General features: G+C 53.0%; 1 protein-coding gene, 1 long non-coding RNA gene and 1 pseudogene across 2 annotated transcripts; 2 read left to right on the top strand and 1 right to left on the bottom strand.

Moving 5' to 3' along the window:
• The first annotated feature begins 25,430 nt into the window (after window positions 1–25,430).
• On the top strand, window positions 25,431–85,655 carry LOC133629269 (scavenger receptor cysteine-rich domain-containing protein SCART1-like). The gene is made up of 23 exons (XM_062019924.1): window positions 25,431–25,471; window positions 40,123–40,320; window positions 40,914–41,023; window positions 42,182–42,310; window positions 44,243–44,378; window positions 47,404–47,537; window positions 47,855–48,169; window positions 48,903–49,211; window positions 49,443–49,757; window positions 50,380–50,706; window positions 50,791–51,105; window positions 51,405–51,719; window positions 52,382–52,444; window positions 52,532–52,846; window positions 53,902–53,937; window positions 54,172–54,309; window positions 54,728–54,823; window positions 55,063–55,135; window positions 81,230–81,281; window positions 81,922–81,957; window positions 82,093–82,118; window positions 83,382–83,533; window positions 85,573–85,655. The coding sequence occupies exons 1-23, from the start codon at window positions 25,431–25,433 to the stop codon at window positions 85,653–85,655; spliced, it is 3,714 nt and encodes a 1,237-aa protein (XP_061875908.1).
• Window positions 85,656–88,144: 2,489 nt separating this feature from the next.
• On the bottom strand, window positions 88,145–90,933 carry LOC133629268 (DNA-(apurinic or apyrimidinic site) endonuclease-like; annotated as a pseudogene).
• A 22,741-nt stretch (window positions 90,934–113,674) lies between these two features.
• On the top strand, window positions 113,675–116,787 carry LOC133629237 (uncharacterized). The gene is made up of 3 exons (XR_009820988.1): window positions 113,675–113,750; window positions 116,428–116,589; window positions 116,684–116,787. It is a non-coding gene; the product is annotated as an uncharacterized LOC133629237 (long non-coding RNA).
• The last annotated feature ends 24,196 nt before the right edge of the window (window positions 116,788–140,983 follow it).

Here is a 140,983-nt window from a genome sequence, read left to right as displayed (position 1 = left end):
TTTTAAAAACAGCAAAGTGCAGGGAAAATAGAAGACAGACTCCTCTGAGCAAAGCCAGTCCATTCTTCAGGTAATCACTCTCCCAATGAAATGCATTTCTCTGCTGTGGTGTGTGTTGGCTGTGAGGGGCAGGAGCTCTGCTCCCGTGCTGCTGAGGAGTCAGCTTTTCTGTGTCAGGGGTGCTCTTTTTTGGGATAGAACTCACTTTTATCACTGAAAATTGGAGGAATCTTGGCACAGGATGTGGAAAGTTTCCTCTCTCCGTGCCTTAGTGCAGTCAGGAGAGCTGCAGTGCCCATTAGTCTTTTTCCTCGCTGCCCTGTGTTTTCCCTCATGCTGCCTTGAAGATGACTTCACACACAAGTAACTCCTCAAAAAGCATCTGGGCTGTAAGTCAAGCAGGACAGTCCTGTTGCAAAGGGCATTTCTGCAGACTCTTCTCTGTCTCACCCTTGAGATGGAGCTGTCCTGGAGAAACAGGACACAACTCCTGCTCCAGAGAAGCAAAGGGAACAGGATCACAACAGTCAGAATATCAGACCAATCCTAACGAGGCTGAGGAAGTGACCCTGACTCTGTCTGCAAGCCAAAGTGTGCTGAGTCCTGACACTCCCTGCTTTATCCTCCTCTCAGTGGCACAAATGAGGGATTTGTCTGCTCTTCAAATGAGACGAGTTTCTATGTCCCATTGCCCAGCCAGACAACCCAGAGGTGAAGATTGTTAGAACAGGATCCTTCCCTTTCAGATAGCCCCTGCTTGAATATGTGCACTGGGAAATGTCCCGGGGCTGGTCTGGAGCTCTGAATGGCTTTCAGTGCTTAACAAAGACAGAATTGCCAGGTGTAGGAGGGGAATTGCTGTGTTTCCTGAGAAATCATTAAAAAGAGGAATGAAAAACAGTTCCAACACATCTGTGTGAAAGATTCACCGAGGAGGGCAAGGGGAGAGCTTCCCAGCACGGCCATGGCAACTCAGGATGGCTGTTGCTGCCTCGCAGATCTTACCATGGGATGTGTAGGAAAGGACCAAACCAAGGCAAAGGGTGAGATCAGGTGGTTTCTGGAGGACAGAGGTGGGAAAACAGAGAGAAAAGGGGTTGAAAGGAGCAGGTCACACGTAAACAGGGGGCCGATCAGTCCACTTCTGTGGCCTTGCCTTGCAGCTGATCACCACAGCCTGTCCTGCTTTCCCAATACCTGCACATCCAAGTGCTTTCTAGGGCAAGGGAGCTCTCTGCTCTAGGTACAGATGGAGGTCCGAATGCCAGCCCATCTGAGTGGGAACTACAAGTCGTCAGGTCTAGTGTTCTCTGTTGGGGCAACTGGTGAGAGCAGTGGGGGTGTGTGTAACACTGGGGTGTGTTTGTCGTGGATTGGCCCAACCAGCCCAGCAGCACCACGACAGTCTCTCGCTCGGTGTCCCCATCTACCCCCACCCTCGTTAGGATGCAGAGGCCCCAGCGAAATGGCACTAAAAAGATCACCAAATATGAAGGTGGGAGCACTCCTCATTCGTGTGCAGTCAGTCTGCTCAGCCCAGACTCAAATAAAGGCTGCCCTGGGACCCCTCTACAGCAGTAGGATGGACACCTTGTGACTGGGTTTGTGGTGCCAGCTTTGACGTGAACAAACCATTCTTCAAAGGTGGCCATGGTCAGGGAATCAACGAATCACAGAACGGTGGGGTTGGAAGGGAGCTTTAGAGATCATCTAGTCCAACCCCTCTGCTAAAGCAGGTCCATCTCCATCAGGTCACACAGGAACGTGTCCATGTGGGTTCTGAGAGCTCCAAGGAAAAAGCCTCCACACCCTCCCGGGGCAGCCTGGGCCAGGGCTCCCTCACCCTTCCTCTAAAGCAGCTTTTCCTTCACTGAAACTACTTCTGTTCCAGCCATTGTCCACACTGGCTATTGAGTCCTGATTGGCACTTTCCTGGCTTCACAAACATCAGTGAGGATTTCTTGCTCGCCAGCTGCCTCCTCCCTGCAGCCCTGCTCAGTGTCAGACTTTCCCTGACAGTGTGAGCAATGCTGTGCCTTTAGTAGAAGTTGAAGTTCTAAAGTATTGCCAGGAATGATTCCAGAGGCCATCCCAGGGCAGGGGCAGCGCTGTGGCCGTCACCAAGGGAGACGGAGAATGTTGGGCACTGCTGATGTCAGGGGCTGTTCCAGACCCCACCCGGCGTTTCTGACCTCACCTGGCCAGAGTCTATAAAGCCTCCCAGCGGGACAGCCAGAGCCAGTTGGGCTGAGCTGCCCTCGGGACAACTCGACTCCTTCTCTCGCTACTCGCCTTCCTGATTGCTTCCAGCCATTTCTTATTTGCTGCCCACTTCTCAACTCCCATTTTCTTCCAAAGGTAAGGCTGACCCAAACTCTCAGCACAGGGAAGAGGATGTAGACAGGGATGACAGGAGAGGCTGCTCTGCACCTCCCAGTCCATTTCCAGGCTGAGCTCTTCCACCTCCAGAGCCTGGCCAAGGCTATGGGTAGTGTTGCTGTCTGGTGATTCTTTGGTTGACCTCAAGATGAGGCTTTGGAAGCTAAAAGCAATGCTTTGGGCCCAAACATGAGGGTTGAGAGCACAGAGCTGGTAGAGCAGAGCTGTGAAGGGAAGGAGCAGTCGGAAACCTGCTCCTAGCAATAGCTCAAGCAATTCCTGTTCCCTTGCCTGGGACTACAGCTTGGCTGCAGCTTGTGGTTTTGGTGTGGTGGTTCAGCCCTGTCTGGGTGCCAGGTGCCCACCAAGTCGCTCTATCCCTCCCCCTCCTCAGCTGGACAGGGGAGAGAGAAATAAAACAAGAGGTTTGTGAGGCAAGGTAAGGACAGGGGGATCCCTCAGCAATTAGTGTCTGGGGTAAAACAGATTCAGCGTGGGGAGAAAAGGTTTGATTTATTAATGAACCCTTCAAACTGAGCAGAGAGAGGAGATCTCCTCCTCTGCAGGTCTTCGAAACCCACCTGAACATGTTCATAGAATCATAGAATCACAGAATGGTGGGGGCTGGAAGGGACCTTTAGAGATCATCCAGTGCAACCCCACTGCTTTGACAGCCAGTGTGTGTCTGTGGGAAATGTTCCACAACCAGTGTGTGAGTGTGTGTGCAAAGGTTTGATCCTTTTTAGCCCTGCTCAGTGTCAGACTTTTCCTGACAGTGTGAACAATGCTGTGCCTCCAGCAGAAGTTCTAAATTATGGCCAGTAGTGATTCCAGAGGCCATCCCAGGGGAGGGGCAGCGCTGTGGCTGTCACCAAGGGAGAGGGAGACCTTTGGGTAGTGCTGATGTCACACAGGGGCTGTTCCAGACCCCACCCGGCCTTGTGACCTCACCTGGCCAGCGGCTGTGGAGCCTCCCAGTGGGACAGCCAGAGCCAGTTGGGCTGAGCTGCCCTCGGGAGGACTCAGCTCCATCTGTAGCTACTTGCCTTTGTGCTTTCTTCAACGACTGCTTGTTTGCTGCCCACTATCTCCTCAACTTCCATCCACTTCCAAAGGTAAGGATGAACCAAATCTGCACCTCCAGTTCGATCTCTAGGCTGAGCTCTTGCCCCTGCCTAGGCTGGCCATGGCTGTGGGAAGTGTTGCTCTGTTGTAGTTTAGATTGTGGTCCAAAAAGGAGGCTACAGAGGAGGGTTTGTGCCCAAACAGGAGGGTTTGGAAGCTCGAGATGGTAGAGCAGAGCTGTGAGTTTCAGGAGCAGCTGGAAAACTGCTCCTGGAAATACCTCAAGGCATTTGTGCCACTTTTGCCTTCCTGTTTCTTTCCCTGTGTCTATTTGAACGTGCTGTCTGTGTCTCCTGCTAGATCCTGCTGAGGCTGTGTGCAATGTCTCTGCGCTTCTGCAGCGTGATCCCTTACGTCGTGCCCGGAGCACTGGCACTGCTGGGCTGCTGGTGGCTCTATTCCTCCCGAAAAGCGCAGGCCAGAGACCGTGAGGAACCGACCACGGCTGCTGAGGAAGCGCTGGAGGAAGGAGGCACAGAGAAGGAATCGTGGCCCCAGATAGAAGCCTGTGTCCCTCAGAGACTCTCTTCCTCATTGGAAGAGGAATGCCCAGAGACTGAGCTTCCAGAAGTGTCAACACCACCAGTTGTGCCGAGCACCCAGGAGGATGACAAAGACAGAGACGAGCCAGCAGGATGTGCAGGGGAAAGCAGCGTCCCTGCTGCTGTTTCTGTCCCCGTGCAGAGCACAGAGTGTCCCGGCAGCGCTGCAGCCAGCCCCGCACAGGGCTCAGGCTCAGGCGCCGACGCAGAGCAGCGGCCGGCAGCAGCGCCGGCAGCGCCAGGAGCCGGGCAGAAGCCGAGCTATGCCCAGATAGCTGCTGCGCTGCCGCCATCCCCGCAGGCAGAGCCCCGGGCTGAGGAAGCGCTGCCGGGTGCCGCGCGGGATGTGCCCGCTGGGCTCTGCCCGGCTGCAGCCGCCCCAGCTGATGCCCCTCCGCAGGCGGCCGGCGCTGCTGCCCCTGAGCGGGGGCTGGCGGAGGCGGCGGCAGCGGCTGAGCACACGGCTGCCAGCAGGGATGCTGCGGGGCTGCTGGCGGCGGGCAGCCATGCGCGTGGCGCGGCAGGTAAGGGCTGTGCCGGGCTGCTGGGCACCTGGCTGGGCTGGGGCACCGACACAAACGGCTGCTGCTCCACTTGGGGCAGCGTTTGCTCAGCACTTCTTGGGCTGTCTTGCCTCTGTTGCTGGGGAAAGGGTCACTGGGTTTGAGGGGCTGCTGCTGAACTCGGGCCTCCTCCTGTTGCATTCCCAGAGGTGGGCTGGTTACTCCCCAGGCATCAAGGGTGTGTGATGGGACTTGACCCTTCGTGACATCCTGGGGAACCTGATGGAGGAGCATCCCCATGGAATGCGTAGCAAGTGCTCAGTGTCACCTCTCTAGGAAAGGATCTCATTGCCTGGCCTGCTGTGTGGCAGCTGCACTGTGTGGGCTGTCTGAATGCTGACCTGTGTGCCTGTCTTGCAGGTGTAAATGGCTCTGACAAGCACTCGGAGGACACAGACGGTCCCAAGTGGCAGACAGTGACCCGAAAGAAGCGCGGCCAAAGAGGAAAATCCAAGGTGGTTGTCTGGGCAATAGAGGTGCCAAAGGTAAGCAGCCACTGTCCTGCTCGTGCCTCCTGCCCTGCTCTACAGAGACACTTTCAGCTGCCATGGGGACCCAACAGGAATGAAGAAGAGGTGCAGAGATGGAAAGAAGAGGCATGTTAGGGAGACACCCAGGGCTGGTGATTGGAGTCCTTCTCCAGCACCTTCCACCCTGATCTGTCAGGGTGATGCTCTGAAAGCCCTCAGAAGGCTTTGAGGGTTCACAGCTCCTAAGAGCAGGGGATGAATTGTGGTGCTTTCCACTGTGCAGGAGGGTCACGCTTCCGCTGCCTGTCCAAACCCACCCTGCAAATGAGCTGCAGGAACCAGGAAGATGGGCAAAAGAAGCCCCAGGGCTCAGTGGGGTTTGATCTACATTTCCCTCCTTGACTCTTGCTTTCTTGTCTTTCATCAAGGATACAGTCAGATACTTGATTGGCAAGCAAGGACAGTTTATTAACAGCTTGAGGAGAGAGTCTGGGGTCACAATTTCTCTCTCAGCGCTCCCTGATGTCGCAGACTACGAAGTCTGTCACATCAAAGGTAAGAGGAATGCCTTTTTGTTCAGAGTCTAGAAAGTGGCTTGGGGGCTTTAATTAGACTAGAAATGGATTCAGTGGCTTGGCAAGGCCACGGCGTTTACCCAAGTGTTCTGCTCAGGGCTGTTCCAGCAGAGGGATGTGGCAAGTGGCCTGGGCCTGGGCACGTGCAGCCTCTGTTGTAGGGCTGGGAATGCATTTGAGCAGCTTTGGCTGCTGGAGCTGAAGCAGCCCCTTTTGCAGGATCCCTTTGTGCTTGAAGCAGCAGATAGGGGATGCTTCTCAGCATCTTGTCTGGGAACGATGTTGGAGCAATTCGGGCTGAAAAGTGTCTGTCAGTGAGTTGGGTCCCTGCTGGAGGCCAAAGCCATTCCAAGTGGGGCCTGGGGCTCTGAGCTGCTCACGTTGGTTGGATATCACGGTCTGTGTCCAATCTGTTCCAACTGAACTTGTCAGTGCAGCTCAGGAGGCTTCTGGCAGCTGGGTTGCTTCCCATGGCATGGCTGGAGGTGTCCTCAGCCTACCTGTGCTGCTGACCTTGGGTGGGATTCTTGTCTTCCAGGTCTCTCCCATGAAGTTGAAGGAGCGCTGAGCCTGATTGGCAGGAGGTTCAAACACCTGTATCTCGACAACATCTGCCATCTGCATCCCCCTGCACCGGTGACACGTCCTTCTGTCCCTAGGACTGCAAAGTCCCAGACGCCTCAAGCGCTTGCAGCAGAGAAAAAGAAGAGGAAATAGTAGTAAATTGTAGTAAATAGTAGTAATTGTAGTAAAAACACTACAAAATAAAGTCTAATATTGCCAAAGAAAAACACGGGAAACAAAGGAAACTTGACAGAAAGTGAAGTACAGAAACTTGAGGGAAAGCCAGAGCCCCAGGCAGCTGCTGCCACCTGGACACAGGCTCTGCTGCCCGGGGTGCCCCTAGTGCAGGGCTTGGCAGATGGCCAGGGAGCGGCCGTAGCACCTGATGGGGAGAAGATAACGCTGTCCTGAAATGAAAAGGAGAGTCCTCAATGTGTGGGCAGCACATCCCAAGTAGGAGATGTCCCAATTGTCCCAGTAAGAATTGGCCATGGCTTTGGGGACAGTGGTGAAGGTGTCCCCAGAAGGGCAGCCAGCCCAAATGCCAGCCCATCTGAGTGGGAACCACAAGTCGTCAGGTTCTCTGTTGGGGGCAACTGGTGAGAGCAGTGGGGGGAGTGTGTGTGTTTTGGGCAAAACAGACTCCAAGTGCTTGACTGAGAGAGGAAAGGAGGAAAGTTTATTCTACAAGAAATAGGAAGGTGGGAGCTCTCGTCATTCGTGTGCAGACAGTCTTCTCAGCCCAGACTCAAATAAAGGCTGCCCTGGGACCTTTCTACAGCAGTAGGATGGACATCTGGTGACTGGGTTTGTGGTGCCAGCTTTGACGTGAACAAACCATTCTTCAAAGCTGGCCATGGTCAGGGAATCACGGAATCACAGAATGGTGGGGTTGGAAGGGAGCTTTAGAGATCATCTAGTCCAACCCCCCTGCTAAAGCAGGTCCATCTCCATCAGGTCACACAGGAATGTGTCCATGTAGGTTCTGAGAGCTCCAAGGAAGGAGCCTCCACACCCTCCCTGGGGAGCCTGTGCCAGGGCTCCCTCACCCTTCCTCTAAAGCAGCTTTTCCTTCACTGAAACTTCTGTTCCAGCCATTGTCCATGACCCCTGGTGCTCTCACTGGGCACTACCATCCCACCCCATCCCCTTGCCATGCAACTGTCAAAGTGCCAAAGTGCCGAGCTGCTGGCTTCAATCTTCTTCCTATGGCGTGTCCCCCCTGGCCAAGCCCCAGTGCCAGGGACACCCAGCCCAGGGCTGCGTCATGGGCTCGTCTTTATTGCAGGAGCCGTGGCGGCGCCGCTGTGGCGGCATCCTACAGGGACCAAAGGGAAACCCCCTGAAACAGGAACAGAAAGGATTGTGCAGGGCACCCGTGTTTTTTTTCTAATCTGCTCAGGAGAGAGTGAAAAAGCCCAGATGCAGCCAAGAGAGATTCAGGGGACAGGGTGGACACTGAGGGACACCCAAAAGCCCCCAGCCCCAGGTTTCTCACACTTTTCAGAGGTTCCATGGCAGCCTGTCTGCCAACAAACGTCTGCCTTCATCCTACTCTTGGTGTAGTAGCTCTCCTCATTCGTGTGCATTCAGTCTGCTCAGCCCAGAGTGAAAAGAGGCTACCCTGGGACCAACATCTTCATCAACCACCTGGATAAGGGGACAGAGGGACCCTCAGCAAGTTCCCTGCTGGCACCAAACTGGGAGCACTGGCTGACTCCCCAGAGGCTGTGCTGCCATTCAGCGGGATTTCGACCAGCTGGAGAGTTGGGCAGAGAGGAACCTGCTGAGGTTCAACAAGGACAAGTGCAGAGTCCTGCATCTGGGAAGGAACAACCCCCTGCACCAGGACAGGCTGGGGGTTGAACTGCTGAAGAGCAGCTCCAGGAGAAGTACCTGGGAGCGCTGGCTGAAAATAAACTGAACATGAGCCAGCAACGTGCCCTCATGAGCAAGAAGCCAATGGCATTCTTGGGGCATGAGGAAGAGTGTGGGCAGCAGGGTGAGGGAGGTTCTTCTCCCCCTCTGCTCTGCCCTGGTGAGGCCTCATCTGGAGTCCTGTGTCCAGTTCTGGGCTCCCCAGCTGGAGGGACAGAGAACTGCCAGAGAGACGCCAGTGCAGGGCCACAGAGACTGGAGCATGTTTCAGATGAGGAAAGGCTGATGGACCTGGGGCTGTTTAGTCTGGAGAAGAGGAGACTGAGGGGAGACCTTATTAACATTTACAAATATCTAAAGGGTGGGTGTCAGGGGGTTGGGACATCCCTTTTCTCTGTTGTAGCTAGCAACAGGACAAGGGGTAACAGGATGAAACTGGAACACAAAAAGTTCCATTGAAACACGAGAAAAAACTCTTTTACTATGAGGTGAGGGAGCCCTGGCCCAGGCTGCCCAGGGAGGCTGTGGAGGCTCCTTCCTTGGAGGGCTTCAAGACCTGCCTGGACACGTTCCTGTGTGACCTGATCTAGGTGGGAGCTGCTTCTGCAGGGGATTGGACTGGATGATTTCTAAAGACCCCTTCCAACCCCACCATTCTCTGATTCGATTCTATGATTCTATGAAATCTCTGAAGTCTGGTACCTGGTTCAGGCATTAAAGGTGTCCCACCTGGGAAGCCTGCTTCCCTTTTCCTTGCAGCTGGTATTTAGAGCATAGACAGTTGCTTTTTGAAAGCAAAACCATCACAAAAAAACCCCAAAGAAACAGCTGGGTGATTTCCCTTCCCCAGGGCTGGCCACTGCACAAGGTGCTGGTCGGCAGCACTCTCAGGGTGCAGGGCTGGGCCCAGGACAGGCCTTTTGCAGGCACCACACTTCTGGAGGCTCCTGCTAATGCAGTTCCTGGGCACTGCTCAGGGAATGAGGGCACTTGTCCATAATTGCTAGTTTTGGTGTCCCCCTGTCACTCGGTCTGGCTCCCTGCCCTCATCTTTCATCTCCTCCCTCTCTGTCTTTACCCCACCACTGGTTTTTCTTTCTCTTTCTCTGTAGGATTCCTTGTCTGTGTTTTCTAACCCCTCCTTGTCTGTCCTACATCCTGTTGCTATTTTTTCTCCTCTCCTGCTCCCTGTCCTTTGCCTTTTTCTATCACCATGTTGTGATTCCTGGCCTTATTCTCCCTCTCCCCCACGGCCTGTCCCCACTTTCCTGCTCATCTCTCTTGCTCAGCTGGCTGGAGCTTCTCTCTTCTCTCCAGGCCTCCATCACTGCCACAGCAGCCTCTGGGACCGTGCTGAGCGGCTGCTGCCGGCACAGCTCAGGTGCCCGTGCTGGCGTTCGCCCGCCCTGACGATACTTGTTGCACTCGGGTTCCTTTTGCTTAGGGCTCGCTGCTCTTCAGCACCTCGCGGGTTTGTTTCGCGGGCACTCGGCTGTGCGAGGCTTGCCCTCAGTGCCCAGGGCTCCGGCAGGGCCTGTATCTCAGGGGGTGCTTTTAGCGAGCGGCGGCACGCGGCTCCTTCCCCTCAGCGGCCACGAGCAGGGGCAGCGCCCGTCGCTCCGGCACCGCGGCACCGTTCCAGTCGGGCGCCGTGCCGGGCGGCCCCGGGGCCGCAGCGGCGGCGGGTCGAGTCGGGCGCCGCTCGGGGCGGCCCCGTCGCCGCGGTAACGGGGCCCTTCCGTGCGGGCGGCGCCGGGGCCGAGCGCGGCTCGGCGGCTGCCGGATCCTCGCCGGGATTCCCCTCCCGGAGCCGCAGCGCCGCCGCCTCGGGGGCCTCTGGCACAAGGGATCGCCGTGCCGACCGGCGGCTCGGGGAGAACGCGGCGTGCGGCGGTGCTCTGGAGCCCGGGACGGGCGGCTGGAGTCGGGCCGTGCCGGTGAGCGCAGACTCGGCTCAGGGGCTGCGGCTCGCCGCGGCTGCTCCGGCCTCTCGGCTGCTGCCGGCCGCCGCCCTGGAGCTTGTCTGTGCTTCCCTCCCTGTGGCAGGTGCAGGGAAGCGGGCTGAAGGCAGCCGGTAACGCTGAGCGGGCTGTGCAGCTTCACAGACCGTGGGGTTGTGTTTGCAGGCGTTCGCACTCGTGTGCTGTCACTCGGGAGCCGTCACACAGAGCTGTGCCCGGGCCTCTGGCAGAGAGGAAAGTGGGGTGCGGATCACGCCGCAGTGGCTTTGGCTGCCCCGCAGTTATTGCAACAAGCTGAACTCTCACGTCACCGTTTCCACCAAAACAGATGAGCCTTGAAAAACAATTGCAGTTACCCACAGCAAATCTGAGGGGAAAAGTGAGGTTTGGGTGGCCTCTGAGGGAAAACAATTCGGATTTAGATGGAATTTTACAGAGGAAAAACGGGGTTTTTGAGCAATTCTGAGGGGAAAAAGTGGAGTTTTTGTTTATTTCTGAGAGCAAAAGTGAGGTTTTGTTGGAGTTTTAGGAGAAAAAGTGGGTTTTGGTGCAGCTTTGCAGGGAAAAGTGTAGTTTGGAAGAGTTTTGAGGGGAAAAGTGGGGATGGAGTACATTTCTGAGGGCCAAAAGCCGTGGAGTTGTGGGATAACATGAGGTTTTGGTGCAATTCTGAGGGGAAAAGGTGGGATTTGGGTGGAGTTTTGAGGGGAAAAAGTGGGGTTTTGGTAAATTTTTAAGGGGAAAAAGTGGGGTTTGTGTGGATTTTTGAAAAAACAAGTGTTTTGGTGGGGTTTTGAGGGGAAAAGTGGGGTTTTGGGGAAATTCTGAGGGTCAAAGTGGAGTTTGGGTGGTGTTTTAAGGGCCAAGTGGGGTTTTGGTGGAGTTTTGAGGGGAAAGGTGCAGTTTTGGGGAACTTCTGGGGGAAGAAGCAGGGTTTTGGTGCAGTTTTGAGGGAAATGGTGGTGTTTTGGTGGAGTTCTGAGTGAAAAAGTGAGGTTTTGGAGGTATTTTCCGAGGAAAAGTGGGTCTTGGGTGCTATTCTGAGGGAAAAAGTGGGATTTTTGGGAACTGCTGGGTAAAAAAGTGCCATCTTGAGGGGAAAAGTGGAGTTTTGGAAGCGTTTTGAGGGGAAAAAGTGGGGTTTGGGGGAGTTGTGAGGGATAAAATGAGGTTTTGGTGCAATTCTGAGAGAAAAACAAGGATTTTGGAGGAGTTTTGAGGATGTAAAGTGGGGTTTGAGTACATTTCTGAGAAAGAAAAGTGGCATTTGGGTGGAATTTTGAGGGCAAAGATGAGGTTTTGGGGCATTTCTGAGGGAAAAGGTGGGATTTGGGTGTTGTTTTGAGGGAAAAAGCAGGGTTTTGGTAAATTTCTGAGAGCAAAAGTGGGGTTTGGGTGGATTCTGGATGGAAAAAGTGAGGTTTTGGAGTAATTGTGAGGGGAAAAGAGGGACTTTGGGGAAGATGTGAGGAGAAAAGGGGTTTTGTGTGAGTTTTGAAGGGCCAAGTGGGGTTTTGGGGGAGTTTTGAGGGATGAAAAGAGGTTTTGGGGTAATTGTGAGGGAAAGACATTGGGATTTGGGTGTAGTTTTGAGAGGAAAAGTGGGGTTTTGGAGCAATTCTGAGGGGCAAAGTGGTGTTTTGGTTTATTTCTGAAAGGAGAAGTGGGATTCTGTTGGAGTTTTGGGAGAAAAAGTGGGGCTTTGGTGCAGTTTTGCAGGGGAAAGCTGGGATTGAGTACATTTGCGAGGGCAAAGAGCGGTGGAGTTCTGGGCTAAAATGGGGTTTTGTTTCAATTCTGAGAGCAAAAGTGTGGGTTTGTGTGGAGTTTGCAAGGAAAAAGTGGGTTTTTGTTGGGGTTTTGAGGGGAAAAGTGAGGTTTGGGTGGCATTTTAAAGGAAAACAGTTGGGATTTGGGTGGAATTTGATAGAGGAAAAGCGGTGGTTTTGAGCAATTCTGAGGGAAAAAGTAGAGTTTTTGTTTATTTCTGAGAGCAAAAGTGAGGTTTTGTTGGAGTTTTAGGAGAAAAAGTGGGTCTTGGTGCAGCTTTGCAGGGAAAAGTGTAGTTTGGAAGAGTTTTGAGGGGAAAAGTGGGGATGGAGTACATTTCTGAGGGCCAAAAGCAGTGGAGTTGTGGGGTAAAATGAGGTTTTGGTGCAATTTTGAGGAGAAAAGGTGGGATTTGGGTGGAGTTTTGAGGGAAAAAGTGGGGTATTGGTAAATTTTTAAAGGGAAAAAGTTGGATTTGTGTGGATTTTTGAAAGAAACAAGTATTTTGGTGGGGTTTTGAGGGGAAAAGTGGGGTTTTGGGGAAATTCTGAGGGTAAAAGTGGAGTTTGGGTGGTGTTTTGAGGGGGAAAATGGGGTTTTGGTGGAGTTCTGTGTGAAAAAGTGAGGTTTTGGAGGTATTTTCTTAGGAAAAGTGGGGTTTTGGGTGCTATTCTGAGGTAAAAAGTTTGATTTTTGGGAACTGCTGGGTTAAAAATGCCATCTTGAGGGAAAAAGTGGAGTTTTAGAAGCGTTTTGAGGGGGAAAAGTGGGGTTTGGGGGAGTTGTGAGGGATAAAATGAGGTTTTGGTGCAATTCTGAGAGAAAAACAAGGATTTTGGAGGAGTTTTGATGCAAATTGCCTTTGCATCAGGCCGGTGCAGAGAGCCTCAGGTTCCATCAGAAATCATCTGCTGGTTGTTTCAAGTGCAGAGCACAGAGTCTGGATAAATGTCCAGCAAGAACTGTAAAGGGAGAATCCCAGGCAACAAATGTGAAAAGGGGGGTGGAAAAGGGATGGAGAATTCTCAAGTCCAGGTGGCCAAAATGTCAAACCAAACCCAAAGTAAAGTCCCCAGGAGATCAACAGAAACTTGTCACCACTACAGTGAGAGGGAGACTTTTAAAACACCCATTTTTTGCTCTTCCAGATGCTTTCTGCTGGTGGGATTAGAGATAGGTCCGACAGGAAAGAAGGTCCCATGCAGTCCATCAGCCAGCACTGTCTCACATTTGCAGCTGCTTTCCTGTGGGAGCTATCTGTGACATCACAGCACATGTGGGCACTGCAATAGTGCTCTGTGACATTACAGGACATCTGGGCACGATAGCAGTGCTCAGTGACTTCACATAATCTCATGTCACTGAAATGGGACATGCTTGACTTTTGATGACAGAGCTTTATTGTATTTAGCAAAGCCCTTTGCACACACTAAAAACTACAAAGTGCCTGAACCTCTGTGCCATGAATCAACAGAACACTGCTGGTGGGTTGAGGGATTAAAGACTTGCCAGAGAGCACAGGGAAGATCTCATGGAGTGTTGTCCTGGGACCAGCCCCGCGCTGAGCTGCAGCTGCCCAGTCAGCCACGGGCCCAGGGAGCAGCCCATCCCCTCCAGGCCCTGCGGAGCCGCTCTTGCACGCTGCGTCTGGAGGAAGCTGCTTCCTCTGCAGCTCTCAGGCTCAGCTGGGTCTGAACTGCCAGGTTTGCGACCGACGGGTTGACGTCATCTGTCACGTGTTGAAGGGCTGAAACGGAGAGGAACGGAGCTGAGATCAGAGCCTGGGTTCCCCCCCAGGAACCCCTCCTGCCAGGGCCACCCCTCCAGCCCTTCCCATGGTCTGCATGGAGCAGGGACCAAGGGGATCAGCTGGAAGGTGCTGCCCACGGATACCCCACGTGCCCCTGCTCTGCCCACGCTCTCTGCTCTCCCTGGCCAGGGCAGGAGTTGCAGGTCCCTGCTTAGGGCCTCCCCGCCAGTCCCTGCTGACAGCCCCCTGCCCTCACTCACCCCAATGGATGAGCTGCAGTTCCTTCTCCTGTCCCCTCAGGTGCTGCCCGGCGATTCCTGGGAACAGACACTTGGTCACAGCTGCTCCACACCAGCCCCTCCAGCCCAGCCTCCAACCCCCCTCCCCTTGGCAGGGCTGAGCCCAGGCTCTTCCCCGGGCGCTGGGCACTCGAGGCTGCAGAGACCCAGAGCCGGGGCTGGGGCTGAGCTGCAGCGGCTCAGGGAGGGACGGGGCTGTGTCTCACCCAGGAACCTGACGGCCGCCTTTCGCACGGGCTGCTGCGGGCTGTAGAGGCACCACAGGGCCTGCTGCACGTACTGCACGGCTCTGCTGCTGCTGCACTGCGAGAGCTGCAGAGGGAGAGGAGGCAAAGGGAAGGGTTGGTGCCCACTCTCCCCCTGGCAGGGTGATGGCTGTGACCGGGACGAGCTGCAGCTGTGGGCAGGGGAACAGCGTGCCCAGGCTGGGGCTGGGGCTGGGGCTTGGGGACTGTCCTTACCAGGCACTCGTCCACCGCCCACAGCTTACACTTCTCCAGCAGCTGTCGGAGCCTCCTCTTCTTCAGGAAGGTGGCAGCTCGCAGCAGGGTGACCCGAGAGGCCTGCAGAGACACAGAGAGGGAGATGGCACCGCTGCCCAGGGCACAGGAGCTGTGTCCCCTTGCCTGGGTAAAGCTCAGGGCCGTTCCTGGCCCCAGGTATCTCCTGCAGGGACATGGGAAGGTCAGAGATCCTCACCTCTGCCACCTCCTGGCTCTCCTCATGCAGGAGGCAGAGCAGTGGGACCAGGTTCTGGTGCACCTGTGCCTTCAGCAGCTTGCTTTCCTTTTTCTTGAGAGCCTCCATGATGTGTTGGAAGAGCTGAAGGGAGAGCAGCCGCACGTGGATGATGTCCTGGAGGAAAGGAAGACTGGCTGCTGCAGGCCCATGTGGGCACGGGCCTGAAAGCCCACGGAGCTCAGACATTTCCTGGCCAGTGCCCGTGGGGAGGGGGGGACACAAAGCCTTACGTGGTGGAAGAGTGGCGGGAGCCTCCAAGTCAGCTCCAGAGCCATGACGTTGACAACTCGGGTGGTGCAGTTGTGGAGAATGTTGCTGAGCAGATTGAGGGTCATCACGACCACCTCCTCATCTGCATCCCCCAACAGCTCCATGAGCCTTCTCTGCAGGATCTGCATCATTTCATCCTGTGTGCAACACAATGCTTGTGGTGAAGCCATGAAAAGCTGCCCTGCCCAAACCGCTCCAGCAGTTCAACCCCACGCTGCAGCCTCGGGACCCAGAAGCCAAAGACCTGCCCCGAAGGGCTTGGGGAGGCCACTGGGGAGGCAGCAGGGCTGGCAGCAGCTGCCAGAGCTCCCAAAGCACAGCCAAGCCCCAGCTCTGTGTCCCGCAGCTCCCCTCACCCAGCCCCAAGCCCCCAGCACGGCTCCAGCGGCTGCCCCCTGCTCACCATCGCGGGTTTGTGGCAGAGGGTGCTGAGGGCTCTGAGCACCAGGCACCGCATCACGCTGCTCTCACTCCCCAGGTACCTTGGCACCAGCTGCAGGACACGTTCATCCCATGCCCTCATGTCAGGGTAGGCCAGGAGCTGAAACACAGCGAGCAGTGACCCTCTGCCCCGGCCCCACAGCCTGGGCTCCCCCCATCTCACCCCAGCTCAGGCTCACCTCAGCCAGGAGCGCCATGGCGGGGGCCTCCCAGCGCGGCTGCTCCCTGCTGAGCAGCTCCACCAGCCTCTGAGCCATGTGGTACAGGGAGCTCCTCCACATGCCACGCATCTCTCTGCCGGGGGAGAAGAAGGCACTGTAGACCCTGGGCAGGGTGGGCAAAGCTCTCCCGGGGCTGACTCGCCAAGGGCTCATCTTTCCCCAAGAGCCCTGACCAGGAGACAGGCAGTGCCCCAGCCCAGACGGCTCCTTTTGGGCAGGAGACTGGAAAAACACCCTTCCTGCCCCACAGCCTTCCCTTCTGAGGACACTCCTTTCCTGCCCACGGGGCGGTTGTGCCCCAGGCTCTGTCCCAGGCTCTCTGTGCATCCTGCCCGGCCCTGGGACAGACCCCCCATCCTGTGTCGCCAGTCCAGGCACCACGGGAGGGGATACTGGCGTTTTGGGGGGTGTCTGCTGCTGTGCACCCACCTTTCCCAGGTTTTCCAGTCTCAGTGGCAAGCCCCTGTTCTGTTCTGCAGGGCAGAACCAGGGGGGGAGCAGCGAGAAGGGGGCTCTCACCTGGCCAGCACCCGCGTGGCAAAGTGCCGGGTGTCAGGGTTGAGGAGGTCTTCCCAGCCACCCTGACGCTCGACTTCAAGCACCGTCCCCTCACAGCCCAGGCTGCAGAGCAGTTCTTTCATGGTCTCCATTGCCAACCTGTGTGCAGAGCAAAGCCCAGGTCACACTGGGAGCCCTGGCCCCAGCTCCGGGCCGTGGCAGGGACGGCAGGAGTGGCATGGGGCACCTGCTGGGGGCGGCGGGATGGCAGCCTTCCTGCTGGCCTCCCTGACACAAGAGCTCCTCAGGCAGCTCCTCCGTGCTGGAGAAAATTTGGAAGAGCAGAGCCAGGAAGAGATGAGGGAAATACAGCCTCAGGCTCTCCTGGCGCAGGGGCATTCGGATGATCTCCAGCAGTGCCCTGGTTGCCTGCAGAAAAGAGAACGCCCCGAGACAGAGCTCAGCGCTGAGATGTCCCCGTGGCACAGCCCAAGCCCAGGGCGAGCAGGGGCACAGGCCAGAAACTCACGGCCAGGGCAAAGATGTCAACGCTGTTCCCATCCGAGGTGAATGTGCTGTGCAGGGGCCAGTCCTGCAGCACGCAGAGCAGCTCCTGCAGCACGTAGTCTACTGTCATTCTCAGGGAGATCATCTGCCTCCAGAGGGTCACAGCAGCTCTGCAGGCCCACAGATCAGTGTCAGGGGGGGCTTGGCCACAGCACTGTGGCCTGGGCAACCGTAGGGGCTGGCTGCTAGCCCTGCCTCTGCCCGCTGCCCTGAGCAACAGGGCCTCGAGGTGCATGGAGGGAGCGTGGCAGGAGGCTCTGGCGCTGACAGCCCAGCTCTGGACACCAGAGAGCCCACAGGGCCCTGAAAACCTCCATCTGCCTGGCAGCTCCCGGGCCCCGGGCTCTCTGGGCAGGAGGGTCCCGTTACCTGTCGCACGGCGGGTGTGACTGCAGGAGGGTCACCACCACATCGTGCGGGTCCTTGAGGCTCAGCGCCTCAATGTTCTCACACAGCCACTGCTCCTCTGACACGCGCCTGAGCTGTTCCTCTTCTGACAGGTCCCAGTCTGCACGGGGCAAAGAGCGAGCTGAGGCAGAGCTGAGGGGAACACAGCCGAGCCCTGCGCTCCCCGAGCAGGGCCAGCCCCGGCACAGGGGCTGCCGGGGACGCCGACCCACGTCTCTCTGGCTGCAGCCTGGGGGTGCCCAGGGGATGGAGCCCAGCCATGTGGAACAGCCCCAGCCCCTCTGTCCCTGGGGATGCCCACGGGGGATGGGACAGGGCCCAGGCGGCTCAGCCACTCACCCGCCTGGACCTGCTGCACCTCTTCAGGCTGCCCTGCTGCTGCAGCCCCAGGGTTCTTCTCCTGTTGTTCCTCCTTTCCCTGCCAGGACAGCCTGGGCACGCTGGGGGGTCTCTCTGCCATCCTGCTGAGGCCTGGCCTCGAGGGCTGGGAGACACTGGGCAAAGCACCGCGGGCACGGGTCAGTGGGGAACGAGGGGTCTGCACAGGGGCTCCTGGCAGCCACACTCTGCCCTGTCCTGTCCCGGCGCCTCCTCCGGGCACTGTGGGGTGGCCACGGCAGCGCCAGCGCTACATCATGTCAGAGAACCAAGGGCTCTGTGACACGGTGACACGTCCCGTGGGGCCCCGTTTCCCCCTCACACCCTTCCCAGCCCGGCCCAGCCCTGATGCAGCTCCCTGGGCCGGCACCTCGGAGCCCTCCACAGCAGCAGGATTTGGCTTAAAACTGGGCTTTCTGGGAAGAACGAAGCATTTCTTCCACTAACCACAGCCCTGCTCTCTGTGCCCCTGCCCATTCACACCAGCTGCCCACAGGAGCCAGAAACACAACAAAGGATGAAAAGTAAAGAATCTCTTTGGGGATGGGTCTCCCCTGTTTTTCATTTCTTTTTCCTTCGGGGAAACCTTGCCTGTCTCTTCCATGACCTTGGCATCTCCCTTCTCACACAGGCACAGAACCAAGGCGCCGGCGTTGGCTGCTTCCACGGGCTTTCAGGGGCTTCCAGGGGGCCCCTGAAACACAAGCACAGAGCATGTGAACAACCAGCAACCTGCAGGATCTGGCTGTCTCCTAAAAGAGGACACGGCTCTCAACTCAGCTCATCAAGAGAAAGGGGTGGGGACAGTCAGACACCCCACTGGAATGAGGCTTGGAGAAGGTTTTCTTCTTTTGGAGAAGGTTTTCACAGCTCCAGCTGGAACATGGACAGAGACTCACAAAGTTTACCCCCAAATGTTTTCAAACCCTCCCGGCTTCTCTTTCTGTGAGCACCTTGCTTTTTGCAAGAGGCTGGTTTGGGAAGTGCCTCTGCTGGGGGCTGTTTCTGTGACTGATGGTGTGTGGTTTAGGTGAAGGCTCTGAGCAAGAGGGTGATGACAACACCCAGAGAGCCAAAAGCCTTGCACCTACTCGACAAATGACCACAACAATTCCTGTTGTCACCTTCCCGTGTGCTACAAGCAATGACAAGGGAGAATTAGACTTGCAAGTCCAGATAAAACCCCAGTGGAGGGAGTTCAGAGGGTAGCAGGACAGAAAGAGGTGAGGGTAGGACACGTCCAACTGAACCAGCGTGAAGAGGAGCAAAGAGCTGTGTCCAACACATGAACCCAAGGAGCAGACAGCACTGACCACGAGCCCCCTCCCACTGATGGCCCTCACGGGGCTTCCTTTAGGGAATCCAAAGCCCTTTATACCACTAAAAGCACCCGACTCGGATGACAACCCGTGGGGCTCCTAACTGTTCACCACAGCTCTGTGTTTGCAGCCCCCAAACGTGCTGACACCACCCGTGAGGGAGAAGCAGCAGCAGAGACCGAGCCAAAGTGGCAACCTCCTGCCCCAAAAGGCAGCCAGGCCAGAGGCAGCCAGCCCACAGCCCCGCGGCTCCCTCCTGAGCTGCAGCCACCATCCCCTGCGCAGAGATGGCTCCAGCAGCAAGGCCCAAGTCAGCAGCAGGAGAGACAGACCCGGCCCTGCCGCAGCAATTCCTGACCCGGGAGGGCTCCAGGAGCCCTTCGAGCTGCTGCCACCCCTCTCTGGGGCTGGACTCGCTCCCCCCTTCAAGCACCGCATCAAGCAGCGTTTGATAAAGAACAGCACGAAGGAAACAACCCGGGGGGGGGAGGAGCAGGAACGCTGTGAAGCCGAGTCCCCAAAGGCCCCGCAGAACTACAACTCCCGTCAGGCACGGCGGCTCCCGCCTGGAGCTTTGCGCGGCAGCGAGGCGCTGGGGGTGATGGGAAATGGAGTCTGCGGGGCGCCAACGAGCCTCCGCACCTCGTTCTTCATCGGCTCAGCCCGTTCCTGCCGCGTTCCTTCCTACAACACACGACTCGCATCACGCGTTACTTTCCCGCAAGGTTCCATCTCCTTGAGGCAGTTTTAAGTCTGGATCCCAGTTTTCAGGCTTAAACCTCTGGTTTTAGGGTCTAACTCCTCATTTTTGGGGCCTAAAGTCTAGTTTTTAGGGTCTAAATCCTTATTTTGAGGTCTATACGACCCGGTTTTAGGTCTAAATCCTCGTTTCTGGTGTCTAAATGCCCAGTTTAAGGGTCTAGATCCTCGTTTTTATGACTAAACCCCTCGTTTTAGGGTCTAAATCCTTGGTTTTGGGGTCTAAATCCTTGTTTTTCAGATCTAAACACCCGGTTTTAGGGTCTGGATCCTCATTTTTAGGATTACACCCCTGGTTTTAGGGTCTAAATCTTTGTATTTGGGGTCTAAACACCCAGTTTTAGGGTCTAAATCCTCATGTTTTGGTCTAAACCCCTGGTTTTAGGATCCAAATCCTCGCTTTTTGCACCTATAGTCCGGTTTTTAGGGTCTAAATCCTCATTTTACGTCCATACCACCTGGTTTTCGTGTCTAAATCCTTGTTTTTGGGATCTAAACCTTCAGTTTTAGGGTCTAAATCCCCTTTTTTACGTCTTAACTCCCACTTTTAGTGTCTGGATCCTTGTTTGTAGGCTTAAACCCCTATTTTTAGGGTCTAAATCCTTGTTTTTGGGGTCTAAACAATCAGTTTTAGAGTCTAAATCTCCATTTTTGGTGTCCAAACTCCCAGTTTTAGGGTCTAAATCCTCATTTTAAGGACTAAAGCCCTGGCTTTGGGGTCTAAATCCTTGTATTTGGGGTCTTAAGTCTAGATGTTAGGGTCTCAATAATCATTTTTGGGATCTATACCCCCAGTTTTAGGGTCTAAAAGCTAATTTTTAGGTCTAATCCCATACTTTTAGGGTCTAAATGAATTTCTGGGGGTCTAAGCTCCAGGTTTAAGGGTCTTAATCCTCATTTTTTGTTCCTAAAATCTAGTTTTTAGGGTCTAAATCCTCCTTTTAGGTCTATAACACCTGGTTTTGGGTCTAAATCCTCGGTTTTGTGGTCTAAACCCTCAGTTTTACCGTATAAATCCCCTTTTTTTGGTGTCTAAACTCCCAGTTTTAGGGTCTGGATCCTCATTTTTAGGCTTAAACCCCTATTTTTAGGGTCTAAATCCTTGTTTTTGGGGTCTAAACAATCAGTTTTAGAGTCTAAATCTTTTTTTTAGTGTCCAAACTCCCAGTTTTAGGGTCTAGATCCTTGTTTTGGGTTTCTGAACCCACTCTTTTAGGGTCTAAATCCTCATTTTTGGGGTCTAAAGTCTAGATTTTAGGGTCTAAATACTCATTTTGGGATCTAAACCTCCAGTTTTAGGATCTAAAAGCTAATTTTTGGGTTTAACCCCAAACATTTAGGGTCTAAATCAACTTTTTTGTGTCTAAGCTCCCGGTTTATGGGTATAAATCCTCATTTTTTTGGTCCTATAGTCTAGTTTTTATTGTCTAAATCCTCATTTTAGGTCCATACCACCTGGGTTTGGGTCTAAATCCCCTTTTTTGGTGTCTAAACTCCCAGTTTTAGAGTCTGGATCCTTGTTTTTAGGATTAAACCCCTGGTTTTAGGACCTAAATTCTCATTTCAGGGTCTAAACCCCCAGTTTTAGAGTCTAAATGCTTGTTTTGAGGTTTATACCACCTGATTTTCAGTCTAAATCCTTGTTATAAGGGTCTAATTCCCTAGTTTTAGGACCTAAATCTATGTTTCTGGTGTCTGAACTCCCAGTTTTAGGGTCTAGATCCTCGTTTTTAAGGACTAAACTCCTGGTTTTAGGGTCTAAATCCTTGTTTTTGGGGTCTAAACACTCAGTTTTAGGGTCGAAATCTCCTTTTTTTAGTGTCTAAACTCCCAGTTTTAGGGTCTAGATCCTTGTTTTGGGTTTCTGAACCCACTGTTTTAGGGTCTAAATCCTCATTTTTGGGGTGCAAAGTCTAGATTTTAGGCTCTAAATCCTCATTTCAGCATCTAAACACTCAGTTTTAGCATCTAAATCCAATTTTTTGGTGTCTGAACTCACAGTTTTAGAGCCTAGATCCTCGTTTTTAAGGACTAAACCCTCAGTTTTAGAGTCTAAATCCTCGGTTTTTGGACCTAAAGCACCCTCTGAGATACAGGCCCTGCTTGAGCCCTTGGCACTGAGGGCAAGCCTTGAACACCCGAGTGCCCGGGAAACAAACCCACGAGGTGCTGAAGAGCAGCGAGCTCTAAGGAAAAGGAACCACAAGGCAAGAAGTATTGTCAGGGCAGGCAAACGCCAGCACGGGCACCTGAGCTGTGCCGGCAGCAGCTGCTCAACGTGGCCCCAGAGGCTGCTGTGGCAATGACAGCCCCAAAGTGGTGGGAGGCAGCCAGGAGGCCGCCGTCCTGCCCCTGCTCGTGGCCGCCCTTCTGTGCCCCTCTGTGCCCAGGGCAGAGCCCGCTGAGGGGAGCACAGCAGCCCCAAACCAGGGCTCCCTACACAGAACAATTGGGAACCAAAAGCTTCTGTAAAGTTTCCCTTGTTTCCAGTGTTTGACTTGTCCAGTGTTGGGGTTTATTTTGTAGCACATGGACAGAGTTGTAGGATACAGCCAAGAGAAACTACAGTTGGGCTTGACAAGACTTTCTGCTCTTGCTTTTCTCTGCAGAGAGGGATCGAGGCAGCTGGGACTTTGCAGCCCTAAGGACAGAAGGACGTGTCACTGGAGCAGGGGGTGGGACAGGGTAGATGTCCTGGTTTTGCTCAGCTGGGGACAAAGAGCCAGGAGGCTGCTGGCTCACTGCTGGAACCAGACACAAGGGAAAACACCCAAAAGCTCCCAGAGGTTGCAATCAGAACAGTTTAATAGAACAACAACAAGGAACAAGGGAAGGAGAAACAGTTCTAACAATGCACGAGGGGATGTACACAGGGGATGGTGAGTGACGCCGTTGCTCATCAGCCGGGACCCAACACAACTGCACACATGTGCTGGGCACAATGTCAGGATGGGATCCAACACCTGCTGCCCAGCCTGGGGCAGCTGCCCATGCTGCACCCCTTCCTACATCCTTCTAGAACATAACCTTTTGCCAGCAGAAACGAGCACAGTGTTTGTTGTCCAGACACAGGTGCTGGAACCTCCTGCCAATCAGGCTCAGCGCTCTGTCCACTTGATGGGAGAGGCCTGGAAGACAAGAATCCCACCCAAGGTCAGCAGCACAGGTAGGCTGAGGACACCTCCAGCCCTGCCATGGGAAGCAATCCAGCTGCCAGAAGCCTCCTGTGCTGCATCAACCAGTTCAGTTGGAACAGATTGGCCACCAACCCTGAGATCCAACCACCGAGAGCAGCTCAGAGCCCCAGACCCCACTTGGAATGGCTTTGGCCTGCAGCAGGGACCCAATTGGCTGGCAGATACTTCTCAGCCCCAATTGATGCAACATCCTTCCCAGTCAAGATGCTGACAAGCATCCCCTATCTGCTGCTTCAAGCACAAAGGGATCCTGCAAAAGGGTCTGGTTCAGCTACAGCAGCCAAAGCTGCTCAAATGCATTCCCAGCCCTACAACAGAGGCTGCACGTGCCCAGGCCCAGGCCACTTGCCACATCCCTCTGCTGGAACAGCCCTGAGCAGAACACTTGGGTAAAAGCCGTGGCCTTGCCAAGCCACTGAATCCATTTCTAATCTAATTCAAGGCCCCCAAGCTACATCCTAGACCCTGCACAAAGAGGCATTCCTCTTACCTTTGATTTGACAGACTTCATAGTCATCAACATCAGGGAGCGCTGAGAGAGAAATTGTGGCCCCAGACTGTCTCCTCAAGCTGTTAATAAACTGTCCCTGTTTGCCAATCATGTGTCTGACTGTATCCTTGATGAAAGACAAGAAAGCAAGAGTCAAAGAGGGAAATGTAGATCAAACCCCACTGTGCCCTGGGGCTTCTTTTCCCCATCTTCCTGGTTCCTGCAGCTCATTTGCAGGGTGGGTTTGGACAGGCAGCGGAAGCGTGACCCTCCTGCACAGGGGAAAGCACCACAATACATCCCCTGCTCTCAGGGACTGTGAACCCTCAAAGCCTTCTGAGGGCTTTCAAAGCATCACCCTGACAGATCAGGGTGGAAAGTGATGGAGAAAAAGGACTCCAGCAACCATCCCAGGGTGTAGCCCTAACAGCTAAACACTGAAACCCTCGTTGGCTGGTTCTGAATCTCCCTGGGTTGGCCTGAGATGGAAGAAGCAGGAGATGGCTGTGTAGGGCAGGGCAGGAGGCACGAGCAGGACAGTGGCTGCTTACCTTGGGCACCTCTATTTCCCACACAAGGACATTGGACTTTTTCTTTCGGCGCCGGTTCTGGCGACTCACTGTCTGCCCCTCGAGACCGTCTGTGTCCTCCAAGTCCATGTGAGTCACACTGAAACCTGCCAGAAAGGCACCATGTCAGCATTCAGACAGCCCACACAACGCAGCTCCCACACACCAGCCCAGGAGAAGAGATCCTTTGGCAGAGAGATGCCACTGAGCACTTGCTCCGCATTCTGTTGGGATGCTCCTGCGTCAGGTTCCCCAGGATGTCAGAAAGGGTCAAGTCCCATCACACAGAGCCCACTGAAAGCTTCCCTTGATGCCTGGGGACCACCCAGCCCAGCTCTGGGAATGCCACCACAGGAGGCCCGAGTCGAGCAGCAGCCCTTCACACCCAGTGAGCCCTTCTCCAGCACACACCATCTAGGATCTGGAAGCCAAGAGCCAAAGAGCCCAACGGGGCCGAGCAGCCCTTACCTGGCGCGTGCTCCACTTCGCTGCCCGCCGGCATCCAGCCGCCAGCAAACCTCCTGGCAGCCGTGTGCTGAGCGGCGGGGAAGGGGCTGCGTGTGCCACAGCCGGCAACGGCCCCGCTCGCAGCCCGGGGCTCTGCCTGCGGGGATGGCGGCAGCGCAGCGGCGCTCTGGGCACGGCTCGGCTGCGGCGGGGTCCCGCACACGCTGCTGGCGCTGCCGGCCGCGGGGCTGGGTTGGCAGCTCAGCCTCAGCCCTGCCTGGGACACTGCGCTCTCAGGAAGCGGGAGGGCACAACAGCCAGCAGGGACGGCGGCTGCTGCTTCGGGCCGGGATTCCTCCTCTAGCCCTCGTTCCTCCTGCGCTTCCTCAGCGCCTGTGGCCGCTTCCCCGGGAGCGCTCTGGGCACTGCTCGGCTCCTGCCCGGCTCCCACACGCGCTGCTGGCGCTGCCGGCGCTGCTGGCGCTGCTCTGCGTCGGCGCCTGAGCCTGAGCCCTGTGCGGGGCTGGCTGCAGCGCTGCCGGGACACTGTGCTCTGCACGGGGACAGAAACAGCAGCAGGGACGCCGCTCTCCTCTGCACATCCTCCTGTCTCTGCTCCTGCTGTGTCACCCTCAGCAGTGCTGGGCTCAGCTGTTGCTGCTGACACATCCTGAAGATTGGTCCCTGGGCATTCCTCTGCTGCTGACAAAGGCAGCTCCTGAGGGACACAGGCTTCCCTTTGGGGCGATGATTCCTCCGCTGTCCCTCCTCTCTGCTGCGCTTCCTCAGCAGCTGCTGCAGCTTCAGCATCAGCTCTGGGCTGCTCTTTGCTGTGGGAATAGAGCCACCAGCAGCCCAGCAGTGCCAGCGCTCCAGGCACAACGTAGGGGATCACGCTGGCCAAGCAAAGAGCCATTGCACAGAGCCACAGCAGCATCTAGCAGGAGAAACGGACAGCATGGTCAAGTACTCCCAAGGAAGGGAACAGGAATAGCTTGAGCTATTGCTCTGTGCTCTCAACCCTCATGTTTTGGCCCAAAGCACTGCTTTTAGCTTCCAAAGCGTCATCTTGAGGCCCACAGAAGAATCACCAGACAGCAACACTACCCATAGCCTTGGCCAGGCTCTGGAGGTGGAAGAGCCCAGCATCGAAATGGACTGCAAGGTGCAGAGCAGCCTCTCCTGTCATCCCTGTCTACATTCTCTTCCGTGTCCTGAGAGTTTGGGTCATCCTTACCTTTGGAAGAGGATGGAAGTTGAGGAGAAGTGGGAAGCAAACGAGAAATTGCTGTAAGCAAGAAGGCAAGTAGCCAAAGAAGGAGCTGAGCCCTCCCGAGGGCTGCTCAGCCCAACTGGCTCTGGCTGTCCTGCTGGGAGGCTTTATAGTCCCTGGCCAGGTGAGGTCACAAACGCCGGGTGGAGTCTGGAACAGCCCCTGTGTGACACCAGCACAACCCAACGTTCTCTGTCTCCCTTGGTGACGGCCACAGCGCTGCCCCTCCCCTGGGATGGCCTCTGGAATCATCAAAGGGTCAAGGATAAAACCTTTGCACACACACTCACACACTGGTTGTGGAACATTTCCCACAGACACACACCGGCTGTCAAAGCAGTGGGGTTGCACTCGATGGTCTCTAAAGGTCCCTTCCAGCCCCCACCATTCTGTGATTCTATGATTCTATGAACATGTCCAGGTGGCTTTTGAAGACCTCCAGAGGAGGAGGTCTCCTCTCCCTGTTCAGTTTGAATGGTTCATTAATAAATCAAACCTTTTCTCCCCACGTTGAGTCTGTTTTGCCCCAGACACTAATTGCTGAGGGATCTCCCTGTCCTTAACTTGCCTCACAAACCTCTTGTTTTATTTCTCTCTCCCCTGTCCAGCTCAGGAGGGGGAGGGATAGAGCGACTTGGTGGGCACCTGGCACCGAGCCAGGGCTAAAGCACCACACCAAAACCACAAGCTGCAGCCAAGCTGTAGTCCCAGGCAAGGGAACAGGAATAGCTTGAGCTATTGCTAGGAGCAGGTTTCCAGCTGCTCCTTCCATTCACAGCTCTGCTCTACCAGCTCTGTGCTCTAAACCCTCATGTTTGGGCCCAAAGCATTGCTTTTAGCTTCCAAAGAAGCTAAAGCTTCTACCTTTGGAAGAGGATGGAAGTTGAGGAGAAGTGGGAAGCAAATGAGAAATGGCTGGAAGCAATCAGGAAGGCGAGTAGCGAGGGAAGGAGCCAAGTCCTCTCGAGGACAGTTCAGCCCAACTGGCTCTGGCTGTCCTGCTGGGAGGCTTTATAGTCCCTGGCCAGGTGAGGTCACAAACGCCGGGTGGGGTCTGGAACAGCCCCTGTGTGACATCAGCAGCGCCCTTGGTGACGGCCACAGCGCTGCCCCTGCCCTGGATGGGCTCTGGAATCATTAAAGCAGCAATACCAGCGATAGAAAAGACAGGAAACACGACAGTCAATAACTGCAGTCACTGATATGATCCTGACTTGTCTGTTAACGTTGCTGTGATCAGTCAAAACCAGCATGCAATGGCACTCTTGATGCAATGGGATTCCGGAGCGAGAGACCCATTGAGCATCATGGAGTGGATGTTTTTGCCATAGAATTTGCCAAAAACAATCACCATGAGACCAGAGGCCATTGTGAAAATAATAGTTAAGGGCAGGAAATGTCTGCTGGCAACAGCAGGGATTGAGGCAGACGTCATTTTCGTTCCTCTCACAGATGAGTTCTTGACCTGACCACTGCAAGAGTCTGATGAATTACAGTGGCCTTGTTGTCTCATCCAGGGACTACAAATAATCATTATCCGGCCCATAAATTGATTTCTGCTCAATTTCAAATGGAAGATGGGCCAGTGAGATCAACAGCACCCGTTACAGGCCTGACTGTATGACACTGGACATATTGGAAGCCATTGGGGCTTAACAGATGGCCCATCAGCTGGCAATGAAATTGGTGACAAGATATTGGCAGCTCCTTTATTGACACCTATGGGGCCAAGAATTGACACATTTTCTCAGTCCCACAGATCACACGACTTCTTTCACCAAGGTGTGAAAATGCTGGCAAAGCAGTTTGACCTGACCACATGGGACGCTCAGGGTATTGTTTCCACATGGCCTGCATGCCAGAATCAAATCGGCCTAGGAGCAGGAGTCAATCCCAGGGGCCTGGAACCATGAGGAACATGGCAATGGGATATCACAGTCTGTGCTCCCTTTGGAAGGTTTAAACCAACACATGTCACTATTGATACCTATTGGGCCATGGTTTGGGCCACAGCCTTAATGAGGGACAGTGCTCGAGGCGTCATAAGACATTGGAGGAGTTGCTTTGCAGTCCTTGGTGTTCCAGGAGAGAGAAAACTGACAATGGCTGGGGATATAGAGGCAGTAGAACATGTGAGTTTCTGAACTTATGGGGTGTCAAACACACCACTGGGATCCCAGGGAACTCTACTGGTCAAGCCACGATCGAACGTACTCACCAAGCTCTAAAGGGGCTGGTATTGAAACAGAAAACGGGGGAAGAGGGGGTGAGCCCTCAAGACAGACTCATGAAAGCCCTTTCTACAGGGAATCATCTCAGAACTGTGGCAAACCGGAATGAAGCACCGGCATTGACATACTTTGCCCAAATGAGTCGGGATTTGGAGTTTGCTGACAAACCTAAAGTTTGGTATAAGAATCCCACTACTGGAGAGTGGCAAGGACCTGCAGATCTGTTCCCGTGGGGAAGAGGCTGCGCTTGTGGCATTACAGAGCAAGGTCCCCGGTGGATTCCAGCAAAGTGGATCAAGGCACATCAACCAAAAGGCTTTAATGACTGTAAGAGCAATGGAGAAAACAATCTTGAGGAAAAAACCAAGTGATCCACCCTCAACCCATCACCCTATTGAAATGGAAAACCTGTCAGCTGTGGCTGCTGCAAATTCCTCCACCAATCTGCGTCACATTAAAAGACCTGGAGAACTTCACAGGACGGCCAATGGAAACTTGAAAGCAGAAATGGTGTGTTTTCTATGGATGAAGAGATATTTCCAGCTCCCAGATCAGCATGCTAAAGAAGTTAAACAAAAGTCTGAAACTCCATTCAGTGAACAGAAACCTCAGTGGAAGCACAGAGAACTCATCCCTTCTTGCCAGTGTGCGTCCCTCCTAGCAACACACATCACATTCTGTTGGAGTTTATGGATTTCTGTGTTGTATTGTTCAGCAGTGGAGCTGTTATTGGCCTTTTGTTGTAAACTCATGGCCATGGGTAAAAATATTGATGTTTTCCTCATGTACCTTTAATTTTGAAATGTGCTGCTGAACGCTGGCTGGTCCACAAAAGAAAAAGGGGGGAACTGTAGGCACAGATGTGGCTTGGAGCAGCCAGCTTGAATAAAGATGGCAGGGACAAGTTAATGCAGCTGGCAAGCTACTGCAATTATCACACACAGGTGCTGCAAGGTAATCAGTTGGGCCCTGGGTGATCACATGGGCAGAAGCAGCATATAAGGAAGCAGCCAGCCAAGGAAGAGTGGCTTTGAGTCATCTCTGTTTGTTGTACTCTGTTTGCCTGTGTATGTCTCTGCCTGTGCAGTACCCAGCTTCTCTACATCTTTGAATGAATATTGCCTGCACCACTGCAACACAGACCCCTCCACATCTCTCTCAAGGCTGGAAGCTTCCCCCATTTCCTGCCTTCTCGTGGTCACACAGAAAGCACAAGTTTGGACATACCAGTGTCACTGATCACAGCCCAGAGGGGCAGCAGCAGAGCTACGGGACGGGCTAATGCAGCTCAAATGGGAATCTGATCATGAGCTCTGTGCCAGTACCCTCCTGAGTCACAGCACAGTAAAGGGAGGAAAACACACTGTCGTTCATAACCAGTCGTCAGCCCAAGCAGCACTTTCAGTCAGCCTTTGGATCTGCAAGATGAAGCCTCTGAAGGCTTTAGATCCCAGGTTCAATATTGACAGAGAACCTGCCAAGAGCATTTTCCCCATAGGGAACCAAATCCAGAACAGACCTGCTCTTACCTTGCAGGCCACTGCTCCCATCAAACACACCATCAGGCTGCTGCAGCAGCTCAGCCTAAACTAAAACCCAGCAGCACCAGCAGTGCAGCAGGCCCTGCTAAAATGTTTGTCCCCATCTTTCTTCTAAGCCCCACTTCAGTACTGAAGTATTGAAGCACTTCAGAGGCCTGTGGAACACAGGAGCATGGCACCATCCTTCCCATCAGTGTTAACAAATGCAACATTTGCATTTATGTGGAACACAAATGCTCCCAAGTAACATTTCCCATGGCTTTCACGGGGACGTCTGATTGGGATCCCATCTGCTTCAAGGGATCCCATTCCAATTAAAACCACAGCTTCAATAACATTTGCTCTTGCTTCCTGGGGAAAGGGCAGTGTCCACAAAGCCTTCAAATAGGGCTAACATTGCATTTCAAAGAGAGCACAGGAGAATTAGAAAGAACTGGAATCCAATCCAAGATAGAAGAAGAGACACATCTTCTACCCACTGACCTTGAGACACTTGATCAGATCCCAGTGTGCAAGGAGTTCAGAGCAAAGGAGTTTCAGTGCGTGATCCCCACGGGCATCGTTGTGTGCAAACACATCAGGTGACCACTCCTCTACATTCTGCAAGAGGGGGAAGGAAAGAGAGTGAATGTGCTCATCCCTTGGACAATGACAATTCCATCTCTGACACATCCACAAGGGCAGAATTAGAGTGCTGACACAGCTCCATCCCTTGGGCTACTTTTAACTTCTTCCAATCCACTTCACCAATGCAGAGTCCAAGTTACTCATCGGTATTTGACAATTCACGCTGAAGAGGTTCCCATTGCAAACAAACAGCAGGGACCGAGCCTGACAGCCTTGTTCCTTGCCCAGTGCTGATGACACAGAGCTCAGGATGCCTCTGGTGGAAGCACAGACTTCACCGAACCCTAACCAAGCCCAAACCTGTACAGGATCCTGACCCTCACACAGACAGAACCTTAAATATACATGACTGAAGTGAACCTGGAAATCAAACCTCAACAGGGTCTTAAACACCAGCTTAAACCTTACATGTCTCTGACATCACCTAACACTGAACCAGCCCAAAACTCAGCAGTACTTGAAGCATGCACCATTCATAGCCCTAAATGGGCAGGATTTGAACTCAGCCTAACCTAGCTCAAGCCCCAAAATCCTAAGCTAGTCCTAACCCAACATATACAGGAGTCCAATTCATCCTAAACTAGCCCAAATCCCAGGGGGGGTGCAAACCCAGGCCTAACTTTCAATAGATAGATTTAACCTCATCCTGACCCAGTCCAAATCCCAATGAGACTTCAGCCAGTCCTATCCCTGACAGGATTTAACCTAAAGCCCAGCAGGGCTCTAAGCCCAGTGCAGCTGTAACGCTCACCCAAGGCGATGCTCAGCAGCCGGGGTTGTGTCTCCACTCAGGCTCATCCCCAGTTTAGGGAGTGTCGCAGCCCCAGCTCAGGGCTCATCCCCTCATCTGCTGTGACTCCCTCCTTACCAGGCTGTCTCTCCTCCTCCAAAGGCTCCACCTCTTTCAGGAACTCCTGCCATTGTCACTGCAGCATTGTCCATTGTTCCTGGGACAATGCTGATGCTGATGCTGTGTCCCAGGCAGGCAGCTCCTGGAAGTGGGTGGCTCTGAGGTGAGCAGGGACACTGTGATGCCTGAGGGGGGCTTTGTGGGGATGGGATGATCTTCAGAGGGATGAGGTGCAGCTGGAGGGAAGCCCATGAAGCCACGTTTGGGGTCAAACCACTTTTCCCACAGACTGCTGTCCCAGCCAGACACCCTCTGTTTGAGGCAACACCTGCAGCACCAAATCGCCAGGGAACATCTGGTACTAGGCCAGCTCCTTGGGGCTGCAGAGCTTGCTGATCAAGAGCTCCAGCTCCTCTCCAAGAGCACGACTCCTCTTCATTTTGGCCATCAGGCTCTCCCTGGCTTCCTTCAGGATCCTTGAGGAGGAAACAGAAAACTGCATATGCAGGTGACCAACTGAACACCTGATCAGATGGGATGAAGAGATAGTTGCTCTACCAGCACATGTAGGAAAGAGACATTTGGTTTGTTGGGCCGTATTCTGATCCCCCAGTTCCAGAAAGTGTCTGAGGAACTGTGGAGGAACAGTTGAGGGAGCATGGACATGGATCCCGGGGTATAATGCTCGGCCCGCTGGGGCAAGGCAGCCTGGGCTCTAGTTCTATGGATTTGGTGCACGACCAAGAGCAGAGTAAGGGCCGTGATTAAAGTAGTTGCTGCCACGTAGGCAGCAGGCCGCGTTCTGTTCACTCCAGGTCGGGCTGTCCTTGACTAAAAGTGGTAAACATCTTTGAGGAAGGAGAATGTGAAACATGAAGCAGCTTCCTTATGGCAGAAACCACAAGTGGGATGCACATGAAAAGGTGACCTTTTGTTGAATGACCTATCAGCTGCTGTTGCTGGGCTGGCTTGGAGCCTGTGTTGTCTATAAGTTGAAGCCTGTTTGTAATAAAGTGAACATTTCTGCTGTCCCTCACATTGAGTAGAGCTGGATTTCTTCCCACCCAGCTGAGAGTCGGATCCTGGGCTGAGAGCCGCAACTTCCGCGGCAAGGAACAAGAGCTACAGCCACATCTCCTGCACGACCCCCACTCCCTGCCCCAGCCTGGCATTGCCTGCTTGGATGTGACCCAGCAGGAACCTGCAGAGGCTTTCAGGAGGACTGAGCTGCTGAGAGGTGGCTGTTGTTCCTCCATGCTCCGGGAGATTTGCTCAAGGTGCAGACCTGCCCTCCAACCCCGCTGGGAGGGATGGAGCTTTCTGCTGCAGGCGTGGGAGCTGGGACTCACTTTGTGTTCCTTCACGGGTGACTCTCCTGTCATCCCAGATTGCCTTTTTGCATGCTTACAATGCAAAGGAACTTGGTTCATCCAAAAGACCTCTCAGAGGAGCTGCCTTCTCAGACAAAGCCTCTGCAAGGTTCTTTCACACACCCCATCAGCATGACAGGCAGACCTTGCTGCCTGGGCACAACCCCTGCCCTGTTCTTCTGGCTTTCCATGCAAAGGGAACCTCGGAGGCCTGGCACGTGTCCTCCAGGGCAGGCTCCCAGCACCTCAAAAGCCTGTCAGAGGCCTGAGCACGTGCTCCAAGGAAAGGCTGCGGGACCAGGGACTGTTCAGCCGACAGAAGACTGAGGGGAGATCTCACCAACACTTAGCGGGATTTAAAAGGTGGATGTCAGGAGGAACAGGCAGCACTTATTTCTGCTGTCTCCAGTGATAGGACAAGGGGTAATGGGCAAAAGCTGGAACACAAAAAGTTCCACTTAAACACAAGGAAAAGCTTCTTGAGTGTGAGGCTGAGGGAGCGCTGGCCCAGGCTGCCCAGGGAGGGGCTGGAGGCTCCTTCTCAGCAGCTTTTACAGCCCCACCTGGACACGTCCCTGTGCCACCTGATCCAGGTGGATCTGCTTTAGCAGAGGGTTGGGCTGGATGAGCTCCAGAGGTCCCTTCCCACCCCCACCATTCTGGCATTCTGGGACTCCTTGGAGCAGCTCTCTCGTCACGGTTCGGCACTCCCTGCCTTTCCTGTCAGGAGGAGCAGGCAGACAGGGCTGGGGCACCCCAAGAACCCACCAGAAGCTACAGACACAGCAGGGGCAGCCATCACCTTTGCAGCAGAGTGCTCTATGGCCAGTGGCTTGCGCCAGAGAATTACAGTAGCAAAGGCCACAGGGAAATGCTTTGGATGAGCAACACACAGGGTGTGTGGACACTCTCTGTGGACACTCTCTGTGTGCACTGGCTGTGCAGGATCTGAGCAGGGTCATGGCAATACGAGGTGGCAGCCACGTGCATGTCTCTCACCCATTCCAGCACCACAGGATGACAGCCTCCAAAGACTTGACAGGCTCCTGCCTACACCTCCCATGCTCCACACAACAGGGCTCATCTACTCATTTAGCACTCATGCTCTGTGTTAAAGAGCACCCTGACACAGGTCCCATTCCAGCACTCCTTCCATGAAAGCCTGGTGGGGAGCAGACTTTGCTGAGCAGACAAAAGCTGAGAGCAGAAACACTGAGGCCATATGAAAATGAGAGGGCAGCTGTCCCAGCCAGGGCAGCAGGACAAGCTGCAGACTGGCAAATATCACTCAGCCTCACCATCTTCTCCCTGCTTTTTCACACAGGGCACTCAGAGAGAAAATGGGAGCTCTGCCAGAGACATCGATTCTCTGCACTTGGACAGAGAGCCTGAGTTTGGCAGCTGCAGTGCAGGAAGAATTAAGTACTCTATGGGCAGCCTATGTGACTTGCACAAGTATTTGCATCCTTTGGTGTATTGCAACTGTGCTCTTGTACAAGCACCTTGAAACACGGGCTTTGGCTGCTGCCCTGCTGCCTCCCTTCTGTGTCACCGTCTGTGTCCTACAATTGGGACTTTGATCACTACATTCTTCTAGTTCTGAAAGCATTTTTCTCTCCCCTGTTGCTGAGCCAAACATCCTGCCTGCACTAACAACAGCAGCCTAAAGGCCAGCTCACACTTCAGCAAGCTCAAGGACATCTCCTGCTTTCCATCCACACAAATGTGCACTTGATTTTGGGGAGGCACAATCCTCAGCTGGAGAAAACCAGATAGTGACACTGCAAGGCAGTGTAATGGAAAAGGTCGTGTTCGTTGATCAAATCATGAAAGAACAGTTGTGCAAGGAACCGTTTAAAGTCTTGTAAAACTTTAACCATAAAGCTTCTACAATGTGCACAGCTGCAGTTGGCTGAGATGCTTATAGCAGGTACAATAGGTTGCTCATGAGCTGATAAGAGCCAAGAGAAGAGTTCATGAGTGGGCCACTAGAGGAAGACTACTGACTTCATGCCAGCGACCACCCTACAACCACCAGGAGGCAGAAGAAGACCCACTAGTCACAAGATGAGCACATAGGCAGAGTGCACCAGGGAGCGATGCACCCGACTGATCAGGACTGTATCAAGGGACTGTGATACGGGAGGGGGCTCGTGAGTCGTTGGTGAGCAGCGTCTCCCGGCCGCCCAGCGCTGTTTTGCTTATTTGCCGCTTGCTTAATAAATTTGATCCATGAGTCACTTAAATTGGCCAGTGAACTGCATCACAGCAGTTTATAACAATTGCTATAGTCCTCTGTGAAAGCACAGCATGTCTCGACACTGCACCAGTGCTCTGTGACATCATAGAATATCTATGTACTGGAAGGGGGCTGTGTGACATCATAGAACATCTTGGAAATGCAACAGTTCTCCGTGAAATCACAGCACTCCAGGACACTGCAGCAGGGATCTGTGATGTGACAGCACCACTGGGCACTGCAACAGTGCTCTGTGAAATAACAGCATATGTGCACACTGCAACATAATTCTGTAACAGAAAAGCACATCTGGGCTTTGCAGCAGGGCTGTGTGACATGACAGCACATCTGGGCACTGCAACAGTGCTCTGTGACATTACAAAACATCTGGGCACTCCATCACTGCTCTGATATATATACCATATCTGGGTGCTGCAATAGTGCTCTGTGATATCACAGGATGTCTGGGCACAGTAGCACTACTCTATCACTTCACGTAATATCTGGGCACTGAAATGGGACTCTGTGGCATCACAGCACATGTGAGCACTGCAACAGTGCTCTATAACATCATATCACAACTGCACATTGCTACAGTGCTCTGTGACTTCACAGCATATCTCGACACTGCACCAGTGCACTGTGGCATCATAGCATATCTAGGCACTGGAAGGGGGCTGTGTGACATTATACGACATCTTGGAACTGCAAAAGTGCCCCGTGAAATCACAGCACTGCAGGACACTGCAGCGGGGTTTTGTAACATCACATTACACTTGACACTGCACCAGTGTTCTGTGAAATCACAGCACTCCAGGACACTACAGCATTGTTCTGTGATGTCACAGCACCACTGGACACTACAACAGTGCTCTGTGACATCACAGCATCTGTGTGCACTGCAACATGATTGTGTAACAGAAAAGCTCATCTGGGCTTTGCAGCGGGGCTGTGTGACATGACAGCACATCTGGCCACTGCAATAGTGCTCTGGGACATTGTCATGGTCTGACATGACAGCCTTTTCTGGTAAGGGGGAAGGGGCTGTAAAGATGGCTCCTGTAAGAAGTTGCTCTCAACTCTCCCCAGCTCTGAGCCAGACCCACTGCTGGGGCTGAGCCAATGAGACGCCTCCACCATCACTTTTTAAGAAGAAGCCGGGAGAGGAGGTTTCTTCCTGCATCTTCCTCCTTCTTCTGCCCTTTTCTTCTTCTTCTGGCTGGTGCTGGTGCAAGGAGTAGGAACAGTGACAGAAACAACCATGCAGACTCCAAGGTCAGTGATGAGAGGAGGAGGTGTGTTGGAGCAGAGACCTCCCTGCATTCTATGGAGAGACCTGGTGAAGCTGAGGTTTATTTTCATTTCTTTAAAGACCCCGCATCAGCAGTAGAGACTCATTTTGACAATGAGCCCGTATCAGCAGCAGAGACTCATTTTGACAATGAGCCTGTATCAGGGGCAGAGACTCATTTTGCTAAAGCTGGCCCCGGACCAGGGGCAGGGATTCACTTCATTAAAGGCCCCGAGCCAGGGACAGGGACAATGGCCAGAGGAGGCCATGTCCCGTGGGGGGGACCCAATATCCACAGGAGCTGTAACTGTGGGGAGGAACCCACGACAAAGCAGCTCATTAAACTTATGCCCAGAAGAGTCCTTGTCCCGAGAGAGGGACCCTGCAACTGCAGAAACTGCAGCCATGGTTAAGAATCCAAACCAGAGATATTCACCAGCGACTGTCCCCTGTGTGAGGGACCGTGTATGGGCAGAAACCGCAGCTGCTGGGAACAACCCACCCCAGAGAAGTTCATTAAGGACTGTGTCCTGGGGGAGGAACCCCGTGTTGGAGCAGGGGAAGAATGCCGGGAGTCGTCCTCATCTGAGAAGACAGAAGCGGCAGAGCCCATCTGTGAGAGACTGACCACATCCCCCACTCCCTGCCCCCCTGAGCCATTGAGGGGGGAGGAGGAAAGGTATCGGGAGCAGTGAGCTAGGTCTGGGAAGAAAGGACGGATGGGGTGTGAGATCTTAAAGTGTCAGTTGTAATTCTCATCATCCTGCTCCCCTTTTGCTTTTATTCACTTTTGTTTCTTGTAGAATAAACTTTCCTATTTTCCTCTCTAAGTCGAGTACTGGAGTCTGTTTTGCCCGGAACTGTAATTGACAGTGAGCCCTCCCTGCCCTTGTCTTAATCCACAACAATCTTGCTTATCTTTTTACTCCCATTTTGCTGGAGCCTCTGCCATCCTAACGTATCAGGGGCAGAGAGGGTGGGGGTGAATGGGGTCACCGAGCGAGAGGCTGTTGTGGTGCTGCTGTGCTAGCTGGGCCAAACCACAACAGGGCATCTGGGTACTGTAGCAGTGCTCTGAGACATAACATAATATCTGGGCACTGAAAGGGGGCTCTGTGGCATCACAGCACCTGTGAGAACTGCAACAGTGCTCTATAACATCATATCACAACTGGAGATTGCTACAATGCTCTGTGACAGCATATCTCGACACTGCACCAGTGCTCTGTGACATCACAGCATATGTAGGCACTGGTAGGGGGCTGTGTGACATAACAGAATATCTCTGCACTACAACAGTGCTCCGTGAAATCACAGCACTCCAGGACATTGCAGATGGGTTCTGTGACATCACATCACCACTGGGCACTGCAACAGTGCTCTGTGACATCACAGCATATGTGCACACTGTAACAGGACTGTGTAACACAGCAGCACATCTGGGCATTGCAGCGGGGCTGTGTGACATGACAGCACGTCTGGTCACTGCAAAAGTGCTCTGTGACATCACAGGACGTCTGCGCACTGTAGCAGTGCTCTATGACTTCACAACATATCTGGGCATTGACGGGACTCTGGCATCACAGTAAAGGTGGGCACTGTAACAGTGCTGTATAAATTCATATCACAACTGCACATTGCTACATTTCTCTGTGACATCATATCTCGACACTGCAACAGTGCTCTGTGACATCATAGCATATCTAGGCACTGGAAGGGGGCTGTGTGATATAATAGAACATCTTGACACTGCAACAGTGCTCTGTGACTTTACATAATATCTGGGCACTGAAATGGAGCTGTGTCACATCACTACACATGTGGGCACTGCAGCAGTGCTCTATAACATCGTATCACAACTACACATTGCTTCAGTGTTCTGTGACATCACAGCATATCTCAACACTGCAACAGTGCACCGTGAAATCACAGCACTCCAGGACATTGCAGCTATGATCTGTGACATCACATCACCACTGGGCACTGCAACGGTGCTCTGTGACATCACAGGATGTCTGGGCACTGTAGCAGTGCTCTGTGAGTTCACATCATATCTGGGCACTGAAATAGGACTCTGTGCTATCACTGCAGATGTGGGCACTGCTACAGTGCTCTATGACATCACAGCAGTACTAGGCACTGCACCAGTGTTCTGTGACATCATAACATATCTAGGCACTGGAAGGAGGCTGTATGACATTATAGAACATCTTGGCACTGCAACAGTGCTCCGTGAAATCACAGCACTCCAGGGAACTGCAGCGGGGTTTTGTGATTTCATATCACCACTGGGCACTGCAATAGTGCTCTGTGAAATTACAAGACATCTGGGCAGTCCATCACTGCTCTGATATATAATAGCATATCTGGGCACTGCAATAGTGCTTTGTGACATCACAGGACGTCTGGGCACTGTAGCAGTGCTCTAAGACATAATATCATATCCTGGCAATGAAACGGGACTCTCTGGCATCACAGCACATGTGGGCACTGACACAGTGCTGTACAACTTCATATCACAACTGCACATTGCTACAGTGCTCTGTGAGAACACAGCATATCTCAACACTGCACCAGTGCTCTGTGACATCACAGCATATCTAGGGACTGGAAGGGGGCGATGTGACATCATAGAGCATCTTGGCACTGCAGCAGTGCTCCATGAAATCACAGCATTGCAGGGCACTGCAGCGGGGTTCTGTGACGTCACATCACCACTCGGAACTGCAACATTGGTCTGTGACATTAAAAGATGTAGAATCTTAGAATAATAGACTGGTGGGTGTTGGAAGGGACCTTTAGAGATCATCTAGTCCAACCTCCCAGCAGAAGCAGGTTCAGGTCGCATAGGAATGTGTCCAGGCAGGTCTTGAAGACCTCGAAGGAAGGAGCTTCCACAACTCCTCTGGGCAGCCTGTTCCACTGCTCCATCACTCTCATGGTGAAGTAGGTTTTTCTTATGTTTAGGTGGAACTTTTTGTGTTCCAGCTTCATCCCATCACCCCTTGTCCTGTTACTAGCTACTATAGAAAAGAGGAATGTCCCAACCTCCTGACACCCACCCTTTAGATATTTATAAATGTTAATAAGATCACCCCTCAGTCTCCTCTTCTCCAGACTAAACAGCCCCAGCTCCCACAGTCTTTCCTCGTATGAAAGATGTTCTATACCCTTGACCATCTTGGTGTCCCTGTGCTGGACTCTCTCCAGCAGTTCCCTGTCCCTCTTGAGCTGAGGAGCCCAGAACTGGACACAGAACTCCAGATGAGGCCTCAGCAGGGCAGAGTAGAGGGCAAGAAGAACCTCCCTCGACCTGCTGGTCACACTCTTCTTGATGCATCCCAGAATGCCATTGGCTTCTTGCCCACGAGGGTACATTACTGGCCTATATTTAGTTTATTATCAATCAGGTCTCCCAGGTCTCTCTCTGCAGAGTTGCTTTTCAGCAGTTCGACCCCCAGCCTGTCCTGGTGCATGGGGTTGCTCCTTCGACAGGTTGTGTGCCAGGCTGGCAGGGGGCTGCTCCTCGTGCCCAGGCTGTGCTCTCCTCACACTCTGCTCCCCCTGTTTCCCAGAGCGAGCGTGTTTGTGTGTAAGTTCTTTGGTGCCATCATCCCTGACACGATCCAGACCCCAGATGACAAGAGCTTGTGTCACCCTTGAACTGCACCAGTACCACCAGCTGCTAGAAAAAAGTCAGTATATACCCAAAAATCTGGTCACAAGAGCTTGGGGAGGAGTGGTGATCCCCCAGGGAGTGGTGATCAATGGCACAGAATCGAGTTGGAGGCCTGTGGCCAGTGGGGTTCCACAGGGATGGGTTCTGGGGCCAGTCTTGTTCAACGCCTTCATCAAGGACCTGGGTGAGGGGACAGAGGGACCCTCAGTGAGCTCCCTGATGGCACCAAACTGGGAGCACTGGCTGACTCCCCAGAGGCTGTGCTGCCAGTCAGTGAGAGCTGGACAGGCTGAGAGTTGGGCAGAGAGGAACCCGCTGAGGGTCACCAGGAGTAAGGGCAGAGTCCCCAGCTCCAGAGAGACAGGGAACGGCTGGAGAGAGGCAACACAGGGCTACTGAGATGCTGAGGGGATGGAACATGTGTGTGAGGAGGAAAGGCTGCGGGCCCTGGGGCTGTTTAGGTAAGAGGAGACTGCAGGGGGTTCTCATTAATACTGACAAATACATCACTGGTGGGTGTCAGGGGGCTGGGGCAGCACTTTTGTTCTGTTGTATCCAGTGACAGGACAAGGGCTGATGGAAAGAAGCTGCAACACAAAATGTCCCATTGAAACATGAGCAAAAGCTATTTCCGTGCTGAGGTGAGGGAGCCCTGGCCCGGGCTGCCCAGGGAGGCTGCGGAGGCTCCTTCTCGGCAGGTTTCCAAGCCCAGCTGGACACGCTCCTGTGTGACCTGATCTAGGTGGGACCCGCCTGAGATGGGGGTTGGGCTGGATGAGCTTTAGGGGTCGCTTCCAACTGCCACCGTTCTGTGACTGTTTTTAGTGACGGCCCTTCCAGCTGCCACCCTCGGGCGATTCTTACGCCTGTGCCCAGAGGTGATGATGCTGCGGGGCGGGAGCGGGACCGGGAGCACCGGCAGCCACGGGACAGGCGCCGCTTCCCCGCGGCCGCCCCGCGGACTCCATTTCCCGTCAGCGCCCGCGCCTCGCTGTCGCGCAAAGCCGCCGGCGGCAGCCGCGGTGCCTGCCGGGAGTCGTAGTCCCAGCGTGCCCCGCGCGGAGCCCGCGCCGCCGCTCGCGCTGCCGGGGGTCTCTCAGCGCGGGGGCGGCGCCGGCGGCTGCTCCCGGGGGTCCCGGCGGAGGCGGCTCCGGCCGTGTGGGGCGAGGAGGAGGCGGCCGAGCTCCCCACGGCTGAGCGCCGGGCGGCGAGCAGGTGCAGGATGGGGGCTCGTGGCCGGCGGTGAGCGCGGGCCGCGGGCGGGCCGGGGGGCGGCGGGAGGGCGGCGGGGAGGGGGCTCCGCAGCGGGCCGGGGGTGTCCGGTGAGGCGGGGCCGGGCGGAGGCGGCGGCGGGCCCGCGGCGGGCGGCGAGGCCCCGGGAGCCCGAGAGCCGCCCGCGGGCGCCGGTGGGGGGGAGGCGGCCGAACGCGGCTCCGCGGCGGCTCCTCGGGCCCCGGCGGCGGCGCGGAGCGGGGCGGGGGGAGGCGGGGCCGCGCCGTCCCTCCGTGCCGCGGGGGAAAGCGGGAGCGGGGCCCGGGCCCGGCGGGGGCTGCCGCCCGCGGCCCGCCCCGGCGCTGCCCCGCTCCGCTCTTCTGTTCGGGGTTTGACCCGCTCCCGCTTCCCCGCTGCAGCCGGGCAGCCGCGGCGGAGCGGGACGAGCCCCGGGCAGCCGGGAGCGACCGGGCTGGGCCCCGTTCTGCGGCGGGGAGTCCCGGGGGAGGCGGCCCCGGCGCTGGCAGCGGTCTGGGACACGCTTCGCTCACCCCAAAAACTGTGTGTCCCGCTCTTCCCCCGCCCCGCGTTATTTCCTTCGTGCTGTTGTGTTTAAACGCTGCTTGATGCGGTCCCATGGCGGGGGAGGGGGAGGGAAGTCCAGCCCCAGAGAGGGGTGACAACAGCTGAAAGGGTTCCTGGAGCCCTCCCGGGTCGGGAATCGCATCGGTAGTGCCGGGTCCCTCTCTCCAGCAGCTGACTTGGGGATTTCTTCTGAAGACACCTCTCTGGAGGGGACGGTGGCTGCAGCTCAGGAGAGAGCCACGGGGCTGTGGGGCGGCTGCCTCTGGCCTAGGTTCCTTTTGGGGCGGGAGGTTGCCACTTTGGCTCGGTGTCTCCGCTGCTGCTTCTCCCTCACAGGTAGTGTGAGCACGTTTGGGAGAAGCAAATGCAGAGCTGTGCTGAACAGTTGGTTGCCCCACAGGTTCTCATCTGAGTCAGGTGTTTTAAAGTGATATAAAGGGCTTTGAATTCCCTACAGGAAGCCCCGTGAGGGCCGTCAGTGGGAGGGGGCTCTTGGTCAGTGCTGTCTGCTCCTTGGGTTCATGTGGTGGGCACAGCTCTTTGCTCCTCTTCCCCCTGGGTGTGGTTGAACGTGTCCTACCCTCACCTCTGTGTGTCCTGCTACCCTCTGAACTGCGTCCATTGGGGTTTTATCTGTACTTCCAAGTCTACTTCTCCCTTGTGAATGCTTGTGGCAGGCAGGAAGGTGACAAAAGGAGTTGTGGTGGTGATTTGTCAGGTAGGTGCAAGGTTTTGGGCTCTCACTGAGTGTTGTCAGCACCCTCCTGCTCAGAGCCATCCCCTTCACCTAAACCACACACCATCAGTCACAGAAACAGCCCCCAGCAGAGGCACTTCCCAAACCAGCCTCTTGCAAAAAGCAAGGTGCTCACAGAAAGAGGAGAAGCTGGGAGGGTTTGGAAACATCTGGGGGTGAACTTTGTGAGTCCCTGTGCAGTGTTCCAGCTGGAGCTGCGAAAACCTTCTCCAAGCCTCGTTCCAGTGGGGTGTCTGACTGTCCCCAGCCCCTTTCTCTTGATGAGCTGAGTTGAAAGCCTTGTCCTCTTTTAGGGGACAGCCTGCAGGTTGCTGGTTGTTGACGTGCTCTGTGTTTGTGTTTCAGGGGCCCTGTGGGCGGTGGTGGAAGCGGCCAGCGCCGGCGCCTCAGTTCTCTGCCTGTGTGAGAAGGGAGATGCCAAGGTCACGGAAGAGACAGGCAAGATCTCCAAGAAGGAAAAGGAAATGAAAACAGGTGAGACCCATCCCCAAAGAGATTGTTTCCTTTTCACCCTTTGTTGTGTTTCGGGCTCCTGTTGGGCAGCTGGTGTGAATGGGCAAGGGCACAGAGAGCAGGGCTGTGGCTGGTGTAAGAAATGCTTCATTCTTCCCAGAAAGCCCAGTTTTAACCCAAATCCTGCTGCTGAAGCATCACTAATGAGCTTCAGCTTCCCAGCTGGATGCATTCAGTCATCCAGGATAGGCAAAAAGGGCATCCTGGCCTGGATTGGGAACAGTGTTGTCAGCAGGAGCAAGGAGCTGATCGTTGCCCTGGACTCGCCTTTGGTGAGGCTGCACCTCCAATACTGTGCTTGGTTCAGGGCCCCTCTCTACAAGAAGGACATGGAGGTGCTGGAGAGGATCCAGAGGCAGCTACCAAGCCAGGAAAGGATTTGGAGCACATCTCAGATGAGGAAGGACTCAGGGTTCTGGGGCTGTTTAGCCTGGAGAAAAGAAGGCTCAGGGGAGACCTTCTCGCTTTGTACAACTATTTGAAGCTGAAGAGAGATGAGGCTCAGTCTGTTCTGCCTGGTAACAAGCAACAGAACAAGAGGAAACAGCCTCAAGTTGTGCCAGGGGAGGTTCAGGCTGGATATGAGGAGGAATTTCTTTGCTGACAGGGTTGTCAGGCCTTGGAACAGCTGCCCAGGGAGCTGCTGGAGTCACCGTCCCTGGAGGGGTTTCAGAGCCGGGTGGGTGTTGCACTGAGGGAAATGGGCTGGTGGGTGATGGGGCTGGGACAGAGGCTGCACTCCAAGAGCTGAAAGGTCTCTCCCAGCTGAAATGATCCTGTGACTGTGTGATGCCTGTGAAGTGATGTGTCTGTGTTGGGCTGTGCGGGGCTCTGCAGGGAAGGCCGCGTCCGGCCATGACTGTGGCAGCTGGAGGCAGGGCCTGGCTGCCCCCCACAGAGTCACAGAATGATGGGGCTTGTCAGGAACCTTTAGAGATCCTTCAGCCCAACCCCCTGCTAAAGCAGGTTCTGCTTTGTCAGGGGCACAGGAACGTGTGCAAGTGGGTTTGGAAACCTGCCGAGAAGGAGCCTCCACACCCTCCCTGGGCAGCCTGGGCCAGGGCTCCCTCACATTAACAGGGAAATATGTTCCTTATGTTTAAATGGAAGCTCCTCCTAAAGTCCACAGGGGATACTTGCAGCAGCTTTTCACAGAAGCCTGTGTTTGCCCACGGGATAGAAAGCAGGGGAATCTGGGGCACTTGTGGCAGGTTCTGTCCCTTCCCTGCCCCTTTGACCATGTGGCAGGATGGAGCTCAGCCCAGACAGCACCGTGCCGGGGTTCCTCTCTGCCTGGACACACTCTGTGTCCAGGCTTTGACCCTAAGCTGTTCCTGCTTTACTTCCTTGGCCTGTTGTTGTTCTGTGGGGACAGGCTGAGCAGGTATCACCTCCTTCACCCCGTGAGCTGGGGACAAGGAGGGCTGCGTGGGCAGTGCCCGTTGGCTCTGCAGGGCAAGGGCTCAGCAGCTGGGGGCAGGTAGCCACAGCTGCCCACTGCCTGTCCTCAACTTGCCATCTCCTCTGCTAGGAAGGTGCCGGGTCCTTGTTGCTGTTCCGAGGGTGGTGTTTCTCACAGACCCTGCGGCAGCTGATCTTCAAGATGCTGCAGGAGATCTGCAGCCTACTGGCAGTACCTCCTAGGTAGGCACCGAGCCCTTTGGACTGGCTGTTTCTGCACTGCGTGTGTCTCCTCCTGGAGCTGCAAGGTGCTGCTGGAACAGCCGGGGCTTGCTGCCCCCGTGGCTGCCGCAGCCGCTGCCCTGGTGCTCTGAGAGACGTGGGCTCCGGCGTCAGGTTTCCCTGCAGCGCTGCGGGTGCAGCTCAGCAGCTCCTGTCAGCCCCGCTGAGCCTGCCGGGCGCTGCCTGCCCCATGCTTCTGCTCTCCCGCAGGCTACCTGCTGCTTTGGGGCTTCATGGCCTTGGGTGTGTGCTCCAGGAACGGCCCAGTGGAGAACCAGCGCAGCATCTGTCGCCTCTGCTGGGGCCTGCAGCTCCTGCTCACGGCTCAGGCATCCAGCTCCATTCTGTGTCCTTGCCTGTGCTGCTCACTGTCGCCTGCACCGAGAACATCGAGCACGTGGCCTCTTGGGCTTCTGCTGCCCACAGGGCAGAACTCTCAGCGCCCTGGCTGGCTCCTGGTGCCCCTCTGGTTTTACAGATGGGGAGAGGGGGGCACAGAAGGTGGGGGCTGTGTGGAAGCCGGGCGTGCTGGGCGGGAAGGGCAGATACCGCTTGGTCCCGGCACTGAAACGCTCCTCCCCGTGTGCCAGGGCCTGGCAGGAGGCTGCCGGGCACGTGTGTGCAATGACGCTGCTCTGGGACTTCCAGGTTTGCTGTGTTTCTGTGCACCAGCTGTCACCTCAGCCATGGAGAGATCACTGCTGGGAAGCTGGAGCACGGCCTGGGCAGCAGCTTCCTTGAGGAGCAGCTCTTGAAGAAGAACTCCTGCCCCTGGAGTGCCCCAACCAGCTGGCCCAGACCTCAGTCTCGCCACTGCTGGGCCTTTTGCTGTGTGTTTGTTTCCCCTCCAGGCTTCATTCCCCTGCTGTGTCTGCCTTTTCCTCCCTGCTCTCTTTTCCGCCTGCTTCTGTGTTCTTCCATCCCCTCTGTGGGTTCAAGACTGTTCCTGGTTTTAATAAAGATGTATTTTGTAGCTAATGAGACAGTCTGTAATTCAATGAGTATCAGAGAATCACAGAATCACAGAAGGTATGAGTTGGAAGGGACCTGTAGTGATCATCCAGCCCAACCCCCTGCAGAAGCAGCTCCCACCTAGATCAGGTCACGCGGGAACTGTGTCCAGGTTAGTCCTGAAGAGCTCCAAGGAAGGAGCCTCTACACCCTCCCTGGGCAGCGTGGGCCAGGGCTCCCTCACCCCCTCAGTCTCTTCCACACTAAACAGCTGCAGGTTCTGCAGCCTTTCCTCATATGGAAGATGCTCCAGTCCCCTGATCATCTTGGTGGCCCTGCACTGGCCTCTCTCCAGCAGTTCCATGGAACTGTGGAGCCCAGAGCTGGACACCTCCAGATGAGAGGGGGAGCAGAATCTCCCTCAATGTGCTGCCCACACAGGCTGCCATTGGCTTCTTGCCCACGAGTGCACGTTGCTGCTCATGGTCAGTTTATTATCACGCAGCATTCCCAGGTCTGTCTCTGCAGAGCTGCTCTCCATCAGGTCACCCTGAGCCTGTCCTGGTGCAGGGGGTTGTTCCTCCCCAGCTGCAGGACTCTGCCCTTGTCCTTGTTGAACCTCATCAGGTTCCTCTCTGCCCAACTCTCAGCCTGTTGAGATCCCTCTGACTGGCAGCACAGCCTCTGGGGAGTCAAGCAGTGCTCCCAATTTGGTGCCATCAGGGAGCTCACTGAGGGTCCCTCTGTCCCCTCACCCAGGTCCTTGATGAAGGCGTTGAACAAGACTGGCCCCAGAACCCATCCCTGTGGAAACCCACTGGCCACAGGCCTCCAACTCGATTCTGTGCCATTGATCACCACTCTGGGGGATCACCACTCCTCCCCAAGCTCTTGTGACCAGACTCAAGATTTTTGGGTATCTACTGGGCTTTTTCTAGCAGCTGGTGGTACTGGTGCAGTTCAAGGGTGACACAAGCTCTTGTCATCTGGGGTCTGGATCGTGTCAGGGATGATGCCACCAAAGAACTTACACACAAACATGCTCACTATGGGAAACGGGGGGAGCAGAGTGTGAGGAGAGCACAGCCTGGGCACGAGGAGCAGCCGCCTGCCAGCCTGGCACACAACCTGTTGATGAAGTTGCCCAAGTTGAGCAGCTGCAGGTTGTTGCTGAGCAGGAGGTGGTTCCCTGTACCGGCCAGGGCCAGGGCCAGTCAGCTCGGGGTTGGACCCGCTGCTGCCCAAGGCCTGGCCAGCAAGTGATGGAGGTAAAGCTTCTGTGATGAATGGACTGGAGAAGGGGAAGAAGTTGCTGCAGCAGAAGGGAGTGAGAAAGTGAGAACAACATGTCAGGGGTGCCTGTATGTGGGTGTGAGGTGACATCACTGCAGTGCCCCCCATGGGGCCATCCCAGGGGCCAGGAGCTGCGATTGGCGTCTCTGCGAGGCCGAAGGAGCAGCCCCGGCAGGAGCAGTGGGGCTGGGGGTGTGTCGGGGCCCCGCGGGGCTGTGCCTAGGCTGGGTGCCAGGAGGAAACCTCAGGCTTCCTGGCCGGGCGCTGTGGGGGAAGCGCAGCGAGTGCTGCGAGGCCACGGGGGCTGCGGTTTGTGCAGCTGCAGCTGCAGCTCCCGATGCATCTGCCTGCAGGGAACAACGGCCCCTGGGGGACACGGGGACGGCTGGGGACACGCTGGGGCCTCTCCTGCTGCCGGGCTGGGGACGTGTCCCAGCGCGGCTCCTGCCGGGGCCCTGTCCTGAGGCTCTCCAGGAGGGATGTTCCTGCAGGCCGGGGCTGCAGCTCTGCCCCCAGCCCAGGGCTGTCCCACAGGGGCTGCAGCAGGGCAGGGGCTGTTCCCTTTCCACCCCGACACAGAGCCAGTGCAGCCCCACAGCTCGGGGCTGGAGGACACAGCCCTCGTGGGTTCTCTGATGAGTGTAGCCCTGGGGATGCTCAGTGCTCCCAGTGCTCCCAGTGCTCCCAGTGCTCCCAGTTGAGGGCCTGGAGACCCATTTCCCCTCTGCGCCTGCCTCAGCCCATAACTCTGCCCCATGGCAGCAGCCGTGGCACCTGCATTGGGACCGTGGTGTCCCTCATATATGGGCATGAAGGGCACTGGAGAAGCTCATTGGCGGGCTGAGCTGTGTCAGAGGGGAGAGAGCTCCTGATCACATCTCAAAAGGTGCTGCTGCTTGGATTGGCTCCTGCAGCTGCGTTGGCATCTCTCAGAGATCTCACCCTCCCATCAGCAGCAGCCCCACGAGGGTGCGGGAGCCGTGCCGGGGAGTGGGGAGCAGCAGGGCTGTGCCCGCGGGGCAGGAGGCTCAGGATGGTCACGGAGGGACTCCTGTGGCCTCGGGTGCTGTGGCCGCTCCTCGGGCTGCAGCTGTGCAGGGGTAAGTGCTGGCTCCCTTGTCCCACAGCCCAGGGCCAGTGGGCACCAGCGTGCTCATCGGGATACCTCTGGCAATAGGGTTTCCTCACGGGTGCCGCTGGGACGAGGGGCAGAAGGTGCTCAAGGGAGTGGATGCTGTGCCTGTGTGGGTGGGAGAGGGAGGTGTGGGGCTGGGGCACGGGGCCATACGGGGGTTGCTGTGCTGGGGAGGAGAGAGGGGGCATGGGAAAGGGGGGGTTGTATTAGTGGGGATGTACTGCAGGCTGTGGGGCTGTGAATGGTACAGCAGGTCTGCTACTGGGCAGCCTCAGCCCTTTGCAGAGCTGCGGAGAAAAGGGACCCCCAGACTGCCCCAGGGACAGCCCAGGATGGGGAGGGCTGTCCCTCAGGTGCCTTTACCTCTGCCTGGGCAGTGGGGACCCCAGAGCTGTAGTGTGCAGCTCAGTGCTCTCCTGACCAGCCCCGTGTTGGCGTTTCAGGGGCTGCAGAGTTGAGGCTGGTGGATGGTGGCAGCCGCTGCGCTGGGAGAGTGGAGGTGGAACACAAGGGACAGTGGGGCACTGTCTGTAGTGTCAACTGGGACTTGAAAGATGCTGCAGTGGTTTGCAAGCAGCTGGGATGTGGATCTGCTGTTCGAGCTTTTTGGAATGCACATTTTGGACAAGGATCTGGCCCCATTTGGTTGGTTGATGTTCAGTGTCGTGGCTCCGAGTCTGCCCTGTCCAACTGTACACACAGCGGATGGGGTGAGAACAACTGTGGTCACAGCTGGGATGCTGGAGTGAGCTGTTCAGGTAAGAGGCCAGAAAGGGACCTGACTGTGCCCTCCAGGAGCAATGAGAGTGTGTGAGAGCAGGGTCCAGGCTGGCTGGTCACATTGCCAAGCTGCAGCTGGTGTTGCTGGTGTCTCCAGTCCTGACAAAGGACAATAGGAACCCAGTCCGGGTTCTCACCCCAAACCTGGGCCCTGAGGTTGCTCAGCCCACTCTCAGTCAGTGCCTGGCCTGCCTCCTCCCTGCCCCATTGTGTCTCAGTTCCCATCTTCCTCCTCCCACTCAGCCAGGAGCAGTCTGGCATTGCCACGGGCCAGGTCCCACCACGCCAGAGGCACCCACAGCGTCTCATGCAGCCACCCACAGCCCTGGGGAATGGCAGGAGATAACAAGGGACTTTGGGGCTATTGGCACCTTACTCCTCTGCCAGGGTGACCCCTGAGCTGCAGCCCACAGAGTCACAGCCCCATGCAGTTGAGGTGACCTGTTGCTGCAGCTTTCCTGCCTATCCCAGCCCCAGCTGCCCTGTGCCACAGGACCTGTGCCAGCGCTTGCACTGTCCTCAGTGCCCGTCCTTGCCCTGAGAGGTGCTGCAGCCCAGGGCTGCTCCTGGTGTGTTTGTGCCACCAGCACCCACTGGGAACTGCTGGGGGGCTTGTGGGGCACTTTGTGGCCTCCTTGGAGATGAGGTGGGATCAGGGCAGGTAACTGCCAGCAGGTGCTGGGAACTCACATGGGGCTTTGTCTGCTCCAGGGTTTGTCCGGCTGGTTGGAGGGGACAATGACTGCTCAGGACACGTGGAGATCCGTAAGGGGAATAAGTGGAGAAGTGTCTGTGCCTCAGCCTTTGGTGCCAGAGCTGCTGCTGTGGTCTGCAGGGAGCTGCAGTGTGGGGCAGCCCTGAACATCCGAGGGGCAGCTCGTGATGGAACCAGCGCCGGTGCCATGTGGGACAAAGAGCTGCAGTGTGCAGGGAATGAACCCTTCCTCCAGTTGTGCCCCAGGGAGACCCCCAGAGACCATCTCTGCACCCCCAGAGCTGCTACTTGGCTCAGCTGCACACGTAAGGACTCTCACTGGGGTGTAAAACACCAGGGATGTGCTGGGGACAGGGCAGCGGGGCAGGGACCGTGCTGGGCCTGAGGACAGAGGGGCTGATGTGGGGTCTGCAGCCCCACAATGATGCGGGAAGAGGTGGAGGAGGAGGATGGCAGCTCTCCTCCATCTGACCTCTCCCCAGCTCCTGAAGGAGCCAGAGCACAAGTCCATCCCCTTCCATTCTTGTCTGTCACAGGGTTTGCAGGGTTCAGGCTGGTGAACGGCAGCACGGCGTGCGAGGGGAGGGTGGAGCTGCACGTGCAGGGGACCTGGGGCAGCCTCTGTGCCTCCCGCTGGCACCTCTCCGACGCCCACGTCCTCTGTGGTCACCTGGGCTGTGGCTTTGCCGTGTCCCTTCCCAGAGGAGGGAGTTTTGGGAGAGGAACGGGCCCCGTCTGGAGAGACTCGTTCCACTGCAGTGGGACTGAAGCCCACCTGGGACAGTGCCCAGTGACCGTGCTGGGGGCCTCCCCATGTTCCCATGAGGATGCTGCTGCTGTCGTCTGCTCAGGTGAGGGCTGACAAACCCTGGATTCGCTCCTTTGTCTCCTGGCATGACAGCAGCCCAAGGCAGGGGACCCCGGGGCACGTCCAGGCTGCACTTCCCCCTGCAGAAGCCCTGAGGGCTGCAGAGAGACATTGTCCCTGTCCCCTAGGGCAGCCCCAAGGGCCACCTCCAGGCTCAGGCTCCTCTGATGTCCCTCGGGGTGCTGGGTGCGGGACAGGGCTGTGGGGCTCAAACCACCCCTCTGGCTGCAGACAGCCCTGTCCCAGCAACACAGAAATAGCCCCAGGCATGATCTCAGCCCCACGGGGCTGCCTGGCTGCCCCCAGCAGCAGCAGCAGAGCAGGGGGTGAGGCACAGAGCCAGGCTGGGGCTTCTGGTGAGCACCAGCCCCAAAGCTGTCCTTTCTGCTGGGGCAGCCTCCTCAGCTCTGCTCCCTGCCAGGGACACTGGCTGCCAGGGCCCATCTCCAGCAGAGAACCAATGGCTTAGGTTGGAAAAGGCCTTGAAGCTGCTGCAGTCCCAGCCCTGCCCTCACCCTGCCAAGCCCACCAGCAGCTTCAGGGGCTTTTGCTGCCAGCCCAAAGGGTTGTGTGAGTCCATGATTGGTGATTCCACAACTCCCCAGGCCCCGCTGGCTCCGGGTCCCTGCGGCTGGTGGGGGGAGGGAGCCGGTGCGCCGGGCGAGTGGAGATCTTCCAGCGCGGGACGTGGGGCAGAGTCCTGTCTGAGCAGTGGGCCGTGGCGGAGGCCCGTGTGGCGTGTCGGCAGCTGCGGTGCGGAGAGGCAGAGACGGCCTACAACCCGCCCAAGGCCGAGCGAGGGCCGGGCCCCGTGGGGCTGCGAGGGGTGCGGTGCCAGGGGCACGAGGCCCAGCTGAGCCTCTGCAGCACCTCCCCGACTGAGGCCGCGCCGGCGGCCGGCATCGCCGAGGACGTGGGGGTGGTTTGTGAGGGTGAGTGTCCCCACGGGCCCCCCGGGGCACAGAGTGGGTGGGCAGCCGGCCCCCGCCACCATCTGGGCTCCGTCCCCGACGCAGGGAGCCGGCGCGTGCGGCTGGCGAACGGGCCCGGGCGCTGCGCCGGGAGAGTGGAGATCTACTCCCAGGGCAGCTGGGGCAGCGTCTGCGACGACGGCTGGGACCTGCCCGATGCCGCCGTCGTGTGCCGGCAGCTGGGCTGCGGAGGGGCCGTGCGGGCGCCGGGCTCTGCCGCCTTTGGGGAGGGCTCCGGGCACATCTGGCTGGACGGCGTCAACTGCTCCGGGGCCGAAGCCGCTCTCTGGGACTGCCCGGCCGGGCCCTGGGGGCGGCACGACTGCGGGCACAAAGAGGACGCCGGAGCCGTCTGCTCAGGTGTGTGGCGGGAGCCCAGGGCCCGGGGCACAGACTGTTCCTGGCTGCCTCTGAGCTCCCGCCCCAGCCCAGCCCAGGGACGGCCACGCAGGGTCCCCTCCGTGCCCCGGGCTCCCTGTGCTGCTCCGCCGTGGCCCAGGCCCAGCGGGAAGGGCAGGGCCGTGTGTCCATCACAGACATGCCTGTGCCCGTGGCTGCAAAGGGGCACTTTGCCCGGCTGAGGGGCCGGGGGGAGCGGGGCTGTCCCTGCTCCCAGAGCCCCAGACCAGCCCCTTCCCCTCTGGGGCCTTTCCTCCCAGAGTTCACGGCCCTGAGGCTGGAGAACAGCGACGGCTGCTCCGGGCGCCTGCAAGTTTTCTACAACGGGACTTGGGGCAGCGTTTGCTCCAACTCCATGACCCCCAAAACTGTGTCACTGGCGTGCGAGGAGCTGGGCTGCGGGAAGGAAGGGACCCTGGAGATACAATGGCCACGGGGCAGAGTGTCTGGCCCCGCCTGGCTGGACCATGTGGAGTGTGAGGAGAGACACGGCTCCTTCTGGCTATGTCCCTCCGATCCCTGGAACCCGCGGTCGTGCGACGAGCTGCGAGATGTGACCCACATCACCTGCCGTGGTAATTCTGAGCTGCATGGGCACCAGTATCCACCCAGCAATTCCTCCCTGCTGGCTGGGATAAGCACTGGGGTGGCAGCGGGAGCAGGGCAGGGATTGTCCCCTGTGCTGGGCTCTGGTGAGGCTGCAGCTCGAGGGGTGTGTTCAGTGCTGGGTCCCTCACTCACTGTCAGAGGGACACTGAGGGGCTGGAGCTTGGCCAGAGCCAGACAGCGGAGCTGGGGAAGGGGCTGGAGCAAAAGGGGCTGGGGAGGCGCTGAGGGAATGGGGGAGTTGAGCCTGGAGAAGACGAGACTGAGATGAGACAGGAGTAGTCTGTGCAAAACCTTGCCAGGAGATGGACTGATGTTAGGGTCGGTCTCTTCTCTCTAGTAATGAATGACAGGACAAGAGGAAAGGGTCTCAAGTTGCCCCAGGGGAGGTTGAGATTGGAGCTGAGGCAGAACTGTTTCCCTGAGAGGGTTGTCCGCCCCCTGTGCCAGGCTGCCCAGGGAGGTGGGGGAGTCCTCATCTCTGGAGGGATCCCAAAGCTGAGGTGCTGAGGGTTGTGGGTCAGTGGTGGGATGGGCAGGGTGAGGGGAGGGCTGGGACTCCAGCAGCCTCAGGGGCTTTTCCTACCCAAATGATTCCACGACTCCATGTTTCTCTGATCTCCTTCTGCAGGGACACGGCCCGAAATGACCCCAACCCCGGGCTCCCCGTGCCCCAACGCCACGAGCTGCACAGGTAGGGAGCTGCTCCTCTGCTGCCCCTCTGGCCTGGCAGGACTGTGCCCACCGTCCCGCTGCCCTGGCAGCTCTGTGCCTCCTGCAGACAGGGACAGGATCCGCGCCGTGGGAGGAGAGGACGGCTGCTCGGGCCGGGTGGAGCTGTGGCACCGCGGCTCCTGGGGGACGGTGTGCGACGACACGTGGGACGTGCGGGATGCCGAGGTGGCCTGCAGGCAGCTGGGCTGTGGGCCCGCCGTGGCTGCCCTGCCCGAGGCTGCCTTTGGGGAGGGCACGGGCCCCATCTGGCTGGAGCAGGTGGGGTGTCGGGGCACAGAGGCGGCTCTGCAGCACTGCTGGGCCTGGCCCGGGGACCGCGGGCTCTGCCGGCACAAGGAGGACGCGGCCGTGCGCTGCGCGGGTGAGTGCAGGGGCTGCAGCTCTGCCCGGGACACTGCATGGAGCTGGGGCAGGTCCCATCCTGCCCTCAGAGCTCTGGAGAGCGAGGCTGTTCCTGCAGAGCGTGGCAGCCTGGTCCCATGTCGACAGCAGCTTCTGTGGGGCTGGATGTCCTCCAGCTGCTGCCCGGCCAGGCTCTGCAGCCCCCAGGGGCACTTCTGGACCTTGGAGTCCTGGTTGATAAACTGAACATGAGCCAGGAACGTGCCCTCATGGGCAAGAAGGCCAATGGTATCCTGAGGGCATCAGGAAGAGGGTGGGCAGCAGGTCGAGAGAGGTTCTACTTCCCCTCTGCTCTGCCATATCTGGTGGGGCGTCATCTGGAGTCCTGTGTCCAGTTCTGGGCACCCCAGCTGCAGAGGGACAGGGAACTGCTGGAGAGAGGCCAGTGCAGGGCCAGCAAGATGATGAGGGGACTGGAATATCTTCCTTATGAGGAAAGGCTGTGGGGCCTGGGGCTGTTTAGTCTGCAGGAGGCTGTGGGGAGATCTCATTAACACTGACAAGTACCTAAAGGGTGGGTGTCATGGGGATGAGGTGACATTTTTTCTGCAATGTCCAGTCACAGGACAAGGGGTAATGGACAAAAGCTGCAAAACAAAAAGCTCCACTAAAACGCAAAGAGAAACTCTTACACTATTAATGTGAGGGAACCCTGGCCCAGGCTGCCCAAGGAGGGTGTGGAGGCTCCTTCTCCAAACCCACCTGGACACATTCCTCTGCCCCCTGAGCAAGGGAAACCTGCTGTAGCAGGATGTGAGCTGGATGAGCTCTGGAAATCCGTTCCAACCCCCACTATCCTATGAGTCTCTGAACTCCCAGGCTGCTGATGCTGCCCTGGCCAAGGCTCAGAGCAGGGCCCTGGGCTCTGCCGCAGCCCCCTGAGCAGCCCTGTGGAAGGGGTGGTTCAGGGGGGCTGTGCCAGGGGTGTCTGCACACACAGGCCAGGTAAGGGTGGAGGCTCCTGGTACCCACATACCCCCCTCTTAGCTCATCTCTCCTTCTCCTCCTCTGCAGCTGCGCCCAGGACAGCAGCACTGACCCCTCGAGCAGGTGACGTGTCCTTCCCATCAGCAACGAGTCTCCTCAAGACCAGGCTGTGACCCAGCCAGAGGGAAGGGGATCCTCACTGGGGGGAAACTCCCACGAGGAGGCAGCGGGTTATGGGTGCTGGGGGTGGGGAGGGCTGTGAGTTGCCCACGGTATGATGGGGGTCAGGGCTGGGTGCTCCAGCCCCCCAGTGCTCCTTGGCCTGGTGCTTCCCTCTGTGTGTCGCTGCCTGTGCAGATCCCACTCGGGGCCACCCGACCAGCAGCAGAAGTGTCTCATTGCCCATCATCATGTGCATGATCCTGGGAGCCCTTGTCTGCCTGCTGCTGGTCCTCCTGGCCTGGAGAGTGCTCAGCGCCAGGGCTGAGCGCAGAGGTGGGTCCTGCCCCACGCTGCCACGGGAAGGTGCCTCTTGGCAGGGCCAGGGCGCTGTGGGGTGTGTGTGTCAGCACAGGCAGAGCTGGGGGCACAGGCGTGTGCTGCTGCTGTGCCTCTGACTGCCTGACGATGGGCCAGCAGCAGCCAGGGGAAGAGAGTCCCGAGAGGGGGGAGTTGGGGATGGGGCGAGAAATGGCCAGAGCTGGGCTGGGGCAGATGGGCACAGGAGGAATGCAGGGCAGCAGGGTCCATCCCCGTGGTGTCAGGCCCCAGGCTGCTCCTCTGCCCAGCCCTCAGCTCCCCGTGGCAGTGCAGGGGCTGTGTTATGGATCCGTGGGGCAGAGAGGGGGCAGCTGCGGAGGGGAGAGAAGGTGGGAACTGCCTGTCCCTGAGCCAGAACAGCCTCTATCCACAGGCTCCCAGACAGCCCTGGAGCCCTTCCCTGAGGCCGTGTACCAGGAGATCAGTTACAGCCCAGTGTGGGAGGAGCAGGCGAGATTTAACCCATCAGGTGGGTCTGGGTCCATCCCTGGGGGCTCTGTCCCCTGGTCCCCAGCTGCAGCTGACTCCCTGCAGCCCCCAGGCCCAAGGTCCCTGCAGCAATGTGGGGAGAGCAGAGAGGTCCTGGCCCAGGACAGAAGCTTCCTCCCCATCAGCTCTGCCCACCCCAGCTGGGTTTGTCCCAGGGCACAGGGTCAGTCCTGGGCCCTCCTCCCCACTCAGCCCTGGCTTTGTGGGTCACTTCTCCAGGCTCCTATTCGGAGGGGTCCCTGACCAAGCTGCAGCCCCATCACATGGACAGCGAGGAGGAAGATGGTCTGGGGTCAGCACGAGGTAATGGGGGGCAGGAAGGGGTTGCTGACTCATCGCTGCAGACTTGGGATGGACAGTGGCCCCCCTGAGTGCCACCATCAGAGTTGGGGAGCAGATGGGGATCTCCTGTGCCGCTGCAGCCACCAGTGCCCGAGCCCTGTGTCCCTGCGCTACCTCCCGTCCTCTTCTCTGCACGATGCATCTTCTCACCAACCTCGGCTCCTTTCTGCTTCCAGATGTCCCTGTCCTGCCCAGAGGTGGCCCAGCAGATGGCTATGATGATGCCAGGGAGGTTTCTGACCCTGGGGAGGACCTTGTGTCTGGGCAGAGAGGCTGGGAAGTGCCCAGGGCAGCGGAGGAGGGAGCAGGGCCCAGGGACGCACCTGGAGGTGAGGGGATGGGGATGAGGGACAGGACGGGTGGAGGGGGACTCAGCATCTCTGAAGTGGTGAGGAGAGGGAAGGAAGGAGATGTCCAAATGTGCTACAGTCTGCCTTGCTGCTTTGCAGAGACAAAGCTGTGCTCCCAGAGCAGTGCCGGGGCCCCTGGAGCTGAGGGAGATGCCCAGTGCCTGTGCCCAGAATGCTGGAGCTACGACGATGCCCAAGAGGTGTCCCTGGCACATCCCCCTGAGGACAGTGAGGCCGTGACACCGCAGCTCAGGGCACAAGGGTGGCCCATCCCTGGGCCAGGAGAGCCCGTCACTGCTGCGGGGCTGGGAGCAGCTGGGAGGGAGGAAGGAGCTGTGCGGCTGGGAGAGCCCTGAGCTCCAGGGAGCCCTCGGCCCTTGCCAGACATTTCCTCTGCCTTCAGTGTCCTGTGTTCAGGCTGTGCCTCCTCTTTGTTCTGATTAAAATCCCTTGGGGGTCTGGGCCAGAGCTGGTGCCAGGCTGCCCAAGGGTCAAGGGCTGTCCCCGAGGCTGACTGGGGGGGATCAGAGCACAAAGACGTGACAGTGGGGAAGGGGCACGTCTTGGGGACAGCAGGCTCAGGGTCTGCAAGGGCCTCTGGTCTCTGGGGAAGATTCCTGCTGACAGAAACATTTCCATCCTGACATAGAATCATTGAATCAAAGATTCATTTGGGTTGGAAAAGATCTTTGAGATCATCAAGTCCAATCGGCAGCCTCACCCTGCTGAGCCCATCACCAACCCCTGTCCCTCAGCACCTCACACGGCTGTGCAACAGCTCATAGACCTATGGAATCATTGCAGCTGGAAAAGACCTTTAAGATCATTGAGTCTGATGTGTGTTGTGATGTCACACAACAGTTCCCTGATATGCTGTGAGGTCCCAGAGAACTGTGGCAGTGCTGGGAAGTGCTGTGGTGTCACAGAGTGCCATGGCAATGCCCAAATGTGCTCAGATGTCACACATTTCTTTTTTACAGCGCTCTGATGTACTGTGATGTCACAGGAAACTGTTGCAGTGCCCACATGTGCTGGGATGTCACAGAGCACTGTAGCAGTGCCCAGATGTGCTGTTGTGTTACACAGGACTTCTGCAATGGCAACATGAGTTGTGATGTCACAGAGCCCCGTTACAAAACCCAGATGTGATGTGATGTTACAGTGTTCTGTGACATCACAGCACTTCTAGTTACTGCAACAGTTTTCTGTGACATTACAGCTCATATGGCCACTGAAACTGTGCTCTGTGACATCACAACACATCTGGAATCTGTATCCAGGCTGTTAGACATCACAGCACATCTGGGCAGTGAAGCTGTGGTCTATTACATCACAGAATATCTGGGGTTTGCAGTGCTGCTGAGTGACATCACAGTCAATGTAGGAACCTGTGACATTACAGCACATTTGGGAACTGTATCCAAGCAGTGTGACATCACAGCACATCTGTGCACTTCAACAGTTCTCTGTGACATCACAGCTCATATGGAAACTGAAACTGTGCTCTGTGACATCACAGCACATCTGGACACAGTAACAGGGATGTTTGTCATCACATCACATCTGGGTTTTGTAACGGGGCTCTGTGACATCACATCCCACCTGGGCACTTCCATGGGGCTGTGTGACATCACAGCTCATATGGCAACTGCAACAGTTCTCTGTGACATCACATCACAACTGCTCTGTGACATTAGAGCACACCTGGGCACTGCAAGAGTTCTCTGTGACACCACAGCACTTCCCAGCACTGCCACAGTTCTCTGGGACATTACATCTCGGACATGCAAAAGGACTATGTGATATCACAGCATATGTAGCTTTGCAGTGGGACTGTGTGACATCACAACATATCTGGGCACTGAAACAGGACTGTGTGACATCCAGGCACATTTGGGCATTGTAACAGGCCTCTGTGACAGCAAAGCACATCTGGTCACTATAAAAGTGCTTTGTGACAGAACAGCTCATCTGGGCACTGCAACAGTGCTCTAGAACATCACATCACAACTGGACACTGCACATGTGGGAACTGCAGTAGGAGTCTGTGACACAACAGAATATCTAGGCACTGCAGCAGTACCCTGTGATATCACGGAACATTTGGGCATTGTAATAGTGTTGTGTGACATCCCAGCACACATGGGCACTGCAACGGTTTCCTGTGACATCACAGTAAAACTGGGCACTGAAAAAAAGAAATATGTGACATCCGAGCACATTTGGGCATTGCCATGGCACTGTGTGGCACCACAGCACTTCTGAGCACTGCCACAGTTCTCTGTGACATCACATCTGGGACCTGCAACAGGACTGTGTGACAAAACAGCACATCTGGGCATTGCAACAGGGCTGCATGACATCACAGCACATCTGGGCATTGCAACAGTTCTCTGTGACATCACAGCTCACATGGCAACTGCAACAGTTCTCTGTGACATAACATTACTACTGGACACTTTAACAATGCTCTGTGACATTACAGCACACCTGAGAACTGTAGCAGTTCTCTTTAACATCAGAGCACATCTGGGCACTGCAACAGTGCTCTGTGATATCACAGAACTTCTGGAAACTGCAACAGGGATGTTTGTAATCACATCACATCTGGGTTTTGTAATTGTAGTGGGTCTGGGACGGTAGTGATTTTCCACAGCAGCTCCTGCAGTGCTGTGCTTACTGTTGATATCAATATTATGACTACCGCTTGCACAACATCGGGGCTGTCCCTCCAGCATTCCTTCCCCCACCTTCACCAATAGCTGTGAGTGGGCATGATCTTGGGAGGGACTATGGCCAGGACAGCTGACCCAGGTTGACCAAGGAGATATTCCATACCATATGACGTCAGCTCAGGAATATAAACTGGGGGAAAGGAGCAGGAAGGGGAGGCGAGATTCATTTCTGGCCTTCCCAAAGCAACCGCTACGCGTACTGAAGCCCTGCTTCTCGGGAGGTGGCCGGACATCGCTGCTGATGGGAAGTAGAGAGTAACAGCTTATCTGCTTCTGCTTTGCTTCCCGCGCGCGCGGCTTTGCTGCTTATTTACTTATTAAACTGCTTTTATCTCAACCCACGAGATTCCCATCTTATTTTCTCCCCTTCCCTGGCTTGCTTCTCGGGAGGTGGGGGGTAAAGCGGTGTGGTGGGCACCTGGCATCCAGCCAGGCTCAAACTACCACAGCCCTTTTGGCGCCCAACGTGGGGCGAGATAATAGCAGATTTACATTAACTGCATTGCAATTACAGTAAACCAATGAGAGCAAAGTTCCTGTGCTGGTCACGGGGCCTTGCTGTTATGCAGCTTATCTTACACTTTCTAATGTTTGGGAACATGATGCTCCTAACATTGACTCTCGGCTGTGCTTTAACCTTAATAGCTTTGCTAAGCTGGCTATATAATTTTGTGAAGAGGATGAAAGGGCCTGGGAACATGATGGCCCAAATAATAATAGCAAGTCTCATTCTGTTACTGATGAATTTAGTGTGCTGTGGGAGCTATCTTGTGGAGGCCATGGGGCAAAGCACCTCTTTCTCCTCAGCTCGGACTGATCTAGACAATTCTGTTACACAGACTTCCCAGGTCCTTAGTCACCCTTATACGAGAGTTTTAATATTACTAATTAACATGGTTGGTATATTATATATCTTGTGGAATCTGGAGTCATCTGGGTATCAGAGAGTACAAATTTGCGATGGAAACATGTTAAAATGCCCCCTGAAGCGGCCAGTCCCTGGGTGGCAGGGTATGTGGATGAATTTAGGCAAATTCCTAGGACGGTTATCACCTCCTGTAATCTGGGATTTTACATCTGAACAGATAAAAAACCCTGCTTTACTGACACGCTACCTGATAGAAGGGTGTCTTACCTACCCTAATGAGGCCCATCAGGTTCAGGCACTATACTGGGGCCTAGCCTCTGCCTACCGAGCTGCATTCCAGTCCTCTCAGAGAACTGTAATTGAAATGGAAACTCAAACGGTACCTGAGACCAACATAGTTGAGTCAGTCGCAGTCCAGCCCTCTCAGAGAACTATGGCCGAGGTGGAAATTCAAACTATACCTGAGACCAACATAGTTGAGTCAGTCGCAGTCCAGCCCTCTCAGAGAACTATGGCCGAGGTGGAAATTCAAACTATACCTGAGACTACCATGGTTGAGTCAGGGAACCAAACAACAACCACAGTGGTTGCCCCAGTAGTGAAAAAGAAGCAGTGGATAAGGAGGTCAAGTCCATATCATCGATTAGTAAGGGCAGACGAGGAGGAAGAGGAAAGGCTAGAAGAAGAAACTGGTCCTTCGGTAAGGAGATCAGGAGAAGTGAGAGAAATCGAAAAGGAAATGGAAACTACTCGGTCCCTCACCTCAACAGAACTTAGAGATATGCGAAAAGATTACAGTCGCCAGCCAGGTGAGCGGATTGGTGCCTGGCTGCTCCGATGCTGGGATAACGGGGCTGACAGTCAACAATTGGAAGGCAGAGAAGCCCAACAGCTAGGATCTCTTGCTAGGGACCGGGGAATTGATAAAGGCATTGGAAAGAAAACCTCAGTTTGTAGTCTCTGGAAACGACTCCTCTCAAGTGTATGGGCAAGATACCCATTCAAGGAAGACCTTGTAAATGCCCGAGGAAAGTGGACTAGAGCTGATGAAGGGATCCAATATCTAAGGGAATTAGCTGTGTTGGAAGTCATCTATGGTGATCTGGATAATGTTGAGGCCTCCACAGATCCAGACGATGTCCAGTGTACACGGGCCATGTTGAGAAAAGTGATCCAGAGTGCCCCAGCTACATATTCTAATATCCTGGCAATGGTGTATCATCCAGACATGGACATACCAACAGTGGAGAGGGTATCTTCTTGGTTACAGAACTATGAAGAGAGCCTCTGCACCTCCTCATCAGTGTGGGATGATGGCCTGATTGTTAGATCTGCCTCAAGAATTCAGTCATCCACTGTCCCGGCCAGGGGAAAAGGAAGTCCCAGACGCAGGAGTACACCGCGAAATGAACTCTGGCTCTTTTTGCGTGGCCAAGGAGAGGATATGAGGAAGTGGGATGGTGAACCCACTTTTAAGCTAGAAGCGCGTGTACGTGAACTAAGGGGGAAGGCAGCTGTTAGAAAAGGACCGCCCAAGAGGGCTGTCAGCAGAGTGGCTGCCAAAACAAAAGAGGACAATCAACAATCTCCAAGACATAGAAGAACTGCAACTACTTCCTTCGAAGCCAATGAGGAGACTTCAGGTCTGCAATTGCAAGGATCAGATAGCGAATACTCTGATGAAGAACAGAAATAGAGGGTCCCTGCCTCCAGCCAGGAGGAGGAAAGGGATGACCGAATCTACTGGACTGTGTGGGTTCGATGGCCTGGTACATCAAACCCACAAAGGTATAAAGCCTTAGTAGACACAGGGGCACAGTGTACATTGATGCCATCAAGGTATAGAGGCACAGATTCTGTCTGGATCTCTGGAGTGACAGGGGGATGTGAAGAATTATCTGTATTAGAGGCTGAAGTGAGCTTAACAGGGGACAAATGGAAAAAACACCCCATTGTGACTGGTCCAGAGGCCCCTTGTATTCTTGGCATAGATTACCTCAGGAGAGGGTACTTCAAAGACCCCAAGGGGTATCGATGGGCTTTTGGTATAGCCACTGTAGATACAGAGAAAATCAAACAACTCTCTAATTTACCTGGCCTCTCAGAAGACCCTTTTGTTGTGGGATTGCTGCAAGTTCAAGAGCAACAGGTACCAATTGCTACCAGGACAGTGCACCGGAGGCAATATCGCACGAACCGAGATTCCCTGGCTCCCATCCGTGAGTTGATTCATCAACTGGAGGCTCAAGGAGTAATTAGCAAAACTCATTCTCCATTTAATAGTCCCATATGGCCTGTGAAAAAATCTGATGGAGGGTGGAGGTTAACAGTAGACTATCGTGGCCTGAACGAAGTGACACCACCACTGAGTGCTGCTGTACCAGACATGTTAGAGCTCCAGTATGAACTGGAGTCAAAAGCAGCCAAGTGGTATGCTACGATTGACATCGCTAATGCATTCTTCTCAATTCCATTGGCAGCAGAGTGCAGGCCACAATTTGCCTTCACATGGAGAGGTGTCCAATATACCTGGAATCGATTGCCCCAGGGGTGGAAACATAGTCCTACTATTTGCCATGGTCTAATCCAAACTGTGCTGGAAACGGGTGATGCCCCTGAACATTTACAGTACATTGATGACATAATTGTATGGGGCAACAAGGCAGAAGAAGTGTTTGAGAAAGGGAAAAGAATAATACAGATTCTCCTGAAAGCTGGTTTTGCTATAAAAAGAAACAAAGTAAAGGGACCTGCACAAGAGATACAGTTTTTGGGCATAAAATGGCAAGATGGGCGTCGGCATGTGCCTATGGATGTTGTGAATAAAATAGCTACTATGTCTCAACCGACTAATAAGAAAGAAACACAAGCTTTCCTGGGCCTTGTGGGATTCTGGAGGATGCATATCCCAGGTTATAGTCAGCTTGTGAGCCCTCTCTTTAGAGTCACCAGAAAGAAGAACTGTTTTGAGTGGGGCCTTGAGCAACAACAAGCTTTTCAACAAATTAAACAGGAAATAGCTCGTGCAGTCGCCCTTGGGCCCATCCGTACAGGACCAGATGTGCAGAATATCCTCTACACTGCTGCTGGAGAGCATGGTCTCACCTGGAGCCTCTGGCAGAAAACATCTGGAGAAACCCGAGGTCGACCATTAGGGTTTTGGAGCCGAGGATATCGAGGATCAGAAGCCCACTACACCCCAACTGAAAAAGAAATACTAGCAGCATATGAGGGACTTCGAGCTGCTTCAGAAGTCATTGGCACAGAAGCTCATCTCCTCTTGGCACCACGTCTGCCTGTGTTACACTGGATGTTCAAAGGGAAAACCCCTTCTATACATCATGCAACCAGCGCTACATGGAGTAAGTGGATGGCGTTGATTACACAACGATCTCGGCTGGGGAAATCTAATCGCCCAGGAATCCTGGAAGAAATCATGGACTGGCCAGAAGGCAGAGATTTTGGAGCATTGCCTGAGGAAGTAGCTCGCGCCCAAGAGGCACCACCATATAATGAATTGTCAGAAGATGAGAGGCATTATGCTTTGTTTACTGATGGATCCTGCCGCGTGGTAGGAAATCATCGTAAGTGGAAAGCTGCTGTGTGGAGTCCCACACGACGAGTTGTTGAGGCCACTGAAGGAGAAGGTGAGTCAAGTCAGTTTGCTGAAGTGAAGGCTATCCAACTAGCTCTAAAGATTGCAGAACGAGAGAAGTGGCCAGTACTCTATCTTTACACTGACTCCTGGATGGTGGCTAATGCTCTATGGGGATGGCTACAGCAATGGAAGAAGACCAACTGGCAGCGCAAGGGTAAACCCATCTGGGCTGCTGCATTATGGCAAGACATTGCTGCTCGGGTGGAAAATATGACTCTGAAAGTACGTCATGTAGATGCTCATGTGCCAAAAAGCCGTGCCAATGAAGAACAATGGAATAACCAACAGGTAGATAAAGCTGCTAAAATTGAACTAGCTCAGGTAGATCTAGACTGGGAGCGTAAAGGTGAGCTATTTATAGCTCGATGGGCCCATGAAACATCAGGACATCTGGGAAGAGATGCAACATATAGATGGGCTCGTGATCGAGGGGTGGACTTGACCATGGAAGCCATCACACAGGTCACCCATGAATGTGAAACATGTGCCGCAATCAAGCGAGCCACACGAATCAAGTCTCCCTGGAACAGAGGCCGATGGCTGGGTTTTCAGTATGGTGAGGCCTGGCAAATTGACTATGTTGGACCACTACCACGAACACATCAAGGCAAGCGGTATATACTCACCATGGTGGAAGCAACTACTGGTTGGTTGGAAACATACCCTGTAAACCATGCCACTGCCCGAAATACTGTCTTGGGTCTTGAAAGGCAAGTTTTGTGGCGACACGGCACTCCAGAAAGAATTGAATCAGATAATGGAACTCATTTTCGAAATAATCTCATAAACTCCTGGGCAAAGAAACATGGCATTGAGTGGATATACCACATCCCCTATCACCCACAAGCCTCTGGAAAGATTGAGAGATATAATGGGTTACTAAAGACCATGTTGAGAGCACTGGGCAATGGGGCATGGAAGCAGTGGGATAAAAATTTAGCAGAAGCCACTTGGCTGGTCAATAGCAGAGGTTCAACTAACCGTCCTGGTCCTGCCCAAACAAAACCACTACATACTGTGGGAGGAGATAAGGTCCCCGTAGTGCACCCAGGGAAATGGCTGGGGAAGGCAGTATGGGTTGCACCTCCCATGGGAAAAGGCAAACCCATTCGTGGGATTGTCTTTGCTCAAGGGCCTGGCTGTACTTGGTGGGTGATGAGAAAGGATGGGGAAACTCGATGTGTACCTCAAGGAGACTTAACCTTGGGGGAAAAATAACCTGTTATGTGAGTTATCTGTTGTAGATGAACTTTGCAAGAAAAACCGAACAAGTGGACAAACCAAGCCGGTGCTGGTGCCCAACACTGAACATACTGTTTCCCCTGGCCTGGATATTCATCTTGATGGATGAGACAGAAGTTATGACCTGCTCCAGTGAACATCTACAGAGGATGAAAGATATAAGAATGTTGTTTGTTTGTTTGATGCAAGATGCAAGAGGGAATACAAGAATGATGTTTGTCTGTTGAAGAGTAGGGGTACTGGTTAATGAGAGTATATAAGAATGTATATGGATTGTTAAGATGGTTTGTCTGAGCATGACATAAATGGTATGGAATAAGGGGTGGAGACTGTAGTGGGTCTGGGACGGTAGTGATTTTCCACAGCAGCTCCTGCAGTGCTGTGCTTACTGTTGATATCAATATTATGACTACCGCTTGCACAACATCGGGGCTGTCCCTCCAGCATTCCTTCCCCCACCTTCACCAATAGCTGTGAGTGGGCATGATCTTGGGAGGGACTATGGCCAGGACAGCTGACCCAGGTTGACCAAGGAGATATTCCATACCATATGACGTCAGCTCAGGAATATAAACTGGGGGAAAGGAGCAGGAAGGGGAGGCGAGATTCATTTCTGGCCTTCCCAAAGCAACCGCTACGCGTACTGAAGCCCTGCTTCTCGGGAGGTGGCCGGACATCGCTGCTGATGGGAAGTAGAGAGTAACAGCTTATCTGCTTCTGCTTTGCTTCCCGCGCGCGCGGCTTTGCTGCTTATTTACTTATTAAACTGCTTTTATCTCAACCCACGAGATTCCCATCTTATTTTCTCCCCTTCCCTGGCTTGCTTCTCGGGAGGTGGGGGGTAAAGCGGTGTGGTGGGCACCTGGCATCCAGCCAGGCTCAAACTACCACAGTAATGGTGCTCTTTGACATCACAGCCCACCTGGGCACTTCCATGGGACTGTGTGACATCACAGCACATGTGGGCATTGCAGAAGTCCCGTGTCACATCACAGCACAGATGGGAACTGCTACAGTGCTGTGTGACATCACAGCTCATGTGCGCACTGCAATGGGGCTGTGTAACACAACAGCACATCTGGGCTTTGCAACGGGGCTGTGTGACATCTCAGCACATCTGGACATTGCAATAGTGCTCTGTGACATCACATAACATCTGGACATTTTTAAACGGGGCTCTGTGGTATCACAGCACCTCTGGTATCTGCAATCTGGCAGTGTGACATCACAGCACATCTGGGCACTGCAATGGGGCTGTGTGAATTCAAAACACATTTGGCCACAGCAACAGTTCTCTATCACATCACATCAACACTGGACACTTAAACAATGCTGTTTGACATTACAGTACCATACAGGACCTATGTACCACTGTAGGTGGGGTCTGCTTGCCTGCTTTCTTGTAGCTCCCAGATGCAATGGCATAACCTCCACTGGCAGCCCGTATTTTCAGTAGGAACAGAGCAGGCCAAGTGAACAGGTTTGAAGATTGATCCCACAGGAAAGCAGCTGCAGAGGTGGCACAGTGCTGGCTGATAGGCTACATGGGGACCTACATACCACTGTAGGTGGGGTCTGCTTACTTGCTTTCTTGTAGGTCTTAAATGCAGTTGCAGAACTTCTACTGGCAGCCGTTTTTTCAATAGGAACTGAGCAGGCAAAGTGCATGGGATTGCAGATAGCCCCCAAAGGAAAGCAGATGCAAAGGTGGCACAGTGCTGGCTGATAGGCTACATGGGGACCTACATACCAATGCAGATGGGGTCTTCTTACCTGCTTTCTTGTAGCTCTCTTGTGGTTTTTCCCAGCCGAAGCAAAAGGAAAAAACCCGTGCTGATGCCGTCTCTCCTCTGTAGGCAGAACATGGAGGGGATCCAAAGGAAAAAAAGTTAAAGAGCCGCCTAAGTTGAAATAAGAACAATTTACTAGGGAAAATTGAAAAGGAACAACTATAACAAAGACAAGGGGATATTAGAAAGAAAACTTGTGAATGATGCATTTGCTCACCACCCGGGACCCAACCTAGGCGATGGCTCTGGACCACGGACCCAGAAACCGTGCCCCTGTAAGAGCTTCTTTCAGCCAGCCCCCACCTATACACTGGGCATGATGTTAGGATGGTATCGAATACCTGCTGGCCAGCCTGGGTCAGCTGTTCAGGCTGTACCCTTTCCTGGTTCCTCACGGGAATTAACTCTATCCTGGCTCAAACCAGGACATTCCAGCCCTTATTCTATACCATCTACACGTCATGTCTAGGTTTACACATCATAATCATCTACACATACATAACGTAGACCAACTATAGGAATCGTGACATTTAACAGCTATCATTATACAATTCAATTCACGGGTTATTGTCACCCAGAATGAAATTCCCTTGAGACACATAATGAGTCTCCCCATCCTTGCACATCACCCACCAAGTACACCCAGGTCCCTGAGCAAAAATAATCCCACGGATGTGTTTGCCTTTACCCGAGGCAGGACACACCCAGACTGCCTTCCCTGACATGTCTTTTACATGCACCACAGGGACTTTGTCCCCTTCTACAATAGGTAAGGGCAGGGCCAGCTCGATTGATCCTCTAGAGTTGACTAACCAGATGACCTTTTCCAAATGTGGATCCCAATGCTTGAAAGTTCCACCTCCCATTGCTTTCAGTGTGGTTTTCAATAACCCATTGTATCGCTCAGCCTTTCCTGAGGCTGGTGCATGATAGGGAATATGATAAACCCATTCAGTGCTGTGCTCTTTGGCCCAGGCATCTATGAGGTTGTTTCTGAAGTGTGTCCCATTGTCTGACTCAATTCTTTCTGGGGTGCCATGTCGCCAGAGGACTTTCCTTTCAAGGCCCTGGATGGTGCTCCGGGCGGTGGCATGAGACACAGGATACGTTTCCAACCAGCCGGTGGTCGCCTCCACCATTGTGAGCACATGGCGTTTGCCTTGGCGAGTCTGTGGCAGTGTGATGTAATCAATCTGCCAGGCCTCTCCGTATTTATATTTCTGCCATCGTCCTCCATACCATATGGGCTTCAATCGTTTTGCTTGTTTAATTGTAGCACATGTCTCACACTCATGGATAACCTGTGCAATAGTGTCCAAGGTTAAGCCCACCCCTCGATCGCGAGCCCATTTATAGGTAGCATCTCTGCCTTGATGACCTGAGGTATCATGGGCCCATCGAGCTAAAAATAACTCCCCCTTATGTTGCCAATCCAGATCTATGTGAGAAATCTTAGCAGCCTTGTCAACTTGCTGGTTATGCAGATGTTCTTCTGTGGCCCGCTTTTTGGGTATGTGAGCATCTGCATGGCGCACCTTCACAACTAGTTTCTCCATTCGAGCAGCAATGTCCTGCCATAGTGGAGCAGCCCAGACGGGTTTGCCCCATCGTTGCCAGTTGTTCTGTCTCCATTGCTGTAGCCATCCCCACAGAGCATTTGTCACCATCCATGAATCAGTGTAGAGGTAGATCCTTGGCCATTTTTCCCGTTCAGCAATGTCTAAAGCCAACTGGATGGCTTTTACCTCTGCAAACTGGCTGGATTCACCCTCTCCTTCTACAGCTTCTGAAATTTTGCATAGGTGACTCCATACAGCTGCCTTCCATCTGCTTCCCCACAAGGCAACAGGACCCATCAGTGAACAGGGCATACCGCTTCTCATCTTCTGACAGTTCATCATGCGATGGGGCCTCGTCAGCACGTGTCACCTTCTCTGGTGATATTTCACCATCTTCGCACTCTGGCCAGTTTGTGATCACCTCCAGGATCCCAGGGCGACTAGGCTTCCCTATGCGAGCTCGTTGTGTGATCAGTGCGATCCACTTACTCCATGTAGCATCAGTTGCATGATGCGTAGGGAATGCCTTCCCCTTGAACATCCAGCCCAGCACCGGCAGTCGAGGTGCCAGGAAGAGTTGTGTTTCTGTGCCAATCACTTCTGATGCAGCTTGAACTCCTTCATATGCTGCCAGTATCTCCTTCTCGGTTGGAGTGTATCAGGCCTCGGATCCTCTGTATCCCCGACTCCAGAACCCGAGAGGTCGGCCTCGACCCTCCCCAGGTGCTCTCTGCCAAAGACTCCAAGTAGGGCCATTCTCCCCAGCTGCGGTGTAGAGCACATTTTTAACATCTGGTCCTGTCCGGACTGGCCCAAGTGCCATCGCATGAACAATCTCCTGTTTAATTTGTACAAAACTTTGTTGCTGCTCAGGACCCCATTCAAAATCATTCTTCTTCCGTGTCACACGGTAGAGGGGGCTCACAATCATACTGTAATTTGGAATATGCATTCTCCAAAAACCCACAACACCTAGGAAAGCTTGTGTTTCCTTTTTGTTAGTTGGTGGAGACATGGCTGCAATCTTGTTTATCACCTCTATTGGAATATGACGACGTCCATCCTGCCATTTTACTCCTAAAAACTGGATCTCCTGTGCAGGTCCTTTGACTTTCCTGCGTTTAATGGCAAAGCCAGCCTTTAGAAGAATTTGAATTCTTTTCTTTCCTTTATCAAGGACTTCCACGGCTGAGTCACCCCACACCACAATATCATCAATGTATTGCAGATGTTCTGGGGCCTCATCCTCCTCCAGCGTGGCCTGGATCAGTCCATGGCAAATGGTGGGGCTGTGTTTCCACCCCTGGGGCAGTCGATTCCAAGTATACTGCACCCCTCTCCAAGTGAAAGCAAACTGAGGCCTGCACTCTTTTGCTAAAGGGATTGAGAAGAATGCATTGGCAATATCAATGGTGGCATACCATTTGGCTGCCTTGGACTCCAATTCGTATTGGAGTTCCAACATGTCTGGCACAGCCGCGCTCAGCGGTGGCGTGACTTCATTCAGGCCACGATAGTCTACTGTCAGTCTCCACTCTCCAGTAGACTTTTGTACCAGCCATATAGGGCTGTTAAAGGGTGAATGAGTTTTGCTGATCACCCCTTGGCTCTCCAATTGCCGAATCAACTTATGAATGGGAATCACAGAGTCTCTGTTGGTGCGATATTGCCGACGGTGCACTGTTGTGGTTGCAATTGGTACCTGTTGCTCCTCAACCTTCAGCAAACCCACAACAGAAGGGTCCTCTGAAAGGCCAGGCGTACTGGATAATTGTTCAATCTCTTCTGCCTCCACTGCAGCCACATCAAAGGCCCACCTGTATCCTTTTGGGTCCTTAAAATACCCTCTCTTAAGATAATCTATACCTAAGATGCATGGAGCTTTGGGGCCTGTCACAATAGGGTGCTTGTGCCAATTTGTGCCAGTCAGACTCACTTCAGCTTTTAATACAGATAGCTGTTGAGATCCCGCTGTCACTCCAGAAATACAAATGGATTCTGTCCCTTTAAAATTTGATGGCATCAGAGTACATTGTGCACCGGTGTCCACTAAAGCCTTGTATTCTTGTGGATCTGATGTGCCAGGCCAACGAATCCACACAGTCCAATAAACCCGATTATCCCTTTCCTCCACCTGGCTGGAGGCAGGAGCCCCCTAATACTGGTCATTGCAGTCATCATTTACTGTTTCCCAGGAAACACCAGAGGTCCCCTCGAGGGAATCAGAATTGAAATCAACCCTCCTATCTTGTCTAGGGGGTTGCTCACTGGAAACTGGAGCGACATTCCTCCAAGGAGAGTTACTTCTTTTAACCCTTCCTTTACGCAACTCCTGTGCCTGTGCTCTTGGAGTAGATGGGGTAGGTGGCCTATCACACTTGCTCATATTCTCTCCTTGGTCCTGTGGATGGGACCGCGAAACATCCTGGGGTGTATACTCCTTATGTTCCTGCTCTTGAGCACGGGGACACTTATTCTTAAAAGCTGGAGTACTGGCAGGTGGAGAGCGAGACACGAATTGGTCAAGCTTCTGTGACATTTTCTCTACAGCTGAAACAACAGCCTGTAGGGAACAAGACACATTTTCTTCATATTGCCGAAGCTGAGCGGCTAGTTGTTCCACCGTTTGCCTCTCATCTTCTTTCCAGGAGACAACTGCCAACGAACTGGCATAGTTTGGTGGTGCACTTCGTAGGAACTTTCGCCACATAACTCGTGTGCATTGAATTTCATCTGGGTCTGTGGGTGCATAGTCATTATAAATAATCTCCAGCACAGCTAACTCCCTCAAATATTGAATGCCTTTCTCCATGGTGGTCCACTTACTTGGGGGGCATGTGATATCTTCCTTGAAGGGGTATCTTTCCCTCACGCCCAACAAAAGTCGCCTCCAGAGGCTGAGGGTTTGTGACGGTCTTCCCATAGCCTTACCAATGTCCCCGTCCCGGGACAAGGAGCCCAATTGCCTGGCTTCTTTGCCCTCTAAGTCCAAACTGTGGGCTCCATTTTCCCAGCATCGGAGCATCCAGGTGATAATGTGCTCACCTGGGCGACGGCTGTAATCTTTCCACACATCTCACAGTTCATTCAGGGACAAGGACCGGCTGATTATCTCTGGCTCCAACTCTTCTTCCCTCTGTGGTGTCCCTTGTTCATCTTCATCCTTAGTGCTGCGAACTGTTTTTTTTGTATATTTCTTTTTCTGTACAGGGGCAACTGATACTAGCACAGATTGACACTGATTCAACAGCAATTGTATCAGTTGTCTCAGTTTGAATGGCCGCAGTTGTAACAGCAACTGGTTCTGGCGCAGCTGAGTTAGGAATGGGTTCCTGTGTTCTCCAAATCTTTACAGGTAAAAAGCTCCCTGGACACCTGTGCATATTCTGTATGCCTTTCCTCACAGCTCTCAAAAAAAATTTTACAATCCAAGCCAAGGTAGAAACATGGGAAAATAATACAGACATGGTAATTAGAACATTCCAAATATTATTGAAATGAGGGTAAATGACATAGTGAGAGGAATTACACATGTCAGCTTTTCCCATAAATTGAGTGCCATTATCAAGTTCTAGGAGAAAGTGTGGAAGAGATAGAAAAGCCATGTACACATACCAATCCAACTTAATAAACCATGACAAAATCATATCATAAGCCAATCCCATCCAGTGCAGTAGCATGAGAATTTTTATACACTTTCCACCGATGAGAAACACTATCACAAGACATACATGATGCAGATAAGAGGACATGTAATACCACCATACGAGCATATCAACCAACATTGTGATCAGCAATCAGTTAGTGTCAGGAGTGTACACAAGGATTTTGTTTAAACCCAGCCTGTTCTATTTCAACCTCGCGGGCCCCACGTTGGGCGCCAATAAATGTCGTGGTTTTGCCCAGCCGGAGCAAAGGGGAAGAAAAACCGTGACTCCTCCCCCTCCCCCTCCCGACGGAATGCGGAGGGGATCGGAGAGGGGGAAAAAAAAAAAAAGTAAAAGAGCCCGCGTAAGTTGAAATAAGAACAGTTTACTGGGGAAATAGAGGAGTAACAACTATAACAAAGACAAGGGAATATTACAAAGAAAAACTAGTGAGTGATACAGTTGCTCACCACCCGGGACCAGACGTAAACGACCGCTCCCGACCAGCGACTGAGAGCCCCCCGCCCCCCCGGAATAACTTATTCCGGGGCAAGAGCTTATTCCGGCCACCCCCACCTGTACCCTGGGCATGACGGTTAGGATGGTATGGAATACCTGCTGGCCAGCCTGGGTCAGCTGTTCAGGCTGTGCTCTTTCCTGGTTCCTCACGGGAATTAACTCTACCCTGGCTCAAACCAGGACAGTTTGCAAGGTTTGGGCAGGGGCGGCCTGCATCACAATGAACCCGTTGTCAGGGTGACAGATGAGAGGGGCAACAGACCCCGGACCCGTAGCAGGACTGGGTTTGCGGAATTTGGGCGGGGGCGTCCTTCGTCACAAGGAAGCCGTTGTCGGGGTGACGGCGGAGAGGGGCAACAGACCCAGGGCCCGCAGCACGCCTGCGTTTGCATGGTTTGGTCAGGGGCAGCCTGCGTCACAATGAACCTGTTGTCGGGGTGACGGTGGAGAAGGGCAACGGACCCTGGGCCCGTAGCAGGCTTGGGTTTGCGGAATTTGGCCGGGGGCGGCCTGCGTCACAATGAAGCTGTTGTCGGGGTGACGGCAGAGAGGGGCAACGGACGCAGGGCCCGCAGCAGGCCTGGGTTTGCAAGGTTTGGGCGGGGGCGGCCTGCGTCACAATGAACCCGTTGTTGGGGTGATGACTGAGAGGGGCAACGGACCAAGGGCCCGCAGCAGGCCTGGGTTTGCAAGGTTTGGGCGGAGGTGGCCTGCTCCACAATGAACCCGTTTTTGGGGTGACGGCGGAGAGGGGCAAAAAACCCCAGGCCCGCAGCCGGTCTGGACTTGCGGGGTTTGGGCGGGGGCGGCCTGCGTCACAAGGTAGCCTTTGTCGGGGTGACGGATGAGAGGGGCAACGGACCCGGGGCACATAGCAGGCCTGGGTTTGTGGAATTTGGGCGGGGGCAGCCTGCGTCACAAGGAAGTCGTTGTCGGGGTGACGGCGGAGAGGGACAACAGACCCAAAGCCTGCAGCATGCTTGGGATTGCAAGATTTGGGCGGGGGCGACCTGCGTCACAATGAACCTGTTGTCGGGGTTACGGCAGAGAGCTGCAACACACCCCGGGCCCGTAGCAGGCCTGAGTTTGCAAGGTTTGGGCAGGGGCGGCCTGCGTCACAATCAAGCTGTTGTTGGGGTGACAGCGGAGAGGGGCAACGGACCCAGGGCCCGCAGCAGGCCTGGCTTTGCAAGGTTTGGTCAGGGGCGGCCTGCGTCACAATGATCGTGTTTTCGGGATTACGGCGGAGAGGGGCAACAGACCCAGGGCCTGCAGCAGGCCTGGGTTTGAAAGGTTTTGTCGGGGGTGGCCTGCATCACAATGAACCTGTTGTCAGGGAGATGGATGAGAAGGGCAACGGACACCGGACCCGTAGCAGGCCTGGGTTTGCGGGGTTTGGGCAGGGGCGGTCTGCGTTACAAGGAAGCCGTTGTCGGGGTGATGGTAGAGAGGGACAACAGACCCAGGGCCCGCAGCAGGCCTGGGTTTGCAAGGTGTGGGCGGGGGCGGCCTACGTCACAATGAACCTGTTGTAAGGGTGACGGCGTAGAGGCGCAACGGACTCTGGGCCCGTAGCAGGCCAGGGTTTGCGGAATTGGGGTGCGTGCGGCCTCCGTCACAAAGAAGCCATTGTCAGAGTTACAGTAAAGAGGGGCAACAGACCCAGGGCCCGCAGCAGGCCTGGGTTTTCAAGGTTTGGTCAGGGGTGGCCTGCGTCACAATGAACCTGTTGTCGGGGGTGACGGCGGAGAGAGGCAAAAAACCTCGGGCCCGCAGCAGGCCTTGGTTTTCAAGGTTTTGTCAGGGGTGGCCTGTGTCACAATGAACCCGTTGTCGGGGTCACAGCGGAGAGGGGCAACGGTCCCCAGGCTCGCAGCAGGCCTGGGTTTGTGGAATTTGGGCGGGGGCGGCTTGTGTCACAGGGAAGTCGTTGTTGGGGTGACAGCAGAGAGGGGCAACAGACCCAGGGTCCGCAGCAGGCCTCGGTTTGAGAGGTTTGGGCGGGGGCGGCCTGCGTCACAGTGAAGCTGTTGTCGGGGTGACGGCGGAGAGGGGCAACGCTTCCCAGGCCCGCAGCGGGCCTGGGTTTGCGGAATTTGGGTGGGGGTGGTCGGCATCACAATCAAACCGTTGTCGGGGTAACAGTGGAGAGGAGCAAAAAACCCCGGCCCCGCAGCAGGCCTGGACTTGCGGGGTTTCGTCAGGGGCGCCCTGCGTCACAATGAAGCCGTTGTCGGGGTGATGGTGGAGAGGGGCAACGGTCCCAAGGCTAGCAGCGGGCCTGGGTTTGCGGAATTTCGGTGGGGGCCGCCTGCGTCACAGGAAAGTCTTTGTCGGGGTGACAGCGGAGAGAGGCAACAGTCCCCAGGCTCGCAGCGGGCCTGGGTTTGCGGAATTTCGGTGCGGGCGGCCTGCGTCACAGGAAAGTCGTTGTCAGGGTGACAGCGGAGAGGGACAACAGACCCAGGGCCCGCAGCACGCCTGGGTTTGCAAGGTTTTCACAGGGGTGGCATTCGTAACAATGAACCCATTGTCGGCGTGACGGAGGAGAGGGGCAAAAAACCCCGGGACTGCAGCGGGCCTGGGTTTGTGGACTTTGGGCGGGGGCGGCCTGCGTCACAGGGAAGTCGATGTCGGGGTGACGGCAGAGAGGGGGAACAGAACCAGGGCCCGCAGCAGGCTAGGGTTTGCAAGGTTTGGGCGGGGGCGGCCTGGACCAAAATCAACCCTTTTTTGGAGTGACGGCAGAGAGGTGCAACGGACCCCGGGCCTGCACCAGGCCTGGGTTTGCAAGCTTTGGTCAGGGGCGGCCTGCGTCACAATGAAGCCGTTGTTGGGGTGACGGCGGAGAGGGACAACGGTCCCCAGGCCTGTAGCAGGCCTGCATTTGCGGAATTTGGGCGGGGGCAGCCTGCTTCACAAGGAAGCTGTTGTCGGGGTGACGGCGGAAAGGGGCAACGGACCCAGGGACCGCAGCAGGTCTGGGTATGCAAGGTTTCGGCGGGGCCGGCGTGTGTCACAATGAACCCGTTGTTGGGGTGACGACGGAGAGGGTAAAAAAACCCCAGGCCCAAAGCAGACCTGGGTTTGCAAGGTTTGGCCGGGGGCAGCCTGCGTCACAATGAACCTGTTGTCGGGTTGACGATGGAGAGGGACAACGGTCCCCGGGCCCGCAGCAGGCCAGGGTTTGCGGAATTTGGGCGGGGGCGGTCGGCGTCACAATAAAGCCATTGTCGGAGTGACGGCGGAGAGGGATAAAAAACTCCAGGCCGGTAGCGGGCCTGTGTTTGCGAGGTTTGCGCGGGGGCTGCCTGCGTCACAAGGAAGCCGTTGTCGGGGTGACAGCGGAGAGGGGCAACGGACCCAGGGCCCGTAGGAGGCCTGGGTTTGCAAGGTTTGGGCGGGGGCGGCCTGCGTCACAATGAACCTGTTATTGGGGTGACAGCGGAGAGGGGCAATGGACCCAGGGCCCGTAGGAGGCCTGGGTTTGCAAGGTTTGGGTGGGGGCGGCCTGCGTGACAAGGAAGCCGTTTTCGGGTGATGGCAGAGAGGGACAGCGGTCCCCAGTCTCGCAGGAGGCCTGGGTTTGCAGAATTTGGGCGGGGGTGGCCCGCGTCACAATGAACCTGTTGTCGGGGTGATAGCAGAGAGGAGCAACGGACCCCGGGCAGGTAGCAGTCCTGGGTTTGTGGAATTTGGGCGGGGGCAGCCTGCGTCACAAGGAAGCCGTTGTCCAGGTGACGGTGGAGAGGGGCAACGGACCCAAGGCCCGCAGCAGGCGTGGGTTTGTAAGGTTTGGGCGGGGGCTGCGTGCATCACAATGAACCCGTTTTTGGGGTGACCGCAGAGAGGGGCAAAAAACCCCGGGCCCGCAGCACGCCTGGATTTATAAGGTTTGGGCGGGAGGGGTCTACCTCACAAGGAAGCCGTTGTCGTGGTGATGGCAGAGAGGGGCAATGGACCCAAGGTCCGCAGCAGGCGTGGGTTTGCAAGGTTTGGGCTGGGGCTTCCTGCGTCACAAGGAAGCCATTGTCGGGGTGACGGAGGAGAGCGGCAACAGACCCCGGGCCCTTAGCAGGCCTGGGTTTGCGGAATTTGGGCGGGGGCGGCCTGCGTCACAATGAAGTTGTCGGAGTGACAGTGGAGAGGGGCAAAAATTCCGGGGCCGGAGCGGGCCTGGTTTTGCGGGGTTTGGGCAGGGGCGGCGTGCGTTACAAGTAAATCGTTTTCGGGGTGACGGCGGAGAGGGGCAACGGTCCCAAGTCTCGCAGCAGGCCTGGGTTTGCGGAATTTGGGTTGGGGCGGCCTGCGTCACAGGGAAGTCGTTGTTGGGGTGACGGTGTAGAGAGGCAACAGACCTAGGGCCCACAGCAGTCCTGGGTTTGCAAGGTTTTGGCGGGGGCGACCTGCGTCACAAGGAAGCCGTAGTCGGGGTGACGGCGGAGAGGGACAATGGACCCGGGGCCCACAGCAGGCCTTGGTTTGTGGAATTTGGGCGGAGGCGGCCTGCGTTACAATGAACCCGTTGTTGGGGTGAAGGAGGAGAGGGGTAACGATCCCCAGGCCTGTATCGGGCCTGGGTTTGCGGAATGAGGGCGGGGGCTGCCTGCGTCACAAGGAAGTCGTTGTCGGGGTGACAGCGGAGAGGGGCAACAGACCCAGGGCCCGCAGCAATCCTGGTTTTGCAAGGTTTTCACGGGGGCGGCCTGTGTCACAATGAACCCGTTGTCGGGGTGACGGCGGAGAGGGGCAAAAAACACCAGGCCCGCAGCAGGCCTGGGTTTGCAAGGTTTTCACGGGGGCGGCCAGCGTCACAATGAACCTGTTGTCGGGGTGACGGCGGAGAGGGGCAACAGTCCCCTGGCTCCCAGCGGGCCTGGGTTTGCGGAATGTGGGTGGGGGTGGCCTGCGTCACAAGGAAGTCGTTGTTGGGGTGACGGCGGAGAGGGGCAAAAAACCCCGGGCCCATAGAAGGCCTGGGTTTGCAAGGTTTGGGTGGGGGCGTCCTGTGTCACAATGAACCCGTTGTAGGGGTGACGGAGGACAGGGGCAACAGACCCGGGGCCCGTAGCAGGCCTGGGTTAGTGGAATTTTGGCGGGGGTGTCCTGCGTCACAAGGAAGCGGTTGTTGGAGTGACGGCGGAGAGGGGCAACAGACCCAGGGCCCGCAGCAGGCCTCGGTTTGCAAGTTTTGGGCTGGGCGGCCTGTGTCACAATGAACCCGTTGTCGGGGTTACGGCGGAGAGGTGCAACGGACCCCAGGCCCATAGCAGCCCTGGGTTTGCGGAATTTGGCCGGGGGCAGCCTGTGTTACAAGGAGGCCGTTTTCAGGGTGACGGCGGACAGGGGCAACGAACCCAGGGCCCGCAGCAGGCCTGGGCTTGCAAGGTTTGGGTCGGGGCGGCCTGCGCAATAAGGAAGCCGTTGTTGGGTTCACGTCGGAGAGGGGCAAAAAAGCCCGGGCCCGCAACAGGCCTGGGTCTGCTGGGTTTGGGCGGGGGTGGCATGCGTCACAAGGAAGCCGTTGTCGGGGTGACGGCAGAGAGGGACAACGGTCCCCAGGCTCGCAGCGGGCCTGGGTTTGTGGAATTTGGGCGGGGGCGGCCTGCGTCACAAGGAAGTCGCTGTCGGGGTGACGGCGGAAAGGGGCAAAAAACACTGGGCCCGCAGCAGGCCTGGGTTTGCAAGGTTATGGCGGGGGTGGCCTGTGTTACAATGAACCCGTTGTCGGGGTGACGGAGGAGAGGGGCAACAAACCCCGGGCCCATAGCAGGCCTGGGTTTGCGGAATTTGGGTGGGGGTGGCCTGCGTCACAAGGAAGCCGTTGTCGGGGTGACGGCGGAGAGGGACAACGGTCCCCAGGATCCCAGTAGGCCCGGGTTTGCGGAATTTGGGCGGGGGCGGCTTGCGTCACAGGGAAGTCGTTGTCGGGGTGACAGAGGAGAGGGGCAACAGACCCAGGGCCCGCAGCAGGCCTGGGTTTGCAAGGTTTGGGCAGGGGCGGCCTGCGTCACAATTAATCAGTTGTCGGGATACGGAGGAGAGGTGCAATTGACTCCGGGCCTGTAGCGGGCCTGGGTTTGGGGAATTTGGGTGGGGGCGGCCTGCGTCACAATGAACCTGTTGTTGGGGTTAGGGTGGAGAGGGGTAAAGGTCCCCAGGCCTGTAGAGGGCCTGGGTTTGCGGAATTTTGCCAGGGGCGGCCTGCGTCACAAGGAAGCCGCTGTTGGGGTGACGGCGGAGAGGGCAATGGATCCCGGGCCCATAGCAGGCCTGGGTTTGCGAAATTTGGGCTGGGGGCGGCCTGCGTCACAAGGAAGCCATTGTCGGAGAGACGGCGGAGACGGGCAATGGACCCAAGGCTCGCAGCAGGTGTGGGTTTGCAAGGTTTGGGCGGGGGCAGCCTATGTCACAATGAAACCGTTGTCGGGGTGACAGCGGAGAGGGGCAACGGACCCAGGGCCCGCAGCAGACCTGGGTTTACAAGGTTTCGGCGGGGCGGCCTGCGTCACAATGAACCTGTTGTCGGGGTGACGGCGGATAGGGGCAACGGTCCCCAGGCTCGCAGCGGGCCTGGGTTTGCGGAATGTGGGTGGGGATGGCCTGCGTCACAGGGAAGTCGTTGTCGGGGTGACGGTGGAGAGGGGCAAAAAACACCAGGCCCGTATAAGGCCTGGGTTTTCAAGGTTAGGTCAGCGGCGGCCTGTGTCACAAGGAAGCCGTTGTTGGGGTGATGACGGAGAGGGGAAAAAGACCCCGGGCCCGCAGCAGGCTTGGGTTTGCAAGTTTTGAGCGGGAACGGCCTTTGTCACAATGAACCCGCTGTCGGGGTGACGGCGGAGGGGGCAAGGGACCCAGGGTCTGCAGCAGGCCTGGGTTTGCAACGTTTGGGCGCGGGCGGCCTGCGTCACAATGAACCTGTTATCGGGGTGACGGAGGAGAGGGGCAACGGACCTGGGCCCCGTAGCAAGCCTGGGTCTGCGGAATTTGGGCGGGGGCGGCCTGCGTCACAAGGAAGTTGTTGTCGGGGTGACGGCAGAGAGGGGCCACAGAACCAGGTCCCGCAGCAGCCCTGGATTTGCAATGTTTGGTTAGGGGCGGTCTGTGTCACAACGAAGCCGTTATCGGGGTTACGGCGGAGAGGGGCAACGGTCCCCGGGCCTGAAGCAGGTCTGGGTTTGCGAAATTTGGGTGCGGGCGGCCTGCGTCACAATGAACCTGTTGTCGGGGTGACGGCTGAGAGGGGCAACGGTCCCCAGGTTCACAGCAGGCCTGGGTTTGCGGAATTTTGGTGGGGGCTGCCTGCGTCACAAGGCAGCCATTGTCTGGGTAACGGCAGAGACGGGCAATGGACCCAGGGCTTTCAGCGGGCCTGGGTTTGCGGGGTTTGGTCGGAGGCGGCCTACGTCACAAGGAACCCGTTGTCGGGGTGACTTCGGAGAGGGGCAAAAAACCTCGGGCCCGCAGCAGGCCTGGGTTTTCAAGGTTTGGGCGGGGGCGGCCTGCGTTACAAGGAAGCCGTTGTTGGGGTGACGGCGGAGAGGGGCAACGGACCCCGGACCCGTAGCAGGCCTTGGTTTGCGGAGTTTATGTGGGGGAGGCCTGCGTCACAATAAAGCCGTTCTCAGAGTGACGGCGAAGAGGGGCAAAAAAAGCAGGGCTCGCAGCGGTCTTGGGTTTGCGGGGTTTCAGCAGGGGTGGCATGCGTCACAAGGAAGTCGTTGTTGAGGTGACGGCGGAGAGCGGCAACGGACCCAGGGCCCGCAGCAGGCCTGCGTTTGCAAGGTTTGGGCAGGGGCGGCCTGCATCACAATGAACCTGTTGTTGGGGTGACGACGGAGAGGGGCAACAGACCCAAGGCTCACAGCAGGCCTGGGTTTGCAGGGTTTGGGTGCGGTCGGCCTGCGTAACAATGAAACCGTTGTCACGGTGACGGCGGAGAAGAGGAGGGGGAAGGCAGACCCAACTACAATAGTAAGTAGGTCCCCATGCAGTCTATCAGCCAGTACAGTGTCACATTTGCAGCTGCTTTCCTGTGGGAGCTATCTTCAATACCACACTTTTTCTCCTCAACTCCCATAGAAGAAATACATGTGTCTGTTAAGTTGTACCACTGACTATGGGAGCTACAAGAAAGCAGGAAGGCAGACCCCAGCTACAGTAGTAAGTAGGTCCCCATGCAATCTATCAGCCAGCACAGTGTCACATTTGCAGCTGCTTTCCTGTGGGAGCTATCTTCAATACCACACCTTTTCTACTCAGCTCCCATTGAAAAAATACATGTGTCGGTTAAGTTATACCGCTGAGTATGGGAGCTACAAGAAAGCAGGAAGGCAGACCCCAGCTACAGTAGTAAGTAGGTCCCCATGCAGTCTATCAGCCAGCACGGTGTCACATTTGCAGCTGCTTTTGTGTGGGAGCTATCTTCAATACCACACTTTTTCTCCTAAACTCCCATAGAAGAAATACATGTGTCTGTTAAGTTATACCACTGAGTATGGGAGCTACAAGAAAGCAGGAAGACAGACGCCAGCTACAGTAGTAAGTAGGTCCCCATGCAGTCTATCAGCCAGCACGGTGTCACATTTGCAGCTGCTTTCCTGTGGGAGCTATCTTCAATACCACACTTTTTCTGTTCTGCTCCCATTGAAAAAATACATGTGTCTATTAAGTTATACCACTGTGTATGGGAGCTACAAGAAAGCAGGAAGGCAGACCCCAGCTACAGTAGTCAGTAGGTCCCCACGCAGTCTATCAGCCAGCACAGTGTCACATTGGCAGCTGCTTTCCTGTGGGAGCTATCTTCATACCCACTCACTTGGACTGCTCAGCTCCCTTTCAAATAACACATGCCCCCTCTTAAATTATACCACAGCGTATGGGAGCTGTGGAGAGGCCAGGTATATTTAACCCCTTCCCAGCCGTGGGGATCTGAGGCTGCAGCGCAGCGGAGCCAGCAGCCTGCAGTGAGTCACCCCTGACCTCTGAGTCCTCCCGTGACCCCCTTGTGACCCCCGGTGACCCCAGGCCCCCCTTGACCCCTCCATGACCCATGAGCCTTCATGACCCCCCTTACTCTCTGTGACCCCCATTACTCATCCAGGATCCCTTAGTGACCCCGAAGACCCTTCCATGACCCTCCTTTTCCCCCTGTGATCCCATGACCCCTCCATGACCCCATGACCTTTCTGTGACCCCTCATGACCCCCCCACGCCTCCTGTGACCCCACACATCCCCTATGACCTCCCCTTGCCCCTGTGACCCCTCTTTGCGCTATTACCCTATGTGACCCCATGACCTCTCCCTGATCCTGTGACCCCTCCGTGACCCCACCGTTACCCCATGACCCTTCAATGACCGCACATGATCCCTCTTTGACCCCTCCTTATTGTGTGACGCCCTCATAACCCCCCATTGCCCCATGACCCTGCATGACCCCACGACCTCCCCTTGATCCCATGACCCTGCCATGACCCCGTGACCTCCCGGTGACCCCTCCATGACCCCTCTGTGAGCCCTCATGACCTCCTTTTCCCCCTTTCACCCCTCCTTGCCCCATGGCCTTACGTGACCCAACGACCTCCCGCTGACCCTGTGACCTCCCTGTGACCCCGCCCTGACCCCGTGACCTCCTGGTTACCCCATGACCCCGTGGTGACCCCCTGACCCCTCCAGCTGCCCCGTACTTTTGGTGGTCGGTGAGAACTTCTCTGACGAGGACGCCGTGGTGAGTTATGGGTGGGGTTGGGGGGTGGGGGGCGTGGCCACGCGCTGTGACCCCCTCCATTACCCCGTTAAGCCCCGCCTTCTCCCCTTTGCCCCTCCCCCCCGTGGAGTGTATTGTCAAGCTCGACCCGACCCAAACTTCCTTCCTCAAGGTGACCTTTGACCTCTGACCCCAGGCACTCCCAGTGCCTCCCAGTGACCCCCAAACCCATCCCAGTGACTCCCAGTTACCCAAAATCCATTCACAGTGACTCCCAGTAACTCCCAGTGACCCCCAAACCCCCTCCCAGTATCTCTCAGTGAGTCCCAGTGACTCCCAGTTACCCCCAACCCCCCCCAGTGTCTCCCAGTGACTCCCAGTAACTCCCACTAGCTCCCAGTCACCCCCAGCTCCCCTCCCAGCTCCTCCCAGTGACCCCCAAAACCTCTCCCACCTCCTCCCAGTCCCTCCCAGTGACCCCGAACCCTCTCCCAGTCTCTCCCAGCCCGTCCCAGTATATCCCAAACCCCCTCCCAGCTCCTCCCAGTCCTTCCCAGTAACCCCAAACCCACTCCCAGCTCCTCCCAGTCCTTCCCAGTAACCCCCAAACCCCCTCCCAGCTCCTCCCAGTAACTCCCAGTGCCCCCTTTGCCCCCCCCAGATGGCAGACGGGGGCAGCCAACCCCAACTCACCCAGGTAAAGGGGGGGGGAATGTGGGGGGGGTGGCTTACGGTGTGGGCGTGGCCTGACAGAGAAGGGGAGTGGCCACACCCAAGCCACGCCCCTCTGTGATGTCACGTGGCCACACCCCCCCCCCTCCCCCCCTTGCAGCCAGCCAAGCTGACCAAGGCCTTCAAGTACTTTGTGCAGGGGATGGGCTACAGTGACTGGCTAATGAGCTAATTAGCGGCCTTAATTAGTGCGATTAACGAAGGGCTCGTTAAGGAGGGGGTGTGGGCAATTAGGGAGGAGCTTAATTAGTTGGTTTGGGGTTAATTGCAGGGTTAATGTAGATTAGATAGCCTTAGAACCACTTTGGGGGGGGTAATTAACCTCATTAATGCACTGTAGGGTGCTAATTAACATCGTTAATGATGGGGGTGGGGGTCTAATTAATGAAGAGGCAGGCTCAGCTAATCAATAAGGGTCTAATTAATTAGGTAGGAGCTTAATTAATTGCTCCTAAGTGGTTCATTAGGTGTTAAATGGATTTAGGGCTGCTTTGGGTTGCTAATTAACATCGTTAATGATGGGGGTGGGGGTCTAATTAATTAAGAGACAGGCTCAGCTAATTAATAAGGGTCTAATTAATTGGGTAGGAGCTTAACTAATTGCTCCTGGTGCTAACTAAATGGTTCATTAGGTGTTAAGTGGACTTAGGGCTGCTTTGGGTTGCTAATTAACATCGTTAATGACATTGGTTGGGGAGTAATTAATTAATAGAAACACTTGGCTAATTAATAAGGGTCTGGTTAATTAGGGAAGGAGCTTAATTAGTAGCTTCAGGGGTTAATTAAAGCCTTAGTTAATGAGTAAGGCCGCTGTGGTGTGCTAATTAACGTCATTAATGATGTGGGGGGGTCTAATTAACTAAGTGAGGGGCTTGTCTAATTAATAAGGGTCTAATTAATTAGGAGAGGAGCTTAATTAGTTGTTTCAGGGGCTAATTAATACGTTAATTAGTGATTAAAGGGGAATTAACACGCCAGCAGTGTGTTAATGGGGAGGACTTGTGGTTAATTGTGTTGGGGGTGGTTCTAATTAATTAGGAGGGCGCTTAATTAACCACCTCGCGGCTTAATAAAGCTCTTAATTAATCCATTAACCCTCGGAGCCTCACTGGGACTAATTAAGGGGGGGGGCACTTCATTCACCAGAATCACCGCGGAGCTAATTAACGGTGGGGGGGAGTGTTCGGAGCCTAGCGACCTTCCCCCGCGCCTTAATTAACCCTTTAATTAGCGATTAATTAAGTCGCACCCCCCCCCCCCGGGTTGAATGGAACGGTGCAGCGGCTGGGCGGGGCCAAGCTCCGCGGCGCCTCGCCATCTGACGCACGCCGATTGGCCGAGGCGGGGGCGGTGGGCGGGGTTAAAGCGCGGTGTCTCCCCTCCCGGCAGTGGCCGCGTCCACCATGACTCGCTTGTCCCGGTCCCGAACCGCTTCGGTCGCCAGTTCCGGCTCGGCCGAAGGCGAACGGGGCCGGAGCCGAACCCTGTCCCGCGGCAGCGTCGGGGGAGCACCCGGGAGCCCTTGATCCGCCCCTTCCCCGGTAACGGAGGGACCGCCCGAACCGAACCCGGCGGCGCTTCGGCTCCTTCCGTCCCCCGCTCGGGTGTTTCCGTCCCCTCTCGGGTGTTTCCGTCCCCCCCTCGGGTGTTTCCGTCACCTCTCGGGTCCTTCCGCCGCCGCTCAGGCGATCGGATCCTTCCGCCCAACGTCCGACCGCCGGATCTAGACGGGAGGGGCACTGGGAGTTACTGGGAGGGGGGTTGGGGGTTAGTGGGAGGGACTGGGAGCGACTGGGAGGGGTTTGGGGTTACTGGGAGGGACTGGGAGCGACTGGGAGGGAGTTGGGGGTTACTGGGAGTCACTAATAGGGGGTTTGGGGGTTACTGGGAGGGACTGGGAGCGACTGGGAGGGTGTTTGGGGGTTACTGGGAGCGACTCGGAGGGTGTTTGAGGGTTACTGGGAGCGACTGGGAGGGGGTTTGAGGTTACTGGGAGGGACTGGGAGCGACTGGGAGGGGGTTTGGGGTTACTGGGAGGGACTGGGAGCGACTGGGAGGGGGTTTGGGGTTACTGGGAACGACTGGGAGGGGGGTTGGGGGTTACTGGGAGTCACTGGAGGGTATTTGGGGGTTACTGGGAGAGACTGAGAGGGGGTTGGGGGTTACTGGGAGTTACTGGGAGTCACTGGAGGGTGCTTGGGGGTTACTGGAAGTCACTGGGAGGGACTTGGAGGGGTTTGGGGGTTACTGGGAGTCACTGGAGGGTATTTGGAGGTTACTGGGAGCTACTGGGAGGGGGTTTGGGGGTAACTGAGAGTTACTGGGAGCTACTGGGAATTAGTGGGAAGGGGTCTGGAGCTTACTGGGAGCTACTGGGAAGAGGTTTGAGGTTACTGGGATTTACTGGGAGGGGTTTGGGGTCACTGGGAGTTACTGGGAGGGGGTTTGGGGTAACTGGGAGCTGCTGGGAGGGGCTTTGGGGGCTACTGGGAGTTACTGGCAGGGGGTTTGGGGTAACTGGGGTCTACTGGGAGGGAGTTTGGGGTAACTGGGAGTTACTGGGAGGGGGTTTGGGGGTTACTGGTAGTTACTGGGAGGGGGTTTGGGGGTTACTGGGAGGGGCTTTGGAGGATCCTTCTCCCCCAGAGCCGGATCTAGATGTGCCCCAATGGGATCCCTCCGCCAACGAGGTTTGGCCCCTTTCCCCGCGGATCCTTCCGCCGCTCAATAAAAGCTGCTGCTCCAGTGTGTCAACTGGGTTGAACTGGGATGGACTGGGGAGACTCTTGCATCCAAACCCCACCAAACTGGAACTCTTACACACCAAGTTGCACCAAAACCTCACTTTTTCCTCTTGGAAATGCCTCAAAACCTCACTTTTCACCTCAAAACTCCACCCAAACCCCACTTTTCCCCTCAGAATTGCCCCAAATCCTCATTTTATCCCCCAAAATTGCCCCAAAACCTCACTTTTCCCCTCAAAACCCCACATTTCCTCTCAGAATTGCCCCAAAACCTCATTTTATCCCTCAGAAATAGCCCAAAACCTCACTTTAACTCCCAAAACTTCACCCAAATCACACTTTTCCCCTCAGAATTGTCCCAAACCCTCATTTTATCCCCTCAAATTGCCCCAAAACCTCATTTTATCCCTCAGAAATAGCCCAAAACCTCACTTTTCCACTCAAAACTTTACCCAAATCACACTTTTCCCCTCAGAAATACCCCAAAACCCCACTTTTCCCCTCAAAACTCCACCAAAACCCCACTTTTCCCCTCAGAATTGCCCCAAACCCTCATTTTATGCCTCAGAAATACCCCAAAACCTCACTTTTGCCCTCAAAATGTCACTCAAATCACACTTTTCCCCTCAGAAATACCCCAAAACCCCACTTTTCCCCTCAGAATTGCCAAAAACCCTCATTTTATCCCTCAGAAATACCCCAAAACCTCATTTTATCCCCCCAAATTGCCCCAAAACCTCACATTTCCCCTCAAAACTCCACTTTTCCCCTCAGAATTGCTCCAAAACCTCACTTTTCACCTCAAAACTCCTCCAAACCCCCACTTTTCCCCTCAGAATGGACGTGCGGCCTACCCAGACTCCGACCTTTGGCACTGGGAGGCAACTGGGAGGCAACTGGGAGCGGCTCCTGCTTCTGAGCGCGGCCACAGGCGCTGATTGGACGGAGAGAGGAGGGCGCCGAGCGCTGATCGGTTGCTATGGGGGTGGAGTCTGCCCGGCAACGGGACTAAAGAGAGATGATTGGCTGAGGCGGAGCGGCATCTGTGGTGGGGGGGGGGGGAATGGGAGGGAACTGGGATGAACTGGGGAGGGAACTGGGGAGGGACGGGGATGAGCTGGGAGGGACTGGGAGGGAACTGGGACGAACTGGGAGGGCACTGAGAGGGAACTGGGAGCAACGGGGATGAGCTGGGAGGGACTGGGAGGGAACTGGGACGAACTGGGAGGGCACTGAGAGGAAACTGGGAGCAACTGGGATGAGCTGAGAGGGCACTGGGAGGGACTGGGAGCAACTGGGAGGGAACTGGGAGCAACTCGGAGGGAACTGGGAGCAACTGGGATGAGCTGGGAGGGCACTGAGAGGGAACTGGGAGCAACTGGGAGGGAACTGGGAGCAACTGGGATGAGCTGGGGGGGACTGAGGGGGCTGGGATGAACTGGGGAGGAACTGGGATGAACTGAGGAGGAACTGGGAGGGAACTGGGAGCAACTGGAATGAGCTGAGAGGGCACTGGGAGGGGATTGGGATGAACTGGGAGGGAACTGAGGGGAACTGGAGGGAACTGGGAGCAACTGGGATGAACTGGGAGGGAACTGAGGGGAACTGGAGGGAACTGGGAGTAACTGGGATGAACTGGGAGGGAACTGGGAGGGGACTGGGATGAACTGGGATCAATTGGGAGGGGACTGGGACAAATTGAAGGGAACTGGGAGGGACCGCGAAGAGGTTTTGGTTTTTTATCCCACTTTCAGCCAGTTTTGACCCATTTTTGACCCATTTATTCCATTATCCCCCAATTTTATCCCATTTTTAGCCAGTTTTGACCCATTTTGACCCATTTCCCCCCATCTTTGCCCCATTTCCCTCCATTTTCGACCCATTTTTGACCCATCTTTGACCAATTTTGAACCATTTCTGACCCATTTTGACCCATTTATTCCATTATCCCAATTTTTTACCCATTTTGAACCATTTTTGACCATTTTTGACCCATCTTTGACCAATTTTGACCCATTTCCCCCCATTTTTGACCCATCTTTGACCAAGTGTGACCCATTTTCTCCATTTTGAGCCATTTCTGACCCATTTTGACCCGGTTTTGACCCAGATTTGACCCAGTTCCCCCATTTATTCCATTATCCTCCAATTTTATCTCATTTTCATCCATTTTTGACCCATTTTCAACACATTTCCCCCCATTTTGACGCATTTTCAGTCATTTTTGACCCATTTTGACTCATTTTTACACAATTTATTGCATTATCCTCCAATTTTGACCCACTTTCAGCCATTTTTTACCCATTTTGACCCATTTTTGACCCATTTCCCCCCATTTTTACTCCATTTATTCCATTATCTTCCAATTTTATCTCATTTTCAGCCATTTTTGACTGATTTTTGACCAATTTTGACCCATTTTTTACCCCATTTATTCCATTAACCCCAAATTTTATCCCACTTTCAGCCATTTTTTACCCATTTTGCCCCATTTCTTACCCATTTTGACCCATTTTTGCCCCATTTCTTACCCATTTTGACCCATTTATTACATTATCCCCCAATTTTATCCCACTTTCAGCCATTTTTTACCCATTTTGACCCATTTTTTACCCCATTTATTCCATTAACCCCCAATTTTATCCCACTTTCAGCCATTTTTGACCCATTTTTACCCATTTTGACCCATTTTTTACCCCATTTATTCCATTAACCCCCAATTTCAGCCCACTTTCAGCCATTTTTTACCCATTTTGACCCATTTCTCCCCATTTTTTACCCATTTTGACCCCATTTTTCACCCATTTTGACCCCATTGATTCGATTTCCCCCATTTTTTACCTATTTTAACCCATTTATTGCATTATCCTCCAATTTTATCTCATTTTCAGCCATTTTTGACCCATTTCAACCCATTTCCCCCATTTTCAGCCATTTTTTACCCATTTTTGCCCCATTTCCCCCCATTTTGACCCATTTTTGACCCATTTTTGCCCCATTTCCCTCCATTTTTGACCCATTTCCCATTTTCAGCCATTTTTACCCATTTTCGACCCATTTCCACCCATTTTTGCCCCATTTCCCCCATTTTCCCCAAATTTTCACCCATTTCCCCCCATTTCCAGCCATTTCCCCCATTTCCCCCCATTTTTGACCCATTTTTGCCCCATTTCCCTCCATTTTGACCCATTTTTGTCCCATTTTTTACCCATTTTGACCTATTTTTGACCCATTTATTCCATTATCCTCCAATGTTATCCCATTTTCAGCCATTTTTGAGCCATTTCCCCCCATTTTGCCCCATTTCTGCCCCATTTCCACCCCATTTTGCCCCATTTCTGCCCCATTTCCCCCCATTTCCCTCCATTTTGACCCATTTTTGCCCCATTCCCGCCCCATTTTTGCCCCTCAGCCTGCCCCCTCCAGCGCCAGGTAGATCCCCATGGGACAGTGGTCGCTGCCCTGGGCCCGCTGCTCGATCCTGCTGTCGCACAGATCCTTCCTGCCCCTCTGGGACCACAGGCAGTAATCCAGCCTCCAGCCCACGTTCCTGGCCCTGGCCCCACTCAGGTAGGTCCAGAAGGTGAAGGCGTTGGGCAGCGAGGGGTTAAACACCCGGAAGCTCGAGGAAGCCCGCCCCCAGCAGCTCCCCAAACGCCTCCCTCTCCTCCCGCGTGAACCCGGGGCTCCTCTTGTTCCCCGACGAGTTCATCAGGTCCAAGGGCTGGTGGGCGACGTTGAGGTCGCCGCAGATGGCGACCGGTTTGGACCGGTCCAGCTGGGACACAAAGGAGCGGAAGCGCTCGTCCCAGGCCTGCCAGAAGCTGAGGCGGCCCGGGCCTCGCCCAGAGTTGGGCACGTAGACGCAGACGACGCGCAGGGCAGGGAACTCGGCCATCAGTACGCGGCCCTCGACGTCCAGCTCGGGGTCACCTGCTGGGGGGACACACAGGGGGGGATAAAAACGGGCTTGAGTGGCACAGAAGGTCGCTTTAGTGGCCAAAAAGGGGATTTAGAGGCCTAAAAATTCACTTTGTGGCCCAAAAAAGAGGATTGAGTGGCCCAAAAAGGGGCTTTAGAGGCCCAAAAAGTCATTTTAGTTGCCCAAAAAGTCACTTTAGTGGCCAAAAAGGGGCTTTAATGGCCTAAAAAGTCACTTTAGAGGCCAAAAAGGCAGTTTAGTGGCCCAAAAAGTCACTTTAGAGGACTAAAAAGGGGCTTTAGAGGCCTAAAAAGTCACTTTCGTAGACAAAAAGGGACTTTAGTAGCTCAAAAAGGGGCTTTAGAGGGCCTAAAAAGTCACTTTCGAAGCCAAAAAGGGACTTTAGTAGCTCAAAAAGGGGCTTTAGAGGCCTAAAAAGTCACTTTAGTAGCCAAAAAGTCATTTTAGAGGCCCAAAAAATCACTTGAGAGGCCTAAAAAAGAGGCTCTAGAGGCCTAAAAAGTCACTTTTTGGCCCAAAAAGTCATTTTAGTGGCCCAAAAAGTCACTTTAGTGGCCAAAAAGAGGCTCTAGAGGCCTAAAAAGTCACTTTTTGGCCCAAAAAGTCACTTTAGTGGCCAAAAAGGAGCTTTAGAGGCCTAAAAAGTCACTTTCGTAGCCAAAAGTCACTTTAGTAGCTCAAAAAGGGGATTTAGAGGCCTAAAAAGTCACTTTTGTACCTAAAAAGTCACTTTAGAGGGCAAAAAGGGGCTTTAGAGGCCTAAAAAGTCACTTTAGTAGCCAAAAAGTCACTTTAGTGGCCCAAAAATGGACTTTAGAATCCTAAAAAGTCACTTTTGTACCTAAAAAGGGGCTTTATAGGCCCAAAAAGGGGCTTTAGAGGCCTAAAAAGTCACTTTTGTACCTAAAAAGGGGATTTATTGGATCAAAAAGAGGCTTTAGAGGCCTAAAAAGTCACTTTTGTACCTAAAAAGTCACTTTAGAGGCCTAAAAAGGGGCTCTAGAGGCCTAAAAAGTCACATTTTGGCCGAAAAAGTCATTTTAGTGGCCCAAAAAGTCACTTTAGTTGCCAAAAAATCATTTTAGTGGCTAAAAAGGGCCTTTAGAGGCCTAAAAAGTCACTTTCGTAACCAAAAAGTAACTTTAGTAGCTCAAAAATGGACTTTAGAGGCCTAAAAAGTCACTTTTGTACCTAAAAAGTCACTTTAGAGGTCAAAAACGGGCTCTAGAGGCCTAAAAAGTCACTTTAGTAGCTCAAAAATGGACTTTAGAATCCTAAAAAGTCACTTTTGTACCTAAAAAGTGACTTTAGAGGTCAAAAAGGAGCTCCAGAGGCCAAAAAAGTCACTTTTTGGCCCAAAAAGTCATGTTAGTGGCCCAAAAAGTCACTTTAGTTGAGGTCGCTGCAGATGGCAACCGGTTTGGACCGGTCCAGCTGGGACACGAAGGAGCGGAAGCGCTCGTCCCAGGCCTGCCGGAAGCTCAGGCGGCCCGGGCCTCGCCTGGAGTTGGGCACGTAGATGCAGACGACGCGCAGGGCAGGGAACTCGGCCGTCAGCACGCGGCCCTTGGCGTCCAGCTCGGGGTCACCTGGCAAGGGGACACACAGACGGGGATAAAAAGGGGCTTTAGGGGCCCAAAAAGGGGCTCTAGAGGCCAAAAAGTCACTTTAGTCCTCAAAACTCAACTTTAATGGCCTAAAAAGGCACTTTAGTGGCTCAAAAAGTCACTTTAGAGGCCTAAAAAAGGGCATTAGAGGCCGAAAAAGTCACTTTAGAGGTCAAGAAGGGGATTTATTGGCTCAAAAAGGGGCTTGAGTGGTCAAAAAAGGGGCTTTAGTGGCCCAAAAAGTCACTTTAGAGGCTCAAAAAGTCACTTTAGAGGTCAAAAATGGGCTCCAGTGGCCTAAAAATACACTTTAGTGGTTCAAAAAGTCACTTTGTAATAAATAATGGTCAAAATTGTTATTGTTGAGCAAATTGAGTGGGATGCAGTTGTGTTGTGCATGTTGTTATAAGCAATGACTCTGTTTGTGTAAGTTTTATTATGTTTTGTGGAACCTTGTAATAGTAGTTAAGTGGTTAAGCCAACACCTGGGCAGCGCTCAGAAGGTGCAACAAAATAGCGAAACTTCAAAGGCAGGAACACCCAGCAACATTTTTCACCAATCTGGAGCTGGTAGATGAGCAAGGACCACGCGTGGACACTGTCAACTGACCAACCAGAGACCGATTCGTCGCAGTGTCCCAGCCCATGAAGGCGAGGTGGGGGGAAAACATATATAAGGACATGCAAAGGATGAATGTGTGTGCCGTGGGGGAACTGTTGCACTTCCCCCGGTCACCCAGCACTGTTTGCCCTTTTATCACTTGCTACAATTGGTTTAATAAAATTCTGTTTGGTTAAGAAAGCTTTAGAGGCTGATTCCTCTATAACAATGTGACCTTTCAGAGGCAGTTGTTGGGATTTCAGCAGACATTTCCAGTTCAGCCCATGCTGACTGCTGCCCTGAGGTGCAGCTGCTGAATATGAATATGATTTCTGTTTGCTGGTGAAAGCAACACAGGGGATGTTTTTGTCTGTGTTTGGTTCCCTTGGTCTAATCCCTTCCTTCGGGTGCCTTCGTTTCCCTCAGTCGTGTGTGACTGATCCCAGCAGCCCAGTGACTCTCCTGTGTGGTGTGTGGAATCCAGCTGTGCATTTGCGGAAGGGAGATGGGGGACACATGCCCTTGTAAACACGGTCATAAGAGGCATCAGGAGTTGATTTTCAGAAGTGATCTTTACAACTTTCCTGTTGTTCCTTTTGGGATCTTTTTCTCATGATCACTGTTCACGTGTATTCGACATGGCATTTGTAGTGCTGCGTCTCTTCCTAACCTTGGGGAATTTCAGTCAGCTCTGTTGGGAGTGTTTTGTTTGTGTTCCATTGACCTTGTGCAGGAAATCTCAGGTGATTTTTTTTTTAAAAATTACCATCTATAATTACATTTCCAACTTCTACAACAAATTAGTAGCTTCTACTCACTGTAGCAGCCATTCTGGCTCTTTTCTATGGCTCAGGAAAGGAGAGGTGAGTTACCACAATTAAAACAGTCAGAAGTGCTTGATGTATTCATAGGATGGACTTCCTGGGGTGTTTGCACAGCCTGTTTGAGTTTGTCTCTGACTGGGACATATAGTCTTGGAGAAAGGAGCATGGCTCAGAAATGTGTTTCCACCTGAACTCACTTGGATCATCGGTGCTGCAGAGCCCAGGTTGTGGTTTTTGGGTCAGTCCAGTTCCAGTGTGTGTGAGCCAACATCCAGGCCTGACAAGGTCGTAGTGGTGAGGCACAGTGCAGCTGGAGCTCTTAGCCAGGCTGGTAATTCATCTGCAGAGCCAAGTCTAAACTACCAAGGTGTAATACAGAGCACTGTGTGGAGAACTGCAAATGCCTTCCAAACCCCATGACTGAGCGGCAGTCTGAAGTACTTTTGGGTTACTGTTTGTGTGTTGGCAGTCTCCACCTGTCGTTTTGTGATTGCCTCTTCTCTCCATTTCTCTACAAAGAGGGTGTTTCTGCTGAGAGTGCCCCGGTGGTGAAGCACTCCGGGCCTGGCAAAGATCTAGCTCAATGCCGTCATGACATTCAGCTCAAAGTCAGCAGCAGCCTTGCTGTTTTCTGTCTAGTGCATCTAAATCCCCTGGCATGTCTTGTGTCAGCTTCTTGTATGAAGGTGAATTTAAAACAGGGACGCTATTTTCTTTACTTTTCCTGCTCCTGGGTGTTTAGTCAGTGTGTGTAAACCATTAGAATGAAATGCAGGGCTTCAGGAGCAGGGATTTGACCCATGGTGGAAATGAGTTTCTGGAGAGCTTTTCCTAAGGATTTCAAATACATGATTTTCCTCTCAGAGACAGAGGTGTCACAGATGCATTACCAGCCGTTGTCCTCAAGATGCACTTGTGATCCTTGTAATGTGGTCTGCTGTCCTCAGCAAGACACCCGCTTGCTCTTGGTTTCCCTTCTTCAGTTGGTAATGCACAAGACAGTAATCTCCTGTTCTGAGGGACCTTTCCTGTGCAACAGCAGTGCTTTAGTATCTGTGAAATGAGCTCATAGTTCTAGTCCAGTTCAATTCTCCTCAGTACCTGTTTGTATGACAACAACCTGTTCTATTGCAGGTCTGGTTTAGGGTGCACCCCTCTAAGTGGGATTGCAGTCAGCTGCTCTTGCCACACGTGGGTGTGTGAGGCTTTTGGGTCTGTTGCAGTTTTGTTCTCTTTCTATTCTAGTGAGTGCTTTGGGGGCGGCGGGCGCGGTGGGGCTTGTTCTTGCTGGTTTTCAAGACAGCGGCCTGATGAGTTGTTCTGGTTTTTCTTTACAGGGCTCCCAAGTCCCAGGACTTTGGGCTGAAAGCCTTTCAGCTGCACTGAATGTACCACGAGAGAGCAGTGTCTGTGCACAGAGAGATTTCCACAGTCACTGGACTCTGAGAACACAGCATTTTGATGTTCAGGCTTTAGAGTCTAGCTGCAAGTGCTTCATTTGAAGTTCTGATCCCTTGTGACGCTGTTCCCAGAATGAAAAGGAGCACTGGAATTCCCAGGAGTTCCATGGTGGAGGTGGATGATCCCAACACGAAGGGCGCGATGCTGACGAGCGACGGGAAATACGCCATCCCAGCCAGTAATGCGTAAGTGGGGAGCTAATTGGACTGGCCAGAGAGTGAGCGAGAGGAACCATGTGTGTGTGTGAGAGAGAGACGGGCCAGTATCTGTCCTTCTGAGGGAGGCAGCAGTGTCAATGTATCTCAACCTTCCCATCTGTCGTCCGTTCCAATATGAAGACAGTGCAGTCCTGCTGTTGGTGCCCCTGGAAGTTGCTTCATCTTGTAGCGTGCCAAGAACCTGCATTTCTGACCAAGAGTTCAGTGCTGTTCCTGGGGAGTCTTTCTCTTGGAAAGCTCCTTTTGCCTCTGGTTTAAGTTTCAAAGGCTTCTTGTCAACTTTCACCACTGGCTGCTGGCTGGAGATTTCCTCTGCCTTTGATCAGATGGCACGTGTGAAACAGGCTGAAGTTGTGCTGTTGCTCTGAACTGAGCAGGTGCTGCTGTGTGCTGACAAGAGTGGCTGTTTGAGAAAGGGATTGGGAGCACTTGTGGTTTTCTGTCATAGGGCTCCTTTTGCAGAAGCTGTTACAAAGACTTCCTCCTTCTCTAAAATGTGATGACTCGGAGACTAAACTCCTCGTGAGCCTGCATTTTGCACTGACCCTCTTCCAGAGCAGAGGTGGGATTCATTCCATGCATTTCCAGCTGTCAGAAAGGGATTTGACTAGTCTGAGAGGATGACTTTTCCTTTCCCAGTCTTTAATGTTTCTCTTTCCCCACCCTCCCTCCCCCCAGGGCAGCTTAGGCTGGGAAGAAGAAGGAAAAGCCTCCCTTCTTGCCACAGGAGCCATCCTCCTCCTCCTCTTCTTCAGATGTTCCTGTTCCTGAGGAGCTGTTATGTCCCCTGTGTAAAGAGTTAATCACGGACGCAGCTGTTATTCCCTGCTGTCAAAACGGTGACTGTGATGACTGTGTTACTGCCATGTTTGTTAACTCCAAACATCACATCTGATCTTGTGAAAGCTGAAAGAGGAGATGACACAGCGACTCTGTTACCTGTTCTACTGAAAACTGAAGTACCCTCAGAACAGCAAAGGGCTCTTCTCGTGCTAAAGACAGAAACAAAAGGCAGCCAGCTCTTTTTTCCCTTGGAACGTCTCTGCTTAAATGATCTCTACAGGCAGAAGGTCGAGTATGAGAAGAGAGCATAATGGTGCAGGTGAATTCCAGATTGGATATGGAAGGCATTTGGGCTGCCCACAGCCCTTTTGTCTCCCACAAAACTGTACAGCCAGCTCTGGTGACTTACTGGGGTCTGCCACAGACAGACAGGCAGGCATTTAACCCACATGCTTTTGTAATTGATTATCATTGACTTGAACCCTAAACGTTTCCTTAGTTTGGCTCAGAGCTATTCTGATGGTTCTAATTCATCACAGGTATTAGAACAGCACTGCTGGAACCTGAGGAACATCAGTGCCCAACGTGTCATCAGACAGACATTTCTCCTGACTCTTAGGAGGCCAACAAGTCCTGCGCAAGGTAGCCCCATGGCTTGGGTGGAGAGGGTTTGTGAGGAAAGTCTGTTTGCAAACAGCTGGAAGGGAAGGAAATGTTCACTGAGGTCTCCTTAGGCAAGGCTCAATGGGCTGAGGCCCAACTGGCTTCTCCAGGCCATGATCTGTTGTTAGAGAAGCTGACAGCTCCTTACAGACAATGTGGCCAGTTCAGGTCACGCTTGTTCCACACAACTGCCTCCCTTTCCGATGGGCTGTTAACACTCAAGTGCTTTGAATGCAGCTGCTCTGGGTGACCAGTCATTCTTACCAGCCTTTAGTGGGATGTGCTCATGTATCTGTCTCTGGGTTGATTTTAGGATTGACAGCCCTTACAGGGATAGCCATCATTTCCCTCTGTGGAGGCTTTTGTTCCCGACTCTCCTGAAGTTTCATGGTGCCTTTTTCTAACAGTGTTTCTGCCTCCAGATTGTGAACAACTTCAGGAATGACACTGGCTGCAGTCAGCAGATTCAGCAGCAGCCTCAGCAGCAGCTGCCGCCGCCTCCACCTCCAGCCACACTCGTCAGACAAGCGAGAACACACAACCTGCAACCTCTTCTCCAGCCAACCCTTTCCAGCCAGCAGGATCCACCCATCATCCCACCAGCTTCTGCAGCTTCTTGGCCTGCTGCTGCTTTGCCATTGTTGGGCCCTGGTGCAGCATCTGTGGCAGCCGGGCTGCCAGGGAACCTGTCGCCTGCTTTGGCAGGAATTTGGCAAAGGAACTGATAGATACAGAAGGGCTGAAAAGAAGCTATCCAACTGCCTGACACGTCTGTGGTGGAGAAGCAGGTTGTGTGGGGAACTCGGGAGGAGTTCCACTCCACACCTGGATCATGAGGGATGATCCAAGGTGATGGGCAGTGATAGGGGAATCTTGTGTAGGTGAGTAGCTCCAGTGTGGCAGAGGTGACAGCTGGCTGACAGTTGTAATGGGGCAGCAGTTGCTCAGGAGCAGGTGTCTCTTGACTAAATCTGCTCTGTGAAGACACCGTTCACCACCTGGCAGGCGTGAGGAGGAGAGAAAGTGAAAAGGTGTAGGTGCTGGGTTTTCTGCATCTGCCTGTTCTGATAGTAACCATTACCCCAAAGCACTTTGGAGCATATCAGTGAGAGAAATGGTCTTCATCTCCTCCTTGGTCTGTCTCGTGTAAAAGCACAGAGAGACTTTCACCCAGACTGCAGACTGGTGGCTTTTGTGAGTATTGGTCAGTTTTTGTCTCCGGAATTACAAGATCAAGGTCGTTTTTAAGGAAATCTGAAACTGATGAAAGACCTTCAGAGGGGGAATGATGCTGAAGAACGTGTGTGGAATCATGTGAAAGTTCCTTAAAAGCTAAGAAAACCCTTCGCTGCCACCCCCATGAAGAGGCAAAGGCAGCAGCCGTGACAGTCGGCCGAGATCGAGGCCACACGGCCATCGTCGTGCAAGGTCTCGGTCTCCTGGCTGTCACCGGTCGAGGTGAAGGTCACCCCTGTAGTGGTTCTGCCTGGGCCAGGTTTTAGGTAGCTGAGGCAGGGGCGGGGGGGGGGTGGGGGGAGGTGTTTTAAGATTATTTTGTTTCTCATTTCCTTGTTCTTATCGTTTCTTAATAAATCCAACCTTTTTCTCCACAGGTTGAGTCTGTTTTGCCCATGACGGTGATTGCCGAGCCATCTCCCTGTCCCTGTCTCAATACACAAACCCACTCGTTATATTTCTCTCTCCCCTGTCCAGGTTAGGAGGGGGAGTGATGTTAGAACTTGGTGGGCACCTGGCACCCAGTAAGGGCTAAACCACCACCCTCAGGGAGTATGATGATCCCACCAAGCTGGGCAGGTGTGTAGATGTGCTTGAGGGCAGGAAGGCTCTTCAGAGGGCCCTGGCCAGGCTGGAGCCATGGGCCCAGGGCAATTGCGGTATGTCTGGTAATTCCCTGAGTGGAAATGCCCCTGGAGGTTACCCTCTGGAGCTGAGTGAAGGAGAACCACCTGCTGTCATTGATGTGGGTGAGTGACATCAGTCTCTATGAAATACGTCATCAGTGACCTGGGCAGACTGAGGCAGGACAATGGGGGAAACTCATAAGTGCAATGAACATGCAGATCTAGTCTGGGCACATGTGGAAAGTTTTGCTCTAAGCAGGGCACACACTTGGTGGAGCCATCCCCTGTGTGCCCAGCGCTGCCAAAAAGAATCCCTGCTTGAAAGTCACACTGGTTATTGAGTCCTGATTGGCACTTGGAACTCACAAGCTGTATGTTTGTGTTGTCAGGAGAGTTCTGTAGTACCCTGCAGCTCCCTTCTTCTGCAAGAGCTGACAGGACCTGCCCACAGAGTCTCCGCTCTGTCCCAGCCTCTGTGCTGGTGTCCCAGGGAGCCACTGTGGAGCGGATTTCTTGCACCCCAGCTGCCTCCTCCCTGCAGCCCTGCTCAGTGTCAGACTTTTCCTGACAGTGTGAGCAGTGCTGTGCCTCTAGCAGAAGTTCTAAATTATGGCCAGTAGTGATTCCAGAGGCCATCCCAGGGAAGGGGCAGCGCTGTGGCCATCACCAAGGGAGAGGGAGACCTTTGGGCAGTGCTGATGTCACACAGGGGCTGTTCCAGACCCCACCCGGTGTTGTGACCTCACCTGGCCGGGGACTGTAGAGCCTCAGAGCGGGACAGCCAGAGCCAGTTGGGCTGAGCTGCCCTCGGGAGGACTCAGCTCCATCTGTAGCTACTTGCCTTTGTGCTTTCTTCAATGACTGCTTGTTTGCTGCCCACTTCTCCTCAACTTCCATCCACTTCCAAAGGTAAGGATGAACCAAATCTGCACCTCCAGTTCGATCTCTAGGCTGAGCTCTTGCCCCTGCCTAGGCTGGCCATGGCTGTGGGAAGTGTTGCTCTGTTGTAGTTTAGATTGTGGTCCAAAAAGGAGGCTACAGAGGAGGGTTTGTGCCCAAACAGGAGGGTTTGGAAGCTCGAGATGGTAGAGCAGAGCTGTGAGTTTCAGGAGCAGCTGGAAAACTGCTCCTGGAAATACCTCAAGGCGTTTGTGCCACTTTTGCCTTCCTGTTTCGTTCCCTGTGTCTATTTGAACGTGCTGTCTGTGTCTCCTGCTAGATCCTGCTGAGGCTGTGTGCAATGTCTCTGCGCTTCTGCAGCGTGATCCCATACGCCGTGCCCGGAGCTCTGGCACTGCTGGGCTGCTGGTGGCTCTATTCCTCCCGAAAAGCGCAGGCCAGAGACCGTGAGGAACCGACCACGGCTGCTGAGGAAGCGCTGGAGGAAGGAGGCACAGAGAAGGAATCGTGGCCCCAGATAGAAGCCTGTGTCCCTCAGGGACTCTCTTCCTCATTGGAAGAAGAATGCCCAGAGACTGAGCTTCCAGAAGTGTCACCACCACCAGTTGTGCCGAGCACCCAGGAGGATGACAAAGACAGAGACGAGCCAGCAGGATGTGCAGGGGAAAGCAGCGTCCCTGCTGCTGTTTCTGTCCCCGTGCAGAGCACAGAGTGTCCCGGCAGCGCTGCAGCCAGCCCCGCACAGGGCTCAGGCTCAGGCGCCGACGCAGAGCAGCGGCTGGCAGCAGTGCCGGCAGCGCCAGGAGCCGGGCAGAAGCCGAGCTATGCCCAGATAGCTGCTGCGCTGCCGCCATCCCCGCAGGCAGAGCCCCGGGCTGAGGCAGCGCTGCCGGGTGCCGCGCGGGATGTGCCCGCTGGGCTCTGCCCGGCTGCAGCCGCCCCAGCTGATGCCCCTCCGCAGGCGGCCGGCGCTGCTGCCCCTGAGCGGGGGCTGGCGGAGGCGGCGGCAGCGGCTGAGCACGCGGCTGCCAGCAGGGATGCTGCGGGGCTGCTGGCGGCGGGCAGCCATGCGCGTGGCGCGGCAGGTAAGGGCTGTGCCGGGCTGCTGGGCACCTGGCTGGGCTGGGGCACCGACACTAACGGCTGCTGCTCCACTTGGGGCAGCGTTTGCTCAGCACTTCTTGGACTGTCTTGCCTCTGCTGCTGGGGAAAGGGTCACTGGGTTTGAGGGGCTGCTGCTGAACTCGGGCTTCCTCCTGTTGCATTCCCAGAGGTGGGCTGGTTACTCCCCAGGCATCAAGGGTGTGTGATGGGACTTGACCCTTCGTGACATCCTGGGGAACCTGATGGAGGAGCATCCCCATGGAATGCGTAGCAAGTGCTCAGTGTCACCTCTCTAGGAAAGGATCTCATTGCCTGGCCTGCTGTGTGGCAGCTGCACTGTATGGGCTGTCTGAATGCTGACCTGTGTGCCTGTCTTGCAGGTGTAAATGGCTCTGACAAGCACTCAGAGGACACAGACGGTCCCGAGTGGCAGACAGTGACCCGAAAGAAGCGCGGCCAAAGAGGAAAATCCAAGGTGGTTGTCTGGGCAATAGAGGTGCCAAAGGTAAGCAGCCACTGTCCTGCTCGTGCCTCCTGCCCTGCCCTACAGAGACACTTTCAGCTGCCGTGGGGACCCAACAGGAATGAAGAAGAGGTACAGAGATGGAAAGAAGAGGCATGTTAGGGCTACACCCAGGGCTGGTGGTTGGAGTCCTTCTCCAGCACCTTCCACCCTGATCTGTCAGGGTGATGCTCTGAAAGCCCTCAGAAGGCTTTGAGGGTTCACAGCTCCTAAGAGCAGGGGATGAATTGTGGTGCTTTCCACTGTGCAGGAGGGTCACGCTCCAGCTGCCTGTCCAAACCCACCCTGCAAATGAGCTGCAGGAACCAGGAAGATGGGCAAAAGAAGCCCCAGGGCTCAGTGGTGTTTGATCTACATTTCTGTCCTTGACTCTTGCTTTCTTGTCTTTCATCAAGGATACAGTCTCACGCTTGATTGGCAAGCAAGGACAGTTTATTAACAGCTTAAGGAGAGAGTCTGGGGCCACAATTTCTCTCTCAGCGCTCCCTGATGTCGATGACTACGAAGTCTGTCACATCAAAGGTAAGAGGATTGCCTCTTTGTTCAGAGTCTAGAAAGTAGCTTGGGGGCTTTAATTAGACTAGAAATGGATTCAGTGGCTTGGCAAGGCCACGGCTTTTACCCAAGTGTTCTGCTCAGGGCTGTTCCAGCAGAGGGATGTGGCAAGTGGCCTGGGCCTGGGCACGTGCAGCCTCTGTTGTAGGGCTGGGAATGCATTTGAGCAGCTTTGGCTGCTGGAGCTGAACCAGCCCCTTTTGCAGGATCCCTTTGTGCTTGAAGCAGCAGATAGGGGATGCTTCTCAGCATCTTGTCTGGGAACAATGTTGGAGTAATTGGGGCTGAAAAGTGTCTGTCAGTGAGTTAGGTCCCTGCTGGAGGCCAAAGCCATTCCAAGTGGGGCCTGGGGCTCTGAGTTGCTCATGTTGGTTTGATATCAGGGTCTGTGTCCAATCTGTTTCAACTGAACTTGTCAGTGCAGCTCAGGAGGCTTCTGGCAGCTGGGTTGCTTCCCATGGCAGGGCTGGAGGTGTCCTCAGCCTACCTGTGCTGCTGACCTTGGGTGGGATTCTTGTCTTCCAGGCCTCTCCCATGAAGTTGAAGGAGCGCTGAGCCTGATTGGCAGCAGGTTCAAACACCTGTATCTCGACAACATCTACCCTCTGCATCCTCCTGCACCGGTGACACGTCCTTCTGTCCCTAGGACTGCAAAGTCCCAGACGCCTCAAGCGCTTGCAGCAGAGAAAAAGAAGAGGAAATAGTAGTAAATTGTAGTAAATAGTAGTAATTGTAGTAAAAACACTACAAAATAAAGTCTAATATTGCCAAAGAAAAACACTGGAAACAAAGGAAACTTGACAGAAAGTGAAGTACAGAAACTTGAGGGAAAGCCAGAGCCCCAGGCAGCTGCTGTCACCTGGACACAGGCTCTGCTGCCCAGGGGGGCCCCTAGTGCAGGGCTTTGCAGATGGCCAGGGAGCGGCCGTAGCACATGATGGGGAGAAGATAACGCTGTCCTGAAATGAAAAGGAGAGTCCTCAATGTGTGGGCAGCACATCCCAAGTAGGAGATGTCCCAATTGTCCCAGTGGATTTGGCCATAGCTTTGGGACAGCGGTGAAGGTGACACCCAGGTCCGAGAGGGAGAGGCTGAGGAGGAAGTCCATGGGAGTGGGGAGGGAGTGGTCAAAGGCTACGGCGCTGATGACGAGGCCGTTGGCCAGGAGGGCAGCCAGGGAGATGCCCAGGCACAGCCCAAAGGGCAGCAGCTGCAGCTGCCCCGTGTATGCAAAGGGCAGGAGCAGGACCTGGCTGATGGAGCTGCTGTTGGGCATTTGCTGTTCCTTTGAAGGAGAGACTTTTAAAACCAGCAAAGTGCAGGGAAAATAGAAGACAGACTCCTCTGAGCAAAGCCACTCCATTCTTCAGGTAATCACCCTCCCAATGAAATGCATTTCTCTGCTGTGCTGTGTGTTGGCTGTGAGGGGCAGGAGCTCTGCTCCTGTGCTGCTGAGGAGTCAGCTTTTCTGTGTCAGGGGGTGCTCTTTTTTCGGATAGAACTCACTTTTATCACTGAAAATTGGAGGAATCTTGGCACAGGACATGGAAAGGTTCCTCTCTCCATGCCTTAGTGCAGTCAGGAGAGCTGCAGTGCCCATTAGTCTTTTTCCTCTCTGCCCTGTGTTTTCCCTCATGCTGCCTTGAAGATGACTTCACACACAAGTAACTCCTCAAAAAGCATCTGGGCTGTAAGTCAAGCAGGACAGTCCTGTTGCAAATGACACTTCTGCAGACTCTTCTCTGTCTCACCCTTGAGATGGAGCTGTCCTGGAGAAAGAGGACACAACTCCTGCTCCAGAGAAGCAAAGGGAACAGGATCACAACAATCAGAATATCAGACCAATCGTAATGAGGCTGAGGAAGTGACCCTGACTCTGTATGCAAGCCAAAGTGTGCTGAGTCCTGACACTCCCTGCTTCATCCTCCTCTCAGTGGCACAAATGAGGGATTTGTCTGCTCTTCAAATGAGACGAGTTTCTATGTCCCATTGCCCAGCCAGACAACCCAGAGGTGAAGACTGTTAGAACAGGATCCTTCCCTTTCAGATAGCCCCTGCTTGAATATGTGCACTGGGAAATGTCCTGGGGCTGGTCTGGAGCTCTGAATGGCTTTCAGTGCTTAACAAAGACAGAATTGCCAGGTGTAGGAGGGGAATTGCTGTGTTTCCTGAGAAATCATTGAAAAGAGGAATGAAAAACAGTTCCAACACATCTGTGTGAAAGATTCACCGAGGAGGGCAAGGGGAGAGCTTCCCAGCACGGCCGTGGCAACTCAGGATGGCTGTTGCTGCCTCACAGATCTTGCCATGGGATGTGTAGGAAAGGACCAAACCAAGGCAAAGGGTGAGATCAGGTGGTTTCTGGAGGAACAGAGGTGGGAAAACAGAGAGAAAAGGGGTTGAAAGGAGCAGGTCACACGTAAACAGGGGGCTGATCAGTCCACTTCTGTGGCCTTGCCTTGCAGCTGATCACCACAGCCTGTCCTGCTTTCCCAATACCTGCACATCCAAGTGCTTTCTAGGGCAAGGGAGCTCTCTGCTCTAGGTAAAGATGGAGGTCCGAGTGCCAGCCCATCTGAGTGGGAACCACAAGTCGTCAGGTCTAGTATTCTCTGTTGGGGCAACTGGTGAGAGCAGTGGGGGGGGGTGTAACACTGGGGTGTGTTTGTCGTGGATTGGCCCAACCAGCCCAGCAGCACCACGACAGTCTCTCGCTCGGTGTCCCCATCTACCCCCACCCTCGTTAGGATGCAGAGGCCCCAGCGAAATGGCACTAAAAAGATCACCAAATATGAAGGTGGGAGCTCTCGTCATTCGTGTGCAGTCAGTCTGCTCAGCCCAGACTCAAATAAAGGCTGCCCTGGGACCTCTCTACAGCAGTAGGATGGACACCTTGTGACTGGGTTTGTGGTGCCAGCTTTGACGTGAACAAGCCATTCTTCAAAGCTGGCCATGGTCAGGGAATCAACGAATCACAGAACGGTGGGGTTGGAAGGGAGCTTTAGAGATCATCTAGTCCAACCCCCCTGCTAAAGCAGGTCCATCTCCATCAGGTCACACAGGAACGTGTCCATGTGGGTTCTGAGAGCTCCAAGGAAGGAGCCTCCACACCCTCCCAGGGCAGCCTGGGCCAGGGCTCCCTCACCCTTCCTCTAAAGCAGCTTTTCCTTCACTGAAACTACTACTGTTCCAGCCATTGTCAGCATTGGCTATTGAGTCCTGATTGGCACTTTCCTGGCTTCACAAACATCAGAGAGGATTTCTTGCTCGCCAGCTGCCTCCTCCCTGCAGCCCTGCTCAGTGTCAGACTTTCCCTGACAGTGTGAGCAGTGCTGTGCCTTTAGTAGAAGCTGAAGTTCTAAATTATTGCCAGGAATGATTCCAGAGGCCATCCCAGGGCAGGGGCAGCACTGTGGCCGTCACCAAGGGAGACAGAGAATGTTGGGCACTGCTGATGTCAGGGGCTGTTCCAGACCCCAGCCGGCGTTTGTGACCTCACCTGCCCAGAGTCTATAAAGCCTCCCAGCGGGACAGCCAGAGCCAGTTGGGCTGAGCTGCCCTCGGGACAACTCGACTCCTTCTCTCGCTACTCGCCTTCCTGATTGCTTCCAGCCATTTCTCATTTGCTGCCCACTTCTCAACTCCCGTTTTCTTCCAAAGGTAAGGCTGACCTAACCTCTCAGCACAGGGAAGAGGATGTAGACCGGGATGACAGGAGAGGCTGCTCTGCACCTCCCAGTCCATTTCCAGGCTGAGCTCTTCCACCTGCAGAGCCTGGCCAAGGCTATGGGTAGTGTTGCTGTCTGGTGATTCTTCTGTTGACCACAAGATGAGGCTTTGGAAGCTAAAAGCAATGCTTTGGGCCCAAACATGAGGGTTTAGAGCACAGAGCTGGTAGAGCAGAGCTGTGAATGGAAGGAGCAGTCGGAAACCTGCTCCTAGCAATAGCTCAAGCTATTCCTGTTCCCTTGCCTGGGACTACAGCTTGGCTGCAGCTTGAGGTTTTGGTGTGGTGGTTCAGCCCTGTCTGGGTGCCAGGTGCCCACCAAGTCGCTCTATCCCTCCCCCTCCTCAGCTGGATAGGGGAGAGAGAAATAAAACAAGAGGTTTGTGAGGCAAGGTAAGGACAGGGAGATCCCTCAGCAATTAGTGTCTGGGGCAAAACAGACTCAGCGTGGGGAGAAAAGGTTTGATTTATTTATGAACCCTTCAAACTGAGCAGAGAGAGGAGATCTCCTCTGGAGGTCTTCAAAAGCCACCTGGACATGTTCATAGAATCATAGAATCACAGAATGGTGGGGGCTGGAAGGGACCTTTAGAGATCATCCAGTGCAACCCCACTGCTTTGACAGCCAGTGTGTGTCTGTGGGAAATGTTCCACAACCAGTGTGTGAGTGTGTGTGCAAAGGTTTGATCCTTTTTAGCCCTGCTCAGTGTTAGACTTTTCCTGACAGTGTGAACAATGCTGTGCCTCCAGCAGAAGTTCTAAATTATGGCCAGTAGTGATTCCAGAGGCCATCCCAGGGAAGGGGCAGCGCTGTGGCAGTCACCAAGGGAGAGGGAGACCTTTGGGCAGTGCTGATGTCACACAGGGGCTGTTCCAGACCCCACCCAGCGTTGTGACCTCACCTGGCCAGGGGCTGTAGAGCCTCAGAGCGGGACAGCCAGAGCCAGTTGGGCTGAGCTGCCCTCGGGAGGACTCAGCTCCATCTGTAGCTACTTGCCTTTGTGCTTTCTTCAACGACTGCTTGTTTGCTGCCCACTTCTCCTCAACTTCCATCCACTTCCAAAGGTAAGGATGAACCAAATCTGCACCTCCAGTTCGATCTCTAGGCTGAGCTCTTGCCCCTGCCTAGGCTGGCCATGGCTGTGGGAAGTGTTGCTCTGTTCTAGTTTAGATTGTGATCTAAAAAGGAGGCTACAGAGGAGGGTTTGTGCCCAAACAGGAGGGTTTGGAAGCTCGAGATGGTAGAGCAGAGCTGTGAGTTTCAGGAGCAGCTGGAAAACTGCTCCTGGAAATACCTCAAGGCATTTGTGCCACTTTTGCCTTCCTGTTTCGTTCCCTGTGTCTATTTGAACGTGCTGTCTGTGTCTCCTGCTAGATCCTGCTGAGGCTGTGTGCAATGTCTCTGCGCTTCTGCAGCGTGATCCCTTACGTCGTGCCCGGAGCGCTGGCACTGCTGGGCTGCTGGTGGCTCTATTCCTCCCGAAAAGCGCAGGCCAGAGACCGTGAGGAACCGGCCACGGCTGCTGAGGAAGCGCTGGAGGAAGGAGGCAAAGAGAAGGAATCGTGGCCCCAGATAGAAGCCTGTGTCCCTCAGGGACTCTCTTCCTCATTGGAAGAGGAATGCCCAGAGACTGAGCTTCCAGAAGTGTCAACACCACCAGTTGTGCCGAGCACCCAGGAGGATGACAAAGACAGAGACGAGCCAGCAGGATGTGCAGGGGAAAGCAGCGTCCCTGCTGCTGTTTCTGTCCCCGTGCAGAGCACAGAGTGTCCCGGCAGCGCTGCAGCCAGCCCCGCACAGGGCTCAGGCTCAGGCGCCGACGCAGAGCAGCGGCCGGCAGCAGCGCCGGCAGCGCCAGGAGCCGGGCAGAAGCCGAGCTATGCCCAGATAGCTGCTGCGCTGCCGCCATCCCCGCAGGCAGAGCCCCGGGCTGAGGCAGCGCTGCCGGGTGCCGCGCGGGATGTGCCCGCTGGGCTCTGCCCGGCTGCAGCCGCCCCAGCTGATGCCCCTCCGCAGGCGGCCGGCGCTGCTGCCCCTGAGCGGGGGCTGGCGGAGGCGGCGGCAGCGGCTGAGCACACGGCTGCCAGCAGGGATGCTGCGGGGCTGCTGGCGGCGGGCAGCCATGCGCGTGGCGCAGCAGGTAAGGGCTGTGCCGGGCTGCTGGGCACCTGGCTGGGCTGGGGCACCGACACTAACGGCTGCTGCTCCACTTGGGGCAGCGTTTGCTCAGCACTTCTTGGACTGTCTTGCCTCTGCTGCTGGGGAAAGGGTCACTGGGTTTGAGGGGCTGCTGCTGAACTCGGGCTTCCTCCTGTTGCATTCCCAGAGGTGGGTTGGTTTCTCCCCAGGCATCAAGGGTGTGTGATGGGACTTTACTCATTGCGACATCCTGGGGAACCTGATGGAGGAGCATCCCCATGGAATGCGTAGCAAGTGCTCAGTGTCACCTCTCTAGGAAAGGATCTCATTGCCTGGCCTGCTGTGTGGCAGCTGCACTGTGTGGGCTGTCTGAATGCTGACCTGTGTGCCTGTCTTGCAGGTGTAAATGGCTCTGACAAGCACTCGGAGGACACAGACGGTCCCAAGTGGCAGACAGTGACCCAAAAGAAGCGTGGCCAAAGGGGAAAATCCAAGGTGGTTGTCTGGGCAATAGAGGTGCCAAAGGTAAGCAGCCACTGTCCTGCTCGTGCCTCCTGCCCTGCCCTACAGAGACACTTTCAGCTGCCGTGGGGACCCAACAGGATTGAAGAAGAGGTGCAGAGATGGAAAGAAGAGGCATGTTAGGGCTACACCCAGGGCTGGTGGTTGGAGTCCTTCTCCAGCACCTTCCACCCTGATCTGTCAGGGTGATGCTCTGAAAGCCCTCAGAAGGCTTTGAGGGTTCACAGCTCCTAAGAGCAGGGGATGAATTGTGGTACTTTCCACTGTGCAGGAGGGTCACGCTCCCGCTGCCTGTCCAAACCCACCCTGCAAATGAGCTGCAGGAACCAGGAAGATGGGCAAAAGAAGCCCCAGGGCACAGTGGTGTTTGATCTACGTTTCTGTCCTTGACTCTTGCTTTCTTGTCTTTCATCAAGGATACAGTCAGATACTTGATTGGCAAGCAAGGACAGTTTATTAACAGCTTGAGGAGAGAGTCTGGGGCCACAATTTCTCTCTCAGCGCTCCCTGATGTCGATGACTACGAAGTCTGTCACATCAAAGGTAAGAGGAATGCCTCTTTGTTCAGAGTCTAGAAAGTAGCTTGGGGGCTTTAATTAGACTAGAAATGGATTCAGTGGCTTGGCAAGGCCATGGCTTTTACCCAAGTGTTCTGCTCAGGGCTGTTCCAGCAGAGGGATGTGGCAAGTGGCCTGGGCCTGGGCACGTGCAGCCTCTGTTGTAGGGCTGGGAATGCATTTGAGCAGCTTTGGCTGCTGGAGCTGAAGCAGCCCCTTTTGCAGGATCCCTTTGGGCTTGAAGCAGCAGATAGGGGATGCTTCTCAGCATCTTGTCTGGTATCGATGTTGGAGCAATTGGGGCTGAAAAGTGTCTGTCAGTGAGTTGGGTCCCTGCTGGAGGCCAAAGCCATTCCAAGTGGGGCCTGGGGCTCTGAGTTGCTCACGTTGGTTTGATATCACGGTCTGTGTCCAATCTGTTCCAACTGAACTTGTCAGTGCAGCTCAGGAGGCTTCTGGCAGCTGGGTTGCTTCCCATGGCAGGGCTGGAGGTGTCCTCAGCCTACCTGTGCTGCTGACCTTGGGTGGGATTCTTGTCTTCCAGGCCTCTCCCATGAAGTTGAAGGAGCGCTGAGCCTGATTGGCAGGAGGTTCAAACACCTGTATCTCGACAACATCTACCCTCTGCATCCTCCTGCACCGGTGACACGTCCTTCTGTCCCTAGGACTGCAAAGTCCCAGACGCCTCAAGCGCTTGCAGCAGAGAAAAAGAAGAGGAAATAGTAGTAAATTGTAGTAAATAGTAGTAATTGTAGTAAATACACTACAAAATAAAGTCTAATGTTGCCAAAGAAAAACACGGGAAACAAAGGAAACTTGACAGAAAGTGAAGTACAGAAACTTGAGGGAAAGCCAGAGCCCCAGGCAGCTGCTGCCACCTGGACACAGGCTCTGCTGCCCAGGGGGGCCCCTAGTGCAGGGCTGGGCAGATGGCCAGGGAGTGGCCGTAGCACATGATGGGGAGAAGATAACGCTGTCCTGAAATGAAAAGGAGAGTCCTCAATGTGTGGGCAGCACATCCCAAGTAGGAGATGTCCCAATTGTCCCAGTGGGAATTGGCCATAGCTTTGGGACAGCGGTGAAGGTGACGCCCAGGTCCGAGAGGGAGAGGCTGAGGAGGAAGTCCATGGGAGTGGGGAGGGAGTGGTCAAAGGCTATGGTGCTGATGACAAGGCCGTTGGCCCGGAGGGCAGCCAAGGAGATGCCCAGGCACAGCCCAAAGGGCAGCAGCTGCAGCTGCCCCATGTCTGCCAAGGGCAGGAGCAGGAACTGGCTGATGGAGCTGCTGTTGGGCATTTGCTGTTCCTTTGAAGGAGAGCCTTTTAAAACCAGCAAAATGCAGGGAAAATAGAAGACAAGACTCCTCTGAGCAAAGCCAGCTCTGTCTCCTCACCCTCTGCAGCTCTCCGAGAGCAGCAGCTCCAGAGCCAGCCAGTACGTGCAGCAGAGGCTGTGGTGCCTGCAGAGCCGCAAGCCGTCCGTGCAAGAGGCGGCCGTCAGGTTCATGGGTGAGACACGGCCCCAGCCCCGGCTGTGCTGCTGGGGGCTCCCTGCGCCCTCTCCCAGCCCTGCCCTGGGCCTCACGCTCGCTGGCATGGGAAGGCCCTGGGCTGGGCCCTGACAAGGTCAGGGGGGCGCGTGGCCGGGCCGGAGGGGCCGCTGTGGGGCAGCTGTGACCCGCTGTGTGTTCTCAGGGCTTGCTGGGCAGCGCCTGAAGGGTCAGCAGGAGGAGCTCCAGGCCATGCGTGAGGGTGAGTGAGGGCAGCGGGGTGTCAGCAGAGGCTGGTGGGGAGGAGGAAAGGCCCTGGGCCTGGAGCTGCAAGCGGGAGAGCTCTGCCCTTGTGCAGACAAGGGCTGGTGTGGGCAGAGCAGACAGAGGTGTCAGGGGCATGGGGGGGATTCGTGGGCAGCACCTTCTGGCTGATGCCGTTGGCCCCTGCTCCCTCCAGGCCACGGGAAGGGCTGGTGAGCTGGGTCTGGCAGGAGGGCTTGCTGGGGTGCCCGCCAGCCCGGGCTGTGAGCTCAGCTCTGCTCGTCTGTGTTTCAGCCCTTCAGAGCATGCCAGGTGACATCAGCGCTTCACTCGCGAACCTGTCGGCTCAAACGCAGCTCATCCTGACAGCTGTAGATGGAACAGCATCCTCCAGGCCCAGTCTGCTGCACCGGCTCCACGGGGCCTGGAGGAGACAGACTTCTCTCTGGGTCTCTGACTGACTGTGCAGCGGGAGCTCTGTGCAGGGCTGATCCCCCTCGTCAGTGAAACAAGGCACTCCAGCAGCCAAATCAGCCTTTCCCTTCTCTTTGCTCCTTCCTTTCCCCCTGGCTTTGTGTTTCTGTGTTTGTGTTTAGTCTTCTGTTTGAACTGGGAGTTGATCCCCTGACCCTTGAGTCCGGTTGACCAGGTTCATGGAGTTGTTTGGTGGTTTCCAGGGAAACTGAAAGGGAAAATCAAAAGACACAACAATGAATGAGAGGATGGCCCTTGGGAAAATGTAATAAAGGAACATGTCACCAGCAGTACCTGAGTGTTTGCTGCTCTGGATATCAGTGGAGGGGAAAGGAATGCTTTCACCTGCTTGGAGAAATCAGGCTGTTGCCTGCAGGCCATAGAAAAACCGCTTCCTAAGACAAGACGAGAAGTAAAGAAAAGGTTCTGAACTGTTAGGTTTCAGTTCCTGGTCCAGGGCACGGGCTGCAGCGACTAGAGCAAAGTGGCCTGCGCGGTGTCCCAGCTGCCTGCTGGCAGTAGCGACATTCGCTCCAGCCCGCCCCAAGATGGAGTAGCTGAACTGTAGGGAATGTTCAGCCTTACATTCTCCATGACTCAGACCAGAACGGCCTCATGCTGATGTTTCCCTGTGTTTCACATCACCAGTTACGACCCTACCACGGGGCTGCCCCTGATTCAGCTGTGGAGCTTGATGGGAGATGAGGTACGTGTGTGACATACCCACTGCCGCAGCTCCGTCAGCGTCCAGGATTAGGGGCTTTCTCCTGTTCATGAGGAACTTGCTGACGTTTCCTGCTGGTGTTCTGATGTGCTTTTTTCTCACCTCCCTGTAGGTGGTCTCAGTAAACAGAGCGCTGGTGGAAAGACGATTTGCTCAGTGGCTGGACTACCAAAGTCCTGCCAAGCCCAAGTGCAGCTGATGTTCTTCTGTATCTAGCAACCCTGTAAATATCCTCCAGAATAAAGTCAGATATTGTCCAAAAACACCCCTGGAAGCCAAGGGAACGTTAGAGAAGCTTCTCCACCCCAAAGTGTCCTGTGTGAAGTTGTGGCTGCTGTTGCGTCAGTTGCAGATACAGCAGAGAAGTCTGCCCCCCACTATGATGTATTGATGGCCTCTTTAAAACACACTGTTGAGAATGCTGTTCAGCAGGAATTAAGGCTACTGAATGCAGCAGCCTAACTGGCCTTGCTGTTGGTAAAGCAGATGGAGCTGTGGAGGTGGTGGTCACAGGCCACAGTGCTGATGATGAGGCTGTTGGCCAGGAGGGCAGCCAGGGTGATGCCCAAGGAGATGCCCAGGGAGATGCTCAGCAAGAGCCCAAAGTGCAGAGCTGCAGCTGCCGCCTGTCTGCAAAGGGCAGGAGGAGGAAGCGGGTGATGGAGATGCTGTTGGACATCTGCTGCCTCTGGGCATGGGGCACTTTTGGGGTTCTGGGCTTTGTCCAGCTCCTTCCCGTTACCACAACAGGGAGTGTTCTTGGATGTCAGGAGCCCTCAGCATTTCTGCTGCCCTCAGGGAGCACAGAGCGAGGGCTGCGAGGCCAGAGGATGGGCTGTGGGTGAGAGTAGAGCCAGGGCAGCCGGGCTGTGCCCCTGCCTGGTTCCCAGCGCCCTGTTCCTGTCCCTTTCTGCCCGTCCCCTGTGAGTCTGCACAGCCCCAGCCCCTGCTGAGAGCAGAGGGATCCCCCTCACACCACTCCGTGTCTCGCCCTTGCTCAAGCTCTCAGCCCCCCACGGCCAGCCAAGGGCACTGACGGCTCATTTCCCCCACCCAGCAGCACTGTCTGTGCCTCAGTGTGTCTGTGCTCTCTGTGGGGCACCGAGACAACACACAGCTCCCAGGCAGAGAACAGACAGGACATGGACAGAGCTGCTTGTGCCTGACCCAGAGGCTCCCTCAGGCCGCAGCCCCCTGTGAGGCCAAACCCCACAGGCCCAGCTGGTTGCCAGGCTCCGGCTGCCTCACATTTTTTGAGGGGAAAAAACTGTTTTGGGGTAAGAATCACTTCTTTGAAGCAAACTAAGTTGATCTGAGAGGGGAAAAATCCCTCTGAGGCGGGAAAAGTGCCTTTCTGAGAGGGAAAACCGCTTTTTGGGTGAAAATCGCTGCTTTGAGGAAAACTGAGTTGATCCGAGGCTTTGTGTGAGGGAAGAAGCCACTTTGTGCAGGGGATAGTCACGTTTTCAGGGGGAAAAGTGCTTTTCTGGGGGAAAAATCACTGCTTTGAGGTAAATTAAGTTCATCTGACGGGGGGAGAAATCCCTTTGAGGCAGGAAAAGCGCCTTTCTGAGGGGAAAAACATAATTTTGGGGTGAAAATCACTGCTTTGAGGTAATTAAGTTGATCCCAGGCTTTATATGAAGGAAAAAGACACTTTACGTAAGGGAAAGTCACATTTTGAATGGAAAAAGCTCTGTTTAAGGGTAAAAATCATTGCTTTGATGCAAATTAAGTTCATCTGAGGGGGGAGAAATCCTTTTGAGGCCGGAAAATTGCCTTTTTGAGGGTAAAAACTGCTTTTCTGGGGGGGGAATTGCTGCTTTGAGGCAAAATTAGCTCATCTGAGGAGGAAAAGTTCCTTTCTGAGGGGGAAAAATGATTTTTGGGGTGAAAATTGCTGCTTTGAGGCAGATTAGACTCACTTGAGGAGGGAAAAATCCCTTTGAAGCAGGAAAAGCGCCTGAGGAAAAAATCAGCTTTTTGGGGTGAAAATAGATGCTTTGAGGCAAATGAAGTTGATCCCAGGCTTTGTGTGAGGAAAAAATCCAGTTTGTGTGGGGGAAAGTCACATTTTGAGGGGAAAAAACCTCTGGTTTAGGGTAAAAATCACTGCTTTGAGGCAAATTAAGTTCATCTGAGGGGGGAGAAATCCTTTTGAGGTGGGAAAATTGCCTTTTTGAGGGTAAAAACTGCTTTTTTGGGGGGGGAATTGCTGCTTTGAGGCAAAATTAGCTCATCTGAGGGGAAAAAGTGCCTTTTAAGGTTAAAATCAGCTTTTTTAGAGGGGAAAGCACCGCTTTGAGGCAAATTGAGTTAATATGAGGGGAGAAAAGTCCCTTTAAGGAGGGAAAATTGCCTTTCTGAGGGGAAAAACTGCTTTTTGGGGTGAAAATCGCTGTTTTGAGGCAAATGAAGTTGATCCCAGGCTTTGTGTGAGGGAAAAAGCCACTTTATGTGGGGGAAAGCCACATTTTGAGGGGAAAAAAACCTATATTTTAGGGTAAAAATCACTGCTTTGAGGCAAATTAAGTGCACCTGAGGGGAGAGAAATCCTTTTGAGGCAGGAAAAGCACCTCTCTGAGGGGAAAAACCTCTTTTTTCGGTGAAAATCGCTGCTTTGAGGAAAACTGAGTTATCTGAGGGGGGAAAAATCCCTTTAAGGCAGGAAAATCGCTGTTCTGTGGGGAAAACCAGCTTTTTTTCCGGAAAATAGCTGCTTTGAGGCAAATTAAGTTAATCTGATAGGGGAAAAATCCCTTTGAGGCAGGAAAAGCGCCTTTCTGAGGCAAAAACTACTGGTTTAGGGCAAAACCGCCGCTTTAAGGGCGAAAATGGGAATCATTTGAGGTATAAAACGAAGGTGTGAGGGGAAATTTAATCTTTGAGGGCAAAACGGTCCCTCTAAGCTCAACAACCCGCCGCTTTTTGGGGTAAAATGGAGCAATTTAAACGATTCTCTCCCCGTTCCTGCCAGCCCCGCGCCTCCCAACACCTTTCTCCAGCTCCCTCTCGCGTCCCTCCTCCTCCCCATTCCCCTCCCCGCTGTACCTCACCCTCGCTTTTGGCGTCAAAAGCCGCTTTTTCTCCGCCTCCTCCCTCCCCTCAGCCGGGCGGAAGCGGGAAAACGCGCGCTCGGCACAAAATGGCGGCCGCCTCTGTCCTCACCCAACATGGCGGCGCCCTCACAGCACCCGCCCCCTTCACCGTAACGGCGTCCGTACAACATGGCGGCGTCCGCACAGCACCCGCCCCCTTCACCGTAACGGCGTCCGTACAACATGGCGGCGTCCGCACAGCCGCCATGTTGGGTGATTTGTACCTCCCACGAGCTCCTTTTCCCACCTCACAGCAGCGGTTTTGCCCCTGAAACGGCCGTTGTCGCCTCAAACCGAACCTGTGACCAACCTGCCCTCATTTTGTGACTCGAAACCCCCATTTTGGTTGGATTTTCGGGCCATTTGGGGCGTTTGGGGCTCATTTGGGGAGGGTTCGGCTCATTTTGGGGGGGTTTGGGTACATTTTGCGGAGTTTTGGATTAATTTTGTGGGGTTTGGGGTCATTTGGGAGGTTTTGGGCTCATTTGGGGGGATTTCGGGTTCATTGGGGGGGGTTGGGGCCATTTGGGGGCGTTTTGGGCACATTTTTCTGAGTTTTGGGTCATTTGGGGCTTGGGGCTCATTTTGTGGGGGTTTGGGTTCATTTTGTGGGGTTTGGGCCATTTGGAAGGTTTTGGGCTCATTTTGGGGGATTTTGAGTTGATTTGAGGGGTGTCTAAGCTCATGGGGAGACCTCTCCCCCCCCCCACCCTCCAATTCCCCTCCCAGCTTACCCCGAGGGACATTTTGGGGGCGGGAGGGGGAGTTATTGCACCATCAGGGGGGTGGAGCCCCCCTAAACCCCACCTACCCCCCCGAAAAGAGTGGGTGGGCTTCGGCTTGACCACCCCCCACGCTCTTTTCCCCTCCTCCACCCTCCCTACGTCTTTGGGGGGTATCAGGGACAGCCCCCCATCATCCGGGGCGGGGCTGAGGTGCCACAGGGCAGCAGAAACTCATCGAGAGAGGGGGGAGGTGAGTTGGGGCGGTCTTGGGGGCTTTTGAGGGGTGGTGTGGGGTTGTTTGGGGTGGTCTGGGGGCGTTTGAGGGCGTCTGTGGGGGTTTGGAGGGTTTCAGGGTCGATTGAGGGGATATGGGGTCACTTGGGGGAGTTGGAGTCTTTTCTGGGGGTTTTGGGGTCATTTGGGGGGGCTTGGGGTCGTTTGGGGGGATATGGGGTCACTTGGGAGGCCTGGGGAGATTTGGGGTCGTTTGGGGGTGTTTTGGTATCATTTGGGGGAGGTTAGGGGGGAGTTTGGGTCGTTTGGGGGCATTTGGAGTCGTTTGAGGGGGTTTGGGCTCATTTTGGGGGGTTTTGGGCTCATTTGGGTTGATTTGGGTCCATGTGGGGGCTCTGGGGGCATTTTGGGCTTTTTGGTCTCATTTGCAGGAGTTTTGGGTCATTTGTAGGGGGTTGGGGCCATTTTGAGGGGTTTTGGGATAATATGGGGGGGTTTGGGCTCATTTGGGGGGCTTTTTGGACCATTTTGGGGGGTTTTGGGTCATTTGAGGAGGTTTCAGGTTCATTTAGGGGGGTTTGGGTCTCATTTGGGGGGATTTTTAGACCATTTTGGGGGATTTTGGGTCATTTGAGTAGGTTTTAGGTTAATTTAGGGGGGTCTTGGGCTCATTTGGGGGGATTTTGGGTCATTTGGGGAGGTTTTAGGTTCATTTAGAGGGGGTTGGGGCTCATTTGGGGGGATTTTGGGCTCATTTGGGGGGGTCTTGGGCTCATTTGGGGGAGTTTTGGGTCATTTGGAGGGAGTTTTGGCTCATTTGGAGGGAATTGGGGTCATTTGGGTAGGTTTTGGGCTCATGTGGGAGGCTTTTGGGACAATTTGGGGGGGGTCTTGGGCTCATTTGGGGGAGTTTTGGGATCATTTGGGGGTTTTTGGGTCATTTGGGGAGGTTTTGGGCTCATTTGGGGGGCTTTTGGGGCCATTTTTGGGGGTTTTGGGTCATTTGAGGAGGTTTCAGGTTCATTTAGGGTGGTTTTGGGCTCTTTTGGGGGGACTTTAGGCTCATTTGGAGGGGTTGGGGTTCATTTGGGGTTGTCTTGGGTCATTTGGGGGGGTTTGTGCCCTTTGCCCTTTGCCTCTTGGCTTGGGGGGGGGGGATGTTTTTTGCGGGGGGAGGGGACATCCCCTTTCCATGATGCCCTGGGTGTAAGAAATATTGATGTTGCTTTTGCAGAATTAGAACTTAAGACAAGGAGTTTCGACTGCTGTCTGTGTCTGTGTGGTGTAAATCAGGGCACTGACCATAAGACAGTTACCTGCTTGTTTGTAGCGTTAACTAGAGTTTTAAATCTCAGGCCTGTGGGGAATGGGTCATAATGTACAAAAACCAGCCATCCCCTGAGGGGATTGTAGGTGCCTGGAGAAGTTGTAAACCTTGGAGTACCTGATCAATGGGGAAACAAGGAAGGGACCCTGGATAGGGAATAACAAGCCCAATGTTGTACCTGTCAGGGGTGCTGCTGGCTAGGACACCGCTCTTGCAAGAACGCTTCATACAAGTGCTTCCCTGCAGAGTCTGACCCGAGTCTTTCACGAGGAAGCTTGTTTTGTTTCTCACATGGATGTTCTGTCATTTCTTTTTATGTGTTAGAGGTGTTTATACTTGTTTCATCTCAACAGTGGTCAGTAGGGATGCAGCTAAAATCTAAACTGGAAGCTGTGCAACGTAATCTTAAATACAGTGCAGTATAGTGCTAGATTCTACTCAATTCCACAAGGCATCAGGGAAAAGTCCTTTTCCCAGAATATAGCTAGGATAGCTAACCCCAACTGCCCAAGGGACATTCCATACCATAGGATGATGTTCTCAGCAATAAAACCTGTGGGGAAGGAGGAGAAAAGGGGAAGCCAAATTCAGTAAGTAGAGACGTTCCCAAGTCAGTGTTAATACACGCTGAAGCCCTCCAGGAGATGCATAAACATCTGGCCACCAGTGGGAAACGATGTATTCCTCATTTTGCTTTGCTTCTACACCTAGCTTTTGTTTTACCCCTTGAGGTGTTTACCTATTTCACCCATCAACCTAGGAGTTTTCTCACTTTAATCCTTCCAGGTCTGTTAATCATCCCACTGCAGGAGAGTTAGGAAGCAGCTGTGTGGTGTTGAACTGGGATTAACCCCTAAGAGCAGGAGACCCAGATCAGAGGAGAGACTGGGATAGAACTGGTTACAAAGGCTAAGCAGAAAGCTATGACTCTATTATAAAGAAAACAACTGTCCTGTAGACTCCTGAGCATGAAGAAAAGCCCGTTGATGGGGTTTGTTGTGTGTTCTGTGTTTTCATACATAGTTCTTGAAAACAATAGGGAAGCCTTATGTCACTGAACTTTACACAGTGTTTGGTTGAACAAACTGTTTAGATAATAGCAATACCTTTTAGATTGTATGTGCCATTAATTACAGTGCTAAAGAAACTTGAAAGCTGAGAAGTCCTTTAATGACCTAATGGCTTGAAGTTGAAAGATGCTTTGCTTGTTGGCATTCTGTATGCTCAGTATCCAGCCCCAGTACTTTTTAACGGGCCTCACTAAAGATTAAGTTTTTAGATTTGCTGCTCAGATAGCTTCTGCTCAAATAATGGGATGTTTTTAAGTCTAATATTACCTGGTTTTGTTATCTACTCCTTGCCCTAGGTTGAAAGTCCGAGTTGCTTCTGGGTTCCTATGGAAGGATGTGAGCCTTACACAGTCAATGAAATAGAATATAAAAACCTGACTGCTGCAATGAATCAGCTCTACCACACACCTTACAAAGATGTGGATGAGGCAAAACCAGTCACGGTAGAAGAAGGACAGGTAAAAGCACCGTTATGTTGTGTAGATAGCAAGAGTCTTTGCATTGGTTTGGGGCTGAAGCATCCAGGGTGCTTTTTCAAAACAATATTGTCAGGCACTGGAAGCATTCATGTGGATCCCATATAGAGCAAAGAAATGTAGACTGTATCGCACACAGCCAGTGACACTGCATGTCAGCTTCTGTGGAAGTACTGCAGGAACAGTGTAAGTAGAGTTTAATAACTATATTAGTAAGTTTCCTAAGCATGAAGTCTTGTTACATCAGTTATTTTTAGAAGAGATTGTGTTTCAAGAAGAAGGTAGGAAATCAGGTTACAAAACCTGTTTCAGAAGAGCAGTTCTTAAACAGAACCAATTGGTGATTAATGAATGTTTCTTCCTTAGTGATTCCAGTTTTATTATTGACCTGTTTTAATCCTTTGTTATGTCTCATTGGTGCACTTCTTAAGATTTATCATGACTTGAAGTAATCTCTTGACATGTATCCAAAGCTTTTTCCAAAGTTGTTAATTTTGTTGAGGTAGGATGGTTGGTTGTGTTTATTTTCCTAGAGCAGCTAAAAGATGGGATAGTGCTGCTACTCAGTATTGTCTAAACCTTCTCAAAGGTAAGTAAAACGTCCTGCCAAAATGGTCATTGGTATTTCTGTTTTGGGAAAAAGAAACCATTGGAGAATTGTAGTGCTTGTATTTTGTATTTATTTAAGAATGTTGTATGTTAAAAATACAGAAAGAAGCTACATTAGTGGTTTCTGTGTGGACTAAGGCAAAAACATTTGTGGAGCTGCATGTTGAGTACTGTGGGCTTCCATGCTGCATCAATTTTGACAGTTGACTAGAGGGTATCTGGCTCTTGGATAGGCTAAATAACGTAGGACTCGTGTGACAGTTGTTTTGAACAATGAAGCCTTTCTGTCTATTTGGTCTGAATCTTTGATTCAGCATCACAAATGTATTGTTGTAGTTTTGTGTGGAGACGTCACAATCTGGCTTACGGATTTACCCTGTCAGTTGTTGTTTGACGAGGATGTAAGCAGCAGCTCAGAAGAGGAGTATCTTTGTTACACATGTTAAAAAATAGATTGAGCTCTAAGTAGTCATTTTGTTGTCCAGAACTGCTTTCTCTTTAATCTCTTCTTGTCTTTTCCCATATTTGAAGTTTCAGTGGGTCATCCAGTCTTTTTCTGATAGCTTTTGGTCTTACTAGAAAAGCAACTCTTCACTGAGGCATCCTAATCTTGAGTTATATTCTTCTACCTGAAAAACTGCCTGCCCATTTACTTACCTTTTATGTGGAGTTTTCTATACTTGTATTTGGGGAGGAGAGGATGAGTTTATGAAAATGAGAAAGGGTCTTTAGGCTGATCAACTCCCCAAGGTAACCAGTAAGCAACGCTTCTCATGATTTACTTATGTTTTCCCCACACCCAGCTGTGTGTCACCATGCAGAGTAAAGGGAAAGGTTCCTATAGAAGCAGTGATAACACTGAATTTCATTTCCCAGACTGTACCGTAAGCAGTGATAATTTTTTTTCATTGCTGGCACATCCTTAGTGTCTGCAGAAGCAGTGCTTCACATTTTACTCGTGGATTTCATCAGCTGTGTTTGCTTGGATGAAGAGCCTAACTAAGCTATACACATGTACAAATAAAACTTATTTCAAGAAAAGTAAATGTCAAGTTTGGGAAGTGTGCATTTGTGCTACAGATTAGCTCATCTTTTAGACTCTGACAAAGATTTTTAGTGTAGACTAGGACTAGTTTGTGTGTGGAAGTCATTAATCTGTTTTGGCTCTCAATTTTCCTTCAAAGACTAAGGAGAACATTTTTGTAACCCTTCTTATTGCCCTGTTACTTTCTTATTTCATTTAAAAGTTACGACAGTTGTACTAGCTTCTCTAAAGAGATCGTGTACACATCTAATTGTGATTTCTATTTTTGTCTGTGTCAAAAGGTGGAAGTGACAAATACTGATAGTTTTGTATGGGTTTAATCTTTATCCTTGTTCTTGTATTTATAACTCTGTTTAGCAACTACCCAGACAACAGCCAAAGTATGTGCTGTAGAAGATACCACATCTGATGTTTTCCTTTATGTGACAATAAAAGGTGAAAAGGTAAGATATTTTTCTCTCTATAAACCTCTTTGTGCACTCTGCTGTAGAAGTTATAATTTTGTGACAAATTTAAGACGGAAAAGTGTTATTTGCAAGTGAAATTTGTAATTTGCCATATACAGTAGAAGTGCAATCATTAACTTACTAGAAGATTTATTTTCTAAATCTGTTGTTTGTGAACTTTGGAATGAATTCTGTGAGGTGGAAACTTGTGAACCGCTTTGGAAGGTATTGACAAGCAAATGAAGTCCCCCAAGTACTTCAGATGAACAACTATGTGAATTTACTGTACTCTTGTCCTTCTTTGTGATACACTTAAAGATATTTCAAGAAGGTGATTGCATGGTGTTATGAAAATAAATACAAGTTCATATGTGCATAAGGCTGAATTCCCAAACAGTTGGGAGAAAGGAAGAAAGCTCGTTGCACTTACCAAAGTGCGTAACTCCTGCTAAACCTCTGCTGCAGCTACTGTCAGACTTAAGCAGCTGCCTAGTAGACAAAAATAAATGTGTTTGAAAACTGCTGCCATTTGGAGTATTTTACCAAGACTTTTAACATTAGAGCTGTGGTCTTCACTGTAGACAATAACTTGGATTACATCTTAATTTGAATACCTTCTCTGTTCAGAATCACAGTTGGCAAGTGTCACTTCTCTCTGAGCCAGTAAGAACTTTTAAGTTGAATATTGTTTTTTCCTGCCAGGTTTGGATGCACTCTGAATCAAAAGGACATAAAACTGTTAAGATAGTTTTTCTAAAAATGTTTAAAGCTCATAGAAAACTGAGCACAGAATTTTAGGCAAAAGCATGAAACTGGTAAGTAACACCTGTTTGGAGAACATAGAGGAAGATATGACCAACTTTCCTGCCCTGGAATGAGTACTCTTCAGAAAGCATTTGTACATACTGCATATGTCTTCCTGTTGTCTCCAGCTTCAAGTAAATTCTGAAGCAGTATGTGATGGTGACTTGCTTGTTGATTCTGGTCAGTCAAAGACTTGGGTTTTTTAGGTATGCATTAATGATGATCTCGTCTTAAGCAGCTTTGCTCATTTTGAGCAAGCTGAAGAGAATGCAGTGAGTTCAGCAGATTATCAGGAGACCCAAACATCATTAAATCTTGACTCTTTTCCAATGAAAGTTGTTAATCCTGCACTTGATTTGAGGACAGTGCTGCTCCAGCAGAAGGTATCAATAGATCCTGAAACAAGTGGGAACCGTGTGTGTTGGCAGCAATCATTCATGCAGTGCATCATTTGTCTTTACCTGGATATATTGAACTACTGTATCAGTTGGAATCCAACAAGTGGAACAAATGGTATCCTAACAAACACTGCCTATGTATCAGACTTTACAAAGAGCAATCAAATCAGCAGATGCAGGAATATTCTAAAGCATTTTGTACTTGATAAGACAAAGGGTGAGTTGCAGGGTCATTTGTTGATATGCTGAAAAGCATTAGATACTGTTGAAATAACTTGTAGCATTGATCAGTGATACCTTACTGTTTGATTTGAGTTTAGAGGGATTTCTCTACACAGAGGTAACTTGAATGTTTTCTGTGAGTTGTCTTGTTTAAAACAGACTTGAATCACTATAAATATCCTCTGTCCTTGTTCACTCGGTTCGTTTGCATATCTTTATGTAAATACAACTGTCTTTTGGTTGTTCTTTTTGCCATTAGAAAATGAGACAAGCAGAGAAAGAAGTCAGTTGCAACCAACTGTAAAAAGACTGGCCTTTCATAGATTCAGATAATCACAAACGTGTTTCTGCATCTTTTAAAATTGTCTTTCTAGATCTTGCTGTATCTGGTTCTGTTCTTGAAAAGACATGACAAAGCTTAAATACAGATGACAGTGAAACTACCAGATCTGTAAGTGTTAGATTTTCTGTTCAAATGTCAAAATGAATTAAGTTAAGCATCTGTAAGGCAGATTAGGAATACTGTAGTCAGCTATCACGTCCTTTTATGTAACAAATCTGGGACTAACTCTTGATCTAGTTAAAAGAGAACGTTGTCCTTCAAGTTTGTGGTTCTGGTGGTTTTCGTTTTTTAGATTGCAACGATGGACTTTGAACAGGTTGTGTCTCCTTTTGTACTCACTTGCTCTAGTGCTGTGAAGATGTGTAGTGGTTTTGTGTGGCCAGCTTTTGGTAGTTGTTGGGGGAATACAGGGGCAGATTCTTCAAAGAAAGAGCTGCCAGAAGCTATAGCTTGAGCTGTGAACATGAACTGATTCTCCTGTGTGGTTGATGTTCTTGTTGCATGCTTGATTCTTATTGAAGAAAATTCTGTTAGGTAAGAAAACCACCTTGAGCTCAGTAATCTTTTTTTTCTAAAATGTTGCTCTTAAACAGTATTTTACTGCCAGAAAAGGGTTTGTCTTTTCTTGATAGATTGTCAAAACAATCCCAGGATTGCCTTTCAAGGAAAATCCAGCAGTTCACACAGACAGGTATGGTACAGTATGTTACATATTTGACCCAATTGTGTAGCCAGATAATTAGGAGCTGTAGTATGTTTCCAGTTACTCTTCTTAGACAGCTAAAAAGGCAGAGGGTAAGACAAGATGTGTGCACATGGTATTGGGGAAGGAGGCCATTAGAAGCTGCTGATACTTATCCAGACCACAGTAAAAATAGCAATTCTTTCTAAACAAGGCTGTGATGAGGCAGTACGTTTCTGCACACTCAGCATATTCAGTTGCCTTCTTTTATTCTTAGTGTGATTTATAAAGTTTTCCAGCTGAATGAAATCTGACTGAGTTGACTTGTGCAAGGCTTTTATTATGCTGCAAATCACTTGCTGCATATGTAAACAACCTGAGGAGTGTTTTTAATTCAAGTTTTAACTGTTGCAAAGATACATTGTTTCATGGTTTTGCAACTTTAAGACACCTTTTTCCTGCAGTCCCATCTGATTTTCTTCTGAAGTTGAGGAACCCACCAATTCTCTTGGTTAAAAAAACCTTCGGGTTATTTTCAGATACCTGAAACCTAATAGTAAATTTTACATCCAAAATGGTACTTTTTGATTTCTTCTTTCATATTTGAGGGTTTTTGTTCGCACAGGTAATACATCAGAGATATTTTGTAGGTGAACTGTTTCGTGCCATTTAGAAATATTGGTGATATTTATCGATTACACTTTCCTTTTGCATTTACATTGAATTTAATATTTGTATATTTCTCAGGCTTCAGCAGTGCTTAAATTCTGATCCTTTGAACACACATAGAACTGAAAATGAGCAACAGGTAATTCCAGGATATAACTTCCATTTAAACCTCTGCAAACGTGTGTCATATATGTGGAAGGTGTGGGTAGTGTTGAGGCTACAAGAGTGGTCATTGTGGAGGGACATCAGGGACTGAATCCAGCCACATCAGCAACAACACCAGACCAAAGGTCAGCAAGCCAGCAAAGTTGATGGTGCCTCTGTGAAAATATGAAGGGCAAAAAAAAATGCAGGGGAAGAGACAAAAAGAAAAAAAGCAAGAAACAGAGGCAATGGCCAAGTCAGGGGACAGTAGGAGTCTCAGCACTGTTCTGTGTGACGTGTGTGTGAGTTGTACTTCATTTGTGTTTAGCATTTCTTTGGCTAATTCTTCTCAAAAAAAATAGTTTTTAAGTTGGATGTAAGCTCAAACCCATCTACTAAGTATTGCCTTTGTCATCTATTTCATATGGTTTCAGAGTTTTCAAAATCTTGAAGAAAGAAACTTTGTGTTTCTTGGCAAGAAAATGAAGCCACCATCAATTCTGGAAACAGCACCACTTCTTGAAGATGTGGAAAGGGTAATGCTAATGTAATACATTACATTTAGTATTTTTAAGACTAGTATCATACCTTAACTTTCAGATACTAAATATTATAGTAGCTAATTTTGATTGAGGAATGTGTAGGAGGTTGTTCATACGGTTGAGTAAATTATGCTTCAGAGAGACTGTAGAATTGTACAGTTTCATCTGATCTATCAACCACTGCTACAAATGATGGCATTTGAATTAGATGTAAGAATTTAACTCCTCATCCCAGAAGAACTCTTATCATATTGTGTGTTAAGGAAATGTATTATGCAGTGGGTCAAAGGCTTTTAAATTGCTCAGTGCTTTGTGTTGCCTTGTTGGTGTTTCAAGCACACGATATTCAGGTAGAACTCTTTATTTCTCTTTCTGTAGGAACCTACTTGGAAAAAAGTTTTAGGCCCTAACTCCACTGAATCTTACTGTTGGCCACCAATAGCTCAAGGATGTGATGTAGTTGCCATCTCATGTCAGGGAAATAATCCTTTCTTGTATATTCCACCAATTCTTACACTTTTGCAGTCGAGCAGTTGCTACAAACCTTGAGAAACAGGAGTTGAGGATGTATATATTAGAGTACTGCAGGTTTTGTGTTCTAAGGTGCAAATGTCAATGAATGATCCAAAAGGTAGTGCATGTTGAGAATGGGTGCATCTGATGTAGTCTTAGAGTATCTTCATGATGCTTCCCAGGTTATTTAGGCCATCTGCTTAGACATTGACAGAGATGGACTGCATGAGTGTGGGAGTCTGTAACTTATTTATCAAGTAATATCTAACAAGTGGTTAATGTCATATCACTTTGATACTCGATGAAGCTTGATTTTTAAGGGGCTGTTACATAGTGAAATGGAAATGTCTGGTTTGATTTTTAAAACATTGTCATTCATTTTCTACTGCATTAGATCACAGAAACATAGACTTACTGAGGCTGTAAGGGACCACTGAAAATGGCTCACACAGCTCCAAGTAAGACAAGATGTTTCTGCTTCTATGAAACTTTTGGACCTTTCACCGTGTGTTGCTGCACATCCATTTGTCTCCAGCTTGGTGCACGGTTCCTCGGGCCTGTACCATCTGCATTGAAGAGGTGATATGGTGTTAAAAGCTTCTGTTTGAAGCATTGAAAGGCCTGTTTTGCGGATTTTAGTTTTGCCCTAAATTCTGAAATAGTACAATGACTAAGATTCTAAACAGTTTTCTCATGCTCTACTGTAACTCTTTTGTACATACACACCTAGCCACTAGCACTTATCTTGTGTCCTGGGTGGAAGGAGGCACAACTTGTTTTTGAGCTACTGAAAACATACCAGAGATGCTCCAGACAGCTTCATCCAATGTTGTTAATACTTGGGCAGAACAAAGAAGCAGCTAAAAGTGTGAAAATCTGAGGAAGTAAGAATACTCCTGTCGTCTTAATGACACTTGAATGCAGTGTAGGCTGTCTTAGTTGTTTGTGACCAGAATGTTCAGAATGTTTTTGTGGTTGTTGATTGAGTGGCAGAACTATAAGTAAGTTTTCCAAAGACAGAGCTAGTAAAATGCTTGTTTGACTGCTCTGTGCCACACAGTGCAGAAATTAATTTGACCTAATATTTTGAGAAAGCTACTGTATATCCTGAGGTGTCTTCTCATGGAACTTCCAGTCAGTGTGGTATAGAGCTGAACAATTGTATAAAATGTTAAAGTATGATCTGAATTCTTCTGTGACTCAAAACATAATCATTTGGGGATTGAAAATGTTGGGAAGTCTCTAAGACCAGACATTCTGAGCATGACATGAAACTGGAAAAACATCACTTTTTGTGAAAAGTCTAGTGATTTGGCAACACTGCAAATGTCCATGTTTTGGTGCTTTTGTTTAAGACTATCTGAGGTAGTGCACTGTGCTTATGGAGTGTGAAACTTCTTCAGTGGTACTTCAATGAGAAACTTCAACACTGACAAATCATCAAAAATTACATGTATAAGAAAATACCGATGTGAGATTTTGATTGTGGTGGGTTTTAATTTTGCTTCTGGAAGCTGTCAGAAATTCACACCCTTTGTGAGAGTTGTATATTGTACATTATAAGTTTAACAGAAAATTTAGGATTTACCAATGTTCTTTGGCATATAACAATGCTTCGTGCTTCTTAAAAGAAGAAATACACAGTAAAGCATGTCTAGATTACATGAATTACCAGCCCTCTGGTTTGTATCCACCTTTAGGTTGTACAGCCTTGTATGGACAGTGAAAGAACCGCTGTGTTACTCAAAATACTGGCTTTTACCCGCAGTAATCTTCAGAAGGTGCTGACATTCACTAATTCAGGAGATGAGGCAGAAATGGTTCATCAGGTGAGCATCATTTTACACAGGTAAGTGGGGCTTTTAATTATTAAGATATAACAAACTAAAATATTTTGACTTCTAAGAATAAAGGAGGTTTGTGAATTTGTAATTTAACTACTTCTGCTAAAAATAGCCCAAACCCTGCCCTTCTGCCAGCTAGAAGAAAGGCTGACAGGAATGTCTGACACAGAATGCATTCATGATGACATTTTTAACTATGTTCTGTCTCATTTTGATAAATCCCAATGTGGTTCCTCCCCACAGTTACAGCTGTGGATATTGGGTCCCTCCTTCGGGACACGGCCTGCTCTGGCCATAGTGATAAAGAAGGAAATCACTGCCCCTGGCTCGGGGCCATTAATGAAGTGAATCGCTGCCCCTGGACTGGGGCCAGCTTTAGCAAAATGAGTCTCTACCGCTGCTGTAGGGTCTTTAAAGAAATGCAAACAAACCTCAGCTTCACCAATTCTCTCCATAGAATGCAGGGAGGTCTCTGTTCCAGCACACCTCCTCCTCTCTTTCCTCACTCACCTTGGAGTCGGCGTGGTTGTTTCTCTCACTGTTCCTACTCCTTGCACCACTGTGGAGAGTGTTGCTCAAGTATGGCTGAAAGAAAGAGGTCATAGCAATGTTAACCTAATAGAAATGTCTTAAATAGAAAAAAGGTTAGCCCAAGGGCACATTGTCCTTGAGATAAGGGACTGCTTGCAGCTGCATGTAGACAGGATATAAAAAGAGGATGTATTAACCACAAAAATGTAGAGCAAGATGTTTCTTAAGAGGAGTTGACATTTAGACAAATAGCCAATGATGAGCTTAGCTTTGGCAATATGTATGAGGCTGATTATTGATGCTATAAAAGAGTGGTGTCTTTGCAAATAAAGTGAGATTTGCTGATCATCCTTGTTGGTCGTGTTGCATTTCTCCCGCCGTCTCCGACAAATGGTGACCTCGACGTGATACACGGGGGACGTGATATACCGACGTGATACACGAACGACGTGATACAAGATTGGCAACCACGGCGGAGCGGCGAAGGAGCTCGGGTCCTAGCAGCGAGGACGGCAACTAAGCACCAGAAAACAGAAGGAAGGGGTGGTGCCATGCCCTGGGTGATCGTACAGACGAGCCCGGCCGATACGTGCTGCCGAGACCTTGTGGGGCTGCAACAGCACTGACGACTTCTGAAAATGGAAAGGCAAGCAGCATATGATTTATTTACTTGCTTTTTAAAGAAGCGACAGGTTAAGGGAATAGATTTGGAAAAGGATCTCCCTGGGCTTTTAGCTTATGGGTATGCTAAGGGTTGTTTTCAGAACCCACATACTGTTCATGAGTTAAGTGAATGGCGAAAGTTTGGGGATAAACTATGGGAAGCTACCCTGGAGGACGATGAGATAGCTGAAAAGTTAGGGAAGCTTTGGAGGATAGTGCGCAATGAGTTGTTGCAACATCAGGCATAAAAGAAGGCTGCTGAGCACGCATCAGCAGCACAGAGTAAGAACAAAAACTATGAGCATGACTGGTTCCAATCCACCTCGCTGGCTCCTACCGTCTCAAAAGTAATGCTCAACCCCCTGGGTGTAGAAAATGGGGTGCGGGAGCCATGTGAGTCATCGGCCCCTCCCGGGGAACGAGAGTGCCGGCCTAAAGAGCCCCCGCCTCTGCCCCCCCCACTTAGTGAGCCTGTCCCTGGGGCAGAGAGTGAACTGGCAGAGGCACCGACAGTAGTGCCGGGAGAGGTGCCGAGAGCAGCGCCTGGAGCAGCACCGAGAGTAGTGTCGGGAGCGGCGCTGAGGCGGATGATACCGAGAGAAAAGAAAAAGGTTCTTCTCTACACAAGAGTATTTACAAAGTCAGAGAGGCGAAGGGGCTTCAGAGCAGAGCCCCCGCGGGAGAGCTGCTTCCCATTCGAGCCCAACCCGCCGAGTTACCCCTGGGACGACTTGCAGGGGAATGCCGAGCGGGCGGAGTCGGGCCGGGGTGCGGCACAGAATGATCAGAGGAGAGTGGGGGAGCGCGACCCCGTGTTAGACTGGGCACCATCGGGCATGTGAGGGGAGACAAAGAAAACACGGGAGAGAGTAACAGCAGCTGCGCCGCCGGCGCCGGGGATGGCACGGAGTGAGCCAGACCCCCCCCCGCCCCTTCCATCCGCAGCCGCCGCCGCGCAGCCGCTTCCCGCGCCTGGTCAGTGTCTCCGGAGCCCCCCCACACACACCGCGCCGACACCGCCGGCCCCGGCCCTCACGGACCGCTGGGCTCGTCCTTTCCATCCTCAGTCCCTTGCCTCAACGAGTGTAAAAACTGTTGGTCGTGATGTTATGCATTTTGCTGTAAATGTGATGATGAATAGTGGTTTTCTTACAGTGGAAACTCTCTAAGTCGTTTTAGGTGTCAGGAATGGAACTTGGAAGAACAGAACATTTTGGCATTGAGAAGCTAAAAGGTGGTTTATGTTGATGCTTCAAATGATTGTAGTAAATAGTTTTAGGCAATTTCAACAACCCAAGCAAAACATGTGGGTTACACTGGCCAAAGCAATCAATCAGTCTACAATATGTTTATCAATGGCCACTCCAGATAATCCTTTTTCTACCTGTTTGGTGGGAGTTCCATCAGATGTGGCACAATGGCCTGTACCAAATGCATTAAAACCAAATCCCTTAGTTAAGGGTAATGGCAAAGTTGACAGCTGGGATTTGATCATTTCACGGTTGCCAATAATGACACCAGAGCCACAGGAGTTAGAATTATTGGGATCTATAAAGATGGATTTTTGTGTTATGTTTAATTTTACCGGCAATACCAAAACATTTGGGACAGAATGTGGATCCCACCCTGGGCGTGTATAAGAACACAACCTCTTGGTGCAATTATACTTCACCAAAAAGATCCAGGTCTAGTCTTGTGCCTGTACAGTTACCAAAGGGAATTTTTCTGATCTGTGGGGACCAGGCATGGCCTGGAATACCCTCGAGATTACAAAGGGGACCACGCAGTTTGGGACAACTGACGATCTTGATGCCTAATCACACAATGATTTAGAAACATCATTGTCCAAAACAATTTGTGCATGCATTTACTGGCAAATGTGATGACCATGTTACCTTTGATCTCCCTCAACAATAATAGCAACTAGTATATTTGCTCCAGGTGTAGGAGTATCTGCTTTATTGACTCAGCTATGCAAATTAGGATAGTGGCCTAGCAAACAAAGTAACCAAACCTCAATGACATTAGAAGACTTGATTAGTAATGTAAGTAGTATCAGCCATACAACTTTGCAACATAGACCTGCTAGAGATTTTACCTTTAGCACAAGCATAATAACTTTGTTTGTCAGCTGTGCTTTTTTTTCAGTGTATAAGAAGAAGCTTACCAGGCATGAGTTGCTAAAACTAATGTGCAGATTGTCCTTGAGCTGCTCTCTACTGTGAGAAACGAAGAAGCAAAAATACCTACACAAGGAGCAAGGAGGAAGCTGAGGCAGCGTGTGAAACTCCAAGGCTTCTTGCAGAAAACTACAGCTGGCTTTTAGAGAAAGGACCAATTAGAAGTACTATAAACACGCTGGCTTTGCTGCTGATTGTAAGGGTCTGATGCTTGTTAGTAAAATTTGAGTTATAGGCTGCCCGCAGGGGTCATGGACATACCAGCTATCCCCATGCACTGAGCCACGGTATCCCTCACACTAGTCTTAGGGAGGGGGAGAGCATGGGGTGTAGAAGATATAACGGTCTACCGAGTCTCTCTTGCAGATTGACGTGTTTCTCGGAGTGCTCGCCGTGATGCAGATCAAGATGGAGTCACTCAGCTATTGGCAAGATTGAATAATGAAGTGGAACATGACCACCACCTGATCATATCTTCCTGCAATTGACTCAGCTAGCATGTGTGCTGGGCAGACACGTTATGTATCAGCCCGTGCCACAGGACACTGGAGTCATCGAGCATAGGGAACGGGAGATGTGGTAGGCATCCGGAAGATCTCGGGTTGTAACGTGAGAGGTGAAAGGTACAGAAGAGGTGGGCACGGGGTGGAGTGAGAGGAGGTGCTGGTGGTAGCAGATATAAGCACATGGTGTAAACAAAGGGCCAGCCTATATAAGTAGAAGCATAGAACAGTTTATGAAGCAATGGGGAGTTAAACATGTAGCAGGGATTCCCCATTCCCCCACAGGACAGGCCATAATAGAAAGAGCTAATGGGACTTTAAAAAGATATCTTGGCAAATATGGGGATGTTAAAGACCCACATATGAAATTGTTAAAGGCCTTATTTGTTATGAACCACCTGTGTGTGTTTGGGGAACAGAAGCTACCACCTGTAATAATACATCATAATCCAAAGGCACAAAAGGAAAGAAAGGAAGAAATATGGGTTAAATATCGTGACCCTAAAACAGGGACATGGCAGCCTCCGGCCAAAGTATTATACTGGGGACGTGGGTATTTGTGTGTTGATTCTCCCACAGGATCCATTTGGGTGCCAGCCAGGTGGACAAGAGCTGTCCTTGAAGCTGCGGAGATCCAACCATCTGACGAAAAAGGACAGGAAGAGATTGAAGAATACATACACCCTCGTCTTGTGGTCATTGGAGGACTGGCTAACAATCAAAAGACTGAAGGTTATATAACAAAAATATAGCGATTTTTAATGAATAATAATGTAATGTTTTGTTATAACCATAGCTTTTAGTGTAACTATAATTGCTAACAGCTTGACGCATTTTAATCAGCCTAGAGATAATATTTGGATAACCTTTGCTAATCGAACTGGTCAATCATCTCTTTGTCTTAGTTTCGGAGGGGTTACTAATCCTTTTTAAAACATGTTTGGTAGGATTGCCCGTGTGGAATCTGGAGGAACTTTGTGGACTAGTAGATGATAACACCTTGTGTAATAGAATGGGGCTGAATGCAATTAGGATGGGAAACGTCAATGTGAGATGATTAAGTCCCTTAATACCACATTAGCCTCACCCCCTGAGGAAATAGATCTGTTTGGAAGTGCCAATGCAAGCTTCGGTACTAATGTAACAGGGGGAAAAATTGGATAAGTTCTAGGCCACAGGATATCCGTAACTTTAATAGGAATCAAAAATACTGGGCCACCTTAGACTCTTCTTTGAAGTCAGAAACAGTATTTAAGCAATTGCATTCCAGCTGTAATGTTTCTAGTATTACATCACCGAAGAAATTGCCCATGGGTATATTTTTAATCTGTGCAGAAAGGGTCTGGAACGGAATACCAGTAAATCCCCCGGGTGGACCCTGTTCTTTGGGGAAACTCTCTTTATTCCACCCTTACTTAACCACGCTAATGCAGCTTACTGACCATAATAATACCTGTCGCAAAAAATGTAGTTATTATCAGTTTGATTGTACTGATATTCGTCCCCCACGATTTTAGAGTGAGTGGGATTGAAGATAGCTCCCAAAGGAAAGCAGCTGCAAATGTGACACCGTGCTGGCTGATAGACTGCATGGGGACCTACTTACTACTGTAGCTGGGGTCTGCCTTCCTGCTTTCTTGTAGCTCCCATACTCAGTGGTATAACTTAACCGACAACATGTATTTTTTCAAGGGGAAGGGAGCAGTCCAAATGAGTGGGATTCAGGATAGCTTCGCTAGGAAAGCAGCTGCAAGTGTGACACAGTACTACCTGCTGACTGATAGACTGCATGGGGACCTACTAACTACTGTAGCTGGGGTCAGCCTTCCTGCTTTCTTGTAGCTCCCATACTCAGGGGTATAACTTCTAGCGACAGTCTGTATTTTTTCAATGCGAGTTGAGGAGTCAAAGTGAGTGTGATTGGCGATAGCTCCCACAGGAAAGTAGCTGAAAATGTGAGACAGTGCTGGCTGATAGAATGCACGGCAACCTACTTATCACTGTAGTTACTGTGTGCATTCCTTCTTTCTTGTAGCTCCCATACTCAGTACTGTAAGTTAAGGGAGGGCATGTGTTATTTCAATGGGAGCTGAGCAGTCCAAGTGAGTGGGATTGAAGATAGCTCATACGGGAAAGCTGCTGCAAATGTGAGACCGTGCTGACTGATAGACTGCATGGGGACCTACTTACTACTGTAGCTGGGGTCTGCCTTCCTGCTTGCTTGTAGCTTCCATACTCAGTGGCATAACTTAACAGACACATGTATTTTTTCAATGGGAGCTGAACAGAAAAAGTGTGGTATTGAAGATAGCTCCCACAGGAAAGCAGCTGCAAATGTGACACCGTGCTGGCTGATAGACTGCATGGGGACCTACTTACTACTGTAGCTGGGGTCTGCCTTCCTGCTTTCTTGTAGATCCCATACTCAGTGGCATAACTTAACAGACACATGTATTTTTTCAATGGGAGCTGAACAGAAAAAGTGTGGTATTGAAGATAGCTCCCACAGGAAAGCAGCTGCAAATGTGACACCGTGCTGGCGGATAGACTGCATGGGGACCTACTTACTACTGTAGCTGGGGTCTGCCTTCCTGCTTTCTTGTAGCTCCCATACTCAGTGGCATAACTTAACAGACACATGTATTTTTTCAATGGGAGCTGAGGAGAAAAAGTGTGGTATTGAAGATAGCTCCCACAGGAAAGGAGCTGCAAATGTGACACCGTGCTGGCTGATAGACTGCATGGGGACCTACTTACTACTGTAGCTGGGGTCTGCCTTCCTCCTTTCTTGTAGCTCCCATACTCAGTGGTATAATTTAACAGAGAAACTGTATTTTTATTCAATGGGAGCTGAACAGAAAAAGTGTGGTATTGAAGATAGCTCCCACAGGAAAGCAGCTGCAAATGTGACACTGTGCTGGCTGATAGACTGCATGGGGACTAACTTACTCCTGTAGCTGGAGTCTGCCTTCCTGCTTTCTTGTAGCTCCCATACTCAGTGGTATAACTTACCAGACACATGTATTTTTTCAATGGGAGCAGAGGAGAAAAAGTGTGGTATTGAAGATAGCTCCCACAGGAAAGGAGCTGCAAATGTGACACCGTGCTGGCTGATAGACTGCATGGGCACCTACTTACTACTGTAGCTGGGATCTGCCTTCCTGCTTTCTTGTAGCTCCCTGTCGTGTTTTTGCCCAGCCGGAGCAAAGGGGAAGAAAACCGCGACTCCTCCCCCTCCCCCTCTCGACGGAATGCGGAGGGGATCGGAGAGGGAGAAAAAAAAGTAAAAGAGCCTGCGTAAGTTGAAATAAGAACAGTTTACTGGGGAAATTGAAGAGTAACAACTATAACAAAGACAAGGGAATATTACAAAGAAAACTGGTGAGTGATACAGTTGCTCACCACCCGGGACCCGACGTAAGCGACCGCTCCCGACCAGCGACCGAGAGCCCGCACGCCCCCCCGGAAACTTATACCGGGGCAAGAGCTTATTCCGACCAGCCCCCACCTGTACCCTGGGCATGACGGTTAGGATGGTATCGAATACCTGCTGGCCAGCCTGGGTCAGCTGTTCAGGCTGTGCCCTTTTCCTGGTTCCTCGCGGGAATTAACTCTATCCTGGCTCAAACCACGACATTCCACCCCTTATTCTATACCATCTACACGTCATGTCTAGGTTTACACATCATAATCACCTACACATACATAACATAGAGCAACTATAGGAATCGTGACATTCAACAACTATCATTATACAATTTAATTCACGGATTATTCTCACCCAGAATTAAATTCCCTTGAGGCACACATTGGGTCTTCCCATCCTTACACATCACCCACCAAGTACACCCAGGTCCCTGAGAAAAAATAATCCCATGGGTGGGTTTGCCTTTACCTGAAGCAGGACACACTCAGACTGCCTTCCCTAACATGTCTTTTATATGTACCACAGGGACTTTGTCCCCTTCTACAATATGTAAGGGTCCTGATTGGGCAGGGCCAACTCGATTTACAGATCCTCTAGAGTTGACTAACCAGGTGGCCTTTTCCAAGTGTGTATCCCAATGCTTGAAAGTTCCACCTCCCATTGCTTTCAGTGTGGTTTTCAATAACCCATTGTATCTCTCAACTTTTCCTGAGGCTGGTGCATGATAGGGAATATGATAAACCCATTCAATGCCATGCTCTTTGGCCCAGGCATCTATGAGGTTGTTCCTGAAGTGCGTCCCATTGTCTGACTCAATTCTTTCTGGGGTGCCATGTCGCCAGAGGACTTTCCTTTCAAGGCCCTGGATGGTGCTCCGGGCGGTGGCATGAGACACAGGATACGTTTCCAACCAGCCGGTGGTCGCCTCCACCATTGTGAGCACATGGCATTTGCCTTGGCGAGTCTGTGGCAGTGTGATGTAATCAATCTGCCAGGCCTCTCCGTATTTATATTTCTGCCATCGTCCTCCATACCATATGGGCTTCAATCGTTTTGCTTGTTTAATTGTAGCACATGTCTCACACTCATGGATAACCTGTGCAATAGTGTCCAAGGTTAAGTCCACCCCTCGATCGCGAGCCCATTTATAGGTAGCATCTCTGCCTTGATGACCTGAGGTATCATGGGCCCATCGAGCTAAAAATAACTCCCCCTTATGTTGCAAATCCAGATCTATCTGAGAAATCTTAGCAGCCTTGTCAACTTGCTGGTTACGCAGATGTTCTTCTGTGGCCCGCTTTTTGGGTACATGAGCATCTACATGGCGCACCTTCACAACTAGTTTCTCCATTCGAGCAGCAATGTCCTGCCATAGTGGAGCAGCCCAGACGGGTTTGCCCCGTCGTTGCCAGTTGTTCTGTCTCCATTGCTGTAGCCATCCCCATAGAGCGTTTGCCACCATCCACGAATCAGTGTAGAGGTAGATCCTTGGCCATTTTTCCCGTTCAGCAATGTCTAAAGCCAACTGGATGGCTTTTACCTCTGCAAACTGGCTGGATTCACCCTCTCCTTCTGCAGCTTCTGAAATTTTGCGTAGGGGACTCCATACAGCTGCCTTCCACCTTCGATGCCTTCCCACAAGGCAACAAGAGCCATCAGTAAACAGGGCATACCACTTCTCATCTTCTGACAGTTCATCATACGATGGGGCCTCGTCAACACGTGTCACCTTCTCTGGTGATATTTCACCATCTTCACACTCTGGCCAGTTTGTGATCACCTCCAGGATCCCAGGGCGACTAGGCTTCCCTATACGAGCTTGTTGTGTGATCAGTGCGATCCACTTACTCCATGTAGCATCAGTTGCATGATGCGTAGGGAATGCCTTCCCCTTGAACATCCAGCCCAGCACCGGCAGTCGAGGTGCCAGGAAGAGTTGTGTTTCTGTGCCAATCACTTCTGATGCAGCTTGAACTCCTTCATATGCTGCCAGTATCTCCTTCTCGGTTGGAGTGTATCGGGCCTCGGATCCTCTGTATCCCCGACTCCAGAACCCGAGGGGTCGGCCTCGACCCTCCCCAGGTGCTCTCTGCCAAAGACTCCAAGTAGGGCCATTCTCCCCAGCTGCGGTGTAGAGCACATTTTTAACATCTGGTCCTGTCCGGACTGGCCCAAGTGCCATCGCATGAAGAATCTCCTGTTTAATTTGTACAAAACTTTGTTGCTGCTCAGGACCCCATTCAAAATCATTCTTCTTCCGTGTCACACGGTAGAGGGGGCTAACAATCATACTGTAATTTGGAATATGCATTCTCCAAAAACCCACAACACCTAGGAAAGCTTGTGTTTCCTTTTTGTTAGTTGGTGGAGACATGGCTGCAATCTTGTTTATCACCTCTATTGGAATATGACGACGTCCATCCTGCCATTTTACTCCTAAAAACTGGATGTCCTGTGCAGGTCCTTTGACTTTCCTGCGTTTAATGGCAAAGCCAGCCTTTAGAAGAATTTGAATTCTTTTCTTTCCTTTATCAAGGACTTCCACGGCTGAGTCACCCCACACCACAATATCATCAATGTATTGCAGATGTTCTGGGGCCTCACCCTCCTCCAGCGTGGCCTGGATCAGTCCATGGCAAATGGTGGGGCTGTGTTTCCACCCCTGGGGCAGTCGATTCCAAGTATACTGCACCCCTCTCCAAGTGAAAGCAAACTGAGGCCTGCACTCTTTTGCTAAAGGGATTGAGAAGAATGCATTGGCAATATCAATGGTGGCATACCATTTGGCTGCCTTGGACTCCAATTCGTATTGGAGTTCCAACATGTCTGGCACGGCTGCGCTCAGCGGTGGCGTGACTTCATTCAGGCCACGATAGTCTACTGTCAGTCTCCACTCTCCAGTAGACTTTTGTACCGGCCATATAGGGCTGTTAAAGGGTGAATGAGTTTTGCTGATCACCCCTTGGCTCTCCAATTGCCGAATCAACTTATGAATGGGAATCACAGAGTCTCTGTTGGTGCGATATTGCCGACGGTGCACTGTTGTGGTTGCAATTGGTACCTGTTGCTCCTCAACCTTCAGCAAACCCACAACAGAAGGGTCCTCTGAAAGGTCAGGCGTACTGGATAATTGTTCAATCTCTTCTGCCTCCACTGCAGCCACACCAAAGGCCCACCTGTATCCTTTTGGGTCCTTAAAATACCCTCTCTTAAGATAATCTATACCTAAGATGCATGGAGCTTTGGGGCCTGTCACAATAGGGTGCTTGTGCCAATTTGTGCCAGTCAGACTCACTTCAGCTTTTAATACAGATAGCTGTTGAGATCCCCCTGTCACTCCAGAAATACAAATGGATTCTGTCCCTTTAAAATTTGATGACATCAGAGTACATTGTGCACCGGTGTCCACTAAAGCCTTGTATTCTTGTGGATCTGATGTGCCAGGCCAACGAATCCACACAGTCCAATAAACCCGATTATCCCTTTCCTCCACCTGGCTGGAGGCAGGACCCCTCTAATACTGGTCATCGCAGTCATCATTTACTGTTTCCCAGGAAACACCAGAGGTCCCTTCGACGGAGTCAGAATTGAAATCAACCCTCCTATCTTGTCTAGGGGGTTGCTCACTGGAAACTGGAGCGACATTCCTCCAAGGAGAGTTACTTCTTTTAACCCTTCCTTTACGCAACTCCTGTGCCTGTGCTCTTGGAGTAGATGGGGTAGGTGGCCTATCACACTTGCTCATATTCTCTCCTTGGTCCTGTGGATGGGACCGCGAAACATCCTGGGGTGTATACTCCTTATGTTCCTACTCTTGAGCACGGGGACGCTTATTCTTAAAAGCTGGAGTACTGGCAGGTGGAGAGCGAGACACGAATTGGTCAAGCTTCTGTGATATTTTCTCTACAGCTGAAATAACAGCCTGTAGGGAACAAGACACATTTTCTTCATATTGCCAAAGTTGAGCGGCTAGTTGTTCCACCGTTTGCCTCTCATCTTCTTTCCAGGAGACAACTGCCAACGAACTGGCATAGTTTGGTGGTGCACTTCGTAGGAACTTTCGCCACATAACTCGTGTGCATTGAATTTCATCTGGGTCTGTGGGTGCATAGTCATTATAAATAATCTCCAGCACAGCTAACTCCCTCAAATATTGAATGCCTTTCTCCATGGTGGTCCACTTACTTGGGGGGCATGTGATATCTTCCTTGAAGGGGTATCTTTCACTCATGCCCAACAAAAGTCGCCTCCAGAGGCTGAGGGTTTGTGATGGTCTTCCCATAGCCTTACCAATGTCCCCGTCCCGGGACAAGGAGCCCAATTGCCTGGCTTCTTTGCCCTCTAAGTCCAAACTGTGGGCTCCATTTTCTCAGCATCGGAGCATCCAGGTGATAATGTGCTCACCTGGGTGACGGCTGTAATCTTTCCGCACATCTCGCAGTTCATTCAGGGACAAGGACCGGCTGATTATCTCTGACTCCAACTCTTCTTCCCTCTGTGGTGTCCCTTGTTCATCTTCATCCTTAGTGCTGCGAACTGGTTTTTTTGTATATTTCTTTTTCTGTACAGGGGCAACTGATACTAGCACAGATTGACACTCTGATTGAACAGCAATTGTATCAGTTGTCTCAGTTTGAATGGCCACAGTTGTAACAGCAACTGGTTCTGGCACAGCTGAGTTAGGAATGGGTTCCTGTGTTCTCCAAATCTTTACAGGTAAAAAGCTCCCTGGACACCTGTGCATATTCTGTATGCCTTTCCTCACAGCTCTCAAAAAAAATTTTACAATCCAAGCCAAGGTAGAAACATGGGAAAATAATACAGACATGGTAATTAGAACATTCCAAATATTATTGAAATGAGGGTAAATGACATAGTGAGAGGAATTACACATGTCAGCTTTTCCCATAAATTGAGTGCCATTATTAAGTTCTAGGAGAAAGTGTGGAAGAGATAGAAAAGCCATGTACACATACCAATCCAACTTAATAACCCATGACAAAATCATATCATAAGCCAATCCCATCCAGTGCAGTAGCATGTAAAATTTTCATACACTTTCCACCGACGAGAAACACTATCACAGGACATACATGATGCAGATAAGAGGACATGTAATACCACCATACGAGCATATCAACCAACATTGTGATCAGCAATCAGTTAGTGTCAGGAGTGTACACAAGGATTTTGTTTAAACCCAGCCTGTTCTATTTCAACCTCGCGGGCCCCACGTTGGGCGCCAATAAATGTCGTGGTTTTGCCCAGCCGGAGCAAAGGGGAAGAAAAACCGTGACTCCTCCCCCTCCCCCTCCCGACGGAATGCGGAGGGGATCGGAGAGGGAGAAAAAAAAAAAAAGTAAAAGAGCCCACATAAGTTGAAATAAGAACAGTTTACTGGGGAAATTGAGGAGTAACAACTATAACAAAGACAAGGGAATATTACAAAGAAAAACTAGTGAGTGATACAGTTGCTCACCACCCGGGACCCGACGTAAACGACCGCTCCCGACCGGCGACTGAGAGCCCCCCACCCCCCCCGGAAGAACTTATTCCGGGGCAAGAGCTTATTCCGGCCACCCCCACCTGTACCCTGGGCATGACGGTTAGGATGGTATCGAATACCTGCTGGCCAGCCTGGGTCAGCTGTTCAGGCTGTGCCCTTTCCTGGTTCCTCACGGGAATTAACTCTACCCTGGCTCACACCAGGACAGTTTGCAAGGTTTGGGCAGGGAAGGCCTGCGTCACAATGAACCCGTTGTCGGGGTGACGGATGAGAGGGGCAACAGACCCCGAACCCGTAGCAGGCCTGCATTTGCGGAATTTGGCTGGGGGCGGCCTGCGTCACAAGGAAGCCGTTGTCGGGGTGACGGCGGAGAGGGGCAACAGATCCAGGGCCCGCAGCACGCCTGCGTTTGCATGGTTTGGTCAGGGGCGGCCTGCGTCACAATGAACCTGTTGTCGGGGTGACGGTGGAGAGGGGCAACGGACCCCGGGCCCGTAGCAGGCTTGGGTTTGCGGAATTTGGCCGGGGGCGGCCTGTGTCACAAGGAAGCCGTTGTCGGGGTGACGGCGGAGAGGGGCAACAGACGCAGGGCCCGCAGCAGGCGTGGGTTTGCAAGTTTTGGGCGGGGGCGGCCTGCGTCACAATGAACCCGTTGTCGGGGTGGCGGTGGAGAGGGGCAACGGTCCTCAGGCTCACAGTGGGCTTGGGTTTGCGGAATTTGGGCGGGGGCAGCCTGTGTCAAAAGGAAGCCGTTGTCAGGGTGACGGCGGAGAGGGGCAAAGGACCCAGGGCCCGCAGCAGGCCTGGGTTTGCAAGGTTTGGGCTGGGGCGCCGTGCGTCACAATGAACCTGTTTTTGGGGTGACCGCGGAGACGGGCAAAAAACCCCGGGCCCGCAGCAGGCCTGGGTTTTCAAGGTTTGGGCGGAGGTGGCCTGTGTCACAATGAACCCATTGTCGGGGTGACGACTGAGAGGGGCAACGGACCAAGGGCCCGCAGCAGGCCTGGATTTGCAAGGTTTGGGCGGAGATGGCCTGGTCCACAATGAACCCATTTTTGGGGTGACGGCGGAGAGGGGCAAAAAACCCCGGGCCCGCAGCAGGTCTGGGCTTGCGGGGTTTGGGCGGGGGCGGCCTGCGTCACAAGGTAGCTGTTGTCGGGGTGACGGACGAGAGGGGCAACGGACCCAGGGCCCGCAGCAGGCCTGGATTTGCAAGGTTTGGGCGGGGGTTTCCTGCGTCACAATGAACCCGTTGTCGACGTGAAAGTGGAGAGGGGCAACAGACCCCGGGCCTGTAGCAGACGTGGGTTTGCGGAATTTCGGCGGGGGCGGCCTGCGTCACAAGGAAGCCGTTGTCGGGGTGACGGCGGAGAGGGGCAACAGACCCAGGGCCTGCAGCAGACCTGGGTTTGCAAGGTTTGGTCGGGGGCAGTGTGCGACACAACCTGTTGTCGGGGTTACGGCGGAGAGCTGCAACTGATCCCGGGCCCGTAGCAGACCTGGGTTTGCGGAATTTGGCCAGGGGCGGCTGGCGTCACAATGAACCTGTTGTCGGGGTGACGGCGGAGAGGGGCAACGGTCCCCAGGCTCGCAGTGGGCCTGGGTTTGCGGAATTTCGGCCGGGGCGGCCTGCGTTACAGGGAACAGACCCAGGGCCTGCAGTAGGCTTGGGTTTGCAAGGTTTGGGCGGGGGCGACCTGCGTCACAATGAAGCCGTTGTCGGAGTGACGGTGGAGAGGGGTAAAAAACCCCGGGGCTGCAGAGGGCCTGGGCTTGCGGGGTTTGGACGGGGGCAGCCTGCGTCACAAGGAAGGCATTGTCAGGGTGATGGAGGAGAGGGGGAATGGACCCCGGGCCTGTAGCAGGCCTGGGTTTGTAAGGTTTGGTCGGGGGCGACCTGCTTCACAATGAAGCCGTTGTCGGGGTGACGGCGGAGAAGGGCGAAAGAACCTGGGCCCGCAGCGGGCCTGGGTTTGCAGGGTTTGGGCAGGGGGGCCTACGTTACAAGGAAGCTGTGGTCGGGGTGATGACGGAGAGGGGCAACGGACCCAGGCCCCGCAGCAGGCCTGGGTTTGCAAGGTTTGGGCGGGGGCTTCCTGCGTCACAATGAACCCGTTTTTGGGGTGACGGCGGAGAGGGACAACAGACCCAGGGCGTGCAGCAGGCTTGGGTTTGCAAGATTTTGGTGGGGGTGTCCTGCGTCACAATGAACCCGTTGTTGGGGTGACGGCGGAGAGCGGCAACGGACCCAGGGTACGCAGGAGGCCTGGGTTTGCGGTATTTGGGCGGGGGCGGTCGGCGTCACAATGAACCCGTTGTCGGAGTGACGGAGGAGAGGGGCAGAAAAACCCGGGCCCGTAGCAGGCCTGGGTTTGCGGGGTTTGGGAGGGGGAGCCTGCGTCACAAGGAAGCCGTTGTTGGGGTGACGGCGGAGAGGGACAACGGACCCAGGGGCCGCAGCACGCCTGGGTTTGCCAGATTTAGTCGGGGGCAGCCTGTGTCACAATCTGTTGTCGGGGTTATGGTGGAGAGGGGCAACGGACCCCGGACCCGTAGCAGTACTGGGTTTGCGGAATTTGGCCGGGGGCGGCCGGCGTCACAATGAACCCGTTTTTGTGGTGACGGCGGAGAGGGGCAACGGACCCAGCGCACGCAGCACGCCTGGGTTTGCAAGGTTTAGGCAGAGGCGGCCTGCGTCACAATGAACCCGTTGTCGAGGTGACGGCGGAGAGAGTCAAAAAACCCCGGGACCCACAGCAGGCCTGGGTTTGCAAGGTTTGGGCGGGGGCGGCCTGCGTCACAATGAAGCCATTGTCGGGGGTGAACGGCGGAGAGGGGCAAAGGACCCAGGGGCCGCAGCAGGCCTGGGTTTGCCAGGTTTGGGCAGGGGCGGCGTGCGTCACAACCTGTTGTCGGGGTTACGGTGGAGAGCTGCAACAGACTCCAGGCCCGTAGTAGACCTGGGTTTGCGGAATTTGGGCAGGGGCGGCCTGTGTCACAGGGAAGTCGTTGTCGGGGTGACGGCAGAGAGGGGCAACAGAGCCAGGGTCTGCAGTAGGCTTGGGTTTGCAAGGTTTGGGCGGGGGCAGCCTGCGTCACAATGAAGCTGTTGTCGGGCTGACGACGGAGAGGGGCAAAAAACCCTGGCCCCGCAGCAGGCCTGGACTTGCGGGGTTTCGTCAGGGGCGCCCTGCGTCACAATGAAGCCGTTGTCGGGGTGACGGAGGAGAGGGGCAACGGACGCCGGGCCCGTAGCAGGCCTGGGTTTGCAGAATTTGGGCGGGGGCTTCCTGCGTCACAATGAA

Source organism: Colius striatus, unplaced genomic scaffold, assembly GCF_028858725.1.
Source record: "Colius striatus isolate bColStr4 unplaced genomic scaffold, bColStr4.1.hap1 scaffold_35, whole genome shotgun sequence".
Classification (NCBI taxonomy): domain Eukaryota; kingdom Metazoa; phylum Chordata; class Aves; order Coliiformes; family Coliidae; genus Colius; species Colius striatus.
The sequence above is the reverse complement of the archived record's forward strand: the minus strand, read 5'-3'. Positions and strand labels throughout refer to the sequence as shown.

Excerpts from the sequence above, each read along its gene's own strand:
- LOC133629269 (XM_062019924.1), top strand. The coding sequence starts at position 25,431 with ATGGAAGTTGAGGAGAAGTGGGAAGCAAACGAGAAATTGCT. Across the intron at positions 54,310-54,727 it reads CGCCAGGGCTGAGCGCAGAG|GCTCCCAGACAGCCCTGGAG; the intron begins GTGGGTCCTGCC and ends CTCTATCCACAG. Across the intron at positions 55,136-81,229 it reads GAGGAGGAAGATGGTCTGGG|CTGCCCCGTACTTTTGGTGG; the intron begins GTCAGCACGAGG and ends TGACCCCTCCAG.